At 47.5% G+C, this 144,179-nt stretch overlaps 2 protein-coding genes across 2 annotated transcripts; one reads left to right on the top strand and one right to left on the bottom strand.

Moving 5' to 3' along the window:
* Window positions 1-38,985: 38,985 nt before the first annotated feature.
* Window positions 38,986-59,103, top strand: IGFBP5 (insulin like growth factor binding protein 5). The gene is made up of 4 exons (XM_079782613.1): window positions 38,986-40,075; window positions 52,155-52,390; window positions 53,018-53,137; window positions 54,487-59,103. The coding sequence occupies exons 1-4, from the start codon at window positions 39,742-39,744 to the stop codon at window positions 54,616-54,618; spliced, it is 822 nt and encodes a 273-aa protein (XP_079638739.1). The 5' UTR covers window positions 38,986-39,741; the 3' UTR covers window positions 54,619-59,103.
* A 4,889-nt stretch (window positions 59,104-63,992) lies between these two features.
* Window positions 63,993-82,949, bottom strand: IGFBP2 (insulin like growth factor binding protein 2). The gene is made up of 4 exons (XM_079782260.1): window positions 82,467-82,949; window positions 67,224-67,423; window positions 66,304-66,444; window positions 63,993-64,431 (listed from the first exon to the last, which is right to left on the bottom strand). Exons 1-4 carry the CDS (start codon window positions 82,840-82,842, stop codon window positions 64,297-64,299), a joined length of 852 nt encoding a protein of 283 aa, XP_079638386.1. The 5' UTR covers window positions 82,843-82,949; the 3' UTR covers window positions 63,993-64,296.
* Window positions 82,950-144,179: the final 61,230 nt, after the last annotated feature.

Raw genomic sequence — 144,179 nt, 5'->3', positions numbered from 1 at the left:
ACCAGTTCATGTAAACACCAAAGGGAGAAAAAAATTCAAGGGGAAAAAAAATATGCTGCGAAGGGATGGAGCAGGATATGTAGTTTTGTGACTCAAAGAGAGGAAGGTCAAGAGTTAACCAGCTCAGAACCCACTAGGTCTGCAGAGGGCCTCTTCCAAACCGGGGCACAGGGAGCCTCGATCCCCTCATGATGGGGGAAGTCCTTTGTCAGGTGCATGAATGGTTGGCTTTTCCCTTCACATCGGAAGTATATTGGATTAGACTTCCATGGAAAACAGAGCCGGTAATCCTGAAGCAGGAAGGTGGGCTAGCAGTTAGCTATCAGAAGGGCTACTCCATTGTCAGGTGCCTTTGTGGAAGGAAGGTGTCTCAAGAGGTCCATCTAAGCTTGGAAACAGCTGACCTGCTAGCAGGCAGGGAATGGATGGACTGAACTCTGAAGAAGCGGCACAGCCTCCCTTCTTCCCCTGACTCCCCCACCCTGTTGTTTGTGCTGGCAAAGAGGATGCTTTCCCCATGCCCCGTGTTATCTGTGAGAATGCCAGTGGAGTCTGTTGTTTTTGCAAATATTCCATGCTGCCCCTGTGAGAAGAACCAGCTCTCCAGAGCATTTGCAAATATCACCAGAAGACTTTTGACAGAGCTCCATCTCTGCCTTTTCTGGGCATCCATTACCTTAAAATAAACTAGCCAAGGAGAAGGTTGGCAGCTGGACTGAGTCGACAGTAGGAGACAGGATGCTCTGTGTTGCTGTCGTGGACTCCCCAGCATTTCCTGAAGAAACCACAGAGTTCTGGGATGTCACCACAGGCAGGGCAATCAGAGGTCTCCAACTCTGTACTGAACCAGAAGGATGGTGTGTACTGCCCCAGACTCCATGGCTGTGTTGGGATTCCTTCAAGCAAGCATAGCCTCCTGGTGACTCAGTGGGGCACCTGAGAAGATCCCCTGGGAGCCAAAATTGCACTGAAACCCAGTGTAATTGCACACGGCTGGGAGAGAGACACGGGGAAGGAGACATGAGCAGGTATAGCTTGGAGGAGACTGGAAGAGGTTGGAAGGCAGTATAGAGAGGAATATGGGCAGGTGTGTTTCAGTATATTCACAACAAACCCTATGTACCTTATGATACACATTCACTTTCATATCATCACATGTAAGCATGTAGGACTATCTATATGGGCCAAATTAATAATAGATAAGTCCTATAACAACGGAAGATGTTTGGGGCAACCCAGTCCAGGGGGTTCTTGGCCCACCTCTTCTTATCTGTGTGACCTTGGACATGTAACATGACTTCTCTGTACCTCAGTATAAAAATAGGATTAATTGTAGTTTATACTAGGTTAGTTACGGGAATTAAGTAAGTTAGTATTTGTGAAGCACTTAGAACAGCGCCTGGCACATAGCAAGCATTATTAGTATTTGTTAAACACACAGAGGCTCAAATGAATCTGTCCAGTATTGAATGCCAAAGGGCTCCTCGCCCTATTCTGTTTTTCATTCATTTATTTATTTAATAAATATTTATTGGGTGCCTACCCCATGTCAAGCTCTGTGTTGATAACGCAGCTGTGAAAATGAGCAAAAACAACCATGGCCTGGCCACTTTCGGGGCTTGGAGTCTACAAGTCAGCTCTTTTGATGAGCTTTTCCTCCAAGCACCTCCAGGCCTCTGTCAGATTAAACCGGCCCAGCCTAGATCAGGTCTCACCTAGGGCAACACGCCCCTGAAAGTAGGATCTGCTAAGGAAAAATGCTTGCAGTTTCCCAACTGTCCTGGCCTTGTGTGCAGGAGAGAAAGCTACCAGAGTTGCGGGAATGAGCCCCCACGCTCACAAGGCAGATGGTATGAACCCAGCTTAGTCATCGGGGTGACAGGTTCAGTCAATTGCCTTGCTCAGCACCAATTCCAGCTCTAGCTCTACTGCAGAGGCTGGAACCCCCAAAACTACATTTCTCAGACACCCACAAAGTTAAGGTTTTGGATACAACTTGGGACCTATGAAGCAGATACACTCATTCAAGACTTGGATTTGCAATAAGTTATGAAGAAAGAGAAAGCCAGTATGGGATGTCCATCTAACTGGAGCAGACTGGAGCACAGGCAGGCAGGCCTGGAGCAGTGGCCCTGGCCTCCTGATTCCCAGAAGCTTTCTGATCATGGCAAAGGCAGAAGTTTCCATGGAGGCCCAATTCTGCAGCGGGCCTTGGGAAGTCATTCTGGAAGCTCTGCCTAGAACCTGTTTCTCCAGCCATCCCAGCAGGTCCTGCTATCTATGCCTCTAAATAGATCCCTTTCAGCCTACACCAGCTGGAGTGGATTCCATTGTCTGAAACTAGAAGTGAAAGAACCAATCTGGAGCTGGCCATCCCTAACAATGTAAATAAGGTCAAACCAAAGCTTACACCTATGGGAAAACTATGTTCTCTAAGGTGCTGGGAAGGAGCAGACACCAGTGTCGTTATCACTTAGCCCTCACCAATAGCAGGGCCAGCCCTGAGATTCAAAAAAGTCCTTCCTGGGAGTTTTTCTTTATAGTGATCTTTCCCACTCACCAGCCAGAGAAATGTTCGAAAGGTTTGGCTGCAAGGCCAAGATGAAGTAAGTAGTGAAGGAAGAGGAGATGAGTATAGGTCTGTTTTCCCTCCATAGCCTCAGTCATGTAGGACTTCTCTCTCTCTCTCTCTCTCTCTCTCTCTCTCTCTCTCTCTCTCTCACACACACACACACACACACACACACACACACACACACCAAAGTGCGTTCCTGCCCCAGGGCCTCTGCCCATGCTGACCCACCTGCTGGGACATGACTTTCTATTACATTGCCCTATCCTATCATCTTTGCAGCACTTACCAGTTATTTTATTGATTTCTTTGTTTCTGTATTTATTATTTGTTTTCCTCCTTTAGAGCATAAGCTTTTGGAGGTCAAGAGTCCTGACTTGTTCACATTGAATCCCCAGACTGCAAAACATGCCTGGCACATGGTAGGATCTCCAAACAAATCTGTATACTGACTAACTTGTTGACTGACTCTCATTCCTCCAGCCTACTTCTTGAAGGCTTTCAAGTCAAACAAAGAGACTCAGCCTTTTTAGTATGAATTAAATCCCAAGGACATTGTAAAGAGAGAAGGGGCTCAAGGGTTAAAACCTGGAGGTCAATGGTGAGGAAATCCTTCTCCTCTGAGAAATTAATAAGTTAAATCAGATGGAAATAAATGTAATCTTCTCCTTCCCCCTTATTATCCTAATTGGTTTAATTTTATGGCAACTTTTCAGCATTCTTACAACAGAAAGCAACTCATGTTGCGTTGGTAGCCCAGAAAGTAATTACCCTGTGGTTTTATTCTAATTCACTAACAGACACTCTCTTTGGTTTTGAGAACCCCTGAGAGTGAAGAAGTACATCGTGAAGATTAGAAAATGCTTTTTCCATTTCTTATGTTTATTTTACAATTAAAAATTATTCTAAAATGATTAGCCACAACATTTGGTGGGTACAGGGTGGAGGAGTCAATGGGGGAAAATGAGACATCTGTAGTACTTTCAACAATAAAGATAAATGTTTAAAAAAGAAGGTATGTAATTTGGAGTACAATGTCAAACATGAATAAATAGATGCAAACATTTAAATACAACTGGACATCCCACTCACTAATCTTTAACTGGTTCCAAATATTGCTGAATGCAGCCTTGGTTTTATTCCAAAACTGAGTAAATTAAACTCTTTTTGATTATCCTAACTTGGACATAATGTCTCCCCAGGGCTTATCCCAAGTCTAGTGTGCTTTGTGTCTTTGTAGCAGTTCCTTGTTTAAAAAAAAAAAATAGTGAAAAAAGCTTCTATCTCACTTTGATCTCTTCCTAACAAGAAAGACCTTTAATAACTACTTGCAATTTATTAAAGAAAAGTCTAATTTGTCCTTTTAAGTCCCAAGCTCTTTTCCCACTTCCTCCCACTTTGTTACCCACCAAAAAGAAAGTAAAACTCAGACAAATGTTTTTCAGCTTCATTACAACCTCACTTTGAGATTTCCAACCCAAGATGCCTGTAATTGGCATAGAGTCACTTTAGCACTCCCAGGAAATATCCACCGTGGATAGAGACTGTCCTATAAAGAAAGACATCAGTTATTGCCCTTAATGCTAAACTTATTTTAAGCAGGTAAGAACACTATTGAAACAGGCAAGAATTCTGTTTATCTATCATGTTTGCATCCCACCCATTGCACCCACATTTATCTATAAGACCCGTTGAAAGTCCTGAACAAAGTGACTAGTAGAGACTAGCACAATTGCCAATGGAAGGATAAGGTAGGGGACAGTCACTCAAGTGCCACAGGTGCTTCTCCGCCTACCCCTCTCCTTTGTTTTCCATTTGGTGGCATGAATATCAGGGTAGGAGCCTCTCCTCTGTCCCAGGGCTCTGAGATTTAATCCACCACTTGTCAAGCAGTGGAGCAAATTTTCCCAGCTGTCATCCTAAGTCAGTTCACCCAAACAGATGTTGACAGTTTGGTTTACAAAGAAGAGAGCTAGAGAGGGGCGGCAGTGGGGGCAAAGGAAAGGGATGCCACTCAGGGAGCCTGGCTCTCAAAGGGCACAGCGCTACGAATTCCATGGGGTTTCTATTTCTAATCTGTCTCTCACTCTCTGCACAAGATAGTCTGTGCGTGGTGAAGCTTCTATGTGGCACAACCTTAACTCCCTTCTCTCAGCCCCTTTCTTGGTGGTTCCTCATGCTCAGAGAAACCTCTGAGGATCATCTAATGTGGTGGCTTATAGATTGTACAGAAGAATAAAATGCCTCCAACACTTGGGGTCAACATGGGAATGCCAACGCCTCATTTTCCAAGTGTTACATCAGTTAAGGGGGCTTTCAGAGGCAAGTGATGGAGAGCCAATGCAAACTGGATCGATCAATGAAAAGATTTATCTTCTCATGTCACTAGAAGAGCAGAGGGTGGCTTCAGACAAGGTCACATTAGCAGCCTAATGACATCCCCAAAGTCCCAAAGCCTTTCCTTCTCTCCAAACTGCTATCCATGCATCTGTATTTTTCCTCATGGTTGAAAGAAGCTTACCAGTGGCACTGGAGAATAAGAGCTCCCACATTTAACAAGAGAAAGCAGAGAAATCTCTTTCCCAGGCATGGAATATAAATATTTCCATGATCTAATCTGATTGGACTAATTTGGGTCACTTACATAATAGCCAAGAGCTGTCACCAGAGTAAACCAGTAGTTCTCAAACTTTTCCAACTTGAGACCCCTTTAAAATGATTTTAAAAAAATTTTAAGAACCCAGAGAGTTTTTGTTTAGGTGGGTTATATCTATTGGTATGTATTACATTATAAATTAGTATGTGATTTTTTTAAATATTTATCAATTTATTTTTAAATAACAATAGTGAACTCATTGCACGTTAGCATAAATAACCTATTTGTTGTGAAAAATAACTACCTTTTAAAGTTTAGTGAGAAGTGTGGCACTGTTCCCTGTTTTTGCAAATCTCTTTAATTTCTGGCTTAATAGAAGACAGCTGGGTTCTCATATCTGCTTCTGCATTCAGTCTGCTACAATATCACATGACAGTTAGCCTCTGGAAAAACCCAGTATATACTCATAAAAGAATAAAAGTGAAAAAGGCAAATAATGGTTTAGTATGAAAATAGTTTTGACCTCCCAGATGCCATGGAAGGGTTCCCTGGACACAAACTGCTGGCTTAGACTAATCAGAATTACCCTCTGAAACTGGGGAGTGGAGGCAGGGAGTGAACAACTGGACAAAACTGAATCCTGTTGGAGGAGGGAAAAGGGTTTGGGTTTTGGTAGCAATCAACAGTGTCTCCTCCCTTCACTGATACTAAAAACATACACACAGCCAAAAACAACTGTCATCTACCATCTCCCACATTTCTTTAGAGAAAAAAGCATTTGATACCAAAGACACTGGATGGACACAATTTAAAAATAAAGGGGAGTACTTGTGATTGAATACATAAACTTTTATGAAAAACTTACTATGCTAATTAGATACTGAAGGAGAAGGAAGAGAAAACATATGATGGTCTCTGGCTTGAAAAGTGAATGGAGGAGGATGGCGTTTATTGAAATAGAGACCTAGATGGGGGAGCAGGTTTGGGTCAGAAACAATGAATCACACTTTGGACATGTTGAGCTTGACTGGGCCTGGGAGACAGCCAAGTGGAGAAGATGGGAGAGGAAAAGCTTGGGGAGTCTTAGGCATGAGAGTGATGACTGCAATCAAGGGCAGGCCTGGGGGACTCTACAGACAGGAGATGAGAGATGGACTAGAGAGAACCCTGAGGGGCACCCATATTTAAGGTGGGGGCAGGGTGGTAGAAGAGGAAAGACAGGCAAAGAACAATGAAGAGGAATTGTCAGAAAGCCTAGAAGGCTTGTTCCAATCGATGGTCTTGAGAGCATTCAGGAAGGGGATAGTGATGGTGAAGCAGATGTGTGTGAGCCAGATTCTAGAGGGCTGTGAGTGGGCCCAGGAGCTGACTTCCTGGCAGCCTTCATGTTGTCCTCCTGCTTCCAGTGCCTGCAACCTCAAGCTTCCTTTCTGTTAAAACACAAAACAAACAAACAAAACAAATCTTCATTCAGAAAAGAATTTATTAAAATACTGTTAATGACTGTGTAGTACTCTGACATGTGGCTGTGCCACAATGTAATGGTAAGTGATCACATATATTGGCAAGTGAAAAAAGCAAGACACCAGATAGCATATGAAGTGTTCACATACTGTTCCAGTATGGCACATTAACATGAGTATATGCACATGTGTAAACTGACCCATACATGGCTAGATAAAATGAGGTCCCAGGGTGTGTTCAGCCAGGGCTTGGCTCTTCAGTTCTTCGGAGTTCAGCTGATAGCTTCGTAAGCTGATGAGATCTTCAGGGAGTAGAGGGGACAACTTAAGTGCCAGGTGGCTGAAAAGACCAAGGAAGGGTTTCTTGAGAAAGAAGAGAAGAGAGAATGAGACAATTTCCACCAGGAGTAAAACTTTGATGAAAGCACACAGTGCTTTGGGAATTGGAATTGGATAGGGTTGGGGACTACAATGATTGGTCTCCAGATAGAACGGGACAAGAACCACTGAGGCAGCCCAGGAGGCTTTGTTATTTGTGAGCTACAAACAATAACAACAACAATGACAACACTAACACCTGTCATTTCTGGAGCCAGGCAGCACTGGAGGCACTTTTCCTGTGTTAACTCACTAAATAGCCCAGGCACCATGGTTATCCCCATTTTACAGATGGAGCCCGTGAGGAGGAGAGTAGTCACTTGTATAAGATCACAGAGCCAGTAACTGGCTTAGCACCTGGCTCAGAGATTTGGTTTTTAGCTCCATATGCCACTATGCTTTTCAGTAAATTAAGCAATATGCCTGTTAGAAACTAGAACAAAACCACACCCATAGTTGTCTCTGGGTTATAAGAACATGGTCATTTTTGTTTCTTATGCACTTTCTATATGTTCCAAATTTTCTGCAGTGACTTTTATACTTGTATGAAAGTAACAAAAGGCTCTTATTACATCATCAATTACATAAACATGGTTACAGCTGATCAGAGCATAAATGAGACCTATTTCAAAGGACTTCCACTTTAATAAGTACCAAATCCCTGAGCAGGAGGAGGGAGATTTTTCATCAGCAAGTGGGCTGGGAATTGTTACAAGGGACAGGAAAGTCTTTGGACTCTGAAGTCATCCCACTGCCCACCAACAACTGGACACAACAACTAGACACAACTGGAACAGCCCCCTGGAATGAAGAGAATTGGGGGGGATGATACCCTCCAAATGTACAAACCCTGTCAGGGGCCCAGAGCTGTGACTGAATCCTGTGTGTGGGTGAGAGAAGGTGGGGCGGAGTGACCTGCTGAGTCAGAAATGTAGCATCATGCCTGGCAGCCTGTGGACAGTTGGAGCTTAAAGAATGTGAGTCTCTGGCTTATCCCTCTCGGCACCCCCTTAATTTGGCATGGTGCGACATGGTAAGTGCTCAGTAAATGTTTAAGTAATTAATAATATGATTTTCATTTTCAAAAGTCACCAACAAAGAAGGAAAGAATGAAAACTGCCCCAAACTCCAAAGCATGTTAAACCAGAGCTCTGGGTTCCAGAGAGACTGAATTGGCTTCCCTGGAGGTATTTCCCATTGTGATGGACTTGGTCAGATTGGAGGGGTAAAGCGGAGGAGGGATGACAACGACTTTTCATGACCTTCTTGGCCTGAGCAGAGGCAGCAGGTCTCAATTGAAAACAAATAAGCAAATAACAAAACGCCACTAGGGACCTGGATTTGAGTCCCTGCTTACAGAGGTTTCTAGAATCTGGGCGTTTCATGGGATTTGGGGAGGTCTTCCCATCACCCTACCCAGTGCATGTGCAAATCCTTTCTACAGTCTCATCATCTGGCCACCCTCCAACCTCCATGTGATCACATCTCCCTGGTTCTCCATTCTCAGAATGATCCTCAGTCAGATAATAAGCAAACCTCTCTGAAAATATCAATCACATAAGAGACAGATACCCTGAATTATCCTAATATATAGAGCTTGGTTGATATCCAAGTCATAAAGTTCATGAGCCTCAACCCTGACCTCTCCCATGTCCACGAGGGTCACAGCCTATCGTCAGAATAACCCAAACCCACCAGCCAATGCTCTCTGGGATGCTTGATTTATTTCTTCAAGCCATATTTCCAAATAAGACAAATCACTACTAACTCTGTGGGCTTGATTAAATCGCTAACCTTTCCTAGCCCTCCATTTCCTCATCTGGAAAATGAGAAAATAATTCAGACAATCTCTGCCTGATATCAACTCTAAGGCAACCCCTATGGTCCTGTGATTACTCTTGCAGGTGGGGAGGTACTCAGATTTTATGTAGGAATCAAACCTGAGCTCCAGGTCAAAATGGCCTTGGCAATTAGCAAAGGCTGAAAATGTGAAAAGTGGGTATATTTGCAATTAAGACCTAGATGTCTTCCCAGGGCTCCAGGTACACAGAACAAGGCCAGGGTTCCAAGACCCCTATGAGGAGGAGCCCACCTTCCCAACAGCTGTCTGGCTTAGGGAAAAGGTGTGCAGATCCCACTCAAGCTACATCTTCAGGAAGCATAGCACCAAGCATGCCTCTGGGCCCCTAGGGGGTGGGGGAGGCAGGGCCTTTTCCAGGTGAGGCTTTCAAAATTCCATTTTTTTAAATCTTCATTGTTGCGAATATTGCAAATGTCCCTTTTCTCCCCCCTCCCCATTTTTCCCCTCCACCAGGTTCCCACCTCATCCCAAGCCTTCACTACTTTATTGTCTGTTTCCATAGGTAATACATATCTATAATAATAAAAGCAGGAGAAACCAAGATGGTGGCATAGGTAAACACCTAAACTGCTGCCTCACACAACAATATCAAAACTACAACCAAAAGACAAAAAGGACACCATCCAGAACCACAGAAAAGCTGGCTGAGTGGAAATTCTACAACTAGAAGGAAAGAGAAAAGCACATTGAGACTCAGAGGAGCTGCAAAAGGCTGAGGTACGGAGATGTGCGCTGGAGAGGAAGGGTGGCTGAGTGCACGGGCGGCTGAGTGCACGGCTGGCTTTCTAAAGCGGGAGGGGGACGGAAGCTCCCAACTGCCCTGAACTCCAGTCCCAGGCGAGTTTCTGAGAACACAGACTCATTCGGGGAGAAACTGGACTGTCTGGCAGCAGGCGAAACTTGAGGGCGGCTTTCTCTCAGAGGTGCTTGAAGTGATTACCGAGGGACACTGAGACCCAGGGGCCTCATAGGGCAGGGCTGATGGGAAGCCAAGGCTGTCTGCTCTGCCCTGAGACTCTGCCCCATCCAAGCTGAGCACAGAGGCTTTTGCAGTTTTGCAAGTCTTGTCTCATAAGGGTGTCTCCAGCACAGACACAGCATAGACACAGCTGATCCTCACAGCCAATTGGCCTGGAGGTCAATTCCTCCCAGTGATACCAACAACAATCAAGACATAACTACAACAAGGCTGTGCACACAATCCACAAAGGGGTGCACCAAGAGTGTCCACCTCAAGTAACTGGGGAGGCTGAGCCACTGGACCCTATAGGATACCTACCACACAAAGCTACTCTACCAACTCAGGGAAGCAGCAAAAATGTGGAGACAAAGAAACAGATCACAAATGAAAGAAATGGAGGAAAGCAAATGACTGGATATAGAGTTCAAAACTATGGTAATAAGGTTTTTCAAGAATTTCCTAGAAAAGGCTGATAAATTTAGCGAGACCCTCGAGGATATGAAAAAGGACCAACTAGAAATTAAACATACACTGATTGAAATAAAAAATATTATACAGAGACCTAACAGCAGACTAGAGGACCACAAGAATCAAGTCAAAGATTTGAAGTACAAAGAAACAAAAAACACGCAAAAGCAAAAAGCAAAAAGAATCCAAAAACTTGAAGATAGTGTAAGGAGCCTCTGGGACAACCTCAAGCATACCAACATCTGAATTATGGGGGTGCCAGACGAAGAGAGAGAGCAAGATACTGAAAACCTATTTGAAGAAATAATGACAGAAAACTTCCCCCACCTGGTGAAAGCAATAGACTTACAAGTCCAGGAAGCACACAGAACCCCAAACAAAAGGAATCCAAAGAGGACCACACCAAGACACATCATAATTAAAATGCCAAGAGCAAAAGACAAAGAGAGAATATTAAAAGCAGCAAGAGAAAAACAGTTAGTTACCTACAAGGGAGCACCCATATGACTGTCATCTGATTTCTCAACAGAAACTATGCAGGCCAGACAGGAGTGGCAAGAAATATTCAAAGTGATGAATAGCAAGAACCTACAACCAAGATTACTCTACCCAGCAAAGCTATCATTCAGAATTGAAGGTCAGATAAAGATCTTCACAGATAAGAAAAAGCTAAAGGAGTTCATCAACACCAAACCAGTATTATATGAAATGCTGAAAGGTATTCTTTAAGAAGAGGAAGAAGAAGAAAAAGGTAAAGATAAAAATTATGAACAACAAATACATGTCTATCAACAAGTGAATCTAAAAATCAAGTGAATAAAAAATCTGATGAACAGAATAAACTGGTGATTATAATAGAATCAGGAGCATAGAAAGGGAGTGGACTGACAATCCTCAGGGGGGAAGGGGTGTGGGGGGTGCGGGAAGAGACTGGACAAAACTCGTACACCTATGGATGAAGACAGTGGCGGGGGGAGGTAAGGGCAGAGGGTGGGGTGGGAACCGGGTGGAGGGGAGCTATGGGGGGAAAAAAGAGGAACAATTGTAATAATCTGAACAATAAAGATTTATTAAATTAAAAATAATAATGATAAAAGCGCAATATGCTAATTAGACTGAATGTCCTTCCAGACGACCTTCTGGATGAAGCCGGGGCTGCAAGGGAAGCCCAGGTCCTGGGTGCCAGAGGGAAGCTGGTGCTGGCAGCCAGAGGAAGGAAGGCCTACTCTTGCACGAATTTCATGCATCGGGCCTCTAGTATGCATATAACTTCTTTGTTGAATCTCTTCCTACCTCCCCCTATTCCCCTGAGATTCATCAGTCTGTTCTAGGTTTCCATCCCTTTGGTTCTATTTTATTCATTAGTTTATTTGTTCATTAGATTCCTTGTTTTGTTTATTTTGATGTTTAGATTCAATTATTGATAGATATGTATTTATTGCCATTTTGTTGTTCATATTTTTCATCGGTTTTCTTCTTCTTCTCCTCCTCCTCCTCCTCCTCCTCCTTCTTCTTCTTCTTCTTCTTCTTCTTCTTCTTCTTCTTCTTCTTCTTCTTCTTCTTCTTCTTCTCCTTCTTCTTCTTCCTAACTGCTTTTCTCTTGCTGATTTTAAGACTCTCTCTTTGTCTTTAACCTTTGGCATTTTAATTATGATGTGTCTTGGTGTGGGCCTCTTTGGGTTCCTCTTGTTTGGGACTCTCTGTGCTTCCTGGACTTGTAAGTCTATTTCTTTCACCAGGTAGGGGAAGTTTTCTGTCATTATTTCTTCAAATAGATTTTCAATATCTTGCTCTCTCTCTTCTCCTTCTGGCAACCCCATAATGTGAATGTTGGTATACTTGAAGTTGTCCCAGAAGCTCCTTACACTATCTTCATATTTTTGTATTATTTTTTCTTTTTGCTCTTCTGATTAGGTGTATTTTGCTTCCTCATACTCCAGATTATTGATTTGATTCTCAGACTCGACTCCTCTACTCTACTATTGAATCCCAATAAAATATTCTTTACTTCAGTTAGTGTATGCTTATTTTCTGACTGGTCCTTTTTCATGTCTTTGAAATTCTCACTAAGATCCTTCAAAGTCTCACTAAGTTCCTTGAAGCTCTCATTAAGATCCTTGAGCAACCGTATAACCATCATTTCGAATTCTGTATCTAGTGGTTTGCTTGCTTCCATTTTATTTAGTACTTTTTCTGGAGATTTCTTCTCTTCTTTCATTTGTGACATGTTTCTTTGTCTCCGCATTTTGGCTACTTCCCTGTGTTTGTTTCTATGTATTAGGTAGAGCTGCAGTGTCTCCTAGAATTGGTAGAGTGGCCTTGGGTAGTAGGTGTCCTTTAGGACCCAGTGGCTCAGGCTCCCAAGTCACAATTACAAAGCTGTCAGAATGAAAAGCATTTGCAGAAATGACCCAGGGACACTACAAAGTCTCCGTCCATGGTAACTTCTAAGAAAAGTAATATACAAACCCCTTCCTGAGATTATCTGAATGGAAATAGAATAAGAGAGGCAACAGCTTTAGTTGTTTCCAGACCTACAAGAATCAACATTTTAGGACAACTGAGGGAGCCTGGAAGGTTTGGTATCATCTATTAGTGTATCTTTCTTATGTGACATAGTATGAAATTGTGGTGTTTCATTTTTGGTGTGGTGGTGATAGGGGTGGGGGTGGCGAAGGGCATGATAAGTGAGTCGTTGGAATAACCAACTTCAGGTTGGATAGGTAATGTCTAATTTATGTGTAGCTTCAGAGTTGCAGGCATATATGTCAAGATAGACATCTAGACATGTTGAGATGCTGCAGGCAAGTTGCCCTCCCTGTTGGAGCACCTGGGATTTATAGATTTGGAAGAGGCCTCTTCATGCAAGCAACTGTCAAGAATGATGGATGCTGAAATCTCAGGTAGGAGAAAGGCTTAAATGAGAGGCCTGAGCTCTGGGAACCTGTTGGAACTTAGTTCCATTCTTTTTATCCACAACTATCAAGGACCAATGGGATTCTTTCCAAGGTACAAGGGAAGTGATTGCAGAAATAGTAGGAACAGCTTAAGAATTCTTGGAGGGGAGTGGGGGAGATAGGGGGAGGGAAGAAGAGTGCTAATGGGCAAGGGAGATAACCAGGCAGAGACCTCATGGGGGAGGCCAAGAGGTGATTTTGCACGTCAGTAAGAAAGTAGGATGACTTTCCTTTTTGAGATTATTGTTTTGGACAAGAAATTCTATTCTCCAGCTGTGATACCAATTACCTTTCTCCTAATTTTTACAGCTCAAGGATCTTCTCATGAACTTTCTAAATTGCCCTTCCACTTTCCATTCCTCTGTTTCCTATTTAAAATCTGAAGGACACTGGAATAACAAGCATTGAAGATATTATAGCCCACAGACAGTTGTCCCCATGGTTTAAAAGAAATAGCAGCTTTCCCTAGCCTGTTTGGCTCAGTGAATAGAGCATCAGCCTACAGACTGAAGGGTCTCTGGTTTGATTCCAGTCAAGGGCACATACCCATGCTGGGGGCTTGATTCCCCGATGTATGGCATGGAGGAGACAGCTAATCAATGATTCTCTCTCATCATTGATGTTTCTATCTCTCTCTCTCCTTCTCCCTTCCTCTCTGAAATCATTAAAAACATATTTTTTAACCCTTTGCACTCGCTTGCTTTTTTCTCGAGCTGCTACCAATGCTAACCGTGTCAAGTCACACTCGACATCCGAGTGCAAAAGGTTAAAAAAAGAAGAAGAAATAGCAGCTATAGTTATTATGTACATCGTCCTGATCAGATGGAAAAGCATTTTAATTAATGCGATCCCATCTGGTTGTCACGATTGCCCTGTGAAATAGGCAGGGCTGGCCTTATTTTACTTCAAAGGTAAAAAAAAAACAGTAATAGAGAAATAAAGACATGTGTCCAAGATGATGTAGCTGGTAAGGAGTAAAGCAGAGAGGTTAAACCCAATCTTCTTTTTCTATCTTACTATTAGAAATATCCTTTATACCTGTGTGTTTCAACACTATTTACAGGTTTTGCAGTGTGGTAGCCACATTCATTCACTGAAATAACATTGATCTCACATCTGCACACAAGAAGCTCCTTGAAGTGGTGGGGACAAGATACCTGTCCTTTGTGCCAACTGCCAACAAGTCCAAAAGGAATGGGGCTGCACTACCACTGAAGAAAGTGCAATATCAAGAAGAGCTTCCTCACTCTACTGGGACTCAGATGCACTTTCAAAGAAGGTTATGGTGTTTTCTTTTCTGGAGTTTTTTAGAAAAGGTGGACGCCGCTTGATTTCTAGCATGGCTGGCATGAGGAGATCACTGTGGATGAGTGAACAGATGTCTAGTGTTTTTGAGTGAAAGGAGCTAAGACAGCAGAGCCTTGGGTCCCAAGTTCTGGAAGTCAAGGCCTAAACATCCAGGCAGATCCCATTGGAGCTCCATGAGGGCCACAGAGGCTGTACCCAGGGCTACCTCTTTCTCTCCAGGTTGGGCGGGTTTAGGGGCAAGGGAGGCAGGGATGAGGTTGTGAGGAATAAATGATGTAATTTCCTTACAATGATCTAAGCATCTTGGGAGAAAGGTGTGGCATAAATAGCAGGTATTATTATTATGAATCAGAATTTCTTCTCTTTAAATCCCTTTTTACTTAATACCCTTAATACCTTTACTTAATACCTAGCAATGAACCATTTCTAGGAAAAGAGAGTAGGAGATTTGAGAGGTGGTTTTCCAGTTGAGTGGAGGGTTTGGGATCCTTTCAGCCAAGCTTCACTATCTTTTTCACTTCTCAGGATCAAACATCACCACTGACCAGACACCATGCTGTCTAAACAGGAATTCCCAACCCTGACCTCAACCTTCCCCTTCCGTCTCCCCCGACATCTTATTTACCCTTTGACCTGAACATAATATAAATATTTAATCTCATTTATTACCTGAAAATTGTCCGTGTTTATTCTATTTAGTGATAGTTACGTAAAAATAAAACAAAAACTACAAGATTGAGTCAAAAAACCATCTATCATGCCTGACTTTTCCACTGAAGTCATCCCTTTTGGTATTTAACCTAGATAATTCAATGATTGCTCCCCAAAAAACACCATGGATTTTCCCAGCCCTCTTGCTTTCAGCCCTTCCTCACACTCTCCCACCCCCTCTCCCACAGCTCTTCTCTGCCAGGAAAAATTCCACTCATCTTTAGATTCCATATATCAGTGAAATCCTATGATATTTGCCTTTCTCTGACTGACTGATTTCACTGAGCATAATACCCTCTAGGTCCATTCATGCTGTCACAAATGGTAAGATTTCATTCTTTTATATGGCTGAGCAATGTTCCATTGCATATATGTACTACTGCTTTTTTAGCCACTTGTTTATTGGTGGGCACTCAGGCTATTGTAAATAATGCTGCAATGAACATAGGGGTGCATATATCCTTTCAAATTAGTGTTTTGGATTTCTTTGGGTATGTATACCCAGGAGTGGAATCACCAGGTCTATAAGGCAGTTCCATTTTTAATTTTTTTTATATTTTTATTGATTTCAGAGAGAAAGGGAGAGAGAGATAGAAGCATCAATGATCCGAGAGAATCATCAATTGGCTGCCTCCTGCATGCCTCACACTGGGGATCTAGCCACAACCCGGGTATGTGCCCCAACCAGGAATCAAATCGTGACCTTCTGGTTCATAGGTCAACACTCAACCACTAAGCCACACCGGCAGGGCCCATTTTTAATTTTTTTGAGGGACCTCCACACTGTTTTCCATAGTAGATGCTAAAGAACAAAATAAAAGAAACAAACAAAACAGAAACAGACTCATAGATGCAGAGAACAGACTGATGGTTGCCAGAGAGGAGGGAGCTTGAGGGATTGAGTGAAAAATGTGAATAGATTGAGAAATACAACTTGGCAGTTACAAAATAATCACGAGGATGTAAAAGTACAGTATAGGGAATATAGTCAACAATATTGTAATAACTATGTATGGTATCAGGTGTACTAAAACTATCCGAGTGGGGATCACTTTGTAAAATATATGCTGTGTACCTAAAACTAATATAAAATAATATTAAATATCAATAGTAATTAAAAAGTAATTTTTAAAAAAATCCAACTCATCTTCCAAAACCTATTTCAAATACCCCCTCCCCCAGGAAGACTCCCCTGAGAGCCCCTCCCACCCCTGAGACTCCCCTGAGAGCAGAGCCGCTGTTCCTCTCTCTGATCCCATAGGCCCTTGGGTGGACCTGTATCCTTGGTCTTATCACAGCATGTGATTCTCTGGGGCCTCCTGGGAGACAATAAAATGGAGATGCACCAGCAGGGTTCTAGTCACGCTCCCTGACTTCTCATACAGCCTTTATGAATCTCTAATTCTGAGACACAAGTTCAGCGTCTTAGCTATTCTATGTGCCAGGTTCTGCTTAATGCGCTTCTGGCCTCTGGGAGATGCTATGCAGTCCTTGGGGGGATGGATAGATAAGGAAAAAAGGGAACATAACCAAGGAATAAATAAAGATGGAGACTGGGAAGGTAGAGGGAAGAGGCAGGAAAAGAGGAAGGACTTTTCTAATGAGAAAAGAACATACCATAACCCCTAAGTTAGTCTCCCACGCCCTTTGGTTTGGGGGTGCGTGTTGCGTTGTCAGTGAGCCCTGTGCTCCTGCACACCAGCGAGGGCTGGGCTGAGGCTTGGGTGCAGCAGCAGGATCAGACATGAGCAGGCAGATACCATGGGTCTGTGCTGGCACTGCTCACAAAGTCTGCCTCTGGGGCTGGACCTGGCTTTGGGACTATCCTGCTCCCTACCTTACCAAACCAGATCTGCTTAGCCTGGGGCTGGAAGAAGCCCAATTCCATATTACTTGGGATGACTTATCCTTTTAACTCACAAGTCAGACCATGCCTGTCCCTCATTCTCTGTGTCCATGGCTTCCCCAGTTACTTAGCATACAATCCAAGGTTCTTACCATGCCCAGCCCCTGGCTACTTCTCTGCCCTCTGTTCCCACTTGGCCTCTTTCTTAAAAACACCAAATGGGCTCTCTCTAAAGGCCTTTGCATTTACTGTTCTTTTTCTGAGGTTCCACTCCTCCAGATACATCCAGGGCCTACCCCCTCCTCTCATTCCGGTTCAGCTCAAAGTCACCACTTCGAGGACACCTTCCGTGACCACCTTATCTAAGGCAGGCCCTCTTCATTTGCTCCCACTTACCTTGCTGTCCATACCTCCTTCACCCTGATCTTATCTGACCTGACAACTGTTATCTACTTGCTGCTTTATTTGGTTTTCATCTGCCTCCCCCTCAACACATGCCCTGTGATTGCAAAAACTGTATTTATTTTGTTCGCTGCTATATCATTGAAGTGCCTGGCACATAATAGGTGCTTAGGAAACAATTTTTGAGTAGATGACAGAATGAAGGACTCCAACCCTCTCATTCCTATGAGAAACCCAGGACCCAGAGCAGGAAGAATGTGTTCAAGATCACACTTACCATCTTGTGTGTGGCAGATTCTGAATTCACCCCACTTCTCCTGGCTCCTGGACGGAGGCTTTGGTGCCATTGTACACGGGATCTGGGTAATGGCTCTCTCATCCCCACCATTCATCCATGCACACACCCCAGAGTAGGCTCTAAAAGGGAGGCTTAGCCACAGAGAGCTCGGTGTACAAGGAAAGGCACCCTGCAGCCAGCTTGATTCCTGTGCTATGCTTGAGTTTCTTAGTATCTCTTATTCCAAATAGATTCTTAATCTAAATGTAAAGTTGCTTTAAGAACCCAAGTCAAGGTCATCACTATCTGGGGATGACCAGTCATGGACTATGTCCACAGAACTATCCACTGGATTTGGTTGGAGTAGGGTTAGAGGCAAAAGGAATCCCTAACAACAAAGAACAATCAGAATTGGAATGGTTTCCAAGTCAAGGTGAAATATTATTAGAATCCTTCAGCCCGGCCAGTATAGTTCAGTGGTTGAGCATCAACCCATGAACCAGGAGGTGCCAGTTTGATTCCTGGTCAGGGCACATGCCCAGGTGGTAAGCTCAATCTCCAGTAGGGGGTGTGCAGGAGGCAATCAATGGATGATGATATTTCTATCTCCCTATCCTCCCTTCCTCTCAAAATCAATAAAAACATATTTAAAAAAAAAAAAGAACCCTGCAGAGTCCGGAGAAAGCCACAGCTATCAATTTATATAACGTTCATTCAATCATTAAGCCAATGTTGACTGAGTGCTACTGGAGTATTTCAGGATATCTAAGAACAGGTAGGATGACCTATGAGACCTCACAAGCCCAGGGAGACTGAATCTCTATGACTTAATCCTCAAAGGACTTCTTTGAAAAATAGCTTCTTCATTGGGGATGAGAAATTTCCAGTCTTCTTCCTCCTCAGCTCTATTCCAGGACTCAGATAACAATGACACCCACATTGCAGAGTCATGGCTGCTGATGCTGACTACCTGGGTCCCCCATGCCTCATTTTGTCCTTTCCTCACCTCTAAAAATAAACAGTACTTCCTTGGACCCAGGCAGGGGTGGATCATTCTTGAAGATTCCCCAGCACAGTTAATTCCACAGCCTCCTTGTTCATAGTCAGTGACTACTACCAGCCCTTTCCATCAGAAAGTTCCTACTAAAGTCTGCCCTCAGACCTTGCTGCTACACTTTTTTAAGTTCTTTTTTAAAGTTAGTCTCTGTCATCATAGATAATTCTCCAGATACCAGACCCCCTTTTGCGCCATTTACTAAAGAATACATTTAAAAATCGGTCAGTCAACAAATCAATGCACTGGGCATCAATTATATGCAAAAATCAATGGTAGGCTTAGAGAGGGGTACAAAGAGAAAGCACAGGAAAGAGTGGCGGGTCTGGAGACAGATATTAAGTTGGAAACACTCTGACACTTGTCCCCATGAGGACAAATTTTCTTCCTCAAGTTGGGCTTATCATCTGTGACATGGGGCAAGCAATTCTTGCTCCATCTATCACACTGGGTTGTTGTGAAACTCAATAAAAATTCTAATATAAGCAGGGGCTTTATAAATTGTAAAATTCCATAGAAATGTGAGTCAGATGCAATACAGTGTAGCGGAAAATCACTGAACTTCCAGCCAAAGGGCTGATGGGCCTGACTTCATCACTCACTTCCCCTGGGACTTTGCACAGGTCATCTAACCTGTTTCCTTCTATGTGAAAATGACTGTTGTGCAAATGAAGACAGTGCACGTAGAAGCATCCATCATTAGCTCCTGGTTCCTAGTGTGTATTCATTCATTCACTTGCAGCGGACAAGGAGAGAGCAGCGCAAGGAAACAGACCAAGAAGAGCTTTAGCAGCAGTGAACACCTTGGTCCGACCAGGCTTGAAGGGCCAGCCTGAGGAGCAAGGAGAACTGAGACTGGAGGGCTGTGAAGTGGGGAAGGGGAGGAGGTGCCAGACTAAGGATTCTGGACTTCAGAGAAGCATTTATGGACTTTAAGAGCCATTGATGATTTAGAGTAGGGGAATAATAGATAAAAAGTATTTCTGTTCTTTGTGGAAAGGGACTCAAAAATGGGGAACATTCTGGAATTGTTGGGTCCTCAAATCCAGAGCTGGTCAGCTAACCTGTTGGAATGTAACACGGACTTCAGGGGGTCAAAGCCAGACTACCTCCTCCTTTGAGCTAGAGCTCAGAGCAAAAACCCAGCTTTCTAGAACTTGGGCCTTGTATTAGTCATATATAGCTGCATAACAAATTATTTCAATAAGTAGTGGCTAAAAATAAACATGTGTTATCTCAAAGTTTCTGAGCATGTCCTAGCTGGGTGGTTTAGACTCTGGGTCTCTCATGAAGTTACACAAAATCTCAGTCCTTCCTGCTGAGACCAGGCACTGGGTGGATGAGAAGGCAGATGTGCCCATGTAGTCTCCTGCAAGAGTGGACATAATAGAAGCTTATATCTATGCTGATCATATGCCAGGATCTGTGCTAAGCAACCTTCTTAAGGAGGTATATTACCATTAGACACACTTGACAGATGAGGAAACAGACATAGAGAAATTACTAGTAAGTAACTGGCTGCAGGTTACTCAAGTGGTAAGCAGAGAATCAAATCCGGATTCAGATGCAGTCATCTGACTTTGGAGGCCCTTCTCGTCTCCACCAGGCTGTGCAGGTACGCTGCCTTGGGGACCCAGGCATGAAAATTGCCCTTGATGATGACCATGGTCTCTGTAATGAGGAAAAAAGGCTGGGGCTCCCACAGCAATTCTGGGATCACAAGAGGCTCCCTGCCTGGGGGAAACTAACCAGACTGCACTTGCCCCTGCAAGACCCTGGACCCCCTTCTTCCTTCTGCACTCCTCCCCCCAGGACCTTTGTGGAGTTGGTCCCTAAAACACTGGTGGAGAAAAATCTGTTTCAACCAAGTTCTCACCAGTATTTTCAGGCTAGCCCAGCAAGTGGCAGGGGGGGCGGGGGGAGAGTGAAGAGGACTTCTTGGCCAGGACCCTTCACATCACCCCCTCCAGCCGGGGAGTTAAAATAAAACGAGAGAGAGAGAGAGAGAGAGAGAGAGAGAGAGAGAGAGAGAGAGAAGGCTAAGCTTTCCCCAAACACTGAGCAAGCTTGAAACATCCTGAGGACTAGAGCCCAACAAGTTGCAACTCACCAAGAGCTCTTCCCTCCAGCCACACCAACTAATTATAAGGGAAAGGTTGAAAGGGAAGTTTCAAGCTTTCGTGACAGTGCAGTTTTACCTTTTACTCTCTCCCTTTTCTCTCCTCCTCCACTTTCCCTTCCCCATTCCATCTTCCTCCTTCTCTGTTTCTGCAGATAGGTGTGAGTTGGCTGTGGGCACTGAGCACAGACTCACATGCTGGAAGAACTTTCCTGGGGTCATAGAATGGAATCCCTGCCTTTCTACACAAAAATCACTGCTCACCTGCCAGCATCCTCCAGGAAAAGGTTAACAAACGACCTGGACTTCACTCTCTCAAGACAGCCTTTAAAAGTTAGGTTTATTTCTTCTTTACAAGTAATGCATGCATAAGGTACAAAGAATACGCTTAAGATCTACCAGAGATAACATACTATCAACATTTTGATGTGCAGAAAACCCTGGACATTCCCAACAATTATCTCTCTAGATCATGAATCTCCTAATTTAAGAATATGGAAATGTCAGGGGCAACTCCCAGAGCCTTTACAAAGAGAATCTTAACTCAATATCTAATCTACATCATCATAGGCTTAAAAAAGGGATGTCCTATTTTGAGGCTGGAGATGGATAAAGTGCCAACCATTTTACAGGTGAGAAAACTGAGGCCAAATAGATATATCAGTTTGTCTGTGGCCCTCAGCTGAATGGGAGTCAAAAAATGTGGCAAAGGGAAGGGTGTGCTTTGGCAGAGTCTGCAGAGAACTGGTCGGCAGAGGATTTGACCAGGATTAAGCAGTGTTAAATTCAGGTTAAGGCTGAGGAGGCGGGCTGGTCCCAGGTTTCCAACTCTGGCAAGCTCTCCCTGTTTGCCTGGGTAGGTCACACACTGGTGCCTGCATTGGCCAGAAACTTGGAGTCACAAGGAAGCAAGCAGAAATCCTGTCCTCCTTCTTACACTAACGGGTTGAGTGTCCAGCTCAACCAAACCCAAGTTTTCCAGGATCTGCAGCCAGGTGTATTTTCTGGTTCTGGGCAATGAGACACTGGTGGGGCTGAACAGCCTCCCCCTGGCCCAGGTGGCCCCTCACTGAGACAGGGTGTGTGCTCCCAGGTATTAGAGCTGGGACCAATGTATCCCCAGAGAAAATCTCCAAAAAGAGGAGCAGATGCTCGCCCTGGATGCCGCAGGAACATTTGGTTCCAGAGTGCATCCCACCCAGGCAAAGATGGAGAGCTCACCAGAGCTGAAAACCCACCTCCTCACCCCTGCCCTGCACTTAACACTGCTTAATCCTGATCAAGTCCTCTGATGACCAACATTGAGCTGTGACAACTCTGCCTTGAACAAAAAGATCCAGACACCCAGACTGGCAGTTGAGCTTACACCTCCATTCCAGGGCAACCAAAGAACTCTGGGCAATGCTTTGGAGTTTGTTGCAACCTGTAATGCTGGTGACCCTCCCCTTCCTCCTCCAGAATTTAGCCTGGAGTTAAAAGGCCTAACTTGCCACGCCCTTTGTACAGCCCGAAGCCAGCTGTGCGGAGTCTTCCATTGCTAGATCTGCCCCATGAGTGACTCATCCGCTGCCAGATTTCCCAGAGCCATAGCCCAGGGCATGTTCTCACCCCACCCACAGAGCCCTCACTGGATGCCCCTCTCTCTTGTGCTAGAACCTCGAAGAGTTTATTTTTCCCCAACCATACCTAAGCTCTACAGCTTCTGTCTTCATATTTTATCTCCTCAGTGGTTCATCAAAGAGAAGAGGAGTGTGATGAAAACAATTCTAAATAATAATAAAAAGAAGGGAGAAAGATCTACATACCACTCTACAAATCCTAGCTAGCTCATTATTCCAACCTAGAGGCCCAATGCACGAAATTCGTGCAAGAGTAGGCCTTCCTTCTCCTGGCTGCCAGCACTGGTTTCCATCTGGCAACCGGGACTCAGGCTTCCCTCTGGCCACCGGCAGGCACCCAGAACCTGGGTTTCCCTCACAGTCCCGGCTTCATCCGGAAGGATGTCCAGAAGGACATCTGGTCTAATTAGCATATTATGCTTTTATATTATAGATAAACTATTGGGACCATTTAATTTAGAAGGTCAATCACTCAAATTTCAGGAGAGCCTTTAGAATTCTCCAAGATCTCCAACCTCTTAGGGAATGTTTAGAAATAAAAAATTAATTTTAGAATCATTCAGAACACAAAAACACTGAGATGATCTCCGACCTATATATTATTTCTATCAAAGTACAGATATACTTTTAACACATACACCCATGCTATTTGCTTTGGTACCCATGCCTCCTACATGCAAACATATGCATGTACCATCTCCACACAATCCCTGAAGATGCCTGGAACCACCCCAGGAAGAGTTGTTAGAGTTCGTAAATAAAAATACAGAACACCCAGTTAAATGTAAATTTCAGATAAATGACAAATTTTAATATAAGTATGTCTCAAATACTGCATGAGATATACTTATACTTTTTTCATTGTTTATCTGAAATTACAATTTAACTGGCCATCTTATATTTTTGCTGGATTCTCTAACTTTAAGGCATGTACCTCTAAGTCCCCATGGAAGTACTCTCACCTAGCCCCACACAGACACTCTACCATGAACATGAACCTGGATCCACTGTGAATTTTCCTTATTTTTATATAGTCATCTGAAAATACCAAGGCTGAGGATCTAGGGAGCGGAGGGCTCTTTGCAGGGCCTTTACAATTTGCCTTACTCCTGATCTCACTCAGGAATGTGGTCAGGGACTCAAAGGTAGAGAGACAGAGGTGTCCAAATTCACCCAATGTCAAAGATCTGTGGTATCCCAGAAAGCCATTCACTCACTCATTCTAAATTTTCCCTCCACAACAGTGCTGGTTTGAGTTGAGGAAAGGCTGAAAGTATTGGCTCATGTAAAGAGTTTAACTCCAAGGTAGATGGGTTCTCTCTCCTAGTAGAGAAGAGCAAATATCTCCCAAGCTCCTCTTGAGGCTCCTTAAAATATCTCCATCGGGGTCTTTCTGTTGCTGGGCACGTGTGGGACAAGGCTCCCTCATGCTTTTGATTCAGCCTGAAATGAGCTCTGCCCAAGGCTCAGGTCTCTAGCTGGCAGCTTGGCTGTGTGCCTTGGAGAATGAGGGAAAGAGGCATTCTCCCTAGGTTTCCAAGGCTGACTTGCTTCAGAGACACATACTACCAGCCTTCCTCTGAGCTTCTATTTCCAGGTTGGTAGAATGGGTTCACTTAACCAGCCAGATTTTGTCAGAAGGACCAAAGAGATGATGCCTGTGAATTTATAAATTTTCAGAAGGATAGGGTCAAGATCTGAAACATAGGCATCTTTCAAGGGTAAGATATGTTTTAAAGCTTTCAACAAATAAGGAAATCTTACCTTTTGTGACAGCATAGATGGACCTGGAGATTATTATGCTAAGTGAAATAAGCTAGTCAGAGAAAGATAAATGCCATATGATCTCACTTATATGTGGACTCTAATGAACAAAATAAACTGATGAACAAAATAGAAACAGTCATGGATACATGGAACGGACTGATAGAGGTCAGAGGGGAGAGGGGAGGTGGGGACTGGATGAAAGAAGGTGAAGGGATTAGCCAAAGAATATACATGCATAGTTCACAGACACAGACAACAGTTTAGTAAGGGCCAGAGCAAAGGGCTGGGTGAGGGCGGGGGGTGATGGGGGACATCTGAAATAATGTCAACAATAAAAATAAAGAAAAATACTCAATTATTATATTAATTAATAAATAAATTTCTCAACCTTCAAAAAAAAAGAGAGAGAGTTTATTTCTCCAGGACCCCTCCCTTAAGAAGCTCAGAATCTTTAGGATGCAGATAAAATATCTCCAGTTTCCTGAAACACAAATAATTTTGAAGGGGGGGTGGGGGCGGGGGAAGAGCTACAAGACTCCCAGAGGGAATAAAAAGAATCATGGGAAGAAGAATTCAAACTTCAGCAAGAGGACCAGGGTTTGACACCTCAGGAGTTTCCTAAGAGTAAAAGATTTCTGTGTGAAAATTGGCATAATAATCAACTCTTACCATGCAGCATCTTGAAGAGTTGGCATTCGATCCCAACACTCTTCAAGACTGGAGAAGAAGAGGACTTCAGGAACAGCCTAGGACCACCCAAATTTAAATATCCAAGAAGAACCTACCTAATAGTAGACAAATATGCAAATTGACCATACCTCCAACACACCCACAAGCCACACCCACCATCCAATCAGAGCGAGTATGCAAATTAACCCAACCAAGATGGCTACAGCCACAGAGAGCAAGGTTTCCTAGGTAACAGAGGAAGCCAAGCTTTCCGCCTGCCCTTGCCAGGCCTAAGCCTCCACTCAAGCTACAAAGTTTCAATTATAGAAGGTAAACAAATTCAAACAGAAATGGCGGCAGAATGGAGCTTGAGAGAGCAGGCCAGGGTTGCCCCTGGCAACAGGGGAAGCAAAGCTTTCCACACACCTTGGCCGGGCCCACCCGCTTAAGGCAACAAAGTTTCAATTATAACCCCAACAGAAATGGCTGCTGGCCGCGGAGGGAGCCCCAGGCTTGGCTCCGCTCCAGGCTACAAAGTTTCAATTGTAGAAGGAGAATAAATTCTAGATACCAGGGCCTCCGCTTGGGTTGCCAGGGGGCGTGGCCGGCCTGCAAACCACCACAGGCCCCTTGCTCAGGCCGCCCCACGCCCCAAGGGAACCCCCACCTGATCCGGGACACCCTTCAGGGCAAACCAGCTGGCCCCCACCCCTGTACCAGGCCTCTATCCTATCTAATAAAAGAGTAATATGCAGATTGATCATCATTGCAACACACAATATAGCTGCCCCCATGTGGTCAAAGATCCTGCTCCCATGTGGACACAAGATGGCCACCACAAGATGGCCAGCAGGAGAGGGCAGTTGGGAGGCACCCAGCCTGCAAGGGAGGGCAGTTGAGAAGGACCAGGCCTGCAAAGGAGGGCAGTTGAGAGGGACCAGGCCTGCAAGGGAGGGCAGTTGGAGGTGATCAACCCTGCAGGAGAGGGCAGTTAGGGGTGACCAGGCCGGCAGAGGAGGGAAGTTGGGGGCAAACAGGCTGGCAGTGGAGTGGTTAGGGGGTGATCAGGCTGGCAGGCAGAAGCGGTTAGGGGCAATCAGGAAGGCAGGCAGGCAAGCAGTTGGGAGCCAGCAGTCCTGGATTGTGAGAGGGATGTCCGACTGCCCGTTTAGGCCTGATCCCACTTGTCCGACTGCCCGTTTAGGCCCGATCCCACTGGGATCGGGCCTAAACGGGCAGTCGGACATCCCTCAAGGGGTCCCAGATTGGAGAGGGTACAGGCTGGGCTGAGGGACAACCCCCCTCCGTGCACGAATTTCGTGCACCGGGCCTCTAGTGTTTTAATAAAAGCTCTCTGGTTTGCAAAGAATAGAAACCCTCTCTAGCTAGTTCAAGGGAAAATAGGGGTTGTTAAAAGGGTATCAGGAATGTCATGGAATTGTGGGGAAATTTCATGGGATCTTGGAACAAGAAAACCAACAAGCCTTGGTGGTTCAGGGCCATTCACTCATCTCTAGCTTATTGGTTCACTTGTTACTGAATTCATCTTGTTGTTTCAATAGCCCAGCCTCCTAAGATTTTTCAGCAACCACTATCACCATCAAATGGTTCTTTCTTCTGTGCTTCATTCACATTTATAAAATGTGATGGAAAGAGACTTGACTTTAGGTGGTGAACACACAATACAATATACAGATGGTGTATTATAAAATTGTACTCTTGAAACATGTAATTTTATTAACCAATGTCACCCCAATAAATTCAATAAAAAAATTTTTTTAAGAAAGATAATCTAATGGGCTCAGGTTTACCCATGAGGGAGCCCTGATGGTGTCAGGTATCCTACCCTGAGCCAGTCACTGTGATGAGGCAGGGAGGGTTCAAGCCTCACTACCCATGAGCAGAATCAGGACAATCAGAAGGGGAAAAGAAATACACTGAGAAGGGAAGCAAAAGCTACCTTTAACAGAGGAAACACTCTCCATATCCACAATGATTATGAAGAATGAGAACTTCGGGTTAGAAACCCATCCATCTAGTGGGTGAATGCTAAGAATTTTACATATATTAACCTGTTTAGAATTCCCCATAAGCCCTGCACAGTATGCTAAATTATTTCCGTTTTACAGGTAAGGAAAACTGAAGCTCAGAGTACTCAGCTGCTTGGTGGAAGCACTGTGGTCCAACTTAGGTCTGTCCTGTGACTCCTAACCAGTATGTTTTCAGACTCAATGAGCCACCAAACAAGGTTTTCCCTCTGCACATTGAGTCAAATGAAATTCAGACAATAAAAGGCTATCTACTCTCAAAAATCACCCTAAATGAGGAAGAATGGGAAGAGAGAGGAAGGCCAGGAAAAGGAGGCGGGATAGATTTGCATTTCCTGAGTAAACAGGAAGGATGAAATGGTAGAAAGGTAGAATATGTTTGGCCTGTCTGAGGACCTTGGGAGGGAGGCAGAGGGTAGCAGAGAAAAATGAAATCCAAGGCCATAGAAAAGAACTCACTTTAAAGGAGTGATTTTTTTTTTTTTTTTTTGGTCACTGTTCTTTGTTCTTGTACCAGAAGTGGCTATAAAAGAAAATCCCTGCCGTTGCTCCAGCAACAGGCAGAACCAAAGCCCTGCAAGACCTTTGCCAGGTCAAGAGCTTTTTCTATTGCCCCTACCTCCAGCATTGCCATTGTCAGAGGAAGGACAGAGGCTTGCCAAGACACACCACTCAGGAGATGTGGCAGAAACCCAGACCTCATTTGAACTAGAAAGAAAGCTCAAGGGAGGCATGGGGGTGGATGGGGTACTGTGAGCTCTGCCCAATTATACCTGAAGACAGTGACAGAAGTTGAGACCAAAATCAAGTCCTAAAGCTAATCTGCAGAGAAAGTAGGAGGACGGGGAACAGAGAGAAATGATTAAAGAGAAAAAACACACACAACAACAACACACACTCACACAGCAACAGAGAAACAGAGACCAGAGCGAGAGGACAGCCACTGTGTTTATTCTCATGAAAGGCATCTGGATTTCTCTGTGAAATCCTGACTTGGGTCTTCTCCTCATTTTCCGGCTGGACTGAGTGGTGAAATGCCTGGCATGAGAGGTGCTGTGAGTCAGCTGCAGACTCAAGCTCAGTCCCTCTGGCCCTCTGCTCTGCTCTTTGCCAGACCACACAGCCTCCCTCCCCCTTCCTGCCAAGCATGGCTTAGCTCACCATCCAGGTAACACACTTCAAAGACTTGGGGGTGAGCTGGGTGGGCTGGGCCAGCCTCAAGATGGAACCAGATTCCACTCCCAACCCAAACACTCCTTGTCAATTTTTTCTTGAATATCTTCCCCTCTTCTCACATCCCTGACACTTTTAGTAACCCTTGGAAGTTAGAAACTGGAAAACCCAATTTTTCACTGGGGCTGTCAGTCCCTTCTGCACTGCAGGTCTGTACGGCTTTATTACTCTGGGGTTGACCAGATGTCAGCCAACGTTGAAGCACAGCCTGGCAATAACAGAGTTTGTATGTTCTTCTCTAGACTTGGTCATACTCCTGAGAGCTCTCAGAAAGACCAGAAACCACAGGACATCTATCAAGATGTGTGTATTATAGGGATGCCCTAGGTGTGGGTCTTACAGTCCTCAGGTTGGTTGCCTACAGCTCTTCAGACATGGCCTTTGGCCATTTTCTACCAACCATATGTGTCTTTTCTCCCATAGAAAACTGTAAAGGTCTCTGCAATCATCAAACACACTCCTCTTTGTGACCCTAATAACCCAAAGTGAAGGACAATGCCTAGTGCTGAAGTTCTGTCATTCAACGTCTGCTGACTTGAGTTCACTTGCTGGTAGCCTCCTCTGACTTCTTCAAAACACTGCAGAACTTGAGAAGAATGAAAACAATCTAATGTTTCTTCCTCTCTTAAGTCCTTTCTCTCTTAACTGTCAGGTCTATTCATGTTTCTTCCTTTCAAGTCCTTTCTTTCTTGACAATTGGGTCTATCCATGAGTCCAAGGACTCAAAGTCCTATTATTTCACTGGTGGAGAACCTGTGACAAGAATGGCATCAACCTGTCAAGCACCATGGTAGACAGAATTCTAAGATGACCCCCAATGATCCATGTTGGTGAGACCTGTAATTTGCTTTTAACCACTAGTATATGGCAAAGGTGATAGAATATCACTCCTGTGATTATGCTACCTTATAGGGCAAAGGTGAAGGTATTTTTGAAGATATAATTAGTTTGAAGTGGACTTTGAGTCAATCAAAGGTAAGTGACCCTGGGTGGTCCTGACCTAATCAGGTGAGCTGTTTTTTAAAGGATCTAGGTGTTCCCTAAAGGTAGAGATACTTTTGGTATGGGTAGAGGGGCTTGGTTTCTGGGTAGAAGGCAGCTACCTCCTCTTTCCTAAGAGTCGTCCCTCCCATCCAGTCCACCCCAGCTGTTTTAAATGCTCATTTCTCTCCACACAACCCAATTTCTTCCCACCGCAACATGATGACCAGCTCTTGACCTTCTTTACCAAGATCAAATCAAACAGGTGCTCTCTATTCCTTCCCAGCACCACTTCTCTGCCTTCCTGAGAAACTGAGTATGGTTTCTGGCAATAACTTGAGTAACTGAGGCAATCTCTGCATAGTGCCTTCCCTCTGGGGTTTCATGGGTATAAAGCCACGTATTTGTGGATGATCTCCAGATCTCTACCCGAGTCCTGCTCTTCACGGACCTCCTGTATTCTCTGTGCTCAGGGTAGCTTCTCCAGATGTCCAACTCCCTTGTGCCACCTCTCTTCAGTACTTTGTCTGCCCCAGTAATCTACCTCCCACCCCATCCTTCCAGATGTCCAGACTCTAGAAACTCAAAGTCCTTTATCTTCTACTTTTCCTCAAATATTCTTTATTGGTCACCAAAGTCTTCCTTCATAATATGAAAGGAAATATCTGCCTTCCTACTTGTTATGTGGAAATGTTTGAGTGAATTTTCAGAGTGTGATTAGAAAGAAGGTCCATAAACATAATAGTGTACCTGAAACTGAAGAGTTATGTTTTCATTATATTTTAAAATGTAATTTGTGGAAATGGAGGAAGTGGAGAGAGCTATGTATGTGGGGCAGCATGGCCTTGAAGTATGGTTGTTCAGGCTGAAGGATGGATATATAGGAGGTTATGACACTAGTCTACCTACTTTTATATATGTTTGAGAGTCTTATCCACAATACAAATTTAAAAAAAGGTTTTTAAATAAAATTAAATATCCAATTAAATCTTTAAAAAGAAGAAGAAGAAGAAGAAGAAGAAGAAGAAGAAGAAGAAGAAGAAGAAGAAGAAGAAGAAGAAGAAGAAGAAGGAGAAAAGAGAGGGATAAAAAGGGTCAGATGAGGGTGAGCCAAAGCTGTTTTCACCATCACAAAAGGTAACAATAGGCTGAAAGTAGATGCTATTGCCCCTCCTGAAACCATGTTTCTCCCCAGTCCCCATAGGGCCTACATCCTTCCTGTGTCTTGCCAGGGGCTGTGTGCATGTGTGACATCTGTTCTCCAGCTGTGAGAAAATAGCTAAGTAGATAGATAGGTACATATGTACATAAGTGATGCAGTCAATCATTAAATTATGAGTGTGTTTCTGTTTACAGCCATTTCTTTTTAGCCAATAACAATTCATCTCTGGGTCCCTAGAATACAGAGCATTGTCTCCCTATATTTCACACTCCAATTCCTGCCCAAGTCCAAGATCTATACCACTTGGGACATGTTTTCAAACCAGGAGCTAAACAATAAAGGGAGCCACATCTTTTGGGTCTGGACTAGAAGTCTGTGGACAAGGGATTGTCATACCAGATGAAGGAGGCATGCATCACACTTTTCTGAGAACCTAATAAAATCCTAATATCTTTCCAGATCTGTGGCTCCTGATTCAGACTTGGCTTTCAACCTCTAGAGCAATATTGACCTCACTGATTTCTTCCCAGACTCTCAGAGTAGAATTGGGTTCCATTCACTCCAAAGTCCCAGAACTGGCCAAGCCCCAGAAATGCTCAGAGTGTGCTCTACATATCTCCAACACACACCTTCACCCCAACCCCCACCGGCACCTCCCCCCACCCCTCCCCGGCTTTGCCATCTGGCTGGGTTTCTAACTGGCTGCGGAGAGCAGGTGATTAGGGAGGATGTAATAATTATCAACAAAGGAAATTAAAATGTGTTTGGTTTTATTGCTTTTGCCTTTAATATTTTGCCAATCTAGAGAAGATAACTAGATTGAGAGAGGAGAGAAGCTGGCTACTGAGAAAGCAAAAAGAAAAAATGAAAAGGAGAAAGGAGGAAAGTAACAGACTTTGTTCATTTATGGAGTGTCTGCTGTGTGCCCACTGCTGTTCTAGGCACTGGGTAAAACAATGCTCTCACAACATGAAATCTTTTGCTCTCATGGCTTTCTCTAGACATAAACAGGTCTGGAAAGACAATGGAATAGAGACCTGAACATTCTGGCTATATACGGTAAATATCCCATTTAAAGATAATGGAAGAAGGTATTGTGAATAATAATAGCTACCACTTGAGTACTTTCGGATTGAATTGTGTGTCCCCTCCCAAAATGCATCGGTTGAAGTCCTAACCCCCAGGATGTGACCTTATTTGAAAATAGGGTCATTGCAGATTAATTAGTTAAGATGAAGTCATACTGAAGTGAAGTGTACCCTGAATCTAGTATGACTGGCACCCTTACAAAAAAAGGAAAAATTGGAGACAGACTCACACTCAGGGGGAGTGCCATGTGAAGACTGGAGTTATGCTGCCACAGCCCAGGGAGCTACCAGAAGCTGGGAGAGAGGCCTGGAACAGATCCTTCCCTAGAGCTTGCCAATACCTTGAGCTCAGACTTCTAGCCTCCCAAACTATGAAACAATAAATTTCTGTTGTTTAAGCCTCTCAGTTTGTGGTTCTTTGTTATAGCAGCCTTAGCAAAGTAATACACTATGTACTTGGTGGTGTGCTAAGTGGTTTACATAAATTATCTCATTTAACTCTCACAACAACCCATTAAAAAGTACCACAGCCCAAGTTACAGAAGAATAAATTGAACCCGAGGCAGATTAAGTCACTTGCTCAAGGTTGAGCTGCTTTAACGGAAAAGAACAGTGCTACTCAAAGCTTGGGACTCAGGGACACCTGCCCTCCAAACCCAATCTGCCCTCATTGGGTAAATCCCACATCTCTCTCCACTCAGGGTTTTAAACCTTTCAAAGGTTGTCTCTTTGGTTGGCTTATGGTTAAGATGTTTCCATTGTCTGCTTGGTGGTCAAATTGGTGCCCTCTCCTGTTAAGACATTTGAGACACAAGCAGCAAGACCAGTAAGTTGTGCTGTTTATGCTGCATGTAGTATCTAACCCTTACCCCCTCATTTACCAAAAAATTGGTAGCCAGCTCTCCTGGCCTCATGCCATCTCTGCATGCAACCTCCAATATACTCCCCAAACACACAAACAAACACACCCATACACAATCACACATAAATACAAACACCAGCCATAATGGTACAGATTGTTCATGTTATTTGTTTGTTAATTTGTGGTTTTGTCCAAGGCTTGTCATTCAGTTGGATGCAGGTTCCTTATCTCAGCCTTCTATCCAGCTCTAAAAGATACTTTTCATTTTCAAAGGTATCCGAGCCAAGTAACAGCATTTTCATTGTTATTTGCTAATGGGCTAAAAAGCAGACATGGACTTGGTCCTGAGACAACATGCAGTTGCTGAGTGAAGGCTGGCTGACATGATGCTATGTTACAAAAGTGAAGGTTTTGCAAGTACTGTTTTGTTTTGCAAGTGACTTAAGGGGTTTTCGTGGGTAATTTTGATTATCCTTAATTTTTGTATTTCAAGCGGACTTTAACCACTATATAAGCCATGACTCCACTGTAGTTTTGTAAAAAATAGTGGGAGAATTAAATCATCACGCAGAACATGAAACATATGCATGCCAACTCAAAGAACTCACACTGTAACAATTAAACCATAATTACAATAAGTAGTGATTTTTTTTCCCAGCAACACATCAACCAAACATCAACCAACACACTAAATTAATTATTATCATTTTGCATTTTGTTGGATTTGTAGTTTTGATTGAATTTATTTACATATTTGAATTTTACTTTGAGATAAGCTTATAGAGCTTATACCTTAATATGTCTGTAGATATTTAGGTTACACTACAATTAACATATTTTAAGCTCAACAATAGGAGTGTATTGGAATTTACTTTTCTCTTAAAAGAGTCCACAAATATTCATTTGAGACATAAAAGGGTGACCAGACTAGTATATAAAGGGATAAAATAGAAGCACATCACCATGGACATTACCACCAGTCAGACGGATACAGAAATGTAAGTAGGGGTTTAGGAAGATGTTGGGATGATTAGGGGGTGGTAAATATTTTTCACTCAAAAATAATTTAAGTGCCTTCTATGCTAGGAACTGAACTAGGGACTCATGACCAAGAGGTAGGGAAAGAAGGAAGAGTGGAAATAAGATACCAAGATGAGTAAGATCTTGGGTCTTTCAAGACTTTCAATGGAAGGGGAAGACAGGGCGACAATAGGTAAGATTGATTATGCCCCAATGAGGTTCACATAGACTGCCTCATTCAAGGTTCACAACAATGCTGTGGGGTAAGCAATTCATCCGCCCCTCCCCTGCCATTTTATTGATGATACACAGAGGACTACATGGGATAAATGTTGCTACCCAGCTAGATGCCCTCAGGGAAAAACACATGGAGTTAGGGAAACTTTCCAAAGTAGGTGTGATTTCATCTGGGTCCTTAACTATGACTATCAGAATGAACAACTTGTGCAAAGGCCTGGGGGCATGGAAAAGCACGGTTTCTCTAAAGAATGATACAAGATATAGGTTGGCCCCGCTGAGAACATGGCAGAGTCAGCTACTTTGAAGGGGTGCAAGCCCATCTCTCAACCCTGGTAATGGATAAAACCATGTCGCTGGACCCATCTTTTCCACTCATAGAAAAGCAGTGTTTCCTGATGCTTGGAAATGAGGCTCAACTCTCTTATACAGGGTCCGCACATACAGTTGTGCAGGTTGTGCCCTACACAATAACAGCCTCATCTGAGTGGCAATGTTCACACAACATACACCATAGATATGTATGTTCATGATGACAATTTCCTGGAAGGGCTAGTAGAGTTTCTTGTTCTAACAAAATCTGTATTTTATAACAATATTCTAACAAATAGAAGTAAAGTATCTTGAGGGAAGGCCCCATTTCCTAATTTGACCCAAGGGCTAGGGGTGGTAACCTAGCTCTTATCTCTTCTCCCTCTTGAACTATAATGAAACCTAGATTCCAAGCACTGTGATTGCACTTGGCTTTTTCATGGCTCAGATGCATTCTATCAAACTTGCTTCAAGTAGCTAACACTTTCTCTTTTCTCCTATCCCATGTGATTCCATCTTTCCTACCTAGCCCATCTCTGTCCCCCTAGATCTGGTTCTACCAACACTTCTTCTAACTCACAACAGGTCACTTTTACTGGTTCATCTCATTCTTCCAAAATTCAAATACAGCTCTGGGATTGTCCACTGAAGAAACCCCAGAATCCCATGGTCCAAGAAGATAGGAGGCCTCCAACCAGAAACTATGTAGGGAGCCTCCCTTTTCTGCCATATCTCTCTGGAATGGCTCCAGAAGCCTCCTAAACATCAATTCTTAAAACGATTAACTTATATATTGCTCACAGAAATATAAATCACTCTGAGTCATACTTGGCTCCAGCTCCTTCAAAAGTCAGCCAGAGGGTCAATGCAGACTCTAATTAAATTGCCACCCAAAGCAAGTACCTCTACAAAATTAACTCTAAAGTAGCACGTAGTTTCACCCTCAAAAATAGTTCTCACTCTGTTCTATAAGAAACTTCATGGAAAACCTGGAAAAAACATTGTGCAAAAAAGATACAAATCTATTTCAGGGATGTGGCTACCGCTGCGGGGCGGGGGGGGGGGGGGGGGGGGGGGAAGAGAGCCAAGAGCAGGAAGTGGGCTGTTCTCTATACCACTGTATTTCTTTTGAACAAAATCTCAAACGAGAATGGTGAAATGTTAACATGTGTTGAATGTGTGTGGTGAGTAGAGGATATCTGTTATGTCATCTCCTGCTCTTTGAATGTTTGAAATATTCCATAATTTACATTTTAAAATGTAAAAAGGACATTTTTATGCACTTTGACAAAGACTACATCCTAATTATTCATGAGAGAAGCTTTAAGGCATTCTATGATGAACCCAAAGTAATTGTTCTGTCCCCCTAGATCTGGATCTACCAGAACCTGGTGGACCTGGACTCCGAGGTAAAGTGACCATGAATAACACCTCTGGTGAGCCTTGGAGGCAAAGGGCTGTGCCGAGGCTGGGCAGCACACAGTGGGCCCACAGGGTGGGTGCGGCCCTCCATCCCAGCTTTTGCTTCCCACATCCCACCGGGTTGTTAAAGACTTCCACCAGTCTCAGCCCCTAGCCTTCTGGAGAGGAGGCATGCATTCAATGATGTATCCATTCTGCCACCTAGCCTTCATCCAGGTCACTACAACAAAGCTGCCTCGAACAGCTCTTCTCTCCATCTTGCTGAATTTCCCTTGTCTGGGGAGGCACCTGAGAGGCTAGGTACTTTATTTCTTGAAGGTCACCACACCTTGGTTCTGGGCCTGGATGAGGCGGCAGCATTAGTATGCCTGCTGTGCGCTGGACTGGGGAAGGGACTGATCCCATCACGTAAGATCTTTAAAACAGAACAATTACTCACGGTGGAAAATGGTGGGCAAATCTGCCTGAGAGAGTGGTGAGAGCAATGAAGACAAGGCCCTTAGCAGACATTTTTCCTTTCCAACCAGAGAAGCCCAGGATGTTATGTACTATTAAAAGTCCAGCATTCCCAATCCAGGCTATCAGGCGTCACCCTTCCCTCAAAAATGATCAGAGGAAAAGACTCACACTTTATAGAACAGAAGTGCTACGCACCCTTTTAAAAGCAGTACATGTAAAAGCACAAATCTTTTACTTGGTTTGCATTTATTGAAGTTTGGTTTTGATACCCAGTTAATCTTTTAAAGGAATGGGGAGGGGTGATCTCTGAGGAACGGCCGCAAGTGGATGATATTTAACTTCTTCCTTCTCCAAGAAAGATGTGGCTGAAAGGCATCAAAACTCGAATATGCCAGAGCTGGGAAGCAGAGAGTTGAGAAGCAACTGTTCGTGAAGTGGGGAGTGAACCTTGCCCCTGACATGTGCATCTGGCAGGAATAAATGAGTCCCTCCCAATGAAGTTCATCAACGCCAACTATTTTTTCCAGAAGCCATCTTCTGAAGGTGATTGTGAACAGATCTAGGTCTTCAGAACGGAGGGCAGGGGGAATGAAATCAAGAAAGGCTCGTGGGCATTCCCCAAACCCAACTTCCCGTAACAGAACCTCCCATTCCACTGCCATACATTAATTATGGACTTGTAAAAGCAAACCCATCTGACCAGTATCCCTACCTTCGGACAAAATTACTTTGGACAATCCCAGGCTGCTGGGATTTCTTTCTCATGCCCTCCCAGGGAGCCTACCTGAGGGTCCCTGCACAGCAGCTCATGTCCCATCAGCTCTCACCCCTCATGACTAAGCCCACATCAAAGTCCGGACACGGGGTGGGCACTTACCATTTACATTTCTGCAGGGTCCCCTCTCTCCAGGGCCCCCTCTGCCGCCCTACCCCAAGGACCAGCTCCTGCCACAACTCTTCCGTCTCCCTATCCTTGTCCTCTTCTCCATGAATCATCCCCTCTTCCTTTTACCTGTCCTCACACATTTTATTTTCCAGCCACTGGAAGTCGGCTAGACAAAAAGACATGTCACTGGAGGCCGACTCTCTCAGAATAGAGGGTGGTTGGAACCAGGCAACTCATGTTTCTCTGGAAGGAGCACCACAATTTCCCCATTCATCTTAAATGCTACCAGTGCGCCTGGGGTCGGCTTCGCTGCCGAGTGGGTGCAGAAATAGGAGCAGGGGGTGGAACACACAGCACACTGTTCGGCTGCTCTTCTAGTCCGAACTAGACACAAAAAAGAAAATAACACATGACCACCCTCACTCCTCAAATATTTCAACCAAATTTTTCCCTCCTAACTTACCAAGTGCCCAGACAGAGGGGAGAAGAAATGATGACGAGCCTCACTGGTTTTCTTTTCTTTTTTTTTTTTTTTTTAATCATTACACATAGACCCTCCTCCTTCTCCCAGCCAACATCTAAAACCCCTCTGGCAATACAAGCAAAAGCAGGACTTTAAACTTTAGCCTCATTTTTTAAGCTGTGCCTTTAGGCAAGTAGATAGTGAGAAGAGAGATCAGAATCTGGGAGTGTTAACAGCAGAGAGAGAATTGCTCCCGACCCAAACCAGCAAGAAAAATATTTTCTTAAAAGCAGTCCTGCAGAAAGAATTCTTATCATAGATAAGAGTGCAGTCTAGTGGCAAACTTCAAGAAATGCAGCCCCTTCTCCCCGGGAAAGAGCACTTCCAAAGGAACAAGGGAAATGTAAGAAGCAACACTCCCACCCCAGTTTCTCCCAAATGGGCAGCAAAGACGGGTCATTTCCTTTGACCTGGCGGTGAGATCCGTAACCTGTCCATGTCAATTTCAGGGGGGGGGAATAAAATGGCCACGTTCCTTCTTTGAAGACTTGAGCTTTCTTTCATTTTTCGAAGGAGAGAAGGAGTCCACAGTGTCTGAATAGATTATGTGGTGTTTCAAATGGGATAATAATGTTCCTGGTCAGAATCTCTTCAGAGTAAGTCCTGTGGCCTGTCAGCTCATATTCTTGGGACGTTCATGTGTGTGCTAATTAACCTTAGGACAGGGTGTCTTTCTGGACTGTCACCCATCCCCTCCAAAGATGTGACCCTGCTCAATAGAAGTGCCCCTTTAAAAAGAGGTGGAGGGAACGCATTATTCCAATCTGCCTTCCCTCTAAACATCCCACCCAGGACACTTTAGATCGCCAGGCAAGATTTTCAGACTGAGTGTTTCCTCCAAGTGCCAATCTCTGTAACTCACTGCTGTGGGCTGACTGCCCCTGCAAGTGCACACAACACACACACACACACACACACACACACACACACACACACACCTTCCCTGGGCCAACAATGTAGCAGAAGGAAAGTGGCCACAGCTTGCTTGACTATATGGCCGAAGACAGTCACTCCACCAACAACAGAAACTCTTGATTAAATTCCCCTTCCCCAGGCTTTTAGGGGAGAAATCCAGTTTTTCTTCTTTTTCTTTCTTTTTAATTCAGGTCACCACCCATCACTGACTATCCTATATTAATAACCCCAACACACACACACACACACACACACACACACACACACACACACATGCATGCACGCACACGCACACATGCACACACCTTACATGGTAACTTAGACACCAGCAAACTTAAACACTAGCAGACAGCCATTTACCAAAGCTTGGGAAGAATTTCTTGGGCACTGTATATATCCAGTTGGCTAATAAAAAATTTTAAAAAACAAAACAAAAAACTTCTCCTCCAGCCTGGGCCTGGGCTAGTTAAGGGGCAGGAGGCGAAGGGAGACTGTTACTCCTCATTGTGTCCACCTTGCACAGAAGAACTCTCATCCCCACGACCGCCCCCCCCCCCCACCTCCTCCTCCCTCACACAGCCCCTGTCTGGTCCCCGGTGCCCCTTTCTTACATTCCGGGGGAGGAGGGTGCTGTTCGTGCAGGGAAGGGGAGCCCCTGTGTGTCTCGAAGGCCTCTCCCCACCCCCACTCCGTGTGAGTTCGTACTGCAAAGCTCTTTGGCATCCTTGCCTGGGTTGGGTGTTGGGGAGCTCAAATTGCAGCTACAAACTGGCTGGCAGCCAGGGCCGTGTATTTAAAAGCGCCTGCTCCACCGGAGTCGGTAGTCTCTTTGGAAACTTCTGCGGGGGTAAAAGAGCCAGGAAAAGCTGCAAAGCGGTGTGGGGTTTTTCCTCTTTTTTGCTCCTTCTAATTTCCCTCTCCTCCGTTTGCACCCTTCTCCGGGATTCGCGCCGAACCTGCGAATTTCGAAGAGGTGGTTGCAGAGTGGGAGAAAAGAGGGGTTAGGGTTTTTTTTATTTTTTTATTTTTTCCTTTCTTTCTTTCTTTCTTGATTTCAATATTTTCCCCTGCCTTTGCGGCTGCAGCCGCCACCTTCTACCTGTTCCGCGGCAGCCTCGCGCGGCTAGCAGCTGAAGGTTAGAAAGGAGCAGGGTGTACTTTAGATTTTAAACAACATTTTTGAAGACAAACCTCTTTTTCTCCACTCCACCCCGTCTCCTCCACAGCCTCCGAGCTCTTTATTCCGGTGGTTGCTTTGGGGCGAACAGTTTTTGGCTTTTCCCCCTGCAGTTCTGACCAGGTCGGGCTTGGGAGCTGTTTGTCCGGTGCGTGCACCTGGCGCTGCTCTTTTGCCCCCAACCTGTTGCAGGTCTTGAATCCTTGTAACTGGGACTTGCTTGCAGGCACCCCAGCCCTCTCACTCTCCCCACATTTTGCAGTTGTCTGGGGGCGGGCACCTGCTCTACCTGCCCGAATTTTTTAAAATTTCCCCGGCGCCCTCCTAGCCCCTTTCTCCCTGCGCTCTCGCTCTCCTGCCCCGCCCCAAGGTAAAGGGAGACTGGAAGATGGTGCTCACCGCAGTCCTACTGCTGTTGGCCGCTTTTGCGGGGCCGGCCCAGGGCCTGGGCTCCTTCGTGCACTGCGAGCCCTGCGATGAGAAAGCCCTCTCCATGTGCCCCCCCAGCCCCCTGGGCTGCGAGCTGGTCAAGGAGCCGGGCTGCGGCTGCTGCATGACTTGCGCCCTGGCCGAGGGGCAGTCGTGCGGCGTCTACACTGAGCGCTGCGCCCAGGGGCTGCGCTGCCTCCCCCGGCAGGACGAGGAGAAACCCCTGCACGCCCTGCTGCATGGCCGCGGGGTTTGCATGAACGAAAAGACCTACCGCGAGCAAGTCAAGATCGGTGAGCGCGCTCAGTGTGCCAGCCAGTTACACGGCGCACGAGCGGGGACAGGGGACGGGCCGGCCACGCGCGCTTTGCCCAGAAAGTGGCTTAGAGCCGGGGCGCAGCCCGGGAGGAGGGCGGGGCGGGGGCGGTGGTGGGGGGGGGGTGTCTTTGCACCTAGGAATTGGAGCCCTGACTGATCCAGCTATCTCAGGCTGCTGTCCATCCCAGCCTCAGGCGGTCTTCGCTCTTGCTCCACACCCTGCTCCTACCCTACTCCACCCCACCCACCCCCTCGCCTGAATACTGACTCTGAGCTCCTATTCGGTCTCAAGGTCCAAATCCCCAGGTACTGAGTCTCCAGTCTGAATGGGTATATATTTCATTATCAACTCCCTCCTCCACCACCTCCTAGCCACCCAACACGTTCTGGGGTGTGTTTTTTCTGAACTTGAAAAAAAAAATCTCTTTGTTAAAATATTGCCTTAACTGAGGACCTGGAAAGAGAGGCGTTCTGTGCTCATTCTACCTTTGTCCTTCTCTCAGCCCCTGCCCCCCTACCAGTCCCTTCTGACGTGTCTATCCTTCTACCCCGACACACACGCACACGCACGAGTGCGCGCGCGCACACACACACACACACACATACGCGCGCACACGCTCGCACCGTTTGCAGTTAATGCCTTTGGGGTGAGGACTGTGATCCCCTCCCACGTGCACACCCATTACTTTTGACTCGACATGATTGATTGCGATAGCTGGTAAATAGATTAAAATGCAAAATACCTTTTTTCCCTCCCAGGAAAGGTAAGATTACTTTAGGCACGCACGGCGGAGGCGGGGAGGTCAGTGGGCTAGCGGCGGGGGGCGGGTGGTCTGGGGGGCGGGAGGAGTATGAAGCAACGGTGCGGTGTTCCTGTGCTGGATGTCGGTCCCGAAATCTAATTACTTTTCCCCGCCCCAATTCAGATTTTACCTAGGACGAAAGGTGGAGTTGGGAGGCAAGAGGGGATGTGAAACAGAACTCATAACTTCCCTGTCAGTACCAATCCCCTCCGCCCCACCTCTCCAACTGGATCACAAGTGGGTGTGGTGTAAATATGAGGGGCCCTGGAATCACGGAAGGCCAAATAAAGGGGGCGGAGACTGGAACGGCCACGCCCCGTTGGCTCCCCTCCGCCTCCAAGTAGCCCCGCCCCCGGACTGCCCTGTCCCCAAGTTCTTAGCGCCCGGAGTCTAGGATTTAAAAGGTTGACTAAGCTACTTGTTTAATGAGAACAGTTCTGCTCCCTTTAGATTCGAGTTTCTTTATGGAAAGAGCTACCTGAACTTAAGTTTTTTTTAAATATTTTAATGAACTGTACACAAAAATCTGCATCCTGAGACGTCACACTGGTTATTGATTCTCTACAAAAGGGGTTAAGATTTGGCTAAATATTGCTTATTCTGCGTAGTTACTTCCTGGGACAGTGCCCTTCTCCCCTCCTATCCCCTTCCACTGTGAGCACCCCAACATGAGTTTTCTTAAACTGCAAACTACAGACACTGTCACATAGGAAAGAAGTGCGTCGGTGCTTGAGAAGAGGCAGGAGAGTTTCCCTAGGTTCAGCCTGCATCCCCCAAAACCCTGCAGGCTTTGCCTTACAGGCAGCCGCCCCTCCAGCTTGGCAAGAGGTAGTCTCACTCCCTACTGCTGCCTGCAAAAAAGAGACGGAAGGCAACGTGCAGACCCGGACGCCCCACAGGCCAGTTTGTGGGGGTTTTTTTTTTATTATTATTATTAAGAACCACTTTTAAAAGGCGGTCCCACCTGCCTTCATCGTGGGGGATATAGATTTTTAAAATGCTTGGGGTGGAGGAGAGACGGGGAAGAGATAGGAATCTACTTCCTGGCATGGAAGGGAGCGCTCTGCTTAACAACCTGGTTAACATCGAAAGTATGCCAGGTATCATTCAGCCACGTTCTGGCCCCACTTTTATTTGCCCAACAGTGTGGTTGTAGTGATGTGGGAGGTGTAGACGCGCAATTGCTGAGAGAGCTAATAGGAGCATCCAACTTTCCAGTTCAACCCACTACACACACACACACACACAGAGAGAGAGAGAGAGGGGGGGGGGTGGGGAGGAAAGGGGGAGGCCAGCTTTAGTCCCAAGCAAGATGCCCGTTAGATTTCTCTGCATCCCCTTCCTCAACTCCTACCTTCAAGGTACCTCTGGGCCAATGCTAGCTGCCTCTCCGCCCTCTCCCCCGCCCCAGCGTGTCTCACGGACTCCAGCCCGCCTTAGGCAGGTGCCTAATGGATTGCAGTTGCTGAGGCGGGGAGGGGGGGCGGGGGGCACTCTACCAGGACCGATGGAATGGAGTGGGCGCTCCCGGCTATAGCTTTTCAGCTCGTAAACTGTTGGGCGGATCCCCCAAAAGTTGGAGATGACACCGAGGCACTTCTTGAGGAGTGGAAAATGAACAGAGAGATGGAGAAAAGTGTCCATTCCATTCCTGTTCCCCAACACACACTACCACACCACCACCCCTAAACCAGCAGTGCGAACTTGGGTGCGCCCCTCCCTTCCGCGGTTTCCATATAAATATAAATAATCACACATACATACACACACACACCAAAAACATATATGCATATAGAGAGATAGATCTATACCTTTTTTCCATCCCTCCAAAAGAATGCGTCTTTGAGTTAGTAATGGGGAGCTGAGGAGGGCGAGCTGGCCGGCGGCCAGAGCTCTGGGAGGAGGAGCGGAGGGCGGAGGGCGGGCGGCCGGGCTGGCTGAGAACTAGTGTTTGCTGCGCGCGTTGCTGTGCAACCGGGAGGGAGTGGGCCCCCGCGAGCCCGGGGCTGGGAGCGCGCGGGGCCCTGCATTTTATTTCGTCCAATTGAGGGGCAAAGACACATATAGAAAAAAGAGGGCAGAGTGTTTGAGGCTGGAGGGAGGCGGGAGACGAGTTATTTATTTGGTGAGCCAAGCTCAATAATATCGGTGAGCTGGATCGAGGCGAGCAAGGGCCGGGCTTTGCCGGGGCATTGTTTGCAGGACTCTTGTGGCTTTGTGGGCGGGAGGGCTGCACGCACCTTTGCCCTGGTCTGGGAGATCTCTTCTGTGCCAGGGAGACATTAAATTGGGTGTTCGGGAAGAAGTTGATTCTAGGTTTCAGTACCGTCATTGAGAAATAAGAGAGAAAGAAAGAAAATATGCTTCTGGGGGGGGGGGGGGACCTCAATAAAAATGAATTAAGCCTTTGCTTCTTTTAGGGGTTTGGCCTCCATCACCCTAGCTTCCACTCCAAACCTGGTCCAAATGCCATGCTGAAGTCCAGTTCCAGAGTTAGGTTTCGTGGCCAAATTTGTGTCTGGGTTGAACAAGATCATGGAAAACTGAAGGAGGCAGATTCCTTTCCCACCCGCACCGCCTCCCTTTGAAACAAGTCTTTGAGAGGCTGACTGTGCCCTGCGCCAAGGAAAATGGGGTTGGGAAGACGAGAGATGCTGCTTTTAACTTGACTTTTCTTACCTTCCCCCCACCTCACCCCCACCCCTCTCAGCTGGCTGGAGGAGCAAGCACAGTTAGCCACATTTTCTTTCCATTTCAATTTTCCCTTCCACGTCCCTCCCTCCAACTCCCCCCCTCCCATTCTCCATCCCCCAATGGCCAAGGCATCCCCTAAGGCAGTGGTCGGCAAACTCATTAGTCAACAGAGCCAAATATCAACAGTACAGCGATTGAAATTTCTTTTGAGAGCCAAATTTTTAAAACTGTATAGGTAGGTACATTGTTATTAACTTAATTAGGGTACGTGGTATTTTGTGGAAGAGCCACACTCAAGGGGCCAAAGAGCCGAATGTGGCTCGAGAGCCGCGGTTTGCATACCACTGCCCTAAGGGCTTGAGTTTTAAGTCAGAGCAGCTGTGAGGTAGTCCCAGGGCTTGGGCTGGATTTGAGCCGGCAGGTGGGCTTGCAGCTGTAGGGGGAGAAGGGGCTGATCCCAGGAGCCGGAGGTTACCTTACCGGGAGGGTTACAGCAAAGGGCGCGGGAGTAGGAATCCCAACAGAAGCCCTGGTGCCTTTAATAGGGGAGGGAGGAGCTACGGAGAAGAAAAGGTGATTCTTGTCTAAAGATTTTACTTTGTACCTGAGCAATACCTTTGAAACTTTGAGTTATTTAATGTGTGAAAAATAAAACTTTAAAGAAGGATCACCATAAGCCAGGCCCACTGCATCCAGAAGCTGGAAGAACACCATAAAGGGTCCAGGTACCAAGGAGGAACCAACCAGGAAAAGGAATGGCTGTGGTAAGAGACAAGGAGGCAATCTGAAGGGGTTTTGTTGGAGTTTTTGTTTTGCAGTTTTACCACAGTTGGTCCAAAAGTTGCAAATCCCCAGGATCATCCTTAAATTGCCAGCTGTATATGTATTCCAAGACAACGATTAATCCGATACCTGCGAAAATAAATAAGTAAATAAACAAGGAAGCCAGTCCTAAGTGTCTACTCCACTTTCCTCTATATCCAGAGAATCCCCCACATTTTTTTAAGTTCCATTTTTTCCATGATTTCTGTTACAATGTCTCTCTCTCTCTCTCTCTCTCTCTCTCTCTCTCTCTCTCTCTCTCTCTCTCTCATATAAATCCAAAGGAGTGAGTGGAAATCTCTATATGGGGCAAAGTGCCCTTTCCTGCCTAACCACTTGGCTTAGCAAGGTCCTAACATCTCTCCAGGAATTATCTGGGTATTAGCCAAAGAATGCTAAAGCTCAAGGAGCCCACACAATCCTTGAAGTCAAGGCCCTCATTTTACAGATGGGGATGCTAAGGCCCAGTGTGCGGAGTCACTTGCCCAAAATTAGATGCAGGGTTAGTAGTAGAAGGAGGACTAGAATTCAGCTCGTCCCTATTGATTTTAGGGTTCCGTTTTGCTATCCCTGGCTTTCTTCACCACTCACCAGGGCTCTTGCCTGGACCCAGCCTAACCTGCAATAAGGCCTTAGGCAAATATCACCTGATGACATCATCCCATAGTGAAGGTTGTGAGGATGAAATAAGAGCTCAGAACTTGAGGGTGCCCCATCTGACCTCTGCTGGCATGCAGAGATGTTTAATGTGGGCTCCAGGTATTATGAACCTGGATTGTACCACCACACTTGCAATGTCTCTCTGACCACAGCGAAGATGGCCCTCATTCCAGACCCTTTAGAACAGCACTTTCGATTGAAACATAATACCAGCCACATCTGTCAAATTTTCGAGTAGATACAGGTGGCCACCAGCAAGCCCCTCCCGCACCTGAGAGGGAACTGCTCTCTCCACACGCTCCTCCTCCCCCCCCAAAGAGTCAGAGAAGAAAAGAGTCTGAGCTTTGATTAATGGACAGGAAATGATTCCCTTGTTTGACTCATACCAAAGCCTCTCTCCTCAGGGGGACCAGGGAGAGTTCAAACTACCTGCTCCCTGCCGCCCCCTTCTGGTCATGTAGGTCATGCAGGGAATGTGGCTGCCTAATTGTAATGTTCTGAATAGGCTATGCTGAGTCATGAGTGGGAGTGTTGCCAGGTCAGAGAAATGAGCCGGAGCTTCCTCCCCCACCTCATCTCCCATTCTTCCATTCAGAGGCTGCTCCCTACCTAGTCCTTCCACTACCTTCCGGTGTGGGGTGTGTAGGGAAAAGATAGACATTTCTACTGAGCATGCTCCATCTTCCAGCCCCTAGAGAAACCTGCCTGGAGACACTCATCTTGGGAGTCGTGCATTAGTACGTAATTAGTTAGAGGTGCATTTCTTACCAACTGTCTCCCAGGGATCAAGAAATGTGTACTAGAGTTCTGAATCCTGGCTTGGCCCCGGGGGAGGGGACGGGGGGGCGTGGAATGAAGAGGATCCTTTTTTTTTCCTCTGATCCCCGGATGTGAGTGCAACCTCACCTTTGGATCTGGGGAAGTGTCACCAACTTGACAGCTGCCACCTCTACCCTGTGGAGAGTGGTTGGCCACCCTTTCTCTCTCCACTGTAGGGAAAATCCAGTGCCTTAGTTCGTTCGGTGTGAAGGAATGGGATTAGACAGAGGCACGAACTCCCAGGGTGAGTTCTCTGTGTGGGGACTGGTTCCCAGAAGCACTTGTGCCAAGTCCCTCACCTGGGGTTGGCCATCGATTCCCCAGAGACAAGGATAGAGCCATCACTTTCTGGCAGAATGGTCTGCATCCAGGGAGCCTTAGAGCTTGTGGTGTACAAGGAGGTACCAGTCAGCCAGGTGCCAAGCAACCAAGTTTTTAGCTGATGATTGGAACTAGGGAAGTGAGAGGCAACAGAGACCTGTGCTGAGAGGTAATTAGCACATACCAGCTCACTTATTCCCCATAACAGCCCTGTGGAGAAGGGGCTGTTGACATCCTCCCCATAACTCAGATAAGAAAACCGAGGCAAAGAGAGGGGAGAAAGAGACTAAGAGTGATCAAAGTAAATCTGCACTGAGGCTTATGAACTATCAGCAGCAGCCTCGTCTTCCTCCCAAGAAGAGTAGCTGGATGTTAAGGAAGGGTAGTCTGGCTATGTTTATCCGCTTTGCTATATGATGTCCTTATTTCTCCTCGCAGGATAGAGATGTGACACACCCACGCTGGTCAACTTTGCTGTTGGTTTAGGTGCCTGACCACGTTAGTTCTCCTGGCCTGAAATGGGATGGGGGCTGGGAAGGAGCTCAGCAGGGCAAGCCTTTTGCCCCTCACTGTCCAGTCATCGACTCAGAACCTGTTCCCACCGCTGCCATTCACCCCAAGTCAGCAGGACTCCCCTCTGCATCCTCTTGCAGCTCCTCCCATCTGGCACCTGAGGATGGAGGTTGTTTGGGTTTGCTTTCCTCTTGGAAAGTCAGTGCTTTTTTCCTTCTCAGCTCATAATTCTCGTTAAAAGGAGCCCAGAACATACACGTCTGTGACTGACCACAGAGGAAAAGAAAACAGTGTCTTTCCAGAGGGACTGGGACAAGGCAGACATTGGTTAGAGGTGGAATGGGCAGGAGGGGGGTGTGCTGCAGCTCCCCTGGAAGGCTCCCAGCCGCTCCCTCACGCCCCGTCCCCTTTCTCTCTGTGCAGAGGCATGCACATGCAGTGTAATTGAGCCATTTGGCATCTGCAGCTGGGAAACAGTCAGACTTCCGGAGACTGAGACATGCCTTATGGTTTTTTAAACAGTGAGCAGCAGACCCATCATTTTCCTATAGCCTTGGTCGTAGCGAAGAGCAGGAGGCTGCAGTTGGCTAGGAAACAGGGCAGGGTGGGGAGGGGACGTGGAGCATCTAGCCATACCCATAGATCTGTGCCCTCTGACCAGCTGTCCAGTAGAATTTTCTGCAATGATAAGTGTGGCTATTGAGTACTTGAAATATGGCTAGAGCAACTAAAGAGTTGACCTTGTAATTTGATTTCCTATTTATTCATTTAAATAGCCACATGTGGCTAGTGGCTACTGTATTGGACAGCGAAGCCTGAGACCAGAGAGAAGCCCCGCCAATCCAGGGGACCCCTCCATCTGTCCTTGGCCTGTGAGGCTCATTGCTCTGCCCCCCCACTCCCTCTGTGGCAGTTACTGTGCTTAAAGACAGTGGCCCCAGTGAGATGGCCTCTCAGGGCATCCACTGAGCTCTAAGGTACCCCAGCTTACAGACAGAAAGGCCTCTAGGCCCACTTCACTTTGTCTCTTGCGTAGATCGATGCATCTCTCCATTTAAAGATTATTTATGGAGTACCATTCGCCAGAGAGACAAAGATAAATGACGAGCCTCTGCCCTGAGATTATTGTTTAAATTCCACAGAGGGAGCCAGGATGAGAGCCAGTGGAAACCCGGCTCCCTTTTCATCCCTCATAGAGAGATTCTGGGCGAACCCATCTTGTCTTCTGGCTGGAGAAAGAGACTTTCCTCTCTCCAGGTCCAGGTGGCCTGGCAAAGCCCTACATTCCTCCTGAGCTGTGAATTCCAAGTACGCCTCAGTTTCTTCCGTTTCCGAAACAAAGTCACAAGGTCTGGGCCACCCAGTTTTCTCTGAGGTTAGATTATGAGGTGAAGATAGAATGGGAACTACCACCAGCCTGGGAGCAGGCTGTTAATGATGCCAGGGAGGGACTGAGAGCCCCAGGGTGGGAGGTCAGATTGCAGGGAGCAGCAAGTCCCCAGCTGGACCATCCATCTCTGTAACCAGGGAGGGGGTGGTATGAAAACATTTCTTAAGAACATATGCCTGTCAATGTTGCTAGAGCATCCTGTCCCTACCAGATAACAGCGGCAGCAAGAGGGCATACTGGAGACAGTGGTGGAGCCTGGGTGGGGAGTATGCTTTGGGCACCTGTGCTGTGAGTAGATCTGCCCACCCTAGGGTGCCTCTGGGTACATAGCGGCCACGCCTGCACCCAGACGCCGTCTGTTTGCTGGGACATGAGAACGGTGTAGTCCTCAAACAGGTGTTCATGTGAGCACAGGGAGGGCCCATGTACCCGTCTGTGCCTCAGTGAATGTTACTGCACCAGTGTGGATGGGCAGCAATGGCCAGCATAACATGGCAGGGGCTGGGCTATCAGAGAGCTGGTTGGTTGGCAACCCACCCCAAAGGTAAATATCAGGACAATATGATAGCTCTCATTCGCTCTGTCATCGGCAAGGTCATGGAACTAAGAGAGAATGAAATAATACTGAGCATTCCACATCTCCCATCCTCTGCAGAATCCTTTTGAAATGACATCTAGAGATGGAAAGGGAGGTCCCAGATATGTTTCACTTCTTCCTCTGATCATTTTTCAATTGCAGATGAAAGAAACAGCTGAGGGTTATGCACATAGAGTCTTGCCCTGCTCCCCGTCCAGTTCCCACACCTGCCTTCTCCACCCTCCCCTGTGAGTCCTTTCCAGTCCTCACTTGTCCATCTCCCTAACTCTTTAAATACATGCTTCAGACACACAGAGAAGGAGAGGGTTTGGTGGTTGTCAGAGAAACAGGCACACAAATTCCAGATGCACCCAGGCATGCTGTGTGGTCTTCAGTCTCTGTCGCCACCTACTGGCCATGTGGAGGTATTGGCACGTTTGTCCAGCAGGTCCCAGAACCCAATGCCCTCTTCTGTTCCTTGCTGTTCAGGCACAGGGCCACCTCACCAGGAAGTCCTCCTTATATCTCACCTAAATCCCTTCCACAACCTCAGTCTGCTTTCTCTTGATGAAATAGCTCAGGAGCTGCCAGTCTACTTGTGCCTTCCTGCTTTATCTCAGACTTAAACCCTTCCCAAATCAAAAGCCTATTTATGACTCAAAGCAGCTGAGTGGGGCCTGCAGGCTCTGGCATTCCAGCTCTGGGTCTGCGTTCCAGCCCTTTCATCTCCCTGGTGCTGCCCTGGCTCCGCTCCAACTTTCCACTGTCTCTCTGGACCCTACAGGTGACCACAAGACCTTGATGAGTATCTGTGATACTCAGCTCTCCCGGTGCCTAAGTAATAGGTCACATGGGGTTAAGTGGCACCAAAAACCAGGAGGCACATCAAAGCTCTAAGCCTGCCCTTCAGAGCAGCAAAAGAGCTGGCATCCTGGGGAGGAATGGTTTTGCAAAAGTGTTTTGAGCTCCTTCAAGTGGATGCAGGAATCTACAGTTTGTTTTCCAGTGTCATCATTGCTTAGCCCAAAGCAACTTGAACACTTTCAGAGAAAAGACTAAGAGACTAGATGGCCAGTGGGGAGGATCCCAGGCGCTGGTCCAAACCCCTGGAGGTGAGCAGCTTTCTGGGGTCTCTCCCATTGGAGAGGTGACCCCTGAGCTTGGCTTTGCAGGTATCCCACACGTATCCCTGATTTGCTGGTCCTCCAGGCCAGGCTGGAGCAGCCCCTGAAGGAAACACTCATCTCTCTCCCATGGTCAACACCAAGCCCCCTCTCCCTCCTCCCCTCACTTCATCTAGTTACAGTCTTAATTGGAGAAGGGGTATGGCCACGCACCCCAGAATGCCCCCAGCCTTTCAATGGCAACATCTCTTGCCCTCTCCCCTACCCCAGTGGTCAAATGTGTTTTGAAAATTGGAATGCTTAGTTTTGCCCAGAGAGGTTGAAGGAAGTGTCTCCGGTCCCTCAGTAAGACTGGCTCAGAGACCCATCCATGCCGTAGTAGGCTTTTCCTCTTCCCCCACCCCCAACCCCACCTTTCCCTAAGACCTGAGCCTCGGGCATGGGCCTTAGTTACTAGATAAGAGAGCCCTAGCCTTTCTATTTGTACAGAGTCCTTCAAACCACCAGTGCTCCTCCCTGCATCCCGCCCCTTTCTAGCTCTTCCCACAGCCAAGAAAAGTAGGTTTACCCCAGAGCATCACTCTATCAGCTAATTCCTGGAAGGCTGCATTCCACCAACCCGGCGCATCATGTGTTGATGAATCATCACAGCAGGTTTGGATACAGTAGAGTCCGAGCACTGAGTCAAGATAAGGTGGGAAGTCGGACTGAAAGGCCAAAAGTAGGGGTCAGGGATCCTGGTGTTGAATTTGGTTCAGGGAGAGTCTGCCCCTGTCTTTGTTGTTTGCTTTCTGCTCGTCCTCTTCCTCTCCTGGGCAGTAGCCCAAATCAGCTAACCGCCCAGAGCCCTGCAAACCTGCGGAGGCTTCCTCCAGGCGGGCAACTTCCCTGCCAGGGCCTTTAGGACAGGATACCTGTCCAATGAAATGTGACAAATCTGAGCCAACTGCAAACAGGTGCCTAGGTGCTTCCGGCCACCTGCCATCCTGACCAAGTTTGGCCGGGTCCTCAAATGCCTTTCTTAACACACACCTGTAACTTCCCCTAGGCTGAGAGCTCCTGCCCTGGGGACACAAACAGTGCCTTCTCGCCCATCTTTTCTCCCCCAACACCTCCCCTCATCCCACCTGCTCGGATTCCTCTCCTATTTTCCATCACAGTGCCTTGCCCTTAAGTGGGTTGGTAATAGGATTTTCCTACACCCCAGTTGAGTCATTTAGGGTCACCTCAAAGCCCTTTGTGTGTGTTTTTTTAATTTGAAAAGAGGGCAATGAAGATAGGGCCCCCCTGCACCGGGCCTCCTGGCCACATCCTACCCCTCCCCCCCCCCCCGGGTCTGCATAGGCTGGTGGGGCTAAGGAACTGAGAGGAGAAACGGGGACCCAGAGGAGGGTGCCTGTGAGATAAGAATTAAATGGAAATCTGTGGACCCAGAAAAGGCTGGGGGCAGGCGGGGGGAGGAATTAACAGGTCAACAAATAAATGAACAAAGTCCTACTTCTTTAAAGGTCATAAGTCAGCTAAGTATAGACTGTCACCAAGTCACCCCTATATATAACTGTGCCAGCCCAGCCAGCTGTCGGCCTCTCTTGGCCTGGAGCTATGTTATGTTCCAGCCCATCCAGGGCCCAGAGCACAGAGCCAGCTCTGAGCCAGTGCATGGAGGGAGACCTCAGGGTTCTGCGTCACCCCCCCGCCCCCCGACCCACTATTCCCCTCCAAGCCCCATATCTCTGGCTTCCCAGGTCCCCTTCTCCTGCTAGTACAGACCCCCAGGACCCTCCTGCCCCCAGTTCCCCAAATCCAAGCAGCTCAAGTCCAGCAGCTCTGAAAGCATAAAGACCCCACAGGAAGTTACACGTGGCCTTTCTTGTCCACACCCTGGTTGCTTCCTATTTCCTCCGACAGCCAAGATCTCCAGGTTGTGCTCTTACATCAAAGCCACACCTCTAGCCACCGCACCATCTACTTAGTCCCATATGCAAGCCCCTGACCAGGACTGAGCCTTCCCAAAGGCCACTTCCCTCCCCTTCCTCTTTCCTGCCCCCCGAATGTCCTCTCCCTCCTGTCAAACTTCCCTCGCTTATCAGCTTGACTTTTTCAACACCCCCCCCCCAACTCCATGAAGTCTTCCTAGATTCGTGCTATGGGACTCCAGTCCTGCCAGCAACGCCCCTCCACGTACATGAGTGCTGACTCTTACGCCCTGGTTCTCATTTAGGCTCCAGGAGGGCAGAGACTCCTTCTCTCTGAACCAGCTTCAGAGTCTTGGGCTCTGCACATCTGTGTCTCAGCCCCAGAGGTTGACCCTCTGCTTCCTTCTCCCTGCAGACCGAGAATCCCAGGAGCACGAGGACCCAACCACCGCTGAGGGGGCTGAGGAGACCTACGCCCCCAAGGTCTTCCGTCCCAGTCCCAAACACTCCCGCATCTCCGAGCTGAAGGCCGAGGCCGTGAAGAAGGACCGCAGAAAGAAGCTGACCCAGGCCAAGTTTGTGGGGGGAGCTGAGAACACCGCTCAGACCCGGGCCAACGCTGCCCCTGAGCTGAGACAGGAATCCGAACAGGTGAGTCTTAAGGATCCCCCACGATTTCGTCGGCATCCCCGCCCCGCAGCCTCTGCCACCGCCCTGACTTGCGTCTAAGTGAGCATTCGTGGCAGCAGGAGATGCTAAACCTAGTGAAGGACCTGCCACTTACAGCAGAGAGCTTTTAGAGCTTACGTTTATCAGGACCCAGGGTTTGTCTGAGTGAGCAGGCGTAGAGGCAGTACGCCGGGAAAGTGCCAGCCGGCCACAGCGACCACAGAGCAAGTGCCAGGAGTGTGAACGGCCGGGGGCTGTGTCCTCACCTAGGCAGATGCTGGCCATTCTCCTAGAGCATCCACAGAGGACCACCTCCGGACATAACCACTCAGAGGCATGGAAGAGCTGAGGGTGGGGAGCCGGGAACAGATGGGACAGTGTGCCTCTGTGCCTGGTCAAATGCAGGTTTTGCACACTTTATACACCCGGTGCTTAACAGGTGGGAGGAGGAAAGGTCTTTGGTAGCAGCTAATTGGAACAAAAGGTGGTGGCTTTCCCCACAGAACCTTTGTTCCCGCCCTCCCTGGCCACCCGGGCCACGTGTTCTGCACATGTAGGTGGTTTCCACCTGGTCCTGCCATGCCTCTCATCCCTCCTATCCGCACACAGGGCCCCTGCCGCAGACACATGGAGGCTTCCCTGCAGGAGCTCAAAGCCAGCCCTCGGATGGTGCCCCGTGCCGTGTACCTGCCCAACTGTGACCGCAAGGGATTCTACAAGAGAAAGCAGGTATGCCCCGTCCCATGCCCCCAAGTTCAAAGGGCTCCTAAAAAGACACTCACCAGGAAACCTCTACCTCTAAATGCCTAAAATGTACGTCTTTAACAATAGTCTTTTTCGAACCTGAAACATCCATAACACAAATGTGATTTTCCCATTCCTCCCTGTGCTACAATCTACTTAACTTTTAATGATTCACTTTATTTACATGAATTTTATTAGGAGGGGAGAGAGAGAGAGAAAGAGTAACAATGCTATGTTGTTTCACTTACTTATGCATCCATTGGTTGATTCTTATATTGTGCCCTGACTGGGGATCAAACCCTGGGATGATGCTCTAACCAACTGAGCTACCCAGCCAGGGCTACATGGATTTTAAAAGAAAACTTGATATCACTGTGTCTCATCCCATGTTGTATGTTATTTTCTGATACATACACATAGATATATGCATACATATGACTTTAAAGCATATTTTCACCATGTACCACATAAAATCACTGCGTGTCCCCTTCATAGCCAGGCTACCCTTTGAACTGCCCCACTGTTGGCTAACCAGTGGTGCTTAGCGTATCGAATTGGGTCCCCATTCCCTTAAGGCAATGGTGTTCAGCCTTCCTTGGGCATCAGCATCACGGGGCAGGTTTGATAAAACACTAATGAGTGACACCCCCCCCCCCCCTCTCCAGTGTCTGATCAGCGAGCGGGTCTGGAGAGACTCTGAGAACTTTGCTTTTCTAACAAGTTCCCTCCCATGTGACACTGATGCTCTAAGCATACCCTCATCTAAGTGAGGGGTCAGGGGCCAGGCAGCCTTGGGTCCGTTCTTGGCTCTCCCACTCACTAACTGTGTCCTCTTACTCCAGTTATTTTTTTAAATCTCTGCCTCCAATTCTTCACGTAAATGGAGAATAGTTGTGCTTATTGTTTTCACACAATTATGAGGAATAATGGATTAATCTCTGTAAAGCACTTAGAATAGTACCTGCTATGTAGTAAGTGTTAAATAGCAGTGCTGGTACATGATTAAAAACCTGCAGAAGTGATACCTATTAACATTATCATTATTATTAATTATCATCATCATCAGTATCAGATCATCAGTCCATGTAGCTCTCTGGAGAATACCAAGTTGGAGGATCCTGAAAGGGTCACATAAAACGTGTTTATAGGGGGTAGCCAAGGTCAGACTGCCTAACCTATCATTTTTCCAGACCCTCCCCGGGCAGGGGTACAGCCCCCCTCAACTCTCTGGGGGTGAAAGTCTGTCTTGGGGCGGGAAGACGAAGGGCCAGGCGAGGGTGCAGCCTCCTGCAGGCACAGCCATCCTCACTGCCTTTCCCTGTCCGCACCCCCAGTGCAAGCCTTCCCGTGGCCGCAAACGTGGCATCTGCTGGTGCGTGGACAAGTACGGGATGAAGCTGCCAAGCATGGAGTATGTCGAGGGGGACTTCCAGTGCCACACCTTCGACAGCAGCAATGTTGAGTGATGCGTCCCCTCCTCCTCTTCCCCTCACCCCACCCCACCCCCAGCCCCAACTCCAGCCAATGCCTCCCTCCACCCCAAGACGCCACTCATTTCATCTCATTTAAGGGGAAAACATACATATATCTATCTAATTGAGGAAACTGAGGACCTCAGAATCTCTAGCAAGGTCTCAACTTTGAAAATGGCAACAATGGAGATGAAAAAAGTTAAGGAGATCCCCCCTCCCCCTTTTAAATGGTTTTCTTTTTGAGGCAAGTTGAATGAATAGGGAAGAGAGGAAGAACAAGAGGAAGAGAAGGGAAGAAGGCATATGTGTACAAGAGGGAGTAAGATGAACAGAGTTGGGAAAGGAAGGGAGAATGTGGGCAGGAAGGAAAGATCCCAGGCCTCACGGCTGCCCCCACCTTTCATGTGCAACCCTGGCCTGAGCTGGGGAGACATTTGGGCGCTAGAGTTTTGGCCCAAGATGTAGTATTTGATGACACACTTGGAGCTTTCCCAGGTTGGATTGGTCACAGAGAGAGCAAGGCAAAGAGAAAAGGTGTCAGCGCCTCTCCTGGGTCTAGCTCCTCCTGCAACCAGCAATGTGGGCGGCTTGAACTCTCCTTCCTCTGCTTACCCCACTAGGTGTTCTCTCCCCCCCAAATTTATAAAAGCTAAAATGCATTCCACTCCCCTCAAAACAAAACAAATTAAAAACTGAGTGATATTAGATAGATAGACTTTCCTAAGCAGATACATAAGAATTACATATGTGTGCACATTTCCCTGTGCAAACTTTTGGAAATTAATACACACTCAACAGTGGGAAGACTTGTTCCTCCCGGTTGACCAGAACTCCGAGCTGAAGCATGTGGTTTCAGCCCCTCAATGTATTTGATTCACAACTAGCACAGCCTCTGTGGGGGAGGATAGGCTGAAAAAAAAGTGGGCTTGTATTTATCTACAAGGCTCCATGTAGTCATATATAGGCATATAAATCTACTTTCTTTCTTGTTTTTTTTTCCTTCCTTCCTTTCTTTCAAAAATTTGTATTATTAACTTTTCAAATAGTTTCTATGGGGGCATTGAGGAGCTTCCTCATTCTGGGAAAACCAAGACAACTCATATTCTTCTAACACGACCCATAATACCAGTCTTGTCTGCCTCCCATGAGCAGCAAACTCAACTTTTTGTGGGACACAGTGTTGGATTTTTTTCATGATTTCCCATGTGCACACGTCTTTATACGTACCACTCAGCCAGGTGGATGAGAGCACTCTGTGTGCACCCACCATGCTCCTCACACCCTCCAGAAGTAACCATCTCCAACCGCACACTGAGCAAGCCCAACAGGCCCAAGTTTGACCTACTGGTCCCACCGGGCCTTTCCATTTCATCTGGGCAGAGCCTGCATTTTGAAAGCCTCTCTCACTCTTCATGCTGACAGAGCAGGAGAGAGATCGAAATGAGAGATGACAAAGAGGGATGTGGAGGTGAACAAGTTTCAATACAGGGAAGTTTGTAAAGTGATTGTTCAGGCCAGATAGATGGAGTGAAGGGAAAGGGGCTGATGGCCCCATTCTAGCTTTGAAGCAAAGCAACAGAAAAGGAGACAAAGCCAGAGAAACTCCCCTGGCTCCCCACCCAATAAGCCCTCTGGGATTCAAGAGGAAGATGGGGTACAGGTTACAAATGAGAAATGAACTAACTCTCGGCCTTAGAGCCAGGGAAGGTGGGTAACCTTAGGGTTCTAGACTTAGCAGCTAGACCACAGCAAGGAGCAGTAGAGACTGGCCATGTTTGGAAGGGACAAGACTTACTGCTCAGATGCCCATCTTCACCCAGCAGTGAGGGACTGAGGCCAGAGAGTTTTCATTCACTCTGGCCAGTTCAGCTTCCTCCCTGGGGTGAGGATGGAAGAAAGGCCTAGGACAGCAAGGGAATGGATGCTTGGGGTGCTGTCACTTGGCAGCCACATTCTGAACCAAGGACACTCCCATTCTCCACTGACTTCCTCAACAAGTGGGTGGTCTGGGGGCTGTCCCCTGCGGCTGGAGCTAGCCTGCCAAAAAAGGGGGTTTGGACAATGGCAAGGACACCTTTTCTCACTGTGAGCACAGCCCTCTCCATTCTTTCCCGATGCCATGACACCGTGGAGACACTCCAACACCGAACGTGGGGCAATGAAGAGGAAAAGCAAAGAAGCCAATCTAGTCCAGCTAGCGGAAAACTTGCAGCTGTGCAACGTGGGGGATGTCTCCTGCTCCCCAGGACAGGACAGTTGGCTGGAGATGGGAGAGATGGTCGATCTTCATAGGACAAAGGGCCTGACGGGAATGGCAGCTGCAAGGACTTACTTGACCTGCTGTGTCAGCATACCCCATCTCCCTGTGCCACTGTCCCTGAACCCTGACTCACATTTCTATGCTGTAGGCCAGTATCCTGAACCTTCCCCACCTCCCTCTTCTTCCTGCCCATCCTTCCTTTGGATCTTGAGCAGTCATCTAACTGGGTTCTGCCAAGTGGATACTGGGGTGCCATTCCCCCTAAGAAAAGACTGAACCAGGAACTGCATGCCCTACTCCCACCCCTCCCTAGGCCTGGACCTGGTTCCTGAGAGGGGCTCTCCCCCGCCCCACCCCACACCACTGTTTACTGGACTTTGAATGGGCTCCTGACATCAGCTCTTTGCTGTCAGCCCAAAGTGGGGACGATGGCCTGGCTCAACTTCACCAGTCTCTTCAGGTCTCCAACGTTCATGACGACTACACACCTGTGAGTCCCCAGTGTTTGCAGGGAGTGATGCTAGTCAATCCGTAGAGGACCCTGGACCTTCTTGATGGATGGAACTTAGCCTCTCCCAGGGGAGGTCCGGCTTGAGCCCAGTATGGAGAGACCACGGGAGAGAGTCACTGGGGACGATGGTGCTGTCCCGCGGCAGGTGGGAGGGAAGGCAGATGTGGAGCGCTGCCAGCCACAGGCTTCTCCTTGACCCCAGGCTGCCTAGGCCTCTGAGTGCTCTCCTGGCGGCCTGAAGCTCCAGCTTCTCAATGGCCTCAAGTCTAAGTGTTGACCTTCCCCATCAGGAGGTCTCATCCCAGCTCCCTTTTGACTCATGCCTCACTCCAGCAGTGTAGACCATATGTGATGTCCCAATGGAGGGAGGCCTAGCCAGGACTGATCCTCCTTCCCCCAGAGCCCTCCCTACCCTGGCAAGGAAGGGCATCTGGGGAGGAAGTTTCTCAGACAGCCAGGCCTGGACAGGCCCGGAGACTTCAACCCTTACCCGGGGAGGAAGGGAGGCCCGGAGGCTGTGGGGTCCCCCAACCTCTCCCCTCGCCCATGTCCCCATCACCACTTTGGTGGTCTCCACTGTACCCCTGCAAGGGTCAGCCTCCTCTGGGGTCTGGGAGAGGTGGGCCATGTACATCACGCGCTCTCTTCTTCCACCACTTAACTCTCCAGCAGCCACGCAGCTGCCATGGCAACCGCCAGGCCCCCTCATGAGGAGGCAATGATCTCTCAGCCCCCAGAGGGCTCCAGCTCAGCATGGGGGTTCAGAGAGGAGTGGGCCAAGGAGAGGCAGGACCCTCTGCTCTCAGAGAGGACTTTTGTGGCTTCCAAGAGAAAGGAGGCTACGTTTTAAGAAGTGGTGGGACTAAGGGAACAGGGTTTGACCTGCCAGCAACCTGGGCGTTGTACTGTCTTTATTTTTGAAACCACTAAAGTGCAAGACGTATTTTGCACTTTTCTCCACTTCGTTTTTCTCTTAGGTTTTTGTGTCTTTTTTGAAACATACTTCCTTGGTTTCCTAGCGGAGTACATGGCTTAGCCATCTCCACGGACTCTGGCCTCCTCTCTTCAGCTCCTTCTGGATGGGGAAGGGGAGGTGGGAGGGCGAGTTCACTCCACTCCTCTGGTCCCCGGACACCAGCCTGAGTCCCACCTGCCGCCACCAGCGCCGTCACACAGTAGCCCACACGGATAGACAGTTGTCAGACAAGATCCTTCAGATTCCGAGTTGCCTACCGGTTTGTGTTTTTGGTTTTTGGTTTTTCGGTTTTTATTAGACAGCAGTAACCACAGCACATATTACTGTAGTTCTCGATAGTTTTACATACATACATACATACATACATACATACCATAGCTCTATTTTCTCCTATTTTTTTGTCTTCAACTTTTTTAAAAGAAAACAAATGCTCATAATCTTTACTGGTGAAAAGGATGGATAAACGAACCAACAAACAAAACCAGTTCATGGTGAAAAAAAAATGCAGGAAAAATAATTTGCCTGAATGTGGAAGAACTCACCTCCTGTTTAGCATTTTGTACCTAAGGAAATAAAAATGAGAAAAAAAAAACACAACAGAGGATCTCACGTTTTCTTAAAAAGGTGAAGATTGCTGTATACTATTTATTCATCTTATAATTTATGTTACTCCTGATCTTTGTCGTTTGTCGTGACGAAGCATTTATTTAATAAAGTGATGCATTCAGTTAGCCTGCGTCAGCTTCCTCCGGGTCCCAGGACTCTCCTCGGGCCACATCCAGAGGGAAGGACAAACGACCAGGCAGAGGCAGGACCCAGGGGACCCCAGGCCCATCCAGAACTCGGGGGCCCCCTTCTCCATCCCTCCAAATCTGTCTCAATGAGTTCATGCATACCAAATATCAATGCATGTTCAGCTACTGTTATTACTATGATATTCTTATCATTTCATCTCAGCCCCTGCTATTAAATAAAGTGGCCTTAATCTATCCGTAAGCAAATGATGAGCCTCTTCTCTTTGGAGAGGATTTTAAGGAAGGCGTTTCTAGAATGTTCCTCAGTCACTTACTCCTGGGAACGTCTGTCCAAGGCAAATCCCACCTCCCGCTCCTCCCCAGCCCACTGCTGTTTCTGCCCAGTGGAGAGAGAAGCTATGAAATGGCTGGTGACTGATTTCAGCCTCTCAGGGGCTTAAAGAGCAACGTTTCCACCTGTCCTGCTGCCACAGGCACCCTGCTGTGGTTCCCCCCAGACCCCTCTCCTCCCGGCTCTTCTCCCAGCCCCAGGTCCCCTCTTCCTTAGTGGAGCCCGTAGCAGCACACTTCTGTGGGTGTCCCTGACCACCCCCTACAGGGGCCTCCCCGTCCATGGCATCTCCACTCCGCCCCACCCGAACCCTGTGCCCTGCCCCTTGCGAATCACATGTCAAGTGAACTAACTGGGAGTGCCCCTGCCTGACCAGGGAGTTGCTGGTCATTGGGCCCACTCTTTCCCAAGGGTCGCTGTGTCCCTGAGACCTCTCCACCCCACACACAGCTTTGCAAACGTGCCGTCTTCAGCCAAGGCCCAGCAGTGAAGGCAAAGCTGAGAGTGTGAAAGCTGGGCTGGGAGGCGGAGAGGGGCAGGTGCCCGGCCCACTTTCCTTTGCATGGGTGTTGACCCATGGTGGGGACAGGAAGAGTAAGGTACAGGAAGGCCATGCTGGACTGGGTCACCCCACAGGACCTGCCCTGGGACTGTCTCCTGGCCTCTCCACCAGCAGCTGCTCACCCTGCTGTCACCCACATTCTGCCTGAAGGGGGCGTGGGCAGGACTCTTCTTCAATTGCTGTGTCTGTGCCCGCCCCTCCCCCCCAACCCGCCACTTCCCTCCCCTTAGACCCTCATCTAGGAATTCCTAGAGTTCTGGCTCCCAGCTGCCACCCCTTCTCCCACCCCCACCCTGGACAACCCACACAGCACCTTAGTGATCACACATCCACCCGGGGTCCTACGATCCAGTAAGATTGGGCTGGAGTCTCGTGTCTATAATAGAACATTTCTGGAAACATAGTTCTATTTCACTCCTCAACTCTACCAGGTCTCCCCTCCACCCACTGAAACCACACTCTGAGCCTCAACACCTAAAGTGTTCCACATGGAAAAATCTGAAAAGCCCACCCTCCCATTCCAATCATATTCTACTATTACGGTGAGAGGAATGGGGGGCGGGGGGCAAGGAGGCAGTGTTAGCATTTTACTTAAGGGACGATGGAAACTCTGGTCTGTGTTTTTGTTTGTTTGTTTGTTTGCTTGCTTGATCCATCGACCATCTGGCTCTGCTTCCTCCTCTGAGGACCCTGGAGCCTGTGGTTCCACTGGCAGCTCCGACTTGTGGGGGGAGGGGGGGTCTCACCTGCCCTGGAGAAACCTCACCAGCCAATCTCCTCACTCCTGCACAGACTGCTGAGCCCTGAGGGAGAAAGTCCCACCATCCTGTGAGCTCCCAATCCTGCCTGGGGAACCCATTAGGGACTCCTACCTGAGTTGTCTCCCTCCCACGTTCCCCTTAGGTCTAAGCACACTGGCACGCTTCTCCCCATACTGCCTTCTCCCTGTCCGAGAAAACCAACACCGCTTATGAGACCGTCCTCATCTTCCCATCTCAAATCCTACAGAGTTAGCCACAAAAGCGCCATGATGTTCTTCTTCCCTCCCCAATCAGTCCCCTGTTTCCAAGGACAGCTCCCTTCCTGCTCCCCCCACCTGCTGCTCCTCCACCTCCTCCATAAACCATTCCCCCTCTCTCTCTACAGGTGACAGAGGAGGGGGCGAGAAGAGGGTGGATATGAAAATGTCTTGGAGCTAGAATCAATGGGACTTGTTCGTGAATTGGATGTTGAGATGAGGATGAGGGAAAGTCATGGGTATCTTCTCCACCCAAAATCCCCCAGGCAACTTGAATTCAACATGCCCAAATTGAGCGCATCCTGTAAGCTTACTTGAAGATGAAATAAATGAGGTCCAGAGGTCAGAAAGGTGTCCACAGTCACATAAGCCATAAGTAGGAGAGTTCAAATTCAGCTCAACGGCTGCCTCCCCTCCAAGCCCATGCTCTCAACTACCACATCACATGTAGCTAGTATTCAAGACACACCTGGCAGATGTGGTCACGGCAGGGTGATTCTGCAAATTCAGAGGCACAAGCTCGGGGCCTGCTTTGTGGGCGTGTAACCTATGTCGTCACGCAGGGCCCCGTGCTTGGCTTAGTGCTCTGCTGCTGCTGTCTTGAAATTCTTAATTTCTGAAGCAGGGGCTCTGTATTTTCATTTTATCCTGAATCCTACAAATCAGGTCACCTAGAAATCAGGTGATTCTACAAATTAGAATAGCCCAGGAGGCATGTTTTAATGCATATTTCCAGGTCCCTTCCTAAGGTTCTAGCTCTGGAATAAGTTATTTGATCCCCCAAGTGTAACAAGCATTCCCAGTTAACTCATTGTGGACTCCTGGGACCACCTCTTAAGCAAAATAAACTTGGAGGCCCTGTAGTCAACTGCAGTTTCCTGTTCCACCACACAGTGACAGTATAACCCCAGTATCTCTCCACTGCCAGGTTTTTAAACTTTAACAAGGAGGCTGGTTCTGGAAAGTGAGCAATAGCTTGACATCTCCAAGATCCCTGCCCAGCCAACCATCTTCATACATGGGCGCAACTGTGCCTTCCCTCTGCCAAGGTTTCTAGGTCATTTATACATCGGTGTGGTTCTGGTAGCTACAGACACAGTGGTGGTGCTGCTCACCCCCACCCCCCAGCCCCCCACCCCCAAATCCACCTCTTCAGAGGATTTAGAGCACAAACAAGGAGACTGTGGCAAGTGACATGGAACTTGGCAGAAGATTGTGGCATCCTCAGGAGCATTTCACAAAAATGTTCCAGAAATGACCCAAGCAAGCCAGCAACCATGGGGCATAGGGGCTGACACGAGGGCTGACCCCAGCAATAATCCCATGATATCCTTCCCATTTCATACAGTTCTATAGTTTTCAAAGCACGATCGCATCCACCATCTCACATTGACTCCACTCTGTTATTTGAGGTGGAAATCGTCCCCATTAGAGAGATGAAGAAAACAGGCTCAGAGAAGGCAAGTGACGTAGCTCCAGAGCAGTGGCATGATAGCAATGCGACTGGATTCAAACCCAGGCCTCCTGACACAGCATTTTTCTTGCCTCATCCCTGGCTATGCATTAGAATCATCCAGGAAACCTTTAAAAAATAAAACACCTGCCTGGGCTTCACTTCAGACCAATCAGATCAGAATCTTTGATGTGAGGCACCCTCAGTCGTTCAAATGTTAGCCGGGGTTACGCGCTGCACTTCCCCAGAGAGCCAACAGGGGGTGCCCAACCCCAAGACAGCAGCCAGGAGCTGCTGACTGTAGCTGAGGGGACAGGAGAGGGGCGGCCAGCACCCAGCAGTGGATAAAAGAAAACCAGACCCCAAGATCCAACCAGGGGCCCAAAGCACTGCAGGCCCCCCCAATTATCCCACAGGGGGGCGGTATAACTCCAGGCTGAGCAGCTTGCACACTCTGGAGTCAGAGACTTCCAGGTCTGGGGCTGGAGTTTGGGCACCACTGGGGACCTTTTTCTCACCTATAAAGTGGAGCTAGTGATAGCACCTCATTTGTGGATTCATGAAGATTGACTGAATGAATGTACTTCCCGGTGGCCAGCCACTAGATAAGAGACCAAAGGTAGGCAGAGATGTGTCACTCTGGGGGACCTGGTTTTCTTCTCATCTCACCCAGGTAAGGCCCAGGTGTCCTCTGCCTCTCCGGAGTTGCCCGTCACCTCCTGTGGCAGGAAGGACTCAGATCCTGACCCAGAAGAGAGGGTCACATGAAAGTGGGGCTCTGCACTATGTGCTGGGGGAGGGAGGAGGCTTGGGCAGTGTCTGCCTTCCCCCATGGCCCAGTGCAGTCAGCAGCCCCCCGGAATTCACCAGGGGTTGAGCCCAACAGAACGAAGTGTGTAGAGCTCCTGCATGGAATTCTGCTTCAGAAAGGGGGCGCACATCTGTGCCTCCGTCTTCTGGGCTCTTTAATATTTGCTGTTCTGAGTCCAGTGACGTGGGCCTCAGAGAGCTGCCCCTGGATTCGGAGGCAGTGCGTCCGTGAATACGCTGGCCCACAGCAGCCCACTCCCTGTCCCTGGGGGCTGAATGGACATCTCCCCGCGCAAAAGGGAGCTCTCATTTGAAGGGCCAGAGGCCCCCAGTTCCAGTGTTTCTTCCTTTGGAGTATCATCTGAATGTGCGTAAGGGAAGACAGACCCCTGCATGCTCCACCTCCCCTCCCCCAGTGCCCACCCCGGCAGGGAGGGGGCGGCGGGAGAGGGGTGAGGGCCAGGGACTCAGCTGGGGGTCCAGGCAGACACACTGGGTCCTGGGTCACAAGTGAGGGCTCCACACCTTGAGTTCCCACAGGCTGAGACCATTGGAGGGAGATCTGCCTTCCTCATGCCCCATCCTTCGCCTTCCGGTTTCATGATGGGAAACCGAGGCTGGGCCTTTCCCACTTCCCTAGAAGTCGGGGGACCCCAAAGACTCAGGCAAAAGACACGCAATTTATTTTTCTTTTCTTTATTCTTAAGCAAGAGACTCGGGGGTTCAAAAATAAAGATTTCTTCTTCCCCCTCCCAAACCTGGACCCCAGCTCTGCCTCTGCAGGCACCCCTTCCAGCAGGGATTTGAGAAGGGGGTGCAACCTCTCCTTCTGGGAGGGGCAAGGCAGCGGGTGTGCCAGGCTCAGTGCTGGTCTCTTTCCAAGTATAAATACATGTGTCAAACTCCTGGGGAGCCCTCCCCCACCTACCACCCAAGCATTCTCCTCTCTGTGTTTGGAGAGGGGGCGTGGGGTGCCAGGCACTGGCTGGCTGTGGTTTACTGCATCCGCTCATTGTAGTAGCGATGACACTCCGGGTCCCCACGGACTGTAGGGGATCCCTGAAGCAGCTTCCCGGTGTTGGGGTTCACGCACCAGCACTCCCCACGCTGCCCGTTCACAGCCATCTTGCACTGAAGAGAGAGAAGAGGAAACCATGGAGGACACCCTGCAGCTGCCAGCTTTCATTAAGTCGCTCAAGCCTGTGCGCTGAGCCAGGGGGACTTGCTAAAATGCAGCTTCCTGTTCAGGGGGGCAGGGGTGAGCCTCACCTTGGGCATAGCTAACGCTAAAGCTGCTGGCCCTGGGACTGCCCTGGATGTGCAAGGCTGCTGGGGACGCCCAGAGGTGAAAGGACTCGGCCCCAGCGGCAGGGCAGTCCCGCCTTGGGGGTCCAGTCTGGAGTTGAATCAGAGTGTGAGATGACGATGCTCGTAAACGGTCAAAGGCAACACTAGCACAGGTGTTCCCAGGAGCCAGGCACTGTGTCAGCCACCTATATGCTGCTCGTTACAATTTATATCTAACACGTATAATCCTGTAATCCTCACAGCCACCATGTCAGTGCTCTTTATGTCACCACTTTATAGATGATGATACAGGGGCACAGGCGGGGTAAGGAACTTGCCCAACATCATACAGCTCGTAAGAGCCATCGCTGACATACCCACCCTGGCGTTCTCCCTGGGGTCCCTGCTCTACCCACAAACGAATGACTCTTGCAAACCCTTTTAGTTACCCACACTGCCTGTGTGTGTGTTTGCTTAGAAGAGATCACTATTTCTTCTTGAGCTCCCGATGAGGTAGCTGGCTTACATTCAGAGGGCACCTGCACAAATAGCGTTCAACACTAGACTGACACTGAGAGGGGCAAGGCGCCTGCCCTGTGAAGGAGGTGGGGGAGTGAGACACCCCCACTCAGGATCAGCAGAACCCCGCACCCCATCTCCTGGCTCTGCGCATCCACCTCTCCCTCAGTCCTGCCTGCCCACTAGGATCACCAGGGGGACCTTTGAAAACCCCAGTGCCCAGCAACCACCCAGACTCACAAAATCTGAAACTCCAGAGGTGTGGCCCGGGCACCCGTGTTTTTAAAGCTGCCCAGCAGGTCTGCGTGTGCGGCCAGGGCTCAGAGCCGCCGCTGCTTGAAAACAGGATGTCCAGTGGAGCCCGCACTCCTCACCCCTTTCTCCCAACCACCCCCTCCCACGCCCTCTCTGTCTGGAGTGAAAGGCACATCTATGTGCTGGCTCTCCCCATCCAGGCGATGAGTTGGCGGAGGAAAGGAGGGGACTGGTCAAAAGGCAAGTGGCAGATATTGAACAGCCACTAACAGTCATCACTACAGACTGCATGTGGCTATGTGAACAACACTGACAATGTCCAAGGGAAATACTGTGCACATCGGTGATCAGAAGCCACCGGAACGGAGCTGGGGGGGGGGGGGGGGGGGGCAGGGAGAAGGTTTCCGGTGGTTTACTTACACTTCCCCAACGTTCTCTAATGTACGTACAATGCTGTTCTATTACCGGTTTTTAGAAATATTTTGAGTGGCGTTTCTCCATCCTGATGCTCCGTCCCTGAGATCCTTAACAATCAGAGAGGCTACTTGGTCAGCAGTTTAGATCGATGATTCTGGAAGTATGGTCTATGCGCCATCAGCATGCCCTAGCACCTTGCTAGAAATGCAAACTCTTGGTCCCCACCCAACCTTCTGAATGGCAGTCTCTGGGTGTCTGGCCTGGGAATGACCTCCGGGTAAGGAATGCTCAATAAAGGCTGAGAAGCACTGGCGTAAGCCCACCTCTCTTCTCCAAGAGGCTCCCTCCCAACCTGGACACCGAGTGCTGCTGGCGGGTAGCTGGGTAAGTGGAATCAGCCTCTGCCAGGCTGGAAGCCAGGGGGGAAGCCTGGCTCTCAGGCGCTCAGCTCTCAGACCTCAGAGGGTTCCAGGCGCGTGGGGCAGGACCGAGGCACACCAGAGGCCTGGGGAGATCCTTTCTCACCTGTTTGAGGTTGTACAGGCCGGTCTTGTCACAGTTGGGGATGTGCAGGGAATAGAGATGCTCCAGAGGGCCCCGCTCATCCGGAAGGCGCATGGTGGAAATACGCTCCAGGACCTGGTCCAGTTCCTGCTGGCAGGGTGTCTGTGGGTGCGGGCGGGCACAGAGGAGGCTTAGAGATGGCCCTGGGAGCGACCCCAGAAAGAAGCTCATGCATGGGAAGGGACTTCCCCAAGGCCACACGGGTAGTTGGTGAAACGAGGGACTTCTGACCCCAGGCCCAGTGAGCTCACTACCATATCGTGTGCCCCATCCACCCCTGAAAGAAAGTCGCACGGCTGTGAGCTTTCACTCCTCTCCTCCATCTGCGTCAATGGCTCTCAGGGGTCAAAATGGAATCTACTTGCAAACACTGAATTCAAGAGGTTGCCTCTGGATCTCTCTACCCTGGCCCAGTAGGAATGGCCCAAGCTCCATTCCTTTCCATAAACCATCAGGGGCCAAGGTCCAAGACGGCAGAGCTGGGCTGGAGAGAGGAGGTGAAGCCGAGGGAGGGGAGCACATCGCAACACGAGTGAGCGAGCGAGCGAGCTCAGGTGGCTCCATCGCCACCTCTAGCATCCATGTTCCTGCCTATGTTCCAAAGCCACGCAGAGATGTGGAGGTTTCAGAAGGACGGGATTTTAAGAAACCATAGGCCCTGTCCATTTCACAGCCAAAGACACTGAGGCCCCTCAAAAGAGATGCTGATCTGCTGTTTGCCCTCAAGGTCACTGAATGTGTTAAGGGAAGAAAAGGAAAGTCCTGTTTGCCTGCTGACAACACAGAACATAAGATCTTACTGGGGTGCCCTCCCCACTGTGAGACTCCCTCTACATGTCCATGTCCTCCCACGCCTCCAACTAGACCCGAACCCCTCTGACCCTGGGAGATGGGGGCCGGAGCTTCTTGGAGTCCTCTGGGCCGGGGGGGTGCTTGCCACCCTTGCCCATTTGACGATGCTGGTCGTTGGCCTTCTCCCGCAGCACAGCCATCTCCTTCATGCCCGCGGTGAAGGCCTTCCGGCCGGCGCTGCCTCCACCTCCCACGATGGTCCCATCCTCAACCTCAGGGTTGTCATCGTCTGCAAAGAAGCAAAGAAGTTCCAGAGAGATGGGCCCTCCAGGGACTGTCTGGACCCCTAACAATAAGGAGGACGCAGAGAAGTAACAGCCAAGCAATTGTGCTGAATGATTTCATGGATGACCAATTTCCGCTTCACAGCAACTCTTAGGTGGGCCCTATAAGCACCTCCCTTAACGCCTGCTCTGTTCTGCCTCCATCCTGGGAAGTGGAGCCCGGAAGGACCACTGGGTCTTCAAGGCCCGCACTGTGGAAGGGTTTGAGTCCCTCCTGGGGTCCATTATTCTCCAGTAGAAAGACCTCCCAGAGTCACCTGTCACTAACCCCGTTTAAGGGATTCATCATTTATGGTCTGAAAGGGCGTGGACTGGGTGAAATTTTAAAACATGGAGGTGGAACCGTCACTACCAGAACCTACAGTTTCCAACACCCCCTGCTGTGACTCTTCATTTGCCTGTTTGCCCCTCCTGTTGGTCCCCTGAGGCTGCTACAGCCATACCCCTGTACCCTGATTGGTTCCCCATTACACCACGAGCCCCAAGAACAGGAACGATGACCTGCTCAACTTTGAAGTTTCATCTTATCACACCCTGACATTTGTCCAAGGAACATCGATTAAGTCTCTTTCGACTTTCTTAAACCGCCCATCAGTCAACAACAGAGAAAAGCTCCTATTGTGTGCCCAGCTCCGGTGCTCGAACCACTGACGGGGCCAAAGATGCATCCCTCGGCCAAGTCCTAGAAGTCAGCACTCAGGACAAGGCCAGGCCCTCCGTGAGCCTGGCAACAAGTTTGGTGAAGAGAGGCACCCAGATGAGTGTGTGCTGCAGTCTCTCGGCAGGGCTGGCTCATTCATTAGGCATAGCAGGCACAGTGCCCAGGGGGCTAGCAAGTGTTTCGATATCTTTTAAAATCAGAAGGAAAAATAAGCTTTTAGTTCCAAGAAAATGTTTTCATATACAACACTGACACGTTTGTAGTCATAAAATATGACAGTTATAAAACATGATTTTAGAGTATTTCTTATGGAGGAAGGGGCCCCCAAAGGCAAAAATGTCTCAGGCCCCCAGAAGTCAGTAAGGAAGCTCTGATCCAGGTACAGAGACGGGGTCTCTCAAACAGGCTTCTCCCCGGAGGAGCTGTCCCGAGATGCCCCACCTCTCTGAGGTGAGGATCAGCTTGTCCATCCGCACAGAGGCCACCTGGATTCAAAGGCATGTTTCCTTCCATTCCTGTACTGATCTCACCCCTGCCAACGAACATGCCAATCAGACGAGGACATCCACAGGCCTGGTTTGCTGCCGCACACGCTGACACTCCACATTTGAAATAAAGCCCTGGGAAGGGGAACGAACTAACTGGCTGGGTGGAGACCAGAAAGGACTGCGGGCTGGGAGAGCCTCATTCCTTGACTGTTACTATCCCCAGCCAAAGAGGTTCAAAAATTCAGACTTCCAAGTCTAATCGCCCGAGTCCCTGTTCCACCACTTAGCTGTGCAGCCCCAGGTAAGCTGCTTAAGCTCTCTGTGCCTCTGTCACTCATCAGTAAAATGCAGACAGAACAGCAGCCACCTCCAGTGGGTGGCCAGGAGGCTTCGCAGAGATGCTGCGTGCATTTACAGTGCACTGGAGGCTAGCTCTGAGCTGCTTCCATCCCCCCATCCCTGCCACCCTGAGGGAGGGAGGGCCCACACCGCCTCCCGCACTCGGTCAGACAAGGCCATTACCGCACATCACCAAGTTCTTCCCACGCACTCGCACAGGTGACAGAAGCCGTCCTCAGAAAACATTCCAGATGCAGAACTCCAGCTAGAGATGGAATTTGCTCTCAACACAAAAATATCAAGTTGCATTTTTTCTGCCTAAGAGAGTTAGGTTCAGAATAATATTTATTAAGTAACCACTTATGTATGCAGCTCCGTGGGCTACAGTGCAAAGGTTACTCCAAGAAAAAGTTCTTAGTGAGCCGAATCGTATGGCTGGAAAAGGCTTCGGGCTTGGAGACGACGGAGAGGGACCCCCCCAAGGCCCGTGCAGAGGTTTTCCCTTGAGGATTAGTAAGTGTTGGCTGTTCTCTACACAGATTCCCAAGAAAATGGGTTGACGTTGATTATATGCAGAAGGTCAAGCTTTTTCAGAGTGAAGTGGGGGAGACAGAGAGGCAGAGCGGAGAGCCCCAGTCTCGTTTGGGGAGGGCTGTCAGAGCCTGGAGAAGTCCTGTCCTGCTTCAGGTGTGTGGCCACGCCTTTCCACCTTAGGTGCCTAGAGGACAGCTGGAGATGAGAAAGGCTGGTGGAATGGGAGGAGATGGACAAGTTGTCCCATTTTACAGATAGCACACCCAGGACTACCATCTGGGTCTATAGGAGCATGCTCAACCTCTCTGCCGTCCTCAGGGGGCTTCACAATTGGCAGGGGTCCACACACCATCCTCTGACCCAGCCTCACTAAGCCAGCCAAGGAGGGAGCTGGGAGCTGACGCTCCAGGAGAAAGAGCTTTGAAGACTTCATACCCTGGTTTTACAGTGCTGGCGGCCTTACTCAATGAATGAGAACCTGTGTCCAGCAGATCCTTGCACTCAGGAAACCTCATTTTCTCCAAGGGCAGTGATGGGCAACCTTTTGAGCTTGGTGTGTCAAACTTTGCCAAAAAACTGAGCATAACTCGGGAAGTGTGTCACTTTGAGGAAAAAACATTATTTCGCAAATGTTTCATCCTCAGGAGCAGCAAATGTTTCATCCTCGGCATGCGGCCGCCTCAGTGGCCGCGTGTCATCAGAAATGGCTACACGTGTCAATGCTGACACGTGTGTCATAGGTTCGCCATCACTGTCCTAGGGTGACGCTCTGACCTCAGCACTCCATTGGACAGTCAGCAATTCCAGATCTATGGGAGACCTTAGGAGCTACAAGCAACCCCTAGTCCATCCTGCTTCAAGTGCGAGGCATGGTGAGAAAAGGAGACCTTTTTCCAGAACCATCACACATCTTCACAAGAGGTGTCTCCTTTCTTCTGAAAAAACCTAGTCATCTTCCAACTTTCTCCTTAGACTGTCTCATGGTTATGTGAACATCTGAGAGCAGGAGGTACCATAGAGATGATCTAATGCTGCCATGAATCTGCTGTTCCCCCCAATGGGTTTACCTCCTTCAACAGGTCATAGCCCTTCACCAGTAGATTCCGGCTAACAGGCCAAGAGGATGCTGGCTGCCTTCCCACTTCCATCCTTCTTTGATGATTTCTCCCAAAAAACACTTAACCTTAACATATGTTGGGCAAATGAATAAATACTGTCATCTCCCTCCCTCCTGAAAAACTTCTCTATTAACATCCATGGCAGTGGATAATTCAATAACAAGCCCAACTAGGCAAAGAACTCTGGGAGTCAAAAGCCCTGAATTCCAGTTCTGACTTTGCCACTCAGGACCCAACCATCATTTTGACCAGGCTCTTTAACTTTCCTGAGCTCTAACTTCTCACGCCTGAAAAATGGGAATAATAAATCCTAACTCAAAGCCTTGGCCAACGGGTCTAGTATGGTAGGAAGAACCGCGCTGGCTCCGTTTGTGATGTTACCTAGCCTGGGCTCTGAGTGATGCCAACAAGGAATTTCAGATGTGTGGGCTTCAGTGTGCTCATCTACAAATTCAGGGAGCTCGACGAGCTGACTGGTTCCCAAAGAGAGCTGTTCATCGGAAATCCACTGAAGAGCTATCGAAAAATGGCGTCCTAGACTCCAGCCTCAGAATTTCAGACAGAAGCCCAGACCAAGATCAAACGCTGGCTTTGCAGGGCCCCATTCCTCTGTGATTCTCTCTCCTGCCTCAGTTTCCTGAAGAACTCCTTGGTGGGGGGAGAAAGATGCCTCTTCTTTTCCAGAGACATGGCTTCACATACACATTTTGCGAAGACCCAGTCAAGTAAGCTCGTTCCACTCACCCGCGGGTTCATAAACAGGCACACGTGTGTGCTTGGATGCACGCAAAGGAGCCCTTCTTGGCCAGGCATCATGGGGATTCCTGGAGCATGCCCTCACGGCGCCGTCTCCTGAGTGAGCAGAAATAGCGCAGCCCCTGCAGAGCCTCCCTGCCTATGCACTCCCCCAGGGCTGCTTTATAAACACCAGGGTCATTCCTGGAATCACAAGGACCCGGGGAGGGTCAGGCAGTTTGAGAAAACAAAAACAAGCTCAAATTCAGCCAAGTTCCTCCAGAATTCTGCGAGCCAGGCTGTCCTTGACGAGCCAGAGAAGTTGATATCAAGATGGCAAACAGCACTATCAGCTTACTCCTTCCCATGGTTCCCAAACACTGCTCCTCTGGTTCAAATAAAGCCACCCAAGAACCTGGCAAGGTGACCTACCTGCTGAAGGCCCAAGTGAGTATAGAGTGTGCTTTGGTGCAAACCTGGATCGGGGGCTCTGGGAGCAAGGAGAATGTGCCTGACCCAGCAACTCTGCTCCTCTGAGACATGTGTGCAAGGGCACATGCACAATAATGTTCATTAGAGCATTAGTTGTACTTGTAAAACTACTAGCAACTGGACCCAAAAGTCTTTCAATAGGTGGATGCTGAAGGGTCCGCCATGCCCAGTGGGAGGGAGACACCTGTTCTGGTTCCTTGAGGACAAGAGAGGAAACAGCCTTAAACTGAAACAGGAGAGATCCAGGTTAGAAGCCACCCAAGGATTTCATGGGAAAGAACTAAAACAAGTGACAATTTGCACATTCTTCCTCCGGTACAGTTTAAGAGGAACCTTTGGAGGAAGAAGGAAGATGGACAATAGGAACTCCAAGTGTCTGAAGGCCCCTTGGCTAAGTTGAGGAGGGGCCTCCCTGGGCAAGGCACTATTTGGACTCAACTCCCTTCCCAGCTGCCTAGCCTGAGTGCACTGGCAAAAAGCCATGGGTCCATGCTTTTCCTTCCTCCTCCAAAGGATGGAAACTTCTTGAAGACACAAACTTGGACTTAACTTCCAGAGATTGAGAGAGAGAGAATGAAAAGAGTACAGGAAGGGAGATGTTCTGTGCACTCAATTTCCTTTTTTGGAAGGAGGAAGATGTGCTTTCTTCTTCCCAGACTGAAGAAGCAGATAGCCATTAGATGTGCTTCTCTTACTTCTGTGACTTTATTCTCCAAAAAGGACTCTCATTCTTTCACATCAGGATCTTCCCAAGGGCCTGGGTCAAAAGGCAAAAAGAATTTCCGTTTACTTGCATTAGCTTTGTGTACATCTCCACTGACTTGGTTTCTTCTTAGATAGTATTCAACTTTTTCAAGTGTTTTCCTTGCTGCCCTCCAGGATCACAAGGCGTGTGCAAGGACAGCTGCATTTTTGTGCAGTTAGTCTCAGAATTTGCACATAGTATGTGCTCAATCAGTGTTTCAACATCAGGAAAGCTGACTGTCCAGAGAGCATCTTACCTAGAGTACCACTGTCCCGCCTAGACTAGGCTCACTTTCCTGGCCCCTCCCTAACCATCTAGGCCCCAGAGCAGCAGGAGTGGTTAGGAGTACAGAAAGGCAAAGAGCAAACAGAGGAGGAAAGAGACTTCCCTCTCCCAGGACCCAATCAAACAATCGTCCCTATGCTCAGTTCCAATGGTGTGACCTGGCAGACCAGCTCTCATAGAGGAATAAAAACTGGCTCCTACTCACCTCTCTACTACCAGTCTCCCCCTTCCGACTGCCTCTTCTCCATCCCAATAAGGCTGTTGTCAGACACTCCAGGCCTGACAAATTGAACCCGGAGGATGCAAAAAGAAACTAAAAACCTGCAGAGATGTCCAGGATGTCCGGCCACACTCTTAAGCCAGCACAAGAAGCGTCCTGAATATAAATAAGTACCTTTAAATAGGTCACCATGCTTTCCGTTCTCTTCAACCACAAGTTCACGGATTTTGTCCGATAAAAGACTGCATCACATCAGCTGTCTCCCTGGGTTTGCTCTGCTGGTCTCGAGGCAGCAAACGGAACCAAAGGCAACCAGCAGAGCCAAGTGAGACGCCTCTCCTCTGGGGCATACGTGGGCCATGGCCAGCCGTCAGCCACTGGTAGAACCGTAACGAGTGACAGTGGCATTGAAGGCCATGACTGCCCGCTGGAAAACCCTCCACCACTGACTTCATTCTGGATTTTCCAGGCAAAAGGCAGCGCCCAAGTAAGCACACCTGTGGGAGAAGCCACACTACGGACCAGGATTCTTAAGTATCTCCTCTTCATAAACTTGGCCAATCAGAAAACACCCAAAACCAGGCATGTGCATTCCCTTTCTGCTCTGTGTAGAGACCAGAGGAGGAAGGAAGGAGGGATCAGAACCTGTATGACCACATCTGAGCCTGTAACACCTCGTTTGTGTTAAGCGTTTGTGTACATAACTTGGTGTTATCAATTGCATGAGGCCGATAACTTCTATCGCCTCTCACATTTGACAAAAAAAAAAAAAAAAGCCATATGGTTTGAGGCCAATTGTACAAAGTCACGTAGGCAATGGCAGAGCCAAAAACCAAACCCAGGCTGTTTAGCGTCATAGCTCTTAACCAACCAGAATGGCATCTGGTCACTTGGCATCACCTAAAGACAGACTCTCAACCAGACCTTTTAACGCCAGCACTTCATTTCCTCTGTTCCCCATCACCTCCCCATCTCCACAGGACCCCTCTTCCCAGTGAAGGAACCATCAGTCCTGTGCCAGCTGGCCCCTCCCACCCTCAAAAGCCTCCAGCAAACCCATCCCATCCCCTTCCCGCTTTATCTGCCTGACACACCCCCTTCCACTGCTGCACTGTTGCTATAGAAACTACCCAGCCTTATCAAGCAGTGGCTGGGGCAGGGTATCAGGGAACTGTCATTTGCATTTTATCTTGGCCTCAGGCACTCAGAAAGCAAGGTCACCAACCAGAGGCAACTTGGCACCTCCACCCAGAAGTCAAGACAATAGACCTAAAAGCAATATCCTGGGGAGCTGCAGAGAGGGACATTCTTGAGAAGTTATGCCTTAATTACTGCCTCCCAGGGTAAGGGAGCTTTTCCAAGCAGCAGTATATAATCCTCTGCTTCTTGGCCTGTGTGCTTCTAATGGAACCGAGCCCTGGAATGAGAAGCTGGAGACCTGAGCTCCATTCTGGTCCATACCTGATGGTCTGTGCTTGCTTTGGCTTTGAACCTGAATGCAGCCAGACATAATTTCTTTATCTGTCAAGTGGGGAGATTCCTGAGGCTAAAACAGAAATGAAAAAGGAAAAAAAAACAACAACAAAAAAACCTACAGACACTTTGGTAGAAATGGACCTGTCTAGGAAAAGAATATGTAATTATCATTGCTTTGCCGTTTACCCTTCGAGGTTGCCCTTGTGCTCACTGCACCCCCACAATCCAACTCAGATTCCTCCAGCTGGAAGGTCCCCATCTCTTCACTCCTAACAGAATGGACACCCTGAGCAAGCTCCTCTTGCCTCGCCTCCACCCCCCCTCCCCAAATTACTAAGGCCTTCCTGGGCTCAGCGCCCTCCCCTCCCCAGCCTCCTGGCTCCCTGAGCTCAGTTCCTTGAATGAACACAGGCTGACACACCTATACCCGTCAACTAATTAGAAACCTCCCCAGGCCCTTCTCCAGCCAACTTAACCAGGGCCTGTGGGCCAGCTCTCCTGGCCCCAGCTGGAGGCCTGCCAGCCCCCCCGCCCCAATCTCTCTCCTGCTCCCGCCCAACAGCCAGGAAGAGATGTGGGGCTGGCGGCCAGAGGGGCCTGAAGGACGGCCAAATGTCCCCCACCCCCTACAAAAAAAGCAAAGAGAAACAATTCCGGACTACAGTCCGCTCTGTACTTCTTTCCGGGGGAGCAGCTTTCTAAGCAAGGTTTCCCTGCGTCCTGACTGGCACTCGGAGCCGCGCCAGGCTTTGTTCAGGAACAGGCCTGGGCCGATGGTTAGGAGCCAAGTGGGGGAGAGGCCTAGGGGGATGTCCGTGGAAAAACGTGTCCTCTAGTCCGTACACTCTGCTCATTGGGGAGCGGGGTGTGGGGGGCAGTTACTCTGGAACCTGAAAGCAAAGACATTTCTCTAGACGGACTACCCACCTGTGGACCCAGAATCTAAGGGGACCGGCCACCCCTGATTCCCAGCGGCAACGCTGTGCTTTGTCCCCACTGTGCTGGGCCTCACAAGCACACGCTGGCCCATGAAGGCTCAGCATCCATCTCCTCTGCTTCCTGAGGCCTCACCTCCATCAGATGCCTGAGAACAGTCATCACTGTTCTCAGGGACCACAGATGAAGCAGACATTAGGACAAACTCCAGCATCCCAAAAGCACTCCTGCTCTCGACAGCCCCACTGAGACCGTTTACCACCCCCAACATCCCCCGCCCCCCCCCCAAAGAGTGAGGTAAACTTTGGAGGCTCCTAGTAAGAAAACGTCACTTTTTTGGAGGGAACATCCAGTTTCTTTGCCAGGATCACGTTCAACTTTCCGGCACCCTCAGCTCAGTCAGGCTGGATCAGAAAGCCCCTTTTCCTGAAGCAGGAAACGGGCGCCGTGGGGTCTTCGCTGGTTCTGACACCTCAAAAAAATGTCCCCTTCGCACATGCCCTACATCCTAAGTGTGCTAGGGGTGGCTGAGCATAACCCCATTATTCCGAAGCCTGAGTCCTCGCAGGTTTCCCATGGAAAAGGCAGCTTCCCACCCGAGATGTGGCCTCCAGTTCCCAGATCACAGCAGCCGGGGGCCTGATCCCATAGGTTGGCTGGCAGGGAAGGCAAGGCCCAGCCCTGTGTCACCTGTTTCTGAGCAGCAAGGCCAGCACAAGTATCCAGGATCCCAACTCTGGGGCCACCTCTGTCCCCCCACCGTCCCTCCACCCCATCTAGGCACTACTGAGGGAAACTCCCATACCAAGAATGGTCAGTCCCAGACATTAGCGTATGGGCCCCATAGAGCACTGCCTACCTGGTCCATAAAAAGTGCAAGCCTGCTGACTTCAAACCACTGTTTATTGTCGACTGGGTTTATCCTCATTTAAAGTATCATTTCCTTACCCTCTCCGCAAAGGGCTTCACTACCGCCTGTGAAAGTAGGTCAGAGATATGGATGTTTCCATTTTCTAGGTGAAGAAGTAGAAATCAAGTGACTCATTACAAAAGAAAATTTAAAAACCCAAGTGCTTAAGCTTTTTGTGTATGATCTCTCTTTATACACACACACATACATATAAGCACACGTGTACACTCGTGTGTAGGCATGACCCAATGGAGCTGGTTCTATCAATTCCTGATTTACAGATAAGGAAACTGAAGCTCAGAGAAAATATATCTCTGACTGGGCCCCTACATGTCACGGTAAAACCTTAGTGACAAGTGGCCTGCCTGACACAGCTGGTTGGCCTTCAAGTTCAAGGCCCAATAGCTGAGCATCAGAAAGGAGATGTCACTTGCCAAGACCAAGGTAGCAACGTTTGTGAGAAGCTATGTGCCAGACACTGTCCTCTAGCACAGTCGCCCTCACATGCACTCCATGCAAGAGACACAATATACTCAATAATATTATAAAAACTATGCACGGGGCCAGCTGGGTCCTGGAAATATTGGGGGGGGGGGGTAGTTTATCAAGTATACGACTGTCTAACCACTATACATCTGAAAACAACACAAAATAATATTGAATATAAACTGTAATTGGAAAAAAAAAGATGGGGTAAGCAAGTACTACAAATATACCTCAGTGTAAATATTTCAAATAGATTTTAAAATGGAAAGAAAAGACATGCAATCATGCCTATTTCACCAATGGGGAAGGCCCTCACCCATCCCCACCCGGGTTCTCAGGGACAGGCCTGCACAGGCTAGGATGCGCCCACCCTCATCTCTCTCAGTCCCTCCTGCCCTCCAGGTCTTCACTCCAGGAGCCCACCTTGGACCCTTTTTTCTCTCCTGACAGCTGCACACTGGCCACTTTCATTTCTGAAGCCCCCAAGCTCCAGGACTCGGGCCTGTTGAAGGAGGCAAGGGCATGCAAATAACTGAACCTGAACCTGGCCATGATGAACCGAGACTCGTATGTCACCTGCACATGCAGGTGTCCAGGAACAAACCTTTTAGCTGACAAGGTAAAGGCTTTTTTTTTTTTTTTGGCCAACAGTTCCCCTTAGTCAGAGGAAAGGTATCTAGCCAGGTTCGTCTCTCATCCTATTACTTACCTGCTAAGGTGCCCTTGACGAAGCTCAAGTCCCACAGGTATGAAATGGGGGCAAAAAGCCTCCGTCGAAAGGATGCCAGAGACAGAAGTTGGCAAAGCAGGCAAAGAAGCCGGTTTATAACAAGATAAGAACAGATGAGAGGATAACCCATCTCCTGGGCAGCTGCCTGCCACCTCAGCAAAATGCTGGCCAGAGATAGCAAGGAGAAGCGAGGGGCCCGGGGCATCTGCCAACAGATGGCCAGCTCCCCTGGTGGGTTGAAAGGATAACTAACCTCACTCCTCTGTGCTTGGTTTCAGCAGAAGCAGCCCTAGAACTAACCCTCTTGGGGGGAAATGTTTCAAATAGATTTGAAACACTCCCCGCACCCACAAAGCCTGGCCCTGCACTGCCAGCCAACCACCCACCTCATGTAAGGATTCGATTTGTTTCAAACATTCCAGTCCCCAATCACCTCTAATTGGATCCCAAGAAAGACTGGGTCAATATATTTCCATGCTATTTCTCAAGTTCAGGCAGGTGGCTTAGACCAGGTCCCAGTTGGGAGGGGCACAGGGGAGAAGGGTCTAGAAGGTGTTGAGAAGACAGGATGGAGAAAACAGGGGAGGGAAAAAAGAAGCTGGGAACACAGAGAGGAGAGATTGAAACTAAACATAGCCCCTAGATATGGAGTCTCTTTAAAAATAATAACAACTTTTTGTATTGTTATAGAACCTGAAGAGAGCCAAAAACAAAACCAAATGTGGGCATAATCTGTTTATTTTCTGCTCCTTCCTTTTAGCAGCCCCTGGCCTGTCCTACCACCACCACCACCCCACCCCGCCCCTGCAGGTTGAGAATAAAGCTCCTATTCTGCATTTCATTAGAGCCAAGAATTTTCTGAATGTCCTCATATCAAAACTTAACAGGTATGTGTCCCATTTGCTGTGGCAGAGGACAGCTAATCTGAGAACCAACTGGAATTTGACCTGACAATTTGTCTAGAGAGCAATGATTCTCTCAGAGTGAGCCCTCAAATGTTTGACACTGAATATGCTCCTGGTTGACTAATTTCCATGTTGCCCCTCCTCTGCCCCCCCCCCACCCAATCCAAAGGACTGGTTTGTCGGAAATTTTTATTTTAAAGCTCAATGCTAAGGCAAACTAACAGTGAGAAGCACATAAACCTCCCTTTTCCCTTTGCCTGCCAGGAAGCTCAATAGTCCAATTTGGCCAAGAACCATTGCATACCTAAATCCTCTTGACCACACCAGAAGGTTCTTCTCCCCTCAAGACTCTATCCCCTATTCTAACTTAGAATCTTTAGCCTTGCTTTTGTCTTTGTAAGATCTTTTGACATCGTTATTCAGGACTTGCTTTTTTTCTCAAAGCTTCCTCCAGCACAATTGGCAGACCAAGGCCACCGCCTGCGTAGCAAGTTCAGGACCTATTGAACCACGCCCTCCAGGCCAGCCCCGCCTCCAAGGCCAGAGAGCACAGAGCAATCCCTGCTTGATCCCCATAACCAAGAAAAGGGATCCAGGAGCAGCCCCCCTCAACTTCCTCATCTCCCCACAATGGGGCAGTGACTCAGGGGGAGCAGCTTAGCAGAGCTAGTTCTGCGTGCCCTGTCCAGAAAGGGGAGGCTGGGGGAGGGTTGGGGAGGCTGGGGGAGGGTTGGGGAGGGGAAATAGTGGTGTTAGCAATCAGTGGCAGTGGGTCTCACTCCTTCCCTAAGTCTATTTTATTTTACCACGTCGAACTCAGCATGCAAATTTATGCAAGACAAGATGCAAAGCAGTGCTTTGAACCAGAAGTCCCGTTACTTTTGTCCCCTTTTTTTGAAACTGCACTGAACCACTCACTGTAAATCAGTTCTTGCCTCTGCCCCCCTTTCTCCTCCCCCAGCAACTGCAGAAGCAGAGTGTGTGCGCCCGCCGCCGGCAGGCCTGCCCGCTGCCTAGACCAGGACTGTGAATGGCTGCTCAGTTCTATAGCACCTTAATATGTGGCCACTTGGGCGACTCCGCCCCTGGGCATAATCCCCAGCACTGTACAGGTTCTGGAAGGAGGCAGGGAGCTGCTGAAGGAGGCCTTGAATTCTGAAAGGACCCGGCCTGGCCCAAAACCTCTTCTCCAACGTTTACAGCCCCTTCTGCCTTGTCCACCACCAACCACCCCCCGACACCTTTAAGGTACAGACTTCACACAGACCTCAGGGTCCCTCTCCCATTTTTCTTCCAGACCACCCATTCCAATACCCCAATCTGACTTCTGGTTTCTTTGAATCAACAAATCCCAGCCCATCACCCCCAGGGGATGGAGGCTCAGCACCGCTGAAGTGCCTCCCCCCTCCCCCCACCCCCTTGCATCCCTCCCACTCCCAGGAAGCCAGAGACACAGCCCCTGAGGCCTGGGAACAAAGACAAAAGAGCTAAGAGTGAAGCCGGAACTGCTGGGGTTTGCAGCCTCAAAACGAGAGGGTATGTTTAAAATTCTCAAAAGCAACCTGTGCTCAAAGAGGAATGCAGGCTGGGGGTGGGGGGAGGGGGAGGCTCACTCTTCCGATGGGGGAGAGTAGGAGGCAGCAGCCTTCAGCGTTCAGGTCTCTTCTGGGCCAAGCTCAGTCGCACCCAAGTCAGACCCCAGCGCTCTCTATGCAGCGCCCCCTCCCTGCCCCAGCCCAAGGTCCTCTTGAGCACAGAAGCCTCAAAAGGTGCCCCTCTCTCCTCCTGACACCCCTGCAGGCCCAGGCTTCTCCCCGCAGTGCCCCCATCACCCCCATCCCTACTCATGCCTCAGGCACCCTGCTCTTGGTCACTTCTTCCCAATGTGCCCCCTATGCTTCTACCCCCACGTTGGCTTCTGTCCCCTCTCACCAGTCGGGAGCACGTGCTGAGGAGGCAGCTGGGGCTAGCTGGGGGAAAGGAGTAGCATATCCAGGACGAAAATCCAGGGGGGCATTCTTCCCATGAACTCACCCCATGGTCCCCGGGCTCTGACAACTCCCCGCTCCGGCTCCAGGGAGGCGGGACAGGAGAGTCTCTGCATCTGTTCCCTTCTGAAGACCCTAACCTGCTGCTGGGGGTTGGGGAGCAGGAGAGCCAGTTTTCAGGCTGAGAGTAAGAGGTAAGAAGCGTGAAAGAAAAACAGTAAAACGTTTAGGAAGAACCTGTACCACGCACTTGATTAAAAACAGTCAAGATCCAAAAGATTCTGTAAGCTTGCAGGCCTTTTGCCAAGCTGACCCTGCTGAGAAAGATGTTCAGTTTGTCCGAGTCAGGTCCGAAACCGCCAGTATCTCCCCGGTGGACCCCGGGGTGCGAGGGGGTGATGGGGGAGAAACGCAGGGCTGAGGGATGGGCGCCCGCGGTGCGAGGAGCTTCGCCAAGTCTCTTTCCTTTTAGTATTACTTTCTAAGAGAAGCAGGATGGAGGGCTCACCCAGAGGCAGGCGGAGGGAAGCGAGCCACAGGCAGAAGGAAGGGACCGAGGTGTTTCCTGTGGAGTCTGCACGGAGGAAGACCGAACTGCTCTGCACTCAAGGTCAAAAAGCGCCGGAGAAATAGGAAAAGATTTCAACTCTGACCCCTAAGTCCATTCTCAAGGAGAACAGGGGGCAAACAACAGTAGGCTTGAGGGACAGTGTGTGTGTGTGTGGGGGGGGGTCTGGCTGAATGGCGGGGGGTGGGGGGATGGGGGGGGTAGTTGTACAATGACCAGGAACTGAGAAGCAAGAATGTTTTCACTTTTTTTCTTTTTTCAAGTTTCAGAAACTTGGTCAGACTCCCTTGCTTTTTAAACAACAGGCAGTGGACACACTTCACCACGGTCTCCAAGAGGAAAGGAAAGAATTACAGCTTCCTCCAGACCACTGTGGCAGGAGGCTTTTGTAATGTTAAAAACATACAAAACACAAGTGAGGTCCTTATAAAACATGAGGGCCCCTTACAAAGAATCTCAGGGTTCCCATTCTATCGGATAGGAAGTTTTCTCAAATTAGGATGAGGGGCAGTGGGGAGGGAGGGAGATGGATACACGTCCCTCCGGTTAGAGTAGCTGCGCCCACCCCCAGGCACGCGCCCTCCAGCTTCCAAGCAGGGGCCCAGGTGCTAAACTGGGCAGGACGGCTGCCCCCACCGGGCCCGGGGACTGCACCTGGCGACCCGGCTTCAGTTCCAGTGACTCAGCTGCTGGGGTCTCTTCCTCGCCCCCCCCCCCCCCCCCAATGCCTGCCCCTCTTTTATTTTTCCATCCAACATAGTGGTAGTAAGAGCCTTTTCGTTCTCTATGTGAAAAAACAGCGGCATCCGGGTTTTTTTTCCTTTAAGAGACCCACTTTGCCAAGTACCAACAAGTCCTTTCTTCCCACCTCACACTTCCAGGAGCAGGAGTCCCTCCACGCGCACTGCCTTCTCCTTGCGCCCCTTTCACGAGAGGTCCCCTCTTTCACGTGAGGTCCCCGGTGTCACCGGCACCCGCAACCTCCACCCCCCACCCCAGCAGCGTCTTCCACCAGGACCCTGAGGTCCTACTCCCACGGATCTGACCAACCCACTCCATCCCAGTACACCCCCCACCCCCCACCCAAAAAAAAACAGAAGTCAGGGTACGTTCCACCCGGGGAAACTATTATAACAGGAGTGCCTTTCCTCCCCACAGATGACTAGCCAGGCTCCTCCCTGCACTCTAACTCCAGTCCCCTCGCGGGCTTGACTTTCGGGTCCCCCTCCCAACAGTTCCCCGAAGCTGGCCAAGGACTCCGCTCTACCTCCGCTCACAAGGTCTCTGAGGTCCTTCCCTGCCGAGCAGCCAGCAGCCCGGCCCCACGCTGCCCTCCAAGTTTCTCCCAGCCAGTGCTCCTCCCCCGCGTTACCTGCACCCTGCTCTGTGCCATCGGAGTCGCGGCCCTTCTCGCAAGTGCCGGCGCCCTGGACCAGCGCCTGCAGGGGCAGCTCGGAGCCGGGGTGGGGATAGCAGCGCAGCCCCTGGGCGCAGCGCGGGGTGTAGACGCCGCACGTCTCGCCCTCCAGACGGGCGCACACGGAGCAGCAGCCGCAGCCCGGCTCGCGGACCAGCTCGACGCAGGGCCGCCCGGTGCCGGACGACGGGGTCCTGCAGGCGGCCAGGCGCTCGGGCGAGCAGGGCGGGCAGCGGAACAGCACCTCGGCGTGCGCGCCGGCGCCCAGCAGCAGCAGCAGCAGCGGCGGCAGGAGCAGCGGCAGCGCGGGGCCACCCAGTTTCAGCAGCATGTTGGTCACGGGGAGCGCGACGCGGCGAGAGAGCGGGCAGGTGGCCGGGCCGTGAGCACAGGAACCGCCTCCTGGGCTTCTGTCCGGGGCGCTGCAGCCGCGTCCTAAAGGGCCCTGCTTCTCCCCGCCCCCTGCTTTCTCCCCTCCCCCTTTTGGAGACCACCCCCTTTCCCCGACGCTCCCGCGCGCGGGCCCACCCCCACTTCGTCCCGCTCTGTAGGTCCGTGAACCCACTGGCCTCTGTCCCTCCACACCCTTCCACCCTGGGCTCCGACTCCCGGAAAGTAAGAATCCCTCGGGGGCTTCAGTAGTATTGGCGCGGGAATGGAGAGTGGGCGCTTTTGTCTCCTCTTTTCGGTTCAGTTCCCGAGTTAGTTTGCAAGCTTCCCGTGAGGCCGGCACTGGGCTAACTGCTGGGGAAATGCAAAGGACAAAAGGCACGGTCTTGACCTTAAGTAGATTTCACTCCCAACCCCGACTCCCTCTATCCTGGGTTTTCAATGACCCGCTGAGGTGTGCTTGGGACAATGATTTTGGTGTTGAGTCGGGAGGAGGTTCGCATCCTCTAGACCAGCTTAGCCCCTAACACCCCCCCTTAGTGACCATGGCAGTTCCCCAACCCTGTGAGCACTTGGTAAGATGTTAAGTTCTGGACACTGAGAAACCTGCTCCCTTCCTCGCTGCCTACTCTGCACTCCCCTGCAAAAAAAAAAAAAAGAAGAAGAAGAAGAAGAAGAAGAAAAAGTGATCCCTTAGTCACCTGGGCCCCTACCCCACAGATCTGGAGGCATTTGCTGCAGGAGAGGTCCCAGAACGCCCTGCTTCAGGGGTGCTGGGGAGGGTGTGAGAGAACACCCTGGAGTATCTATAGCTCTCTCCAATAATGCAGATGGATGGAGCAGGATGGCCTCCCTTCAGTGTTCTGTTTGATTTACTGAGTCATCCATCCAAGTTGTCTCCAACCCCCGCAGCACTCCAGCTGGACCTGCCATCTCCCCAGGCTGTGACCCTAACAGAGACCCTTGTCTGAGAGACTCTCTTGGTACGGGATGGACCATTAAGCTGCCCCCAGCCAGGTTTAATTTCTCAGTACAGTCATGCACCACAGAAGGACGGTACTGTCAACAAGAGACTGCATGTACAAAGGTGGTTCCATAAGATTACGATGGAGCTGAAACATGCTTAACGCTCAGTGACGTCACAGCCATTGTAATGTCCTTGCCCAACACGTTACTCATGTGTTTGTGGTGATTCTGATATAAACAAACCTGTGCTGCCAATTGTGCAAAAGTAGAGTAGGTACAATTCTGCACAGTACATAATACTATATACTATTATTTTTAAATAGTTTTTATATGTTTTTATTGATTTCAGAGAGGAAGCGAGAGAGAGAGAGAGAAAGAGAGAGAGACAGAAACATCAATGATGAGAGAGAATCATTGACCAGCTGCCTTCTGCACGGCCCACACTGGGGATCAAGCCCGCAACCCTGACATGTGCCCTGACCAGGAATCAAATCGTGACCTCCTGGTTCATAGGTCGACACTCAAACACTGAGCCATGCTGGCCGGGCGGAGTATCCTGACTGCATTACTTTCACTTGTGCTTGATTATATCTTGCATTGCTGTATACAGTGACATGCCGTACAGGTCTGTAGCCTGGAGTAATAAGTTAAGTGCACTCCATGATGCTCCCACAATGAAGAAATCACCTAATGACACATTCCTCAGAATGCATCCCTGTTGTTAAGCAGTGAGTTACTGTACTTCTGTGCCACACTTCCCCCCCACCGGAGCCCTCCACTCCAGCCCTTTCTAACTTTAGGACTCAGAGCCATTTGATGCAACTCAAGAGTTATTTACCAAGCGGCCATCTGGCCCTCATGATGAGGTAGGTGCTCAGCAAGGCAAGTTCCTGATCTTAAGAAACTAACCATGTTATGGGAGAGACTTTGGTCAGATGAGCAAATAACTGGTTGTCAGAGGCTTTGCGGAGGAGACATGTTTAGATGGAGATGTGATGGGGATTTCATGGGTACATCAGATTTGAAATTGAAGCTTGTACGTCTACCGGGAGAAATGTAGGGATAGCAAGGGCACCCAGAGCAGGGAAATGGGCCAAAGCCAGGACATGGAAATGGGAAAGTGAGGTTGGAAAAAGGAAGCCGAATCCAGTTATTTGTGTGGAGGTTTGGCTTCATTTGGTGGGCAGAGGGGTACAGCATCCATGTGTGAGTAAAGGAGTGAAATACACAAAGCTGGACTTCTGGAAATCACTAGAATGGCGTCCAGATCTGATAGCAGTAAAAAGCGACAGGCATGTGGAGGTTGTTGGCCACGCCTCCTTGGTGTGCCCTGGCATCTTTTGCCTGCCTGGTAACATTTGTTTCTGTTGCTATCATGCTTGGAATCTGAGCGCCTTCAAAATAGGACAGTGTCTAGCATGACTCTTCAGTGGAAATCTAATGCAAACCACATGTTAAAATATAGTAAAAAAAGAAATAGATGGAACCCATTTTAATAATATATTTTATTCAATCCAACATATGCAAATTATTATTTCAATGTAGAATAAATATTAAAAATTGTTACTGAGAGTTTTAACACTCCCTTTTTTAAGAATATACTAAATCCTCAAGCTCTGATGTGTATTTTATGCTTACAACACATTTCAATTTGAACTAGCCAAAGTTCAAATGCTCAATGGTCGCATGTGGAGAGACTACCATGTTGGATGGGGCATGGATCTAAAATATAGTGCCTGGCACCTAGTACACATTCACTGAATGTGGTGAGTGATACCATCTCTAAAAATACTCCTGGCAGGGCTCTTCATTCTCAATCTCCATTGCAATGCCCAGCAGCTGGGGATGAAAGATTGTGATGGATGCATTGAGAGGACAGGGGAGGCATTTATTTGTTCATTTGGCTACTCACTTTCCTTTTGAGATTCTCCTTCCACCTCTGTAAAAATTTCTCAATCTCGTAGCCAAGAACCCTGGAGGTGAGCAGGCAAAGTGAGGCTAATTAGACCAATACAAAGTTTCAATGAGCTTTCTCTTGCCAATGAGTCTGAAGACTACTCCCCAATTCTTTTCTCCTGGTTCTCTGGTTAATAGTCACACATACACACCACCACCACCACCAACAACAACAACAGCCCCGTCTTTTTAAGTCCTTTTCTAAGCCATGAGGTTCAGAGCTCTACTCCAGAAAGGCATCAATCACAGAACCTCCTTCATCAGCTGAAGCTTAGACAAGCAGAGGGGGCTTAGCCAAGGCCCCAAGCCAGGTTACATAGGCTGGCCTAGAACAGTGCCTGGAACCCAGAGGCTCCGTAAATACTTGTTGAGTGAACCGGGTCCTCCACTCCTAGTCCCTGCTTTGCCCACTGTTCCTGGAGCATCCCTTGCTCTGCATTCCTCATGAGTCCTCTGCAAGGGTTATGTATGTCCTTAGGCCTGAGTCTGTCTGTGCTGTGCAGTGAGGACTCGTTGAGAGATGGGGACAGGCTGAAACTGGTTTTCTCCCCTCCCTCTAACCCCTGCCTTTTTCCATTTGAAAAGTATTTCACCAACTCCACCCTTGCAAGGTTTACTGTGACTAAGAACTACTTGTACTATTATTTACATACTATTTTTAATGTAAGTCAATTCACTTTTTTCTTTTTTACTTAAAGCTATTTTAAAAATAAAGTTTATATCACTACCATAAATGGAAATGCTGTATTGATGGCCATATATAGATAGCAACCACAAAAACAAACACAAGGAGACAGAAGTCATTCAGTTTGAGCTGGATAGTGTTGTTTACTGAGGCCTCTGAGCCTGCGCACTCACTCTGCCTGGTTAACAAAAGATGAGCCAGTCTAAGGGACGCATTAGGTAAGCCAGAGCCCAGCTGAGATTTTTTTTCCATTAAGCAATCAGAAGGAGAGGAATATTTTTCAAAACATCTTATTGAAATATAACATACGTGCAAAAAAGTACACATATCATAAACTTGATAAATATTCAAAATTGGCCATCCCAGCTGAAAGAGAAGAGTAACCACGCTCAGGAGCCCTCTTCATACTTCCTTCCGGTCATTACCTCCCCGCTCCGTGGGCAGCCATGATCCTGACTTCTACAGAACCAATGAGTTTTGCCTGTTTTTGCATTTCATATAAATGAACACATACAATATGTAGTCTTTTCCTCTCTGGCTTTTTTTGCTCGGCATTATGCTTGTGAAATTCGGGTGTATTCTTGCATGTAGCTGTTGGGTACTTGTCACTGTTGGGTAGTGTTCCAGGGTAGGACTCCACCACAATACATGCATCTGTTCCACTGTTGATGGGCATTTGGATAGTTTCCAGTGTTGGAGTCTTAGGAACACAGCTGCTGTCCTTTTTGAGCATGTGTGCACATTTGTTGGGTCTATACCTAGACGAAGAAGTTCTGAGTCATGGGGTATGAATGTGGTCAGCTTTAGTAGATACAGTCAGAAAGTTTTGCCCAATAGATGTGTACATCTATAACCTTATCACAATATATGAGGTGCTGGGAGGGGAAAATGTCCCCCTTCTCTCCTCTGCTTCTTTTGACTGATTGAATAATTAAAATGAGGTAATTTGCAGAAGAGCAGACATTTAGTAATTAGATGTTTGCCCTGCCCTATAAATAGTTCATGAAAAGTTATTTCTGGTAATAACTCTTATTATGGACAAGGTCCTTAATTTAAATTCTTCCAAGTAGTTAAAGAAAAGGGGACGGGCAGGAGTTTCTCTTCAGCCCGAAGGTTTAGCTCAAAATAATTCGTGTGTCACAGAGGCACGTCTTGGAAAGACTAATTCTGAATTGCTACAGAGGGTTTTGCTTGCTCCCCATTCTTGCCAACACTTGGCATGTTCCATTCTTTTGCAATGCACCCATTCTGGTGGATATGTAGTTGTATCTTATTGTGGTGGGTTGCAGGCTTCATCCCCCGTGGGAGGCATGCAGGAGGCAGCCGATCAATGATTCTTTTTCATCATTGATGTTTCTATCTCTCCCCCCACTTTCCCTTCCTCTCTGAAATCAATAAAAATATATTTCAAATGGAGAGGACACCAAAAGGTGATCCTTTTGATGAGAATGTGAGCACTGGCGGCTGGTGGAGGACTCAGGAGAAAGGGCACCCAGGCCAGCTGTCAGAGTGATGTCCAGCTCCTCCTCCACTCGCTGGCTATGCCATTTGGGTCAAGTTACTTCCCCTCTTCCAGCCTCTGTTTCCTCATTGTTAATAAGGGAATGATAATAATGGTACCTAGTTTAGAACGTTGCTGGAGAGAGTAAATGAAACAATCCAAGTAAGTTCTTAGCACTCTGCCCAGCATGCAGCCTCAACAATAGGTAGCCATGCTGCTATTCTTATCTCATGCTTATGAGGAGGGACCATATCTCCTGGCACCATGCAGGCCTGGCGCACGAGGCTGAGTTCCTCAGTGTGAGGACAGGAAAACACCAGGGACATCCCTTCCTCTGGGGAGATGTTTGCAGGAGGAGTTACCTCACCAAGCTAGATGGGAAGGGGTGGGAGCTGTCCCTGGTGTGTAGTGAAGCAGGAAGGGGACACCTGGGTACTTGGAGCCTCCAGGAAGTGCCCTGAAGGGAATCAAGAAAGAAATAGGAGAAAGCATCAGAGCACAGTGGCCTTCGGAGGCCTGGAAGAAGGCACAGAACTGGCCATGAGGGTCCAGAACCTCTCCTTGCCATAAGGAGGTCTGGCTGATCTGATGGCCATAGTAACAGGCAGTCAAGGGCAATGACAAGAGAAAAGAGGAACAACGATAAGACCAGTAAGTCTATGCAAACACATTCACGAGTGTTTTTTCCTTTAATTCTCATACGTGTCAAATGAGGCTAGAGAGGTCAAGTGACCTGTCCACAGTCACCCACGAGAATATTACAGAGCCAGATGTTCCCAGAGGAGCCGAGCAAGCAGAACCCTGATTTGAGATCTGCTGCTAACTCCCAGGTATGTGGCCACTACCCCAAAGCTTATATCTTAAAACAGCCATTTGTGTCATCTTTTGTGATTCTGTAGACTGACTGGGCTCAACTGGGTAATTTTCACATGGGCTCTTTCATGTGGTCACAAGTAGCAGGACTTGGGTCATCTGAAGGCCTGACGGAGCTCAGCATCCAGAGTGTTGCTCACTCACTCGGCCAGCCGTGGAGGCTGGCTGCTGGCTGGCAGCTGAGCTGAGTCAACAACAGTCCCTACCTGTGGCTCCACCACGTGATTGGGTTTCTCAGAGCACAGTGGTAGGTTTGGAGAGAGAATGCCAGGTGTGTCCCAGGAGGCCAGGGGGAAGCTACAAGGCTTCTTGGAATCCAAATGTCAACCAAAGATCATGTGGAGGCCACCTCTGAAAGCACAGCAGGCACAACCTCCACCCTTCTCCTTGATAAGAACATCTGTATGTAGGCCAGGCTGTCACTTCTCAAACTGCTGGTCCTTCCCTGTGGAGGGGCGTCTGAGGCTCTCCAGAGGCAGGCTGGGAGGAATGAAAGGAATTAACCCATCTCCCTCCATTGGGTCACCCACTCCTTCCCTGCCCCAGAGGCTCAGTTTTACAAAGAGCTTCAAGCTTTGGGTAGAGGGGCTACCCATCAAAAAATCACATTTACCCTCCTCTTTTGAAAGGTTGTTGAGGTCAAGATGCTGTGGAAATCCTTGATGGTTCAGGACTGTGGGGCCCACTGCATGTGAAGGAAGAATCCCTCCACTAGAATTCTCTAGTTCAGGGTCAACAAACTTAGTAAAAGGCCCTGCAGTAAATATTTTAGGTGTAGCGAGCTTCATATGGTCTCTGCCACTCAACTCTGCATTGTGGCCCCAAAGCAGCCAAGGATGACATTCAAACACGTGAGCATGGCTAGGTTCCAGTAACATTTTATTCATGAAAACACACAGAGGCCAGATCGACCCCAGGTTTGCAGTGTGCCCACCCCTGCACGAGGGCCTCCATAATTACAGAGAGCAGGCCGCTTTCTTTCAAACACTGTCAGGCCCAGGAGAGAATATAGACCCTGGAGTATTACTTCCCAGCCTGCATCCCACTCACCACTCATTGCATCGTCCCCACATGTGACCTCAAGGGAGCAACAGGATGCCTGTTGCAAAGACCAGCCACAAAGCGTCCCAGTTCCCACAGCTACCCTCTCGGTCCCCATCTCAAGGTCCCTACTCCCTCCCAAAGCCCCACAGTGAGGTGTCCAGGTCCCCACTGTCATCAGTAGAGAGTCTCAAGTGTGCACCTGGACAGGTCCCGGCAGACCCTTCTGGTCATCTAGGACAAGACACAGAGCCACCAAGCACTCCCTGGGACAAGGAAGGCAGGAGAGGAGGCCAGGCAGATGCTGCAAATCAGAGAGAGAGAACTGGCTTTTCCTTAAAAAGGTTTCAAGCAGAGTGTTGCCTCCCTTAGAGGGGTCTGTCCCCACCCCTCCCAGCTGCAGCTTTTCTTTCTAGGAACAAGACTACAACTGTTATGCGATGCTCTTTCTGGAATCGTTAAAGAAACCTGTCAGCAGCGGCTCCCCCGACCCCCCACACACACACCCTCCCAACCCCTGCAAATAACCGCCATTTTATTCCAACTCCAACAGGGGATCTCCTGAAACAATGTACTTCTTAATCCTAAATCTGTCTGCAGGCGTCCCCTGCACCCGCCCCCCCACCCCCAATTCCCTGCTGTCCCCCCTCCCTGGCCCTCCACTGGGGGAAAGACTTCTCATACTTGCCGCCCCCAACCCCTCTCTACAGATTCCTGGTTTTGAGACTTCATGTTTCCTTTTAGTAACTTTCAGTTCACTTTAGAATTGTTGTACTTGGTTTTTCTCCCTCTCCCTGCTCCTCCCAGGGGGTCTCTCTCTCTTGCTTGCTCAGTGGATCTCAGCCACACAATACAGTCTGAGCAAACTTGCTCAGGCCCCACAATTATCTCATCTCCCCATTCCCCCCCACCCTTACCCCCTGGAGGCCCCTGAGAAGCAGGCAAAGACAAACAAATAAAGGATGGGAGGAGACCCAGCCAGCCTCGCCAGGCGCTGGCTCAGCTGCCTCCTACTCCCCACAGGCAACAGCCTCCCCCAAAGTCCCAAGAACAAAAAAATCTGAACTTTCCTACAGGTGAAACTCAAGCCCACTGCGAAGGCGTGTTGCTATGCAGGCTCCAGAATCTGTGTGTCCAGCTGAGCACACAGACCTCTCCCATCCCCAGGCCCTCACTCCTTTCAAGTCACACATACATTATGGCCCTAACTCCCCTTTCCAGGAAATGTGTTGTCTCAGCAGAGAGTCAGTGAGAGCAAGAAGTTGCTGTAGGCACGTAGGCAGTTTGGTCTGGTACAAAATTGCTGCCTGGTGTTGGTGGCAAAAAAAAAAGGTTTTGCATGGCACCCTTCTGCCTCCCCACCTCTTTCCCACCTGGGGAAGGCTGTGTGGACAACACACTACAACCACACAGCAGTCCTGTTCCGCCTTTGCTCTGGAGTTACTCAACCTCCCTTCTCCAATCAGTCTCAAGCGAGGTTGAGGAAGAAGGGAGAGAGACAAGGATGGGAGGGAATGATGAAATCATCCAGGTTGGAAACTAAGTCACTTGGGGTGATGGGGTAGCAAAGAATCCTTCCCTAGAGGAAGAGGGTGACCCTGAGCTTGGAGATTCTCTACAGGCCAGTGTGGGATGAAGGAAGCTCCCTGTGGTGCAGGACTCTCTTCTAATGTCATTCTTGTTCCTCTCCTGGTAGAGCACCTTCCTGGCGGTGGGTCACCGCCTCTGTCCCCACTGATGGCTCCTAAGGCCGCCACTCAGGAATGAGCTCTGTGCAGCCTGTTCAAGGTCTGCATTTATATTGTTTCTTTTTGTGTGTCTTCCATACATCTCCTTCACTTCCCCAGGGCACTGAGAGCTGGGTGCACCCCTCTCCCTGCACACACCCCTCTGCCTGGCTTTGCCTACAGCACACGGAGCTCACCCCGCTCTCCCTATGTGCCTATGTGTGGATAGCCTCAGTGAGTCCTCTTTGCATTTATGGAAGAACTTCGGCCTAAAGAAATGAAGCTCCTCCTTGCTCAAGGTCATTGGACGAATCTATGGTTTCACTCTCACAACACCGATCACTCCAGTTGGCCCTCCCTCCTCTTAATCCGAGCTGTGGGCAGGCAACACAGCCCACGGACTGAGTGCCCTTGGGTACAGAACTGAGCAGCGTTTCCCAAACATCAGTCACTTGGGAACCTGCCTCTGATTTGTGCACCACCTGGAATTATTTCCTTCAGATTTATCGTGAAACCAACTCACTCATTTTCCTTAAATAAAATACTGCAAGCAATGTGTCTGAAACCACCTGTTTAATATACTACTTTTTCTTTACACATGAAAACAAAACACATAACTGTCAAATAGAAGATGACCTTTGGTATACCACCTAAAATAAGTTTGCGTGTCATTACAAAATGTGTGAGGCTTTTCATCTTTTGCGAGTTAAGTATTTTAGGCAAGTCTCTGAGGTTCAGTTCCTTCATCTACAAAATGGGGATGAAATGCCTGCTCTGCCTTCACGAGATAATAGAAAGCCCACGAAGGGCAATGGGCAGCATAAAGAGCGATCAAGTAGAAAGGGAATGTTTAATAAGACGACCTATCCAGGAGAATGGCGTAAAGTTTAATAAGCATGGAAATTTTTTTATGAAAAGTATAAATGGCTAAAAGATGAAGGAATAGAACTCAAAAGAACAAGAGCCCTGCACCAGATACTGCAAAGATGTAACAGAAATAGTAGAGAAATGTGCAGTCTATTAAGAGAAACAATACCCACCCACATGAAATACACAAATAAAAGAGCCTATGGGAATTATCACTCTTATTATAATTCTATTGAGCTATAAATGCAAAGCAAGGAGACAATGAGCCTCTGAAGGGGTCATGGGGGTAGGTGGGCTCTGCAGCCTAAGGTCATTGGCGAATCTATGGTGGACTGGGACGGCATCCTGGAGGTGGTGTTAGAAGTCAGAGGCCTGGCTCTTTGGTTCTGAGGGTGTTCCTGGAATCCTTTTTTCCACTCCCACATCTCAACGCCTCATTCCCCTTGGGTTTTGGCTGTGGACAGCAGGTGCCTGGTGGAAAGTGCTTTTCTGGGGCTGGTGGTTAGAAGGACATCCAGACCATTAGAAGCAGCAGCATCCCTGTCCCTGGGGTGTCTCCCAGCGCTCAGCCCCCTCTGCTGCTCTGACTCCTTTCCACAGCCCCTCACAGGCCCCTCTCAAGACCCACCGCGTCCTTGTGCACCTGCTCCCCACTGGAAATCTTTCTGGCTGCCACCTCCAGGGAAACTTACCCTCCTCACCCTCTGCAGAGTGTTTCTCTCTCCTCTCTGCAACTCGTCACCGTGCAGCTACTTCTAGCTTCACTTTGTAGTTTATTTGGGTTGATCTCTTTTGCTTTCTCTGCCTATTTTTATCCATTATTGTTATCTTCATGAAGGATTTTTTAAAAATATATATTTTTTATTGATTTCAGAAAGGAAGGGAAAAGGGAGAGATAGAAACATAAATGATGAGAGAGAATCACCAATCGGCTGCCTCCTGCATGCCCCACACTGAGGATTGAGCCCGCAACCCAGGTACAGTATATGCCCTGACTGGGAATTGAACCATGACCTCCTGGTTCATAGGTCAACGCTCAAACACTGAGTCACACCGGCCAGGTAAGGATTTTTTTTTAATGTCCAGCCCACCCACTACGAGAAGCCTCTTTCTTTGACCCAACTCTTCCCTTCTATAGAAAAGAGTCCTGGGGACTCTGCTGTATTGTAATGACAAGCAGTGGCCATGAGTCCCTAAGGTATCACTGTCTGGGGCTTGGGCAGAAGGGCATGTTTAGAATCACAATGAATCCCCTACCACCATTATACACACACACACACACACACACACACACACACACACACACACACAGGCATGAGTGGGGTGCAGCATTGGGCATCTTGTCAATAATTTCCAAATTGTACCTCCTGCCCACAAGCCAGAATGTCAAATCAATAATTATTCCCATCCAATAAAAAAAAGCTGTGGTACATATGTACACTGGACTATTACTTGGCCATAAACAAGAATGAAATCTTATCATTTGTGATAGTGGATGGAACTGGAGGGTATTATGCTAAATGAAATAATTCAGAGAAAAATAAGTACCATATGATTTCTCTTATATGTGGAATCTAAAGAAACAATATAAACAAACAAACAGAAACAGACTCATAGACACAAAGAACAGACTGATAGTTGCCAGAGGGGAGGGCGGTGTGGGACTGGGTTAAAAAGGTGAAGGGATTGAGAAGTATAGACTGGTATTTACAAAATAGTCATAGGGATGTAAAGTACAGCATAGGGAATAGAGTGAACAACATTGTAATAACTAGGTATGGTGCCAGGTGGGTACAGGAAACATCAGGGGGAACACTTTGGAAAGCATATGATTGTCTAACCACTATGCTGTACACCTGAAACTAATACAAAATAATATTAAATGTAAACTATTATTGAAAAAATAAAAAATGTAAAATAATAATTATTATGATGATTATATTTATAATAGTAAACAACCCGGAGGCTCAGCCAAGTCGATGACCTCAGCTCTTTGTCCAGAATCCTGGCCTCTGGACCCTCAGTGTGTAAAGGGGCGTCTGAATGGATAACACCAAGGACTTCATAGCTCAAAACAACCAACATGAACACAACATATTTCAAGGCAGTTATTTGGGGGTCCCAATGCCAGCTAACCCGCGTGGTGACTTCTGGCAAGTCACCAGACTGCTTGGAGCTTCAGTTTCCTCATCTGCAAGATGAAGTTAGAACACCTAGCTCAGGAGGCTTCTGTAAAGATCGATTGGAATCACACACGAAGGTCTCTGGAGGGATGTCTAGTCCATCCCTCTAGTTAATCCCAGGATTAACTCTATGCCTACCGAACCCGAGCTGGGACTTTCTGTGGGGCTCTTGCCTCTGGACCAGTCCTCTGACTTTGAAAACTCCGATCCAGATTGTGAGGTGCCTGAGATTCTTCAGGAACATCTGTCTGCACCTGAGCCCCAACCCTCCCTGGCCTAGGGACCCACTAAGCCAGAGTGGTGCCCTGCGGAGACCTTCACCTTGCAGCTGAGTGCCCGCTGCTGCCTGTCTGCCTGCTTGGTTCTGGCTGTTTGGAACAGGACCTTCTCTCTAATGGAAAATATTATTGTTTTTGGGGCCACCTGTTTGATCCTCCAGAGTCAATATTTGTGGAGATAAGCACAGTGTCATGCAGCCAGTAGAGCTGTTTATGACTCTGCCTCATGCCATTGGGTTCCAGTCCCTTCTGGGCCACAGTGTGAGGTGAGGGGGTGCATTTCAGGCAGTTGGTCCTTTTACTCACCCAAACTGCCCCGGCAAGGACGTGGAAGAGGCGCTGGAGTCAGACCTCACGAGTTCCCAAAGGTGTGCTCAGCCACTCGGACAGGAATGCTAGGCGAGAACTTAACGTGACCTTCCAGGATGCGGGCAGCCTGCAGTCCTGCCCCTCCAGGCCTTCTCTGTAACACGCACCCCAGGCTGACCCCAGCCTTCTCCATTAGAGTGTACGGTTCTGGAATGATCTTTTTTATAAAAATGAGATTTCCTGTTTCCACTTTACATAAAAATGCCTGGACAGATTTTCCATCCAGTCTGGCGGGCTTATTTCAAAGGATTTGACATAAAATATAGGTTTTGAGGAGGATGCAAACTTTCCTTTGAAGTGGTCTGGAGGGGAAGGCTCCCAAGGGCTGGGTGGGCCGCCATTCTCCCGTGCAGCTGCACATGGGATGCAAGGGGAGGCAGGAGGACATGCGGCACATAGGAAGTCACCAAAGACAGAGAAAACAGTCGTGCTTCTAATAAAGCCCCAAACCAAGGGCATGAGGACCTGCAGTCAGAGTTGCAATCGTACTGTTTCACATGTGGGCAACTCTGTGTAATTATAAGAGCGTAGAAGCAGGGAGTGACTCATTTAAACAGGGTTAATGGCTTTCTGAAGAGACACCATGGTGGCTGGCCAGCTAATATTCATAACAACAAGAGAGGAGGAAGAAAAGGAAGGACTGCAGGCTGCCCGCTTCATTTCTTATTTAATTCTCAATATCCCTACAAAGGTGAGTGAGGCTCTGAGAGGTTAAAGTGATTTGCCCAAGGTCATACAGCTTTCAGATGGCAGGCACCAAATGCGATTGTGCTGACCTTGATCAAAGGACATCCAGCAGATCCAATTTTTAGAAAGTCATCATTCTGTACTGTAGACACCAGTGCTCATTAACCTGCCTCACCCATTTTCTTGATGCTTCACCTTTCTCTCGTTTGAGTCAATGGGCTCCTTTGTGTCCTTGTCATGAGCACATGCCAGGCCCCAGGACAAGTTGGTCAAATGAGTACAGATGGTCAATGCCTTCTTTAGCCAACCAAAGATCTGAGATTGACATCGGGCTGCCCTGAGCACTTGGGGAGTTTGGAGGCATTTGGACATTTACGGGGCGGGGGGCATCTGCTACATGCCAGGTATTGTTTAGGATAGAGCAGTGAGCAAAATAGACAACTGTTCCAGCCCTGGTGGTACTTACATGGGAGGGAACACAGGAATGACTGGAAGACACCAAAGGAGGTTTCTTCTCCTGCCTTCCTGTTAAGAAAGCTCCACCCGGTACCAGTCTGCAATCCATCTAACAGCCACAGAGGAATCTTTCCAAACACAAATATGATCAACTCAGATTCTACTCAGAATCCTTCAGTGGCTTCCCTCTGCCCTTAGGCTCAAGACCCAAAGCTTTAGACCTGCCTTCCAGGCCCTGCATGGGGTCTCTGCACCTCTCCTGGCTCCTTCCCTCTCTAACCAGTTCTTCCAAGCTCCTTGCACAAGGACTGACTGTAGCACTCACCAGGGCCTGGTCCAACATGATTTGCTGAGTGATTAACCCTTTCACAGCACCATTGCTGCACCCTATTCTTCAAAACGATCTTCCCATCTGGTCTGTGTGAACCTATCTTTTGTAAAAAGTGAAAGGCCAGGGGATCAAGAGCTGTGGGCAGGGTGTCCTTGGTGTATAGCAGGGACAAAGATGGCATGTTTGACCTCGGTCCAGGTCATACGGCCACTGCACCTATGTTGAAAATAGAAGCCACTGCAATGTGAAATCCTGGAGAAAGAACAGGGTGTAATGAGTCACTAGTCAAGCCTATCTCTAGAAAAATGCTGAGCAGAAACCCTCCAGCCTCACAGAGCTTGGAGTTTTGCACCTGGGAGTTCTGTTCGTATCACCTACTCACCTTTTCATTGGAAAAGTGAACGTCTGGGCTGCAAAAGTTACTTTCTAACTGGAGACATCAGAGCCATTCTTTCACTCATTCATTCATTCTACATACATTGATTAAGCCCCTACTGTGCTTTGGGGATATAAAAACATAGTTATTGTCCTCAAACTCCTGCCACACTAACAAAGCAGATAGGGGATGAGGGGATGGGAGCAGTGCTAAAGATCCCAGGGCAATGTTGCAGGCCACCCACCTCAGCATGAGAAGGCCTTTTTGGAGGTGGTGAGACTTTGGACCTGAGTTTAGAGACAGATAAGAGTTGGTTGGATTAGAAAGGCCATTGGAATGGCACAGACATAGGTATGGAGTTGGACAAGCTTGAGGTCCTATGGGAACCGCTAGTCGTTGGTGTTGCTGGGAAGCCAAGTGGAAGACTGGGAATGGTGGGAATGGAGCTGGAGCACTAGGGAGGGGCTGGGTCCTGGAGCAAGTACTACGAAGACTTTTGAACCCTCTCATGTTGAAACACTGGATTGGCATTGAAGGTTTTAATCAGAAGAGCAACATGGGAAAATTGCATTTTAGGTAGATCCTGATGTGGGGAAAAGAGGTTTGAAAGGGACCAGGGAAGGGCAGAGAAGCCAGTCAGAAAGCTGTGGCCATGTCTACAGAGAAAAGACAAGAGTATGGTCATGATCTTGAGTTGTAGGCGTGGCAAAAGGAGGAAGGGCTCACGAAAGATTTAAGAGTCTGCACCCAGAGAGCTAGAATAAGATAAAAGCAGAAACAAGAGTTTCCACTTTCTGAACTCCTCCTACATGCCAGACTCTCTGAATAGCTTGTTATACTAGTACATAACAGTAAATTTTAATACTTATCCAAGTAGGTAGGGGGCCCACGTGAGTGAAAGTTTGGAGGCCCTCAGACCCCCCCATGTAGGATCTAAATATCATGGAAATGCTGTGCAGATGCTAATGTCAGTTTGCTGAGAGTAGGGGTGAGGAATGAAGTAGGGGGTGGAGTATAGAGTGGAAATGAAAAAGAGAATGTCCCAACAATTCCTTAAGGGAATCATTTTAGACCTTTCCCATGGTAGACCCCCTGCTGAGTCTGACTCTGCAACCCCAGGTTTCGTCATCTAGTCCTGGGACTTAAGATATGGGGGTGGAGATAGAAATGTTTCCACATTTAGGGAGAGAAATTTAAGATCAGTAATTACTATATCAGCGAAGAGTAGGAATAGAAGGTATGTCCTCAGAGATCTCCAGAAAGAGGGCCAGCGGACAGGGATCTGGGTGGTTTAGTCAACTCAGAGCAGTAAGCACCCAAGAATAAGGACAATCGCTACACCTGCCCCTCACTGTGCCAGGCACTCCCTGGTCCTTCTATCCTGAACTTAAGATTTCTCCCAGCAACCCCAGGAGGTAGGAGCCATCATTATCCCCATTTACAGAGCGAGAGATACCTGGAGAGGTGAAGCCAGGTGCCTAAGGACACTAACCTCTTTTCCAACCCAGACTCGGCTCCAGAGTGGGTACTCCAAAAGAGGCTTCTCAAATCACCCTAGTGAAAGCCAGGCTCACCCCAATTCATCACAGACGCCCTGTCTGTAAAATATAGTAATAAAATCAATTACTGGAAACACGATCGTGTGCTTGGATGGCATGGTAATGGAAATTGCTCGGAAAGTTTCTGAATGCTTACTCTCAGTTTCTACAAGTACCTGGTCCCTGAGCGGAGCAGCAGGAGGCCCCACACCCACTCACCTCACCGCACTCTCTCAGGCCTGAGGACATGAAGGACTGAGTTGGGGTAGATTGAAAAAAAAAAAGTCACTTGTCTGGATTCCAAAGGCTTAAGTGTTAACCTCCAGGGCTCGCCCCCACATTAAGGATTCCTGAGAGAGGCTCCCACCGTGTTTCTGGTTTGGGTGACTTAGGGAGAGGTGCCCTGTGTTGTACAAAAATGAGATTAATTAGCTCCAAAGGTCCCTCCAAAGCTAAACACTAGGATTCCGGCTCCTTTTGCAACACCCAGCTCAGCAGCAATGTCTGCGGGCCAGCTGGTTTTCTTCCTGCACTCATTAATAAAAGGAGTGAATGCAACAATAGCCACCCCTTTCTTTCCTTTGTGAGCCTGAAAGGGGGCGGGAGGGAGCGGGACAGCCTGCAGACGCTGGGGACGTGCCAGACGTGCCACCGGAAGGCTCAGCCAGGAGGGCTGTGAGGCAGGGAGGCAGGTGGGCGGTGACAGGCGGCGCCTGGGGGGCGGGGGGGAGGGGCGGAGGGGACCGAGGGGGCGGGGGAAGGGCCGTGTGACACAGGCAGATAGACACAAGGAACCAATTAGCCCACGCGATGGGGTGGGGTGCACCTAAGAATTAAAGAACACCTGGCAGTTTCTGGGACAGAAGAGGATTAAGAGTTGCAGAGGAAAATGAGGCTGAGGATAGAGCAGAGCTGGGTGAGATGCAAGAACTGCTCAGTGAACTCACTTGGGGCCCTTATTTGATTTGAATGGGGTATTTCTCAGGCCCAGGCGGGATGCACTCTGGGTCTTTTATTCAGAAAGGAGGACATTGGTGCAGAGGTCAGGGAAAGCTCCTTTGGGTTAGAGGGACTTCAAGATGCTTAGGAGCAAGGATTCTCCTCAAGGGTTGCCACATAAAATACAAGACCCTGGTTAAATCTGAATTTCAGATAAATGCGTAGTTTTCAGTATAAAAAAATTAGTATATAATGTGCTAAATGTCACAGAATTAATTATACTTTTTAAAGTGATTAAAGTGATAAATTCTGTTATATGCATTTCACCATAATAAGAATGGAATATACTATTTTCTTTCGTTTATTGGAAATTTAAGTTTAACTAGTGCTCTGTGTTTCATTTATTAAATCTGGCCACCCTACACCCAGCAGGAGCTAGAATAACATCCCGGGGCTGCCCAGAGGTGACAGCTGCTGCTTCCTGAGACGTGGAGGGAATGCAGGGGGAGGGGGGGGGAGGGAGGTCTGGCTTCCCGTTCTCCAAAGACCCACAGTTCCTCCCATCAGCTGGAGCTTCTAGAAGCCAGAAGGCAAAGGAACCTCAGAAATACAGGCACAGGGAAAGGATCCAAGAGCAAACGTGCAGTTATTTTAAATGACACAGGATGGCCAGATTTGCCAGGCCCAATGACCCCGATTTTATTTTATCCACGAACTGACCTGAAGCCCCAAGGTTCAATCAAATTACCACCCCACTGAGGTCCTTGCTCTTGTTGTAGAGGAAGAAATGTTCCTCCCCCTTGTGGGTTCCTTTGCTTGGCCAATAATTAAGTCTACATGAGATATTAACAAGAGAAAGCTACCAAGTTTAATTATAGGTATATATAGGTACTGGATCCCCACATGCATGATAGGTTGAGACAGAAAGGTAAAATGAGGTATCTATGGCATGAGCTAAGGAGCGAGGTAAGGCACCCAGGACTTCAGAGGGGAGGAGGGTCATTTGTAGGATGAGAAGAGCAGATGTTCAGTAATTAGATGTTTGCCTTGCAAACATAGGTCATAAAATGTTACTTTTGGGTAATGACTATTATTATGGGCAAAGCCCCTGTGGGGTCCAGAACAGTCACCCCAGGATGTGCCTCTGTGGTATGCAGATTGTTTTGAACTAAAGGCAACTTTAGCTGCAGGCTCAGGAGACACTTCTGCCTGCTACCCTTAACTGCCTAGAACAGTGGTCGGCAAACTGTAGCTCGTGAGCCACATGCGGCTCTTTGGCCCCTTGAGTGTGGCTCTTCCACAAAATACCACGTGCAGGCGCGCACGTACAGTGCGATTGAAACTTCGTGGCCCATGCGCAGAAGTTGGTTTTCGGCTCTCAAAAGAAATTTCAATCATTGTACTGTTGATATTTGGCTCTGTTGACTAATGAGTTTGCCGACCACTGGCCTAGAAGAATGTGAATAACTAGTAGAAGGCTTACCCATAAAAGATTATCAGCGGTAACCTTTTTCACCCCCCTATATGGCAGGGCAAACTTCTCTTTACCAAAGGTCTGCTTTTCTTACATCCTGCAATGACCCTTTGAAGCCCCCAAGGCACCTGACCTCATCCCTAGCTCAGGATGTCTATATGCCCATGTTCCCTTCCTGTCTTTGAACCTCTCATGTATGCGGGGTCTCTAACTCTCATGTATGCAGGGTTCCCATACATATGTGAAAGGTTAAAGCCTGTGGTGTATGGGCAGGCTAAATAGCGATTTCAGATGATGAATAAAGAAAAACTGAATTTATTTCAAGAAAAGGTAATAGCGCCAACAAAAATATACTTAGGACAGTGAAACAATGAAGGTACATAGAAGAAGTAATAGGAGAGCCTAGGCTGGGCTGCTTTGGCGCACTGAGAAGTCAGAGAAAAGGGGGCCTTGAAGATAGGTCCAGGGGGTTAGCCCAGAACAAGATGCCGCTGCCCATTGCTCCCCTGGTTGCAAGTCTCCTGGGTCCCTCAGAGGGAAGAAGGGGGAAGGGAACAGCGCTGGAGTGCTTCCTTGGGGAAAGCAAGCCATGGATTCTTCATCCTGAAGGCATTTACTAGTATCTCTCCCTTGCAGGTGGAAATCTTAAGGGAGGCCTTAAGGGAGGGTCTCATTAGACTATTCATCAGCTTTCCCTGTGTGCTTTTTCAGGGTCTCATCTCCACTGATGGTCAGTGCCACCACTAGTCAATGTAGCTGGTCCTGAGGCACCCACAGTGTCACCTGTCTGGGTTTGCTGCTTTTATGGGCCTGGAGCTGAAATACAACTGAGGTGTAGATGCTATCTTTAGGTCAGAGTGTTTAAGCCACATGACCAGTGATGTGGTAGGGGAGGATAGTTACCCTGGGGACATGGTCCTTGTTTTCCCATTTTGCCCCTTGTTAGGCATCCAAGGGCTTTCTGCCCTGGTGAGTTTCTGTACCTGGTCCATCACCCTTGCCATACTCATGCCTGTCCAACAATATGTATGTAGTAAACTTGGTTATTTTCTTTTGCTGATCTGTCTCATGTCTGTTTGATTATTAGACCAGCCAAAAGAAACTTGAGGGCAGAGGAAAGTATGTTCCTTCCCTTCACCCCCAATTTAAATTATTTAAGGGAGGGGTAAAAGTTTCTTGAGCCCTCAGGGTCTCAACTGCCTTTAGCTCAAAATAATCCACATGCTAAAGGGGCACATCTTGGGGAGCCTGTTCTGAACCCCTACACTCACTCTCCTGATCCATGGGGCGAGGAGTCACTGCCTGCTGCTAAGGCAGCAGAGGGAGCGCATGCTTGCACATCTTCAAGCTGGGAATCAAGAAGTAGTGCTCAGTAAGGGAAGGATAGGAGCCAGTGGTCCCGGAATGGAGAGGGTGCAGGCTGGGCTGAGGGACCCCCCCTGTGCATGAACTTCATGCACCCGCTCCCGCACAGTCTGTTCCTATCCTTATCCAATGTCTATTTATAACATAGGCAAGTGAGTGTATGGTAGTAAGTTAAACAGTCACATTCCATATTCTCAAGGTGCTTGAGATTCTAGTTGGTTGGGGGGATATAAAATGCAATGAAAATTAACTAAAACGCAAGATGTGAATGACAAATTCGAAAAAAGACTAAGAGAAATGGCAAGGCAGCTCACAATAAAAAGACATGGGTGGTCTAAGGGATGCTTAATGTAGGTATGTGTGTGCCCAGCTGCTGCTAGGTGCTGGGGGACAGCAGAATGGAGTTGGACACATGCCCCCTTCTCCAGGAACTCATGAAGTCGCCCACAAGAATCCCCAGAGACAACCACAAATATTTGCCCATTTGTCTTGGCTTCTTACACCCCCGCAGGGAGGCTGTTGGAAGAAGAGAGCAGATTTCGTTGCCCAGAGCCCCTGGGTTTCTGCCAAGCTCTGCCTGCAGCTCCGTGGGTCCCGAGGCCTCAGTGGCCCATAGAGGATGAGGGTCTGGACTCGGTGATTGCTGCCTCTACTTGGTGCTTCCTCCTGTCCTGCCAGGTCGGTACTTCTCTGCTTCAAGTCTGCTTATCGCTGACCATCCCCCAAGAAGTGGCAGGAGCTGCATCCAGCCATTTATGTCCCTGGAGCACCAAGTTCAAAGTGACAAACGAATGACTCTCACATTTACCCCTCAGCCTGTGCAGGAGGAGCAGAAAATTGGACCGTGGCTCTGGCGTCAGGCTGCCGGGGGCTGAATGCTGGCTCTGCCAATGACCAGCTTGAACAAAGTTACACAAACTCGCAGTGTGTCCGTTTCCTCATTTGTAAAATGGAAATGCTGGAATAGTACCATATGGATTTGTAAGGCTGAATAAGATATTGCCTATAAAAGTGTTTAGAACTGTGCCTGTTAGCTATCATTATAATTATTTATTAACCACCCTTCACAGATTTAGAAACCAATAATAAATGTGCTCTCACTGCCTACCTTCAGGTCTTTGCTTTTCAATCTATGGGTTAGGAATAATTAGTGTGTTATGAAATCACTGTAATAGGTATAATATTATGCATTTAGAAAGGGTTCCTTGTACCCAATTCCAATGTGTGGGCCACCCATACAAACAAGCAATTCTAGGACATCAGCAAGATACCCAAGCATTCACCTCAATTCTGACACACTTCAACACAATTCTAGAGATAGCACCAGAGTCCTCAAACTAAAGTCCTCCTGCCACCCCCACCCTGCCCTGCCAAACAGACACATTTATATCGCCAGCTGCAAGCCCAGACTCTTAACTGGGCTTCTGAATTAGCAGCTATAGATTGGAAGTTTCAGTAACCCCCTCCAACTTAGAATGCCAATCACAAGTCCAGGTTGTTGCCTGTACTTCTTATCAACTGGCTACAAATAGAGGCTCCTACAACCCCTTTCTAGGGTTTGATTAATTTGCTATAATGGCTCACAGAAGTCAGGGAAGCGTGTCCCCTACTGGATTACTGGTGTACTGTGAAAGGATATAACTCAGGAACAGGTAGATGGAGGAGATGCACAGAGCAGGGTTTGCCAGAGGGGTGTGGCGCTTGCAGGCCCTCTCCAGGCACCCACTCTCTCAGCACCTCCACGTGTCCACCCACCCAGAAGCTCTAAGCCCCATCCTCTTGGGTTTTTATGGAGGACGCATGACATGGACATGATTAATTAAATCACTGGCCTTTGGCAATTGATTCAATTTCTAGCCCTTCTCCCCTCCTTCCCCAGGTGTATGTGGGGTGGGACACAAAGTTCCAATTCTTGAATCACTTGGTAGGTTCTCCTCAAAGCCAGCTCTCATCCTTAGGTGTTTCTCACGTCACCTCATTTGCATAATAAGAGACACCTTTATCACTCTCATCACTTGGGAAATTCCTAGGATTTCTGGAGTTGTGACCCAGGAACTGTACACAAAGATTAAATACACATGAGAAATATATTTATCTGAATGACCAAATTTATATTTATTATAAAGCACAATATCACAGCACTTGAAATAAATATTTATACTAATAGAAGGGTAATATGCTAATTAGACCAGACATCTTCTGGACATCCTTCCAGACATCCTTCCGGAAAAAGCCACGGTGGCGGGGGCCGAGGCAGAGGTGGTTAGGGGCGACCAGGCCAGCCAGGGAGGGCAGTTAGGGGCAACCAGGCCAGCAGAGGAGGGAAGTTAGGGGCTACCAGGCCTGCAGGGGATGGCAGTTGGGGGTGACCAGGCAGGCACATAGGTGAGCGGTTAGGAGCCAGTGGTCCCGGAATGGAGAGGGTGCAGGCTGGGCTGAGGGACCCCCCCTGTGCATGAACTTCATGCACCAGGCCTCTAGTCCTATATAATAAAGGGCTAATATGCAAATAGACCAAATGGCAGAACAACCAGAACAACTGAACAACCAAACAACCAGTGGCTATAACGTGCGCTGACCACTAGGGGGCGTGTGCGGAACATGGCAGGCGTCAGCAGCAACGGGATAGTGGAGCAGGTGAGCAGGGGCACGCCAGAGGAAGGCGGGGCAATGGTCGCTGTCATTGGGGCGAGCTTCTGGTGGTTACTGAAAATTCTTCGCTCCCGCGCATTGTGGTCCCACCTGGCTCTTGTACCTACTGCTGGCACCAGTGCCGGCCCTGCTTGCACCCACAGCCAGCACTGGAGCCACTGCTCACAACCGCTGCCAGCACCCAGTGCCAGTCCTGATTGCTCGGTGCCATCAGCGGGTGCAAGGGGTGGCTGCTGGCCCCGATCGCCCTTAAGGGCTTCTCCACCTCCCCCTGCTCCTGAGGTGTGATTGGGGCACAGCTGCTGCTCGAACCCTCTGATGGCACCAGCCCCACTCGCACCCGCTGCTAGCACCAGCCCCAATCGCTCTGCACCGTCAGTGGGTGCAAGCGGGGCCGGCGCTGTCAGCGCGTGGGAGCAGTGGTGGTGGTGGGAGCTGGGCTGCCGGCAGACAGGGGACCAGGGGCCGCGCTGGGAGGAGCCAAGTGGGGGCGTGGAGGATGGGCCGAGACCCACCCCTGTGCCCATCACAGCCTCGCGGCCCACAGTTCCTTTCAAGGTGTATGAATTCATGCACTGGGCCCCTAGTTTATTATAATCAAACAATAGAGACAAATGTGTATGAAAAAGAAGGAAAATAGAAAATATTAGTGTAGCACATGTAGGAAAAGTAGGGTTTTCTGTAAAAGTAGGGTTTCAGGTGTGTGTGAGGGGATGAGTGGGTGTGTGTGTGAGTGAGTGTGCTAGGTTAAGATGTAGAACAGCAGTTGCCAACTTTTCAGACCTCAGGGACCACCAGTGGTCCACAGACCACCAGTTGGTGACCACTGCTCCAATGGTTTTCTTAAACCAGCAGTCGCCAACCTTTCGGACCTCACGGACCACCAGTTGGTGACTGTTGATGTAGAATGTTTTTTTTACTGTAGGTCATGATCAAAGATTTTGAAACCACTGTTTTAAGTTAAATCGCCATTCCTCATAAATTCTATGCTTCCTGGTCATAGACTGAAGACCAGACTGCAGAGCGGCCAGAGTTGGGGGAAATGGAGCTGGCATCTAAGTGACAAAATGCTCAGAAATGCCTGATAGATGAGCTGCTGGGACCTGTCTCAGCCTCTGTGGATGGGGGAGGGAGATTGTGAAGGACAAAAAAGAGGAAAGAGAAAATAAATGAATGCCAGATGCTAAAATTAAAATTATCTGACAAGTCAAGGTGTGGGAAGGTCTGTCTCACTGACGGGGACCCAGGAAGATATAGGAAGAGAGGTGGCCCAGCCACTTCTAAGGACAACCAGCAGCCAGGTCTCCTGACTCACAGTTTCAGCAATGCTGCCCTGCTGTGCTGGGGAAAGGAAGTGACTATCTGTGTCAGGTTTGGATCTGCAGAAAGATGGTTCCAGTCCCCAGACCTCTCTCCTATTAGGCCTATGTAAGTGCTTAAAATTGCCCATCAGGGCCGATGGAAATATTTGAAAACTGGATTGTGGTGATGGTTGCACAACTTCATATATTTACTAAAAGTCATAGAATTTACTAGGGAGTGAACATAATGCTATGTAAATCTTATTTCAATAAAGTTGTTTAAAATGGTAACATCCAACTAATAGAATAACAACCAATGGAGATTCCTGCTTTTGAAGAACACTGGAAACCATCAGAAAATAAATAGCCACTGATTAATTGTGATAGTTTTGTGTGTTTTTTTTTTAAAAAAAGCACACAAAGCCATGTATATAATTCCAAGTGTGTGTGTGTGTGTGTGTGTGTGTGTGTGTGTGTGTGAGAGAGAGAGAGAGAGAGAGAGAGAGAGAGAGACCCAGACATTAACTCTGGTGCTGTGATTGTTTTATTTCTTTCTTATTACCAGCTTTTTTATTTTCCAAACTTTCTACAATGAATATTAATACTAAAGGTGCTCCATTAAACAAATAGGTACAAAGTAAAACCTATATAAAAATGAGTTAAGGAGTAAAAATGGCTAGAGAATAGGTCACAAATTGTCTGTATGTAAGATTAGGAGGGGGTATGAACAAAGCCAAAGGAGATTAAAAGCAATAAATTACAATGTTAATCATGGACTCATAGGTGATTTCAACATTTTGCTATTTGTTTATCTATAATTTCATTTTCCACCATGGACATGTATTTTTTGCCTAATGAAAAGGAGTCATAAAATCTTATAAATCACTGGCACTATGACGGTACAGATTACTTTCTGTTTTTTCATGGGCTATTTCATTCTTGTTTTTCCACTCTGAAAACTTAATTTAGTTAAAAAAATTCCACAACTATTTATGGAACGCTTGTTCTATGCCAGGCACTGTCCTAGGCACGGCAGTAAGTGGAGGCAGATCAGGTCTCTTTTCTCAAGTTGCTCATCCTACCAGCCAGGGAAACAGATGTGGATGCAAACAACAAAGCCACACCATGTAGATCTCGGTCGCAGAGATGGAAATAGAAGGTACAAGGGGAGTTCAGTTAACTAGTCAGCAAAAAAAAAAAAAAAAAGCCTTTTTTTTTTTTTAAAGGAAATTCTATTATTATTGCAACACTTCTGACAAAAGTAATCGCTCTTGTTTTACTAACTTGCCAAGTATGGAGCTCTGGTGGCCTGAGCTGTGTGAGTGGGTGGGGCATGTAAGGAGCTAAGAGTTCGTGGGCATCTGCTGTGTGTGGGGCAGCGTTCTTTCTACTCATTTAATCTTCCCCGCTGCCGGAGGCATATCGTGAGGGGAAAGGGAGAAGAGTTGATGGAAGACTAAACTCTATAGCCAAGCTGCCCAGATTCTAATCCCAGCGCTATTACTGATATGATAGTTAGATAACCTCTAGCAAGTTTCTTAGCCTCTCTGTGCCTCAGTTTCTTCCTCCATAAAATGGATGTAATAACAGTACACACCTCATAAGGTTTGCGGCAACCGCTAAACACATCATTGCAGTACCTGACACTGAACACACTCTAGGATTTTATTATTGTAGATTTCTATCCCACCAAATAAATGTTCATCCTACTTTGTATTGCCTTTTCCAAGCAATGCTTCCATTTTTTTCTTCCTAAAGAGCCAATCTAGGATTCAGCAAACATTTTTGATCTCCTACTATGTGCCCAATACTGTCCTCTGTTTTGGAAAAACACAGGATTCCACCCTGGACCTACTCATAGGTTCCTGCAGGGGAGAAACACAAACATCAGTAATGGAAGAGGGCTGGGAATTAGTAACAGTGGTTACCTAAAATGTTTTGAAGTCCCAGAAAACAAACATCTCTCTCTCTCTCTCTCTCTCTCTCTCTCTCTCTCTCTCTCTCTCTCTCTCTCTCTCTCATAGTTAAAATGTGTAAAATGTGGTTCCCATTATCATGTTTACAGTATTTGCTTGTGAAGGAAATAACATTCTTTGGATGTCTGGTGTGTGCCAGACACAGGAAGACTGTCTATAATAGCAGAAAGGTCACCACGTGTCAGACGCTGCACTGAGCACCATATCTTCCTTTAATCTTTTGAAGCAAGTTATTATCCTTGTTTTATAGGTAGGGTTCTTAGTTCAGAGGTCAAGTAACTCTCCCCATACCCCTCATTATTCAGCCAAAAAATTACAGTCAGAATTCAAAAATCAAGCAATGTCATATTCTATATGTCAACTAATTTAATTCTCATTGTAACTCTTTGAGGGAGATGCTATTGAGTCTATTTTTATAGATGAGGAAACTGATGCTTAAAAAGTTGAATCATTGCCTGGCTGGTGTGGCTCAGTGGTTGAGCATCAACCTATGAATCAGGAAGTTGGTTTAATTCCCGGTCAGGGCACATACCCGGATTGCAAGCTTGGTCCCCAGTGTGCAGCACGCAGAAAGCAGCATATAAGTGATTCTCTCTCATCATTGATGTTTCTATCTCTTCCTCTCCCTTCCTCTCTGATATCAATAAAAATATATTTTTAAAAAATTGAATCATTTGTCCAAGGTCAAAGAGTTAGGAAGCCGCAGATCTAGGTGCCTCCAAAGCTGTGGTCTTTTCCTAGATACCGTGTGGTCTCCCATTTCCTCCTGTGTGAGTTAAAGTTGAGCTTTCACCCAGGCCCCTGCAAGGGAGCATCCTGAATTAGGATGTAAGAGACGTGAATTCTCAACCCGACTCTACCATTTATCAGCACGGTAGCCTTGGACTCATTATTTTTCCTCTGGAGACCTTCCTGTCCTTATATGTAATGAGATAATATAGGGCTCACACTCTCTAGAGTCCCCAGAGGAATGTCATAGGAAATCAGCTGAGACCAGACTCTGCTGGAATAAACCTAGGCTGGGAGCCTGGGGTGGCGCCCAAGGAGTGAAGAGGGAGGAGGTCCCACAACTGTGTGCCAGCCCTCTCTATGGGAAAGGGTCTCTGGTCTTCCATCTGCCAAAGAGGGAGGTGCAGGATGGCAAGTAGATGACGTCTTCAGAACTGACCCAGACATTCTAGTTCGTCTTTGTCAACATCAGCAAACATTCATGCAATGCCATTTATCAGGCTCTATGGTTATACATAGTCTTTGCCTCGTTGGGAGACAGGCATAAACATGAAAGAAAGAGCCAAGTAAGGAAGCACAGACCAGTTCCCATGGGACTTTAGATAAAGAAGTGGGGCTGGGAGAAAATGAGAAAGACTCTATACATGAGGATGGAATGGCCTTTCTGGGAACTCAAGGAATGGCTCATATAAGAAAGAAGAGGAAATGAGGTGTCTTGAACTGAGCCAATTCTGGAAGGCAACAATGGACACCAATGAACCTGTTTTGAAGCTAGTAGTAAATAGATCATTGCCTGTAGTGCAGGGTTTGCAAGAGAAGCTGAAAAGTTAGAGGCCAGTCATGGTGGACTTGAAATATAAGAGTTAGAAAAATGTTTTTATCTTTTATCCTCCAAGAATTTTGAGCAGTGATCACAGCAGGGCTTTGCAATAGTACCTGGAGCTAAGTCTGACAAACAGATTAAAGTTGAGAAAAGATGAACAGTCAAGGAACTATGTCATGAGCAAGTAAAGATCCATAGGTTTGGAAAAGAAGGTCACCATCAATGACCTTGAAATGGCACTCCCAGAGCCACCTAGGTGGAAACCAGGTCACAAAGGAGAAAGGAAAAGGTAGGTAGTGCCCAAATGAAAATGAAGAGTGTTATAATTCTAGTGAGAAGCTTAGAGTGAAGGGAAAGTCAGTCAGTTATGGGACAGGTTCAAGGCAAGTTGTATTATAACTGTGACAAATTATATATATATATATATATTATTGATTTCAGAGAGGAAGATAGAAACATCAATGATGATAATCACTGATCGATCGGCTGCCTCCTGAACGCCCCATACTGGGGATTGAGCTCATAACCTGGATATGTGCCCTTGACCGGAATTGAACCAGGGACCTTTTCAGTCCACAGACCGACGCTCTATCCACTGAGCCAAACCAGCCGGGACATAACTGTGACAAATTGGAAAAAACAAAAAACAAAAAAACACAAACCACTGATCTTTCCAAGGATGGGGTTAATTTCCATCCCTAAGCAGAAAACAGAAGAGTCTTGGGGAAATGGAAATGAGGAAAGCCAGCAGTGGCCCAGGCAGAAGTCAAATTAATCTCTAGAACCTGCTTTGGCTGGTCAAAATGAAACTTCAATGAGCTCCAGTGTGAATGGAGGTAAAGAGAGGTGGGGAAAGTTTCTTCTCCTTCCATTGTTGAGCTTCCTGGAGACAGAAAATGTCCCATTCAATCCCCTGGTGACTTGCAAGATGTCTGGCCCTCAGCAGGGTCCTGCCTTGTGCAGAATGAATGCTGGATCCAATAAAAGAATAAGGAAGTGGAAGAATGACTGGCAGAGGCCCCATTCCAGCCCTCATTGCACTGAACACAGTAATAAAGGGAAGGACAAAGTGGCCTGAATGATTATAGTATTTTGACCTTAACTTTGTGCAAACACTTATTTTTTAGCTGGGATAATGAAGGTACTTGGATGCGTAATAAACAAATAAATGAGCAAAGCAATAGAGAAGGCTGCCTTACAGTTTACAAAGCTATTACGCACACATTTTTTCCATGGAGCCTGTAACCACCCTGTACACAGGCATGACAAACGTTACTTTCTTTAACAAATAATGAAACTGGAATTTAAATAACTTAAATAACTACAATCGCAGAGCTAATAGTGGCAGAGTATAAACTAAAACCCAGATCTGATTCTAAATGCTCTTCCAGCCCCATGGTTCTCGCTCCCAGAGGGCCCACACTCCAGAAAAATCCTTCCACTCATGGGAGCAGCCTGGTCACCTTCTCCAAGAGCCTTCTTCTTTGACCCAGGAGCCTATAAATAGCATTGGGTCTTGTTTTGTATGCATTGTTAGTTGGCGATTAGATTGTGAAATGTGTAACTCAAGCATTGACGTCTTCTCCCACAAACAAACCCTTGACTTATCACATCTCCCGTGCGCATCAGAAATGCCCATTTTTTACTTTTGCCCTTTCTGCGGCAGCCACTTCCCCGCCGTAACCGTCATTTCTCTGCTCCTCTCCTGGGCACTGATCTTCCTTCCTGAATTGGAGTGTAGCTGACCTGCCATTTGCTGCTTCACTCACTTCCAATGTCCTCCTCCTCCCTCTTTACTTCTCCCGGAGGCCCTGGAGCTGCTTTCTTTGGAGACAGCATGTACCCACTCTTTCTTTCCAGAGCTCTGGCCAGCTGGCCCCAGGATCCAATCAATGGCCCATCAGAGACCAGGCCACTGCTGTCACTCCCACGTGGAATTTAGGTAAGCCCCCCAGGGGCCCGTTAGTGCAAACATTTCATGAGTCAGCTCCATTTCACAGAATTCTCCTATTTCCTGCAGCCTCCTGCAGCCTGTCCATGTCTTTCTCTGCTAAGTCATCAATTTCTCCTCTAGGAGTATGGCCTCTCTTTGTTTTCTTTCCTGTTTTTCTTTTTTTTATAACTCACTGCCTGGTTTCCCAGGAAATGTGGGTAGCCCCCACACAGTCTGCCACCTTCTTCACTCTAACCTCCTCACAGATCTCTTGCCCACTTTTTAAGGTGTTTCTTCTCAGTCTCTCTCGGTGCTTGACAGCAGCCAGCCTCCCATGCCCTGAGCCTTCTCAGGCACGTGCTCCTTCCTGCTGATGGCGCGTCAGAGAACTCCAGCCCAGGACTTCCTCACCCCGAGTCCCTGTGGTCCACCATGGGGTTCTGCGCAAGCTGTAGTGCCCTGAAGTTTCACACAGAATACTGAGAGTCTGGGCAGTTTTCTGGGAAGAGGGTCCCTAGATTCTATTCCCAGAGACCAGACTGTGGCCCAGGCCCCTCCTCTGGCCCAGACTCCTCATTTCACAAATGCAGAAACACTGCCCCACAGAGGGTTGATGGCTGTGGAGAGGAGTTAGACTTGGGCCTCTCTCACGGGCACTCTGCCATATCTGTGTGGATTTCTCTGCCCCTTGACGCTTCCTTAAACAAACACTGTTCCTCCCTCCTGGATTTCCTGATAGATCCTTGCTTCTCCACATGGTCACACACATCAAGTGCTCCCTTACACGTATTCAGAACTCAAGGCTGGCTACATAATGTGTGGGGCCCAGCAGGGGCAGGGAAGTCCACCTCCCCTTTCTTTGGGCCAGCTGCCCCAGGAATTGCAACCTTGGTGCCAGGGTATCCTGGGCCCCTAGATGACACCGTAAGGCTGTCTCCAGGTGTCCTTACTGCAGTTGTCCCTACTCCAACCCTCCCTGCCTGCACCAAGGCCGGGCAGGTTAACAGCAGAGCATGGCCCACCAATATGCTGGGCAGAGGGCAGCAGCCATTCTGGGGTTGAGATGGGAGGAGGGGGGCAGACAAGGCCCAGGAACTGGGACTTGGAGTGTGGAAAGCAGACCTCACGTGAGCAGAGGCTCCATGCTTCCTGTGACTCTATCTTAGTGTCATAAATGAAAGACCAATATCACTCACCTTAAATAGAAGGTGATCATAAAAATAAATTTGTGGAAAATGACAAGGATATGAAAATCTAGCCTGATATCTTTGCTTGGTGGAAACATAGAACCTGTACTTTTCTCTGTGCTGAAGAGGGAAATTAGCAAGTATTAATAATTTAGCCCCATCCTGAGACTTCTCTTTGACTTGGTCTACAGGGAATAATCTTTGTCACCATTATATTCAATAGTATTGCATGCCCTTCTGGTCCCTTTACCAGTCATCCCGATTTTGTGTGCCTTGATTTGCCTGTTATACTTTGGAAAATACTAAGCATGAGATTAGGAAATAGCAGATCCAAGGTTCACAAGACATGTAGCATGACTGCAAAAAATTAAAATCCCACGCAAACCAATTCCAAATATTTTTCATGAACACATGGATTGAAAGAATGCACATCAGTTCCTTAATAGCGATCGGCTCTGAAGAGGGGAGAAGAGGAAAGGCTTGTGGTAAGAGGGACTTGAACCATATTTGCAATATTTTAACTATTTTATCAAAAATGCTTGAAACAAATAGGAAAATATTTTTACAGTTGCTAATTCTGCATAATGAGAGCATGAGTATTTAGTATTCTTCAGATTTTTATGTTTTTCTTAAAACAAAAAACAAAGAGCAAAAGAAAAGTTCAAAGAGCAAAAGCAAAAGAAAAGTTCAAAAATGCTCCCAGGTAGGCTTGTTGGGAAGGATTGAAAATTCTTTGATAAATAAGCAACTATATTAGTTTTCCAGGGCTGCCTTAATAAAATACCACACACTAGGTGGCTTCAACAGCAGAAATTCATTTTCCCATAGCTCTGGAAGTTAGAAGTCCAAAATCAAGGTGCTGGCAGGTTTAGTTTCCTCCGAGGCCTCTCTCCTTGCCCTGTAGATAGCTGCCTTCTCACCGCATCTTATTTGGTCTTCCCTCTGAGCATATCTATGCTCTAATCTCCTCTTCTATAATGAGAACAGGCAGATTGGATTAGGGCTGACCCTAATGACCTCCTTTTACCATAATTACCTCTTTAAAGACCCTATCTCCAAATACAGTCACATTCTGAGATGCCAGGGATATGACTCTGGGGAACACAGTTCAGAATATGATAGGGATCTTAACTGATCACCTTGCTGATCTACCTCATTGTCCAGAGTCTCTGTCACTTCCCTTTATGACTCTGCTGCCCTCTGCTTTCCAACATCCTGGATATCCAGGCAGGTTTTCTGAGTGCCCCACTGCCTGTCCCTTTGTGATCCTTCCTGGCCTCAACTCCTGTTTCCTGCAGCCAGCCTACCGAGTACCCCCTCACCCCACTTCACCCTCCTCCTCACCCCAGCTCTCCTTGAGTGCATTCCACTCAGAGCCCACTGTACAGCCTCCAACGAGGCTGAAGCTCTGCAGCTTCACCCAACTCAAAGTGCCTACTCATGGACAGCACAAGGCAAGACATTCCCCACCTCCGATCTGGCCCCTGACTGCCTGTGGCCCTCTGTCCTGTCTCCCTTCTAGAGATGTGTCTCAGTGGATGTGTTTGTGGTGTTCCCTTACCCATCCCTCTCTCTGTGGTTCTTAACATTTTCAGGCCCAAGACTCTATCAGTCAGCACCCAATCAAGAGAGCAGACACCTCTTCAACACTTAGAGGGAATTTAATATAGGAAATTGTTTACATGAGGGATCAGGAAAGTCAGACAGGACACAATGAGGGACACAAACATGTGAACAAGGGCAACACCCTGGGGATGGTGGCACAGCAAGAGAGAAAGAACTTGGCCCCACTGCTCCATGGAGCCGCCACTCCAGTCCTGAACTAGGTGAGCCCGAGGTTTTAAGTGGAAGAAAAATAACCTTCTATTATGTCAAAGCCACTGTGGCTTGGAGTTTCTGCTAGGGCAGCCAAACTCATATGCAGCAAATGCATCTCTTCTTATGTTGCCTATTTGGGAGCAGGTTACAGAGACAGCCCTTTTCCTTCCCCAAGGAGACAGAGCTGTGGCTGTGACCTTGTGATCTGAAATAGATTTAGAGGCTTTCATTATACTCAGATGCTTGCCTAGGAACAAGGGGCTTCATGGAGGTGGAACTTTCAGTGCTTAAATGTGAAGAGTTCTAGGCAAACCAGGGTGAGCTAGTTCTAGGCAAACCAAGGTAGTTGTAGGCACCCTACCTTCTTGTGCCTGAAGCAAGACTTTACTTCCTCAAACAGAAAAGCACTGTCCAGAATCCCAACCCCATCCTTTCCTCCCACACCCAGGTCCAAACCACAGCACAGACCACCATCTTCAGAGTCCAATTGCCTCCCAGTGTCTCTTTGAACAAGACATGGCAAGTTCTTCCGTGTCCACTGCTGATGCATGAAGAGATGCACTGTATACAGGTTAAGCATGTTGAGTGGAATCACCAAAGGTTATCCCAGCAGACCTGGCCCTTTGCACCTGAGACGTTTTCCAAAATCACTTCGGTTTTCTGGATCTGAGACTCATGTCACATTTCTTGCTTACAGGAAATTGCCTGACCACAAGTAGGAGTCTCTGGTGTCACCTCAAGTAGATGGTAACAGGGTTCTCCCACCACACAGTCCTTGCGGAACTGCATTCTCCTCAGCAGGGTCCTTCTCTCACCTGCTTTTGTCTTGGATGCAGCTTGCAGGACTGGATAGAGTAATGGATTGAGTTCAGACCCTGTGTTTGGAAGCCTGCCTCTACCTCTGCTCTCTCTATAATGTTGGGCAGGTTGTCTCACCTTGTAGAGCCTCAGTTTCCCATCTGTTTAATAAGGTGGTGTGTGTGACAGGCTGAAATATGATCCTTCATAAGACATCCACATCCTAGTCCCTGGAACCTGCAAATGCTACTTTATTTGGGGGCGGGGGGGAGGCATTTACACAGATGTGATTAAGAATCTTAAAATGAGGAGATTATCCTGCATTGTTCACGTGGGCCCTAAAGACCATCACAAATGTTCTTCTGAGAGGGAGAAAGAGGGAAATTACAAAGACAGAAGAGGAGGGGGCAATGTGACTATGGAAGCAAAGATTGGAGTGATGCAACCACAAGCCAAGGAATGCTGGCAGCCACCAGTCTAGAAGAAGCAACAAACAGATTCTCCTCTAGGACCTTAAATGCAGGGGTAAGGGTTGGGTGAGCAAGGCAAAAAATATGTATTATACAGAGAAACCAAGATGGCGGCATAGGTAAACACCTAAACTTTCTGCCTCGCACAACCACTTTAAAACTACAACTAAAAGACAAAACAGATATCATCCAGAACCACAGGAAGGCTGGCTAAGTGGAAATTCTACCACTAGAAGGAAAGAGAAAAGCACACTGAGACTCAGAGGAGCTGTGGAAGTAAAGTGCAGAGGTACGGAGGCGCGCGCGGAAAGGGCTGGCAACTGAGTACGCGGCTGGCTTTTTCAAGCCGGAGGGAGACACAAGCTCCCGACTGCTCTGAACTCCAGTTCCGGGTGAGACTCTGGGGATCCAGACTCATACAGGGAGAAACTGGACTGTCTGGCAGCAGGCAGAACTCAAGGGCAGCTTTCTCTCAGAGGTGCTTGCAATGATTACCAAGGGACACTGAGACCCGGGGCCTCTTTGGGCAGGGCTGATGGGAAGCCATTGCTGTTTGCTCCGCCCTGAGACTCCGCCCCATCCAAGCTGTATGCAGAGGCTTTTGCATATGAATAGCCTGGTCCTTTGAAATCTAAACTTACCTAACAAACTGCAGCTGAGTCAGAGAGACCCAGAACATCCAAAAGAAGACCCAAGGCCCCACAACAGCTTGCATTGCTTCACAGCTGCGCCTCATCTGGGCACCTCCAAATCCCCAAACAAAGAAGAGGAATCTGCAGATCTCTCCGTAGCTCCTGCTGGGTGGCCTCAGGCAGAGGCTAAATTAGTACCTCCTTGGAGTTCCAAGAGCCAGTGTACCAGGAGTCAGAGTAGGACCATCCAGATTACAACTCCTCAGATTCATAAGGGACACACTCAGGGGGCAGACTCAGTGAGCACCAAAGCCCCACTGAAGCAAGTCTTGCCCCATAAGGGTGTCTCCAGCACAAAAGTTCTCCCATCATAGACACAGCTGATCCTAATAGGCAATTGGCCTGGAGGTCAATTCCCCCCAGTGATACCAACAATAATCAAGGCTTAACTACAACAAGGCTGTGCACACAGCCCACAAAGGGGTGCACCAAGAGTGTCCACCTCAGGTAACTGGGGAGGCTGAGCCACTGGGCCCTATAGGACACCTAGCACACAAAGCCACTCTATCAACTCAGGGAAGCAGCCAAAATGCGGAGACAAAGAAACAGGTCACAAATGAAAGAAATGGAGGAAAGCAAACTACTGGATATAGAGTTCAAAACCATGGTTATAAGGTTTTTCAAGAATTTTCTAGAAAAGGCTGATAAATTTAGTGAGACCTTCGAGGATATGAAAAAGGACCAACTAGAAATTAAGCATACACTGACTGAAATAAAAAATAATATACAGAGATCCAACAGCAGACTAGAGGATCACAAGAATCAAGTCAAAGATTTGAAATACAAAGAAGCAAAAGACACCCAACCAGAAAATCAAAAAGAAAAAAGAATCCAAAAAGTTGAAGATAGTGTAAGGAGCCTCTGGGAAAACTTCAAGTGTACCAACATCCGAATTATGGGGGTGACAGAAGAAGAGAGAGAGCAAGATACTGAAAACCTATTTGAAGAAATAATGACAGAAAACTTACCCCACCTGGTGAAAGAAATAAACTTACAAGTCCAGGAAGCACACAGAACCCCAAACAAAAGGAATCCAAAGAGGACCACACCAAGACACATCATAATTAAAATGCCAAGAGCAAAAGACAAAGAGAGAATATTAAAAGCAGCAAGAGAAAAACAGTTAGTTACAAGGGAACACCCATACGGTTGTCAGCTGATTTCTCAACAGAAACTATGCAGGCCAGAAGGGAGTGGCAAGAAATATTCAAAGTGATGAACAGCAAAAACCTACAACCAAGATTACTCTACCCAGCAAAGCTATCATTCAGAATTGAAGGTCAAATAAAGAGCTTCACAGATAAGAAAAAGCTAAAGGAATTCATCACCACCAAACCAGTATTATATGAAATGCTGAAAGGTATTCTTTAAGAAGAGGAAGAAGAAGAAAAAGGTAAAGATAAAAATTATGAACAACAAATATATATCTATCAATAAGTGAATATAAAAATCAAGTGAATAAAAAATTTGATGACCAGAATAAACTGGTGAATATAATAGAATCAGGGGCATAGAAAGGGAGTGGACAGCCCTAACTGGTTTGGCTCAGTGGATAGAGTGTCCACCTGCGGACTCAAGGGTCCCAGGTTCGATTCCGGTCAAGGGCATGTACCTTGGTTGCAGGCACATCCCCAGTGGGGAGTGTGCAGGATGCAGCTGATCGATGTTTCTCTCTCATTGATGTTTCTAACTCTCTATCCTTCTCCCTTCCTCTCTGTAAAAAAATCAATAAAATATATATATTTTTTTTTTTTTTAAAAAAAGAAAGGGAGTGGACTGACAATCCTCGGGGGGAAAGGGGTGTGGGGGGTGCGGGAAGAGACTGGACAAAAATCATTCACCTATGGATGAGGACAGTGGGGGGTGGGTAAGGTCATGGGGTGGGGTGGGAACCAGGTGGAGGGGAGCTATGGGGGAAAAAGAGTAACAACTGTAATAATCTGAACAATAAATATTTTTTAAATAAATTAATTAAAAATATGTATTATACACTTCAAATATGCAAAATGTGCACATCTTAAAGGATCATTTACAAAGTGAGTTTCTGGGACATGATGCAGAGTGGATTTTTCCTGGGATTAGTTAGGTATGAGTGGCAAGGCTAAGTAAACTGGCTGTGACTGCTTATGTACTGTTCTTTTAAAATGGCTGCTCTCCCAGACATGCACTCCTCTGATGAAGTGTTTGCTCTTATTCAGTTTCTTTGCAGAAAAAAAAAAGTTTTCATCGAGTTGTAAAAATTTATGGAGGATCTGTTGAGGCTACAATGTGTATAAAATGGTGTACAAAGCTTGGGGAAGAGCTGGAGAATGTCAGGCTTGCTCAGGGGAGAAGGCACACTCCACATTTGAAGGCAGATGCTGGAAGCCCCATTCAGCCCCATGATGTGCTTGATCTCTTGAGAGTTTAGAGTGATTGCTTGGAATAACTGGTTCAGTGGGAAGACACTTGGATTAGAAGTCAAGAGCCCAGGTCCCTGTTGATTGCAATATTCTGGTCCTTTTTGATTGCAATATTCTAGGACCGGACAATTGTTCTATGTGGCAGATGGTTACAACATGGCCCCTGATTAATCATGCTCCCCTGGGCCCACTTCTCTTTGCTGTTTCACTTTATAGGTGCTTCTATCAGGAGGTGGTCTATTTTCCAACCCCATGAACCTGGGCTGGCATTATGACCTGCATTGATCAATGCAATGTATAAGAAGTAGTACTGTGAGACCTTCTGGGTTAGTTCTTAAGAGACCTTGCAGGTTTTACTTTCACTCTCTTGGGACATTGCCACTGGCATGTGAAGAAGAATGGACAGGTCTTCATGAGGATTAAAGACAACATGGAGAGAGACCCAGCCTTTTCTGCTGTTGTAGCCAAGTCCGGGGCTTTGCAGATCTCCCCACTGAACGCAGCTGCATGGGACAATCATGCCAGACTAATAGAAGAGCCACTCAGTAAACCCACAGAACTGTGAGAACTAATAAATGGTGTTAGTTTTAACCACTACATTTTAGAATGGTTGGGTACACAGCAGTGGATAACTGAGTATGGGACTAGTCAGAGAAGACTTCTTGGAGGACTGGGGTGGTGGGCAGGGAGGGAATGGTGTGGAAGTTTGGGAAGCTCTGGATTAGAAGAAAGGGAGGAGACTCTGTTGCATATTTTGGAAACTGAATGGATGTAGGCACAGAGAAGGAGAAGGGCATGTCATTCAAACGAGTTTAACTGAAGAGAGTTGAATGAAAGGACTATTTGTAGAGATATGGGCAGAGTTCAGGGAACTGTGAAGGGATGGCAAAGCACCTAGGACTTAGCAACAGTATGGAAGCAATGGCAGGCTGTTGAGGACAGGGGAGAAAATGCTGTTACCAAGCCCGGGCAGAATTAGGGTGGTGGAAGAGGGGTTGTCTGACAAGAGCTGTAGCCACAGAGGATTGCAAGGCATAAAAGGAAGCAGGAAAATAAATGCTTTGACTTTCTTTCTCTTGCTTTCTAATCTCTAACCAGTGCCTCCCAACAGAAGGCCAGGACCAGGGAGTCTGAGTGATGTACTCCGTAGAAGTCAGCATCCCAGGTCATGGAGCAGAAGAGAAGGGCATATAATGACTCTGGTGGGCAGTGGAGATCAGTGGAGAATAATCAGCACACAAGGTATCTAGAGAAGGCGAGTTCATCTATGTAAACTCTTTCCAAGAAGGCTTTCCCTCTTTCTAAACCCTAAAGCTATTCAGAGTCTCAGTATCCCTGACTGTGAAATGGGCAATGCCTGTGGCATAGGGTAGTAATGAGGAATCTGTGATACACCACATGGAAGGGCCAAGCACAGGGCCTGGTCCACATTGGAGGCACCATGTATGTTAGTTACTTTCCTCATACTCAGACATACCTAAATGGCCTTTTGACCAGATTACCTCTCCCGGTCTAGTTCTCCAAGTGATCTAATAGGCTGCATATCTCTGTCTTCCTCCCTCCCTCCCTCCCTTACTCACTCCTTTCTTTCTTTCCTTCCTTTCTTCTTTCTTTCTTTCCTTCCTTCCTTCCTTCCTTCCTTCCTTCCTTCCTTCCTTCCTTCCTTCCTTCCTTCCTTCCTTCCTTCCTTCCTTCCATGTATATTTACAGAGCATCAGGTGTAATCACTGTAGATACCACAGTGGACAATGCAGATGTGGTCCCTGCCCCTTCTCCTTTCTTCCCCACATCCTCCACTAAGAGAGACAGAGATGAAGAATACTGAGAGCCCAGAGCAGAATGCCACAGGTCTGAAGACATGGGGCGGGGGGGGGGGGGGGGGGGGTATCTAAAGGTCACCAGATCCAGAGAATCTCTGGACTTGGTCTCATTCTCAGCTTTTCATGGTGCTATTGATTGCCTTATAATTCTAATGATCGGTGGTTCTAGTCAAAGTTCCACCTGCTGTCTAGGACTCAGTGTTTTGATCTGTGACACAGAGAAGTTGAACTGGATGACTTCTAAGTTCCATAAAATACTATAGCTCAGACATTTTGAGTCTATAGTTGTGGGAAGGCTGATGCGAATTTAGAGCTGATTTTATGGTTCGGGATATTCTGGCAGCTTCAGTCGCTTTTAAGAAAGTTAAAGATTCTGGGGTCTGAGTAATTTTCCTTCTGGGCTACCACCCGGTCTATCCTTGGAAAGAGCCCACACTACTATCTTTCCACCAGGGCCTTCAGGTAAGCCTCCAAATACACAAACACGACAAAGCAAGTGTGAATCAGAGAGCAAGAGAAAAGTTGTGCATTGGAGTCTGAGCCCAAAGGGGACCAGTTTAGTCACCAGCTATCTAAAGAATTATATTAAACTTGATGAGGAACTGAACTGGGGAATATTAAATATATAATTGCAATAATTTCAACACTTTATTGAATGCTTGCAATATGTCAGATACTATGCTAAACAGTCAGCAAAAATATTGTTTAATCTTTATAGCCCTTCAAGGTAGGTATTATTAGTATTCCTCAGATATGATGGCAAACTGAAGTTTAAGGGCTTAAGTAACTTGCCCCAAACCCTTCAGCTATTAAGGATATGGGTCTCAGATTGAATCCTATGTCTGCCTGACTCCAAGAGATTCCTGAGTTACCATCTGTGACAGTTTCAGAGCCCTGGGGGATTTTGGAAAAGCTTTAATTCGTCTTGTCTGCCTCTGAGGGACTGTTCAGCAGGATCACAATGTTCCCGTTTTAAAGACCTTTGGGATAAACTTTGCAGATTTTATGTATTTATTACCCCATCTCGGGACGTACTAATTTATCAGCCAGCACACCACCCCCACCCCCACCCCGCCCTCAGCTTCCCTTATTCCCCAAGGTCTCTGGATCATGTTAATATGTCTGGCTTACAAACTTGCTGGCTCCACACTCTCTAGACCTTTCATTTGGTGTCCTGTTTAAATTCTTTAGTAAGAGGCTGCAGGAGGGGGAGACAGAAAGGTGGGCTGAAGGGCAAAGGTCAGGCACATAGCTGTTTTTTCTGATACACAGCTGTTTTTTTCTAGCGGTAAAATCTTTCAAAACCCAATTAGATTGCCCTTGGTCATCTTGATATGGAGATTATGAACTTGAGCTTTGGTGTCAGCTAGACCTGGGTCTTAGAGGTAATTCTGAAGCCTTGCCCACGTTATTTCCCCTCTCTGAGCCTCAGATCCCTCCTCTGTATAATGAGGCAGGGAGGAGTTCATCCAAGCTTGTTTTTAGCACTCCCGGAAACCATGCATCTGCAGGGTTCAGCACGGTGCCTGCCACACAGTAAATGTAGCAAACAGGTGGCTGGGATTTTTGTAGTACACCCTGATTGGCTGCCAACTTCCCTTCTTCTCACTTATGCCATGCTGGGTGAAGTGGAGCTCTCTCCTTTCTGATAGGTTCAAAATTTGCTGCCTCAGGAAACATCTTCTGACATTCTTCCTCTTTCCATTTTGTGAGCAGTAAAAGGTACAATGGCCTTGAGAAGAAGCATAATTGACTGGATGCACCAGTGTACAGAACACCAAACCAGGTCTGGGGGAATTGCCTAATTATGAAGTAGATCAGCTAGTTGAAGAGATATGACCAATACTCATGAAAGAACTAGGCCATAAGAATGCAAGACAGCATAACTCAGCTCTGTGCTGTTACAGAGGACAAATGCTAACGCTGCTTTAGACTCAACTAATGGCTCATTGAAATCCCTGAAAAATCTTTACCAGGAATCTTATACTTAGTTATAAACACAAATAACCTGCGAGGGTCAAGATCATCTTGCTGGCACCCTGTGTGGGTGCCATTGACAGGAGGTGGCAACGATTTGTGTGTGGGATGCTGTTTCCATTTCCAGAGGGCAGAGCTCATGTTTGGGCTGGTAGGGTGTTTTCCACTCAATAAACACAAAGTGGCCACAGCAGGATTGGGGCAAAACAGTGAAAGGAAAAAGCATTGAACTAGAGGTCAGGGGACCTGGGTCCAAATTCCATCACGACCACTGACTCCTTATATGACCTTGAATAAGCCCCTTGCTCTTCTATTAATAAGAGAGATAGACCAGATAGGGATTTCTGAATTGTGTTCCATGGTATCCTGAGGTTTCTAGACATTCTGGAGCTTCAAGGGCATCAGTGGGTCAGAAGGACAGGTGAGTGGTGGTTTGGGACTCTAGGTTATCCCTCTCTTATCTTTCCCTGTCTTCAATCGGAGAAGCCCCATTTATATCTTTTTACACATGAGGTTCTATGGTAGCTTTCTGGAAAATGATCTAAGTTGTCTCCCTCCACCATGTTCCTTTTATACATAGGTCAGCTGAGTCCCAGAGAGGTGAAGGCACTTGGTCAAGGTTACCCAATGAGTGACAGAGATGATACTAAAGTCTCTTTTCTGATAATGCCGACAATTATTTGGTTATCCAGCAAGAAATGTCGCTCATCATCTACTGTTGATTTAGAGCATATATGGCTCCTAAGTTCTGTAAAGGGGGCAAGCTGAAGGTAGGGCAGAGAGTAGGGGATGAGCATCCATCAGCAAAGCACACCTGAAGTCCAGGCAATGCCCAAGGAAGAAGCTGACTCGGGAATGGGTCCTTAATGACTCCACTCACTCTTGACAAGGAAAGGGACCCATTGGTCATTCTGATGCCTTTCTAGAGTGGACATCATTTCTCTACCCTGTAGCTTCTTGACCACATCTCAGTAGTCAGTGTGGTATAGGACTAGAGTTTCTTTATCCTTCTTTTATTTTTTTTAAGTAACAGACTTTATTTTTTTAAAGAAAAATTGAGCAGAAAGTACAGAGAGCTCCTATATATCCCCTCTCCACTCTTGAATTTGTGTGGTACATCTGTTATAATTGATGAACCAATATGAACACATTATTATTAATTAAAATCCAAAGTTTACATTCGAGTTCATTCTTTGTTTTTAAATTATTTATTTATTTATTTATTTATTTTTAGAGAGAAAAAGGGAGAGAAACATCAATTTGCTGTTTCACTTATTTATATATCAACTTGCTGTTTCACTTATTTATGCATTCATTGGTTGATTCTTGTATGTCTCCGGATCAGGGATCAACCCCCCAACCTTGGCTTATAGGGTTGACACTCTAACCGAACTATCTAGCCAGGCTAGAGTTCACTCTTATGTTGTACATTTTATGAATTTTGACAAACATGTGATGTCATGTAGTCACCATTACAGTATCATACAGAATGGTTTTATTGCCCTACAAGTCCCCTGTGCTCCACCATTCATCCCTCCCCTCTCCTCCTACTCCCAAACTCCTGGCAACATTTTTACTGACTATAGTTTCGCCTTTTCCAGAATGTCCCATATTTGGGATCATATAGCACCAGGTGTACCGGTTAATAATGTGGATTTTTTTTCAATAGATGGAGTTACACATATGTTGATATATATGCGATTTGCTATGTATGCTATTTTTTTGTATTGACAGCAAGCTTCAAAACTTCATATGTCAAATTTGCTGAAGGTGTTAATATCATAGATATTTTTATGCTTAAAAATGTAGAATTCCATGCCAAAAAAAAGAGCATTTGCAGGAAGTTTTAATTGGTTACTTTATTTTGAAGCAAAGTGCTGCTGAAAGTTATTGTATACTTCAGGAAGCTTATGGTGAACATGCTCCATCTCAAGATACTGTGAACACTGGTTGAAATGCTTTAAAAGTGATGATTTCGATGTGAAAGACAAAGAACGTCCAGGTCAACTGAAAAAGTTTGAAGACCAACAATTACAAGCATTATTGGATGAAAATGCGTGTCAAAAACAACTTGCAGAAAAATTAAATGTTGCTCAGGAAACAATTTCCAATCGTTTACAAGCAATGGGAAAGATTTTAAAGGAAGGAAAATGGGTGCCACATCAACTGAACAAAAGACAAATGGAAAACCGAAAAGTCACCAGTAGAATGTTCTTCAATAGCACGAAAGAAAGTCTTTTTTGCATCGAATTTGACTGGTGATGAAAAGTGGATTTATTTTGAGAATCCCAAACACACAAAATCATGGGTTGATCCAGGTCAGCCATCAACATTGACTGCAAGGCCAAATCGCTTCAGAAAGAAGACAATGCTCTGCGTTTGGTGGGATCAGGAAGGTGTAGTGTACTATAAGCTTCTAAAAACCGGTAAAACCATTAATACTGATTGCTACTGACAAGAAATAATCAATTTGAACCACACTTTAATTGTAAAATGACCAGAATGGGCCAGAAGACACAGCAAAGTAATTTTGCTTCATGATAATGCACCATCACACACTTCAAAACCAGCTAAAGACACGTTAAAAGATCTTGCCTGGGAAGTATTAATCCATCCGCTGTATTCACCAGACCTTGCTCTTTCAGATTACCACTCGTTCCAATCGATGGCACACGCACTTTCTGAACAGCACTTCAAAACGTACGAAGAAGTGGAAAATTGGGTCTCTGAATGGTTTGCCTCAAAACAAGAAAAGTTCTTTTGGGATGGTATCCACAAATTACCTGAAAGATGGGGGAAATGTGTAGCTAACAATGGACATTACTTTGAATAAAGCACTTTTTATGTTTCTCTTAAAATTATCGTGTTTTCTTGATTACAAAATCCGCATTATTAACTGGTAAGTCTAGTATGTAATCTTTTCAAACTATCTTCTTTCATTTAACAATATGCACTTAAGCTTCCTCTATGTTTTTTCATGGCTTGAGAGCTCCTTTCCTTTTATCCTGAATTATATTCCATTGTCTGGATGTAGGCTGTACCACAAATTATTTATCTATTTCTCCATTGAAGGATATCTTAGTCACCTCTAAACTTTGGCAACATGAAAAAAGCTGCTATAAACATTCATGTGCAGGTTTTTGTTTGGACATAAGTTTTCTACTCTTCTGGCTAAGGAGTATAACAGCTGGCTCATATGCCAAGATTATGTTTAGTTTTGTAAGAAGCTAAACTGTCAAACTGTCTTCCAAACTGGCTGTACCATTTTACATTTCCATTGTCATAGTATTTTTATTTGCTATTAAGTGTTCTGAGTAAGAAAATTTAAAAATTTTATTAGCATGAATTATATTGTTCCTTTTATATTGTACAATGCCAGTTTTAAATGTAAGAATATTAACTCATATGCAGAATCACCAAAATTACACAATTTGTATTTTTTAGCTCATACATGTATATGTATTTCATTTCAAAAGCATGAAAACACTGAGCAAAACTAATGCTAGTGCAGTCGATATGTGCACATCCTACCAGTACTCTCTACCTTCAATGTAGTAAGGAAGGAAGGACTCAGAAGAAAAGGAATGATGCGTTGCCCTGTCCCTTTGCTCCTGTTGTCACTGTCAGCATAAATGGTTGGCTCCCATAGGGAAGTAACATGAGTAAAGCAAGTTGATTTGAATGGAAAGTGTGGTTTATCAGGGCTGTCAGTGCCCTACTTACTCAGTGGTAGTCATGCGGATATGGAATAGGAATAGGGAATTCTGGGGCCAGTGGAACTGACAGCAGCCAACTTCCATAACATGCTTATCTTGTACTCATTTTGAGTATCACCAAACTGCTGCACATGGCGTGCCCACTGGGATTTGGTGCTCCTGGGCCTCCCAAATGCTCTGTGTGGACAGGGTAGCAGAGAAGAGGACATAGAGTCTGCACAATCTGCTGTACTCTTGGGAAGGCTCTCTTGTTTTTGTTTATCAAACACAAGTTCAAAGACAAAATCATTCTAGATTTCAAGATGGTTAGCATCAAGCCCAGCACCGGGCCATTCTGAGTGTGGGGCCCAGGGAGCCTCATGAATAGAAGACCCATGAAGCTGGCCTGGGTTTTCTTGAGCCTTATCTCTTCGGCCCCATTCAGGCTATTGCTCTGTCCAGACTCTCATCACCCCCATCCCTCCTTTGCTTCCAGGAAGTCATAGGCACAGTCCTTCCTCCTATCATTTGCTTAATGTTCAAACCAGGACCCTGAACATCATTCTGCATCCCCTCTCTCTCTAAAGTCGACATCCATCACCATCCCCTATTCATTCTCCTACCCAAGCTGACTTGAATCCTCATACTTCCCATCTCTGCTGCAGCCATCCAGTTCAGCCTGCAACTCTGCAATCACTGCCTAATGGATTTCCCTGCTCCCTTCTAATGGGATCCCCAGACAACAGCCAGAGTGAGCTTTCTAAGAATACAATCTGATCAGGTTACTTTCCTGCATGGTTACTTTCCTTCAATGGCTCTCTGGTTCTTCAAGATCAAGGCTTATTCTTACCATGGCTAACAGAGTCCTTCTGGGCTGACTCCTGCCTGCCTTTCCAGCATATTTATCACTGTTCACCTCTCATTTCTGGTGCTCTAGAAAAGGTAAACAATGTACACTTCTTTTAATATCTCTTGCTCTTTCCTTCTCTCAGCCACTCTTACTGATTCGTTCAAGCCTCAGTTATGTTTCCCTATTGCCATGCCTATACCACATCCCTCATACCACACGTTAAAAGCTACATCATAATTACTTATCTGTGTCTCTCACTAGATTCTGAACTCTGAGCAGGCAGGGGTCTTGCCTGAATTACTACAGTGTCCCTAGCACACTGAGTGCAATGAGTATCATGTAGTTATCACTCCATAAAAATGTGTCAAAAGCATAAGCTCTCCCTTGGCCAGCTATTTCCTTATGTCACAGGCCAGCGAGATAAAAGCTCTCAGGAGGGTGATATGGTGAGTGGAGTGGTACCCACCCATCTCCTCATTTCCCTGGGGCCATTCCCTTTGCTAATTTATTCACATTCCTTGGCAGGCTGTGCCTGATTCTTTATGTGCCTAATTCTTTATCCTTCGTTTTCTAAGCAAATGTTTAGTAACTTCCCATTTATCAGCAACAACCCAGGCAGCTGGAGGCCACTAAGACCAACCTGTATGTGAAATCAAGATTTTCAGAAACATCCCCTTAGCCTAGAATAGTGGTCGGCAAACTCATTAGTCAACAGAGCCAAATATCAACAGTACAACGATTAAAATTTCTTTTGCGAGCCAAATTTTTTAAACTTAAACTTCTTCTAACGCCACTTCTTCAAAATAGACTCGCCCAGGCCATGGTATTTTGTGGAAGAGCCACACTCAAGGGGCCAAAAAGCCGCATGTGGCTCGCGAGCCACAGTTTGCCGACCACTGGCCTAGAACATACTCTTGTTTGGCCCAATGCATACTCTCATTTCCCAAGCATGGTCTGCCTAATCTGAGAAAATAATAGAGAAGGAAAAGGAAGTAGGGTAACGTTTGTGATTTTCATCAAAAAACATCAACACTGACCACAGAACAGTTAATCAGAATAAAAGAGCAACCATTTACTCAAAATGATTTAACTCTTTCCTCAAAGCAATTGCAATTGTTGCAAAACATTTCTGTGCTATTTCAAAAGAAAAGACAGGGAAAAACAACACTACAGCAGTTTGGAGTTGGGAACAAAAAGTCCCAGAATAGTTTCATTTCCACACCACAGTCACCCAAAACAAACCTTTGGAAAACACTTTTTAGTTAACAAGCCTTCTTATGTATCTCATTGGGTTCCTACAATGATACAGAAGTTCCTTGCAGCCTTCCACAGCAAGTCCAATTTCCCTGCCTGCTTTTGCAGTTGTCCTAGACTCAGCCTCATCCCCCTCTCTCTCACATTCGAGGGTCCCATAGTGTGCAGGCTCCACTCCCAGGAGCCCACGTGGTCTTTGTGACTTCTCCCAGGGCATTCCCAACTGCAATGAGCTCAGTCTTTTCTCTCTGGTTTCGTCTGTAAAGTTTCTCTTTGCCTTGGGTATTTTGCAGTTTCCCTATGGTATTTAAATGAATATTTGGCTTTCTTTCTTTACATTGGGGTTTGTTGTGATTCCTGAATCTAAACATTCTCATCTCTCATCAATTCTCAGGCGTCTTCCCTTCAAACACTGCCTCATCCCATTCTCTCTAGTTTTTCTTCTGGAACTCCCATTAGATATATGTTAGACTTTGTCATTTTATCTCCACATATTCTAAGATCTTTTTCATAGCTTCCATCTCTGGGCTCCACCTGGATAATTTCCTAGATTTCCCTCCAAGTTCAATAACCCTTCCTTCAGTTATGTCTAATTTACTATTAAGTTTGTGTTAAAAAAATTTTTTTTTTAATCCTCACCTGAGGACATATTTTGCATTGATTTTTAGAGAGAGTGGAAGAGAAGGAGGTTGGGGGTGGGGGGCGGGGAGGGAGAGAAAGAGAGACAAAGGGAAACATTGATGGGAGAGAGACACATTGATTTGTTGCCTCCCACATGGGCCCCAATCAGGGCCGGAAATCAAACCTGCAACCCAGGTATGTGCCCTTGACCAGAAATCGAACCCTTTGGTGTGCTAGCTTGCCAGGAACCAATTCCAGCATGTAATAATTATAAGAGTTCCATCAAAAGGTTGATGGGACTTGGGGGGCTCAACAAGGGTGAGCCACATATGTAGTTTACCTGTTGGAAACTGGCTAAACGGCACTTCCCCCAAACCTGAATAGGATTGTCTGCTGCCAGACAGCTCAGGGCATTTTATTGCCTCCTGTTGGCCAAACACCTGAACAGCTGTAGGCTATTCCCCAATCTGACAATGCTTCTGTAACCCTACCCTTTGAAGTGTATATCTCCACCTTGCCTTAGGACAAATTGTATTAATAAAAGCAGGGTCCTGAGACAAGGAGGAGTCTTTTAGCTCCTTTTAGCTGAAGCTCCTCTGATCCCCAAATGCCTTTCAAAATTATCTTTCCTCTCTGGACTCTTTAATCATCTATGCGCAGTCCCTTTCTCCAGAATGCTGAACCCTTTGTAAGGCTGGGAAAAGACTCCCGGCACTGGCTGACACTCTAACTGCTGAGTCACACCGGCCAGGGCAAGTTTTAAATTTTAATGAGTATTTTTTAAATTTCTAGCTTTTTAAAATTTCCTCACTTTTGTTCACTATCCAGATATTTATATTTTTGAAGCCTTATTTCATGCTGGTAGTCATTTGAACAAGCCTAGTTTATGGTCTCCTCTGATGGATTTATAATCTAAGGTTCTGAGAGGTCTGGTCCTATTGTTTGATGGATCTGTGGACTCTTGCTCATGGTTTTCCCTTGTGTGTTGTGTAATTTCAGACTGCGAACTCATCCTCAGCAAGGCTTTCATCTAGAGAAACCAGTGTAATCAAAGTGTTTGCTTCTAACAGAGCATCATTGGCCCAGACAAATTTTTATGTTATTTCTTAGCCTAGGGGTTTCTAGGTTGTACAGGAACTATTCATTAAAACCCCAAACCCACTGAGGACTCATGCCAATGGTTTGGAATTCTTAAGAGAGACACTTCCCCTTCTGACCTTGAGCTCAGTTCAAGAAAAACAAGCTCTCTTTCCATTTTTCTCTGCTAGAGATTGGTCTATGATTCTTCAAAGGAGGTTGCCCTTCCACGGTCTTGGCTTTATGTGGAAATCTCAGTGCCAACACTCCATCTTCCAGAGGCTCAAAATCTTGTTTCTGTCCCTGAACAGTATTAAAACCCAAACCCGCATGTAAATAAGACTGGCTCTGACACCGACCCCACTCCTCTGCCCCCATGGTAACTGCAAAGGGCAGCCATGCACTCACTTCCGGTTTCCTCTAGGTTTCTAGCTCCTGGAGGTTTTGTACACTCAGGTTTGTTAGTAACAGGTAGCATCTCTTGTTTGGAAGCACTCTGCACCATGCTGAGGTGCATACACATTAACTCATTTAACTCCTGGGATATACCTTGAGTAGTGCTATTATTATCAGTCTCATTTTTTTTTTTATGAGGAAATTAAGGCACAGAGAGATAAAGTAACTTGCTCGAGGTCTCATGGCTAGTAACTGAGAAAACTCAGATAGAAACTTGGGCAAATTAACTTCACTGCCTGTGCTCTTAATACCACATAGTGCTTTCTTACTTAGGGCATTTGGGTGTTTTTGCAATGGAAAACTTTTTAGACTCGATACTGCAGTTTCACAGTGTTTCTCCCCAAACAATTAAATCATAAATAACTGTGTGAATAGTTTGTTAGACAGACAGACAGCAGTTTTTTGTTTGTTTTTTAAAATATATTTTATTATTTATTATTTATTTTTTTTTTACAGAGAGGAAGGGAGAGGGATAGAGAGTTAGAAACATCAATCAGCTGCCTCCTGCACACCCCCTACTGGGGATGTGCCCTGCAACCAAGGTACATGCCCTTGACCAGAATGGAACCTGGGACCTTTCTGCCCGCAGGCTGACACTCTATCCACTGAGCCAAACCAGTCAGGGCCAGCCCGCAGTTTTGACTAGCTAGTCTCATAAAGTAGAAGCCTGTATCTTGGGAGAGAAGGCCCAATCCAGGCTTGTCTGCTTGCTCAAAGAAGGGACCTACACTGGGGAAACTTTAGCACATAGGAGTCATCAGGGGCTGTAAAGACAACCTTCTTCAAAGCCTGGTTCACACACCATCTGCATCATAATGAACCCCAGATACTTCTTTTACAATGCAGGTTTTGAGGCCCCACCACAAACCTACTGAATCAGAATTCCTGGGGTTGGGTCCGGGAATCTGCCTTTTCAAAGTCAGCTCTCCATGGGGTTCTAATTCTGATGCTCGTTGGCGGCTGAGAACCACCACTCAGCATTTGCTTTCGAGCCTAGTCTGGGTCAAAGGTTCTCCTCAAGATGTGACCATGCCAGGCACATCAAAGCCCCTTGCCTTTCTCTCATGATCTGGTACCACACACTTAATGCATGGATGAGCTCATGAGCCCACAGAAGACAGCCCTCTGCTGGAGTCCCATTGCATCTGGGTCCTCCAGTACAAGTACCACCCTACGGTATAATTAATTTTCTTGTCTCTCTCCCCATCAAGTCTGTGCAGATAGAAAGTATTCTTTGGTGAGCTTTCTATCCCCGATGCATAACCTGGTACCTGGTGTGTGGTGATCACTCAGTATTTATTGAATGGATTGATACATTGAATTGAACTCTCAGGATCCACATGCTGATCAATGATGCTATGAGGGAGAGAAACCAGGTTTTAATGATCCCAATAAGCCTTTAAGTCTTCCAGCCCTGCCATTCCAGTTGTCATTTTTCTCCCATTCTTTTAGAGAAGGATGGAATTTCATTTTTTGCCAAGAGGAGGTCTGAAGTGTGGGGTGGAAACTCATTCCTTCTTACCCCCTATGACACAGGGATTGCCTGCCAGGGACAGAGCTGGGAGGGGGTGAGAGCAGCAAGGGGGCAGACCATCTAGAAGCTGATGTGGGAATCATGCAGAAGCTCGCTGAAGGGGCCTAGTATCCTCCCGATAGAAAGTTCACACTCGATGGTGTTTAAAGGCAGAGAAGCTGGGCTGAGATGCCAGGGAGCTCCCACTTTTCTAGCTTCTCCAAACATGATCCTTTGACTTGTAGGCTTGTCCCCTGTCCCTGCAGTTCCAGCAAAGCTTGGCAAGGAGACCCTGTGTCAGGGCCACTAACCCCAATTCCCCGATGTCTCTCTAAGAGGTCCCAGTCCACACTCCTTTCTTCCCACTGGGTTTCCCTGACATCGTAGTCCCAGGTTTAGCCTGCTTGCTTAGGTTGCTCTTCCAGGAAGAGAAGAAGGAGTCTGCTAAAGTCTATCACTTTGTTTCTATGTGAAAGGTTTTATTCTGGCTCTTCCCATGTGCCAGGCACTGTCCAGGTTCCTCTGCATATTACTGAGTTGAATAGGCCTTAGACCCTGTGCTGAACGTGGAGATGGGAAAACAGACATTCACACATACTTTCCACACCACTTGTCAAGCCATCATTCTGGGGACAGTTCAGGCCCCATCTTCTCTTGCCTGAACAACTTCAACCCTTTGATGTCTCTGTGCAGGTGCCACATCTGGGTGGTGCTATTTCAGTGCTCATAGGGCTACGTGACGGAGGACATGGGAGCTCCAGGCAGTGGCCTGCATGCTTCAGTGCCCCGGAATCTGCCTCCCCACAAAGCTGTCCTGCACAGAAATAGAAGCAGCACTGATGCTCCACCTCTCTCTCTCGCTGCAGCCTCTCCAGCTCCCCGTTTCACCTCTGGCTCACACTGTGTGTCTCGGTCCTCACTCACCTGGAAGCCTCTGAAATGCTATTGCAGGGATGCAGCAGGTCAGAATGCTGCCTCCCACCCCACACCATCTCCAGGGGTTGAGGACACTGGGGAATCCCAGGACACCAGGGCACCAAACACCAAGTGGTCTGCTGAACAGTTTCCTGTCCTCTGTCCACAGATGCTTGTGTTTGTTTGTTTGTTCATATGCATTGATTTAAGACAAAAAGTAATGTACTAGCTCAGATATAAGCTGAGAACTCAGCATGGAGTTGAGGCATGACTCAGGGACATTAATCATTTCCCTGACCCGGATTTCTCTCTTTATTGCTCAGCTCTGCTACCTCTGGTGGTTCCGTCTCAGATAGGCCTCCCCCAGGTGGCAAGGTGGCCACAGCCATCCAGGCTCCCACCTCACCTCCATTGCAATTCCAATCAGAGTGCCGGGACTGGTCTCAATGACTCAGACTGGTCTGGATTTGGGTCACTCGAGCATTCCTGAACCTGTTACTATTACTAGGAAGATGCCATTGACCCATTGGCCAGACCTGAGCTTCCTGCCACTCCCTTTTGGGGGTAGAGTCACCTTTACCAGCACCACACAGACTGGGAGGAAATGGGAGGAGAGAGAATGAATTCTGAAAACCAAAATACCAAATGTCTATAACAACTAACAGTTTGAGAACTATAAACATTTTACATGCATTATTTTATTTAGTACCTACCTTATGAAGTAGGTATTAGTATCTATATTTAATGATAAGAATGACCAGTTTTCCCCCAAATGGTGAAGAAGCAGAAAGAACCCAGGTCTCCCTGATTTCAGAGCCATTCTCTTTCCATTTTGCCAATAAATCACTCCATCCTACAAACTGCTCAACCTGGAAATAGTCCTCTTCCACCTCTCTTTGTCCTCTAATCTCTCACATCCAATTGTCACCAGACCCTGTTGTTTCTACCCCACCCTCACCACATGGTCTCTACTCCACCTGTCTTTGCCCTCCCACCCGGCTGCCCTGCCACGCTGCTGCCCCCTCCTAGGTGGCTTTCATTCCCTTTCTCCCAAATAAAATCAGGGATTCTAGATTCCCTATCACAGGATCCCTCATTGATGGACCCAGACTGGACAAAACTCATAAATCTGCTTCATTTAGCCAACATTGCAAAATTGGAAGATTCCTCAAACATATTATTTCCAGCTTCTCTTATAAAATGGGAAGGTCTGACAATATTAAACCTGCATCTCCCCACACTGATAATGGATAAAACTGCATAGCTGCTGACAGCCTTAAAAGGGGCATCCATGCTTTGGATTCCCACTCTCCCCACCTCCCCTTGCTGTCTTTTTAAAAGTAAAATGGAAATATTTGAATAAGTACTATATCCACAGGTTGAAAAGTCAGAAGCTACAAAAGGGGATACAGTGAACAGTCTCTTTTCAATGACATCCCATAACTAAATAGTTCCTCTCTCTTATAGTCTTCTGAGATATTTTATACATTAACAACCAAATACATTCACACTATTTGTTCTTGGTTTTTTTTACAAAAATGGTAACACACTAAACTCCCTGCTCTTTACCTTGCTGTTTTCTCTTAATAATATGTCATGAAGATTAGTTCATGTCTATACAAAAAGAGCTTCCTTGCATGGTTTTCCTTTTTCATTTTAACAGCTGGATAGAATTCCATTATATGGATATATCAAAGTGTATTCATCAATACTCTACTGATGGGCTTTTGGGATATAGTAGTCTTCCCTTATCCAAGACTCCCAGTGGATGCCTGAGACCTTGGACAGTACCCAACCCTACTAACACTATGTTTTTTTCCTACACATACATACCTATGAAAGTTTAAATTATAAACTAGGCATGGTAGGTGATCAACAACAACAATAATAAAATAGGACAATTATAACAATATACTGAACAGTAATAAACACTATGTGAATGCAGCATTATTGAGTAAAATAAGGGTCAACTGAACACAAGCACTGTGATACCATGACAGTCGATCTTATAACCAAGACCAAGATAGCTTCCAAGTGACTAAGGGGCTGGTAGCGTATATAGCATGGAGACACTGGACAAAGGGATGATTCACATCCAGGCATGAAATTCCATCACACTACTCAGAATGGCATGCAATTTAAAACTTATGAATTGTTTATTTCTGGAAATTTCCATTTTATTTTTTTGGACACAGTTGGCTGTGGGTAACTGAAACCTTGGAAAGCAAAACCACAGATAAGTGTGTGTATGTGGTGGGGGACTGCTGTATTGTATTTCTAAGCATTTACTATTATAAACATTACTATACCAAATGATTGTATGCAGGTGCCATTTCACACATAAATAAGAATAAATTCTAGAATAAATAAGTAGAATTGCAGGGTCAAAGATAAGACCCTAAAATAAAACTTTAAATTGCAAGGGGCAAAACATGGTAGCAAAAAGGTTAAAGATGGTTTTTGCTACACTATACCAACTGACCCATACTGATGTCTTGAATCTAGATCTTCCACCAGAAAATAAGGTCCAGCAAGACAAAAATCTGTCTTGTTCATCACTGCATACATGGCACCTAGCACCATACCTAGAACCTCGTGTCAATAAATAATTGCTAAAGGAAGGGAGAGAGGAAGGAAGGGTTATTGTAAATAGAGGCTAGTGTTTGGGTACCATGATGGAGATGTCCTGCTCACCCAAAGGCCCTGATTCTATGACCTAATAGAATAAGAAATCATCGGGCTCTCTAAAAAGTCTCCAAAGTACATCAGAGGGGGAAAAATAAGAGAATGCAACACCAAGGTCAGGCCATAGGAGAGCGAGCATGCTTCCTTCTGGGACAAGGAGCTGTGTCAGATGCTACTCTCCTAGTTGGCCTGAGTGAGAACAATACTGTGGAAGCCAGGGGATCCATCAGGGGAAAATATAGTCAACCCTCTGGCCTCACTTCTGGTTTAACGAGATCCACATTTGCTCTCCAGCTTGGCAGAATGATGTTGACAAATGCATTTCCTTTTCATCCAGATATTCCCCAGATGGCTTCTGTGTTTTGATACAGATTTACCCATAGGATCTTCAAGAGGTCTTATCCTTAAGCAAATGCAATAAAACAAACTGACATTAGCTAGATTTTTCTCCAAACCCAACATTGAGGCCTGATGCACTTTTCAAAAATGGAAGCCACCCATAGGCCCTCAGTAAAATTTGTTGAATCCATAAATGCATGAAGACAAAGTGTCAGATGTGTAGGAAGATTACACTGAGGGTTTGAGAACTTCTTCCTTCCCAGCTCAATAAAACTAAGTTTGGGAGGAGGAAGAAGAAGAAGAAGAACTAAGGGGGAGAGGTAAGAGAGAGTTGCTCCTGACTGGAAAGAGGTGGTTAAACCTGGACTGAGGCAGAATTTTCTACACTCTGGGTCAGGGACAGAGATAAGGGGAGGAAAGGGGAAGGGGCGAGAAAGGGGGAGAAGAGGGGAGTTGGGGACACATGAAGACCTACAAGACTCCCAGGGCATCTTCTCCCCAAGCTGGGAAGGAAGTATGTGTAACCCACCCCCCCTCCCCAAATGTTTTCATGGAAAAGGCATGTCTTCCTAGAGGAAGACAAGAGTCCACAAGAGGCTGCCTCCTGGGAGGTTATGGAAACAGAGGCTGTGGGCAGGCGGGCTGGAGAGGCATTTCGGCAATGGTCTGCCATGGTATGTGAAAAATTTTTCCTACTTAGATAGTTGGCAAACATTTTAGAAGCAAAATGGAATTTATTAACAGAAAATATTTGTCAAAGACTGTTTCCTCTCCCCCCACCCCTTTCTGTGCCTTTCTTCCTTTTCTCATTTTTATCTTCCTTTTCCCAGGGTGGAGGACTTAATCAACAAGGTCTTTCATCTTCCTCTGTGGTTTGGATCTCTGAGCCTGGCTTGAAAGGAGAGGGAGATGGCGTTAGGGGAAATGCTGGGCCCTCTGCCCACAGGATGGCTTCCTTCTCTACGTGCAGGTATCAGCTTTCTGTCCTGGGAAAAGCCTGGACTGATATGGGATTGTCTTTCCAAAAGAATTCCTTCTGTTTGCCCTGGCATGGGCTTGCGTTCCACGCCCCCGCTCCTCAACACACACACACACACACACACACACACACACACACACACACACGCACACGCACACACACGGACCTGGTCTGAATGTATAATTACTGTTAGTAGTGTGGCTTTCATCTCTTTGAGCCTCCATTTCCTTAGGAATAAAATGAGGTGGATATGATACTTATCTCTTGTCATGTTTGTGAGGATGAAATAAAAACTGTATGCTAAGTATCTGGTACAAGGTCTGGTCCAGATAAAATCTCAATGAGTGTTAGTTCTGATCCTTTTCATACAGGATGGAGACCCTGGTGGTAACCTGCTCACAGGGTTACTGAACGAAGGCTCAGGATATGGTGGCTTTGGGTATCAATTAATAAATTAGAATGAGACCTAGCCTTCATGAAACCTATACTTCACCAGAGGCAGCAAAAACAGATTATGTTTATTGAGAGTTTTTTAAGAACCAAGTATTCTAAACCCTTTACCGGTGTTATTTGACCCATACAACTATCCTACTATTATTCCAAAGCTAATAGGGGTAGAGTAGTTGAACAAACATTTGAACCCAACCATCTGGTTCCCCAACCTACTTCTTAGCCATGATGAATATTCCATCGCTGCAGCAGTGAAAGGGAAACACGGAGTGATAGTCTAAAAGCTGAACAGGCTTGAGAGATCAACTTTTCTAGACCTCAGTTTGCGAAGGAGGCAAATGAAACCCAGGAAGGGGGAATTCTCACTCAAGGCCATGTAGCTGGTGATGGTGCAACTGGGACTAGAAGCCCGGCTTCAGGAATTTCAGGTCAATATCCTGCCACCAAGAAAGAGAGGAATGTTCAAATCCGCTGGGGAAAGAGCCTGCTGGTCAACCACACTGACTTTGAGAACCACAGGACTTAAATTCCCAAGTGGGAATTTAACCCACCCGCCCCCCCAAAAAATATTTGTAACCACCTTTGATTGGGTATTGGCCATGAGGGAAGCGAAGCGACAGGGAGTGCATATGCTGTGGGGGTATTGAGGATGAGGACCCCTAATTTGTGGAACTGGAAACAGGCCATGTTCAGCTCATCTCTGATGAGCTGGAATATGGTGACTGCAGAAACATGACTCCAGAATCCATAGTTAGGCTCTGTATGGAGGTGCAGAGGAAGGAGGAAGGAGGACCTGTGGCCAGTCTCCTGAGGAGTCAGGAAGATTCATTTGCAAGGACCCTAAGAGCTCATGGGCAGGGCTTCATTTTTCCATCTAGGCAGAGCCCAGCCACACCCATACCCATTCTTAAAATATTGCAAAAATATCTGCACCACTTGATAAATGGCCACTACCCACTACCCTGGGCCTCAGTCCTGCCCCTGGACACTCCACTCTCTCTCCTGGCACCTTCAGGCCTTCCCCAATCCAGCAACTAGAGAGTTAACACATGGCCCAGCCGAGGGCCTTTGGAAGCCTGCTCTTGCCTTCAGAGTTGGCTATTTGCTCAGATTGGTCTAAGACTAAAGTCATTTTTACTGTTTTTAAACAGATGGAATGTCACCTCCAGATGAAGTGACCCAAATGGAATGAGGCATCTAAACAGAGCCACATGGGGTCCATCTGGGATGTACCCCTACCCCTAGGAGAAATCTTGCAAAGGAAATCTGAAGGGGTAAGAGATGCAGTTTAGTGGCCAGGAGAGTGAGGGTTTGGACCAACGCTGTGATGAAGGGCCAGTCCTCTTGCAGCATGCTGGGTTCCAAACACAGGGCTCAGGCGCATCCTCCTGCTCTTGGCTGCCCTCTGGGCCCCTCCACAAGGCAGACTCTGAGGGCAGGCCTAACAGCCAGCGGCCACATTACTACTCCTTGATCTGCTCAACTCCCTGTGGCTTCCCTGCCAGCCACGCCCTCCCTCCCTTCATCGCACATGCACAGGGCTTATGTTCCTAGACAACATGTGCTGGAAGAATGCAGGTCAGACCAGCCACGAAGGGCTCCCCAGCAACCCGTGAAATCCTCTGCCCGCCAGGGTCCTCCGAAGGTCAGGGTTGCAGAGAAAGAGGTTCAGTAACTTCTAGGGGATGGTGTCCCACATCCTGTGACAGTTGGAAAAGGGTTCCTTAGTCTTCATCTCAGTCCCTCCTATTCAAAGGGAGAAAGAGAAAACTGGGGCAGGGAGGAAGTGGGGAGGGAAAGACAAAGCCCATTCACTGTCCCCTGTATTGCTATGGAGATGCAGGGGCCAGATGGCTGCTCACTGCACGGCACTGACACTGGACTGTCCTGAGTACACGATGGGCTCTCCCCATACCAGCTCTCACTCTGGACAACCTATCTAACCTCTCAGAGCCCAGTTTCCTCCTCTCAAAACAGGAACAATAAGAACTCAGGGTCCTTGTAAGGATTAAATGAGGTGATGGATGGAAGGTTTCTACCCATTGTTAGTTTCCTCTCCCCTTCATCATATTAAGTTGGGCAAGAAAACAAGTATCTCCCTAGCCATTCAAATATGCACAGAGTACGTAGCCACATTCTTTCTGCCGTATCTTTTCTTCCCTTATGCCCTCACCTCCGATCCCCGCTGAGATGAAAGAGTGAGTGGTGCCCAGAAGGTCAGGAGATGGTTCCTAAGGCCAAGCAGACGTTTCGGAAGGGGTGGTTTCTGCCGCTTTGTACTCCCGTCAGGAGCTTCCCAAATGTCCAGTGTTTTACCTGGCACTTTCACTTCCAGGAATCCAAGTGAAAACATTCCAAGATTAAAAGGTTTGAAGATGTAAAGATTTATGTGCAAGGATATGTGATATGTGTACATATTTATTTGACATTTGGGTTGTGATATATATATATATATGATGTGTCAAATAAATTATGATAAACAAATTAAGTAAATTTTTTATTTATTCTAGAACACTATTAAGCCATTAAAAATTAGGTTTGGGAAAACATTGAGAAAGAGAGACTCTTAAAATATATAGCACAGTGAAAAGCCAAGACAGAGCCATGCTTATGGCAGGATCTCAAACATCCAATAAAATGTGAATTCTGGTCAGTTCTGTGTGTTGGAATTGGAAGTGAGTTTTATTTTCTTCATTACAAAAGTAATCCACTGTAGAAAATTTGAAAAATGCAGGATGGTATAACCAGAAAGGGCTGGTTTTAATTTTAAAATCTCTTAAAACAGTTGGTTTCCAACGGACCCACCAAAAACGTCAGCAGTCACGATCCTCAGCTGCTCTACCGCCTGCTGCCCACCTCCAATGTTTGCAACACTGTCCTCTGCACACACCTGCACACGCACTCACATGGCACACACACATGCACGCACACAAAGCACACCCCAAGACTTCACCAAGCCATGTGTCAAGTCCCTTGGGGGAGTTGCAGGAGCCTGAGGGGAGAAGAAGGTGCCTGCTGGAGGGGGAGAAACAAAGACGGAGGGAGGGAAGGGGTTGTGTAGGAGATATGAAATGAGTAGGGAGGACTGGCTTCTAGGAATAAAATTCCTACTAAGCGTCATCTTCACTCAGAGAGATGAGCTAAGAGTCTGCCAGAGGAAGAAAAGTCTCAGGGTGGTTGAGTGACTGCTGTTCTCAGAAAAATACAAGCAACTGTCTGAGGACTTGAGGGCCTTGGTCCCAGCAACAGGCATGCCAGTTTTTTACTGCCCGATCACAATCAGCCCCAGGATTTTGTCACTTAGAACAGGAACAAGCATCTGCAATTTGGGCAGGGCTTGGCGGGGCAGCTCCACATGGGGTCTCTGTTCCACAGAGGTCTCTGTCAGCTGGGGGGCTGAACTGAAGGCTCCAGGATGGCTCACTCACAGGGTGGCCACGTTGGCACTGGGCATTCAGCCAGGGCCGTGGGCTCAGAACATCCATTCCCGTCCACGTGAGCTTCCCCTCCCCCAGGGACTTCCCCTCCCCACAGGCTTCCTTGGAGCCATGGCTGGGTTCTGGCAGCAAGCATCCTAGGAGACAGAAGTGGAAGTGGCAATTTGTGAGGCCTGGGCTCAGATACTCACCAAACCTTGTCTACTGGCTTCATTTGTTACATAGTCACAAGGCAGGCACTCAGGGAGGGGAGACAGATCCCACCTCTCAAGGGGAGGAGGGTCAAAGAATGTGGGGGCCATGTTTTAAAACTGCCACAGAGGGGCAACAGACAAGATCAATTCTTGGGGGCTCCTCCAAGCCAACCTGGTTACAGTGCATGGCACTCTTGAGGCAGGTAGGAGGAGACGTCTGTGGGTGAGCATCACCCCTCTCCATGAGCAGCAGCCTGCCTGGCCTGGGAAAGGAAAGGCCGTGTCTGTCTTTGGCCACCCCCAGCCCCCACAGTGTAGACAGTCTAGTCTCTGGGCTCCCCCTCCACCACTCTGTCCCCAAGGGCTCTGGGGAACCTCCTAACCTGAGAGCCCCAGGTGTGTGTGAGCAAAGGGTACGCGTTGTGACTCCTCGGAGCCAGCGCTCGAAACCAGAAGATGGCAGGGACCACTCAGATGTCCCTCCCAGGAGCATCAGGCCACTTTCCATGGAAATGACGAAGGGACTGAGGAATGACAAAGGGGAGGAGGGAGCTAGTCCTGCTTGTTGAATCAGTGCCGCCCCGTGGGCCTGGACTTCTCAGGGGACTAGAATGCCCATGAGCCTCTGACAAGGGCCCCACCACTGGAAGTCCAGCCCCTCAGACTCAGGGACCCTGAGGCTCAGAGCAGAAAGAGGCTGGCCTGAAAAAGCTGAGACTAAACCCCAGTTCTCCTGACTCCAAGCCAGTGCCCCTTCCAGCCCACTGGTCAGTGAGGTACTCAAACACTCAAACTCAAGCTCGTCTTTGATGAGAAAATAGTTCCAATCCAGCTCCTCCACAGAACCCCCGATAGGGCATCTACAACTGGTCCCCTAAAGCAGCCAGCAGCTGAGAGAGACCTGCAGAGCGAAGGTAATCCAGTCCTGTTCCTGATCTCAGCATCCCACCCCCCCACACACACAAAAAGTGGACCTCCCCCCAGCCCCAGCGCCGCTTTGGTGAAGGTGGGAACTATGCTTCCTGTGACGTGGTATGGCCGGGCGGACACGCCACACTACCATGCTCCCGTTAGGTGAAAAGGATGATGTGGGAAGCTGTGACATGGTTACAGGGAAGTCACTCGTGTCCTCTCCTCACACACACACACACCCATGTGCCCCATGGCCAGGATAAGAAGCACGGCTCCGGGCAGGGGAAGGTGCAGGCTCACTTGAGTCTTGTGGCCAGCACAGTAGCAGGAGGATTGGCATCTGAATCCAGGTGTCTGGGCACAAGAGCCAAAAGTGTTAGAGTTCCCCTACAACCATATAGCTCATCCCTCAGGTCACCCCACTGGCTGTACAAGTTGTAACCTGCCCCAGGCACCCAGATGAAGGGCCAGAGAAGGATAAACTCTGCTTGGACTGACTTGCCCAGACACGCCCCTCAGGCAGCAGGGACCCTGTGTCCCTCGCCCAGCAACAGGATCTACTGTCCCAATATTTCTGGCTTAAGATCTTTTAAAACATACATATTTATTGAATATATACTACAGTTGACCTTCCATATCCATGGGTTCTGCATCTATGGATTCAATCAACCATGGATTGAAAATATTCAGGGGGAGGGGGAGATGTGTTCTTGTAACAAGTACCATTGTAGTTAGGCCTATGATGGTTGTGTCTGGACTGAATATGTTCAGACTATTTTTCTTGTCATTATTACACAAACAATACAGTACAGCAGCCATTTACATTGTATTTACATTGCACTAGATATTGTAAGTAAGCTAGACATGACATAAAGTAAACGGGAGGATGTACATAGATTATATGCAAATACTACACCGTTTTATATAAAGGACTGGAGCATCTGCAGATTTTAGTATCTGTGGGGGATCCTGGACCCAATCCCCTGTGGATACTGAGGGACAACTGCACAGTGTGTGCCTGGAACTGTCACAGACTCTGGAAGTAAAGTGAAAAACCAGGCAAACAAAATCCCTGCCCTGGGAAGCTGATGACCTCCTGGAGGAGACAACAGAATGCCAGGGTGGTGAGAGCTATGCTACTAAGACCAGTAAAGTGGACAAGGCATGGAGAGTGCTTGGGGGCTGCTTTAGCCACCCTGGTCTGGAAAATCTCTCTGAGGAGGTGATGTCTGAGCAGAGACCTGAATGGAGTAAAGGAGCCACGAGGAGGCCCAGTGACAGCAAGATCCAAGCCAAGGAGGCCTCAGCGTCAATGCCCTAAGTGGGGAGGGTCTTGATGTTTCAGTAAAAGGACAGAAGTAGCAAATGAACCTGGAGAAATAACCAAGGGCTCCTGCTCTCTCTGCACTGAGATAGAACCAAAGGAGAACGATGTGCCTGGCATTTGTTTAGTGACAACCAGGCATTTGTATTAGGCACTTATCTTATTCGCTTCTCAAAACAACCCTAGGTTTACACACGTAGGCTCAGAAAGGCTACCAATTACACAATATTTAGCAGTGACATTGGGACTTGAACCCAGGAAGATATGATTTCACAACCCATTTTGTTTCCACTATGGCGCGTCGCCTTCTGAGAGACAGGCTTTTTGTCTTAGAGAACTGGGGCACATTGACCTGTTGTCTGGACAAAACTATGGCAAATGCCTGCC

This window comes from Cnephaeus nilssonii, assembly GCF_951640355.1.
Source record: "Cnephaeus nilssonii genome assembly, chromosome: 10".
In the NCBI taxonomy this organism is placed as follows: Eukaryota; Metazoa; Chordata; class Mammalia; order Chiroptera; family Vespertilionidae; genus Cnephaeus; species Cnephaeus nilssonii.
Note: the sequence above shows the minus strand (reverse complement) of the source record. Positions and strands in the feature narration are given on the sequence as shown.

What these genes read in the sequence shown, in the direction of transcription:
- IGFBP5 (XM_079782613.1), top strand. Translation starts at nt 39,742, where the DNA reads ATGGTGCTCACCGCAGTCCTACTGCTGTTGGCCGCTTTTGCGGGGCCG. An exon ending in TGAGACAGGAATCCGAACAG is followed by an intron (nt 52,391 to 53,017) that starts GTGAGTCTTAAG and finishes ATCCGCACACAG; the next exon opens with GGCCCCTGCCGCAGACACAT. An exon ending in GATTCTACAAGAGAAAGCAG is followed by an intron (nt 53,138 to 54,486) that starts GTATGCCCCGTC and finishes CCGCACCCCCAG; the next exon opens with TGCAAGCCTTCCCGTGGCCG.
- IGFBP2 (XM_079782260.1), bottom strand. Translation starts at nt 82,842, where the DNA reads ATGCTGCTGAAACTGGGTGGCCCCGCGCTGCCGCTGCTCCTGCCGCCG. An exon ending in TGGCACAGAGCAGGGTGCAG is followed by an intron (nt 67,424 to 82,466) that starts GTAACGCGGGGG and finishes GCTTCTTTGCAG; the next exon opens with ACGATGACAACCCTGAGGTT. An exon ending in GCCTGTACAACCTCAAACAG is followed by an intron (nt 64,432 to 66,303) that starts GTGAGAAAGGAT and finishes CTCTCTCTTCAG; the next exon opens with TGCAAGATGGCTGTGAACGG.